Raw genomic sequence first — 144,179 nt, 5'->3', positions numbered from 1 at the left:
ATGAACCCAAATTCCTTTCTCTTGTTTTTTTTCCCCTTTGTCTTTGTCTCCACCAACTTTATTGTTGCTTCTGTGTACTGTGTAGACAAAGCTGACAGAGAGACGACACTTAGCACACAGATACACACATAGCAACTCCTGCTTCTCTGTGTGCTCTGCTAATATTTACACTGCCAGGCCGAACACTGCCACTATTGAGTTTGGCCATTCAAAATAATGTTTGACTAGCATTAGAACAACAGTGAGGGAACACTGTCTGGGCAATAAGGCCAGTGCCCCTCAGGTTGTGCCCCAGATAGAAATAGGGGAAGACTGAGGGTGTGGACAGATGACATCTTTTCACACTAGTTAAACAATTAGTGAGTCAGTGCTTTTTGTTCTGTTAGTTTCTCTTTGTTCAAGCCTTTTGTGTGCGTGGAGGTGTGTGGATTGAGTAATGCTATGTGTGGATATAGCATCTGACATTTGCTTTGTTTCTTTTTCACCATCAGCGCAACAAAGGCTTAAAAAACAAAGACAGAATAAGAAGAAATCACCATCAGATAAATGTGTTACCTCAGGTGTTCACAGAACTAGAATGTAAAGATCACTGCAGACTGTTTGTAAAGAAAGCACATGATTTATTTAAAGGGAAATCAGTGAGAGGGAGGAGCAGGTCCTCTGACTGGAAAAGTAAAGTTCTGTGGAACAACCTGATCTAAGAGGAATTGTTTTGACTTTGTCAAACATTAGCCTGAGCTTGTGTTAGTTCAGGCTAAGTGTTTACTATCTCTGATAGCCTGCAGTTGGACTTCACTGTCCATAGGTCTGTCATCATCATCACTAGAGCAGGTCATAAAAGCTTACAAACAGGTTAATCAGTGTCTAGTGCTTCAGGGTCTGTCCCTGCTGTGTCAACGCGCTCCAACAAAGAAACCAGCTGACTTTTCAATATCCTCCACACACAATATATAACTCAAGCTGAGGCGGATGAAGACAGACTGACTGAAAAATGCAGCTGATATACGATCAAAGGAATATGGTGCTGTGTGTTTTTAATATAGATGTGAGAGCAGTAGAGGTGGGGGTGGGGCAGGACAGGTTCACAACATCAGACGCAGACGTCAGCAGCTTTCATGGCAAGTACTGCCATCTCCTGGTGATGTATATCCAGAGTTCATATGAGTATAAAAGAGTTTTCATTGTTACTTTGGTTGTTTTCAGATTTACTGAAGTGGAATACTAAAACTGACAGTAAGGGCGTTTGTGAAACAAATACTGCTTTGGCAAAGATGTGCATTGTTAAATACAAACACTATTAAGAGTCTTAATTCAAGCTGATAGTATACCTGACAAATTGAAAATTGTGCTTTTAAATATCTAAAAGTTTAAGGTGCAAACACAAATTTCTTTGAAAATATGAACTGAACATAAATATATGATTGTGTCTTTGTTTATTTACTCCACTATTGTGAACGAGAACTTCATTATACTGCTAACTGAAAATAAATACTTACACTTAAATCAAAGTCAAAATAAAAATGCAACTTCTGGAGAAAATAATGTTACCCTAACAACATAGCAGTTAAAAGGCTAACTTTAGATGTAGCTCTCAAAAGGGAGTTAAATGGCTTAAAATATAAACTCTAATAACAACACATTTCTTAAATTATAAATTGGCTCTGTAGGTTGAAAACAGTGACTAACAGTGAACTAACAATTAAAAAAGTAACAGGTAGGTGTGGATATATAAGCCTTCAAAGTATTGTTGTAATAAGTTTGCGAACCACAACTCTCAGATCTCCTCACAAGTTTTTCCCTCATAAACATTTCATCAAGTCAAACATTAAAAACAGTTGTTTTCACAGGCTGCTTTTTGAGGAGTATTCAGGGTCACCTGGACCTCGAGGGGTTTTGGAGCATCCAGGTGTGCTCTTGCAAAGTTCAGTTGTACTTTCCTCCGACTCTTCAGCGATGAAATTCTCTTTTTATCATGTTGCTCTCTTTCCCTGAGCTGGCAACAGATGGTCTGGGTTAAAACAGATTTACCTTGTGCCTGAAGGTCAGCTAGAGTCTGCTTGGCAGGTGGCATAGGGTACTATCTTTGGTATTTCAGCAACATTTGATCCTTGACCAAATTCTTTCTTCTTACAGTCTGAAAACTACAGTGCCATGGGCCATCAACTGTTTTTTTCTGGTCAAGCCTTGTCCACAATTCTTCTTTCACACATTGTACAAAATAAAGAATGAGTTGTTTTCTGTATCAAAATGGTACAACAATTGTTCTTTAAATTGTGAAAAATGTGATGACTGCATCAAACAAACAAAAAGAAAATCAAAAGACTCCTAATACTTATGATTCACTTATGATGGATTATTGTGAAGGTCATTTACAACCTGGTCAGTGACAACACCCCAGTTTCAGTATCACTACTTCATGTAAGCTCCATGTAATTATCCTCCTAGCTTGGCACACAGCATGGTAGTTAGCGTCAATTGTTGGCTGGGTCCTTCTTTTAAAGGATAATACCAATCTACCACTTCAACCCACTGCTGCCAATAAAATGTTAGACAAATATTAGCTTTGGCAGCCAGGGTATGATAGCAAGAACAGAAGAGTGAATGTCATGTGCTACATATTAAACCATTTATAGGTTGAACAACTAAAACGAAAAACTGTAGACAAGGAAAAGTGCCAAGACAGGAAGGAGGGGCCACTACAGGGAGTTGAATGCACTCTTAAATGTGCTAAGAGTTTCAACAAATACAAGTAAAGCAAGGTAGACATGCGCAGAGGCACAATAAATAAAAGTCTCAACTAGCTTATTTTGAATCGAGAACAAAGTCAAGTAACTGATGTGCTACAAAGACAATTTAAAGACCAATAATAGGGTTGAACTTGTATCTCTACTTCACATAGGATAGTGCTTTTTAAATTCATAGTGAATCACAGTTTGTTTGCAATTGTGATGTTGAATGTTGTTCCTCAAAAGGAGAAAAGGTGAAAATAGCTCCTCTTATTTCCAAGATAAAAAGACGTTCTTTAGCACTCAGTCATATCTGGCTCTTTGTTTTGATGGTTCCTCCTCAAAGAGATCTTGTATCCGTGTTAAGAGCTACAGCTCTTGTGAAATTAAAAACATTTCAATAAAGCTCTTATACTTTCAAAATACAATAGAGGCTATTTCTGCAGCTTCCACTGGAACCAGGATTATAATCACCTCACTAATATAAATATATTTTAGAATTATGTTGTAAATGTATTAGAAAAAATAGCAAGTGACATGAAAGCCTTGTAATTGTCAACAGCCAATAATAAGGGGTCATTGTGTGCTCTCTACCAATCATATTCAGTATGACGGCTCCAGCATTGTTAAAAAGAGCTTCTATAAAACTCTTCACAGAAAAAAAAAGCTCAGTATGCTATTTTCTTGTAACCAGTGTGAGCTCAGTTGAAAAGGAAAGCAATTATGTCTCTTTTGAAAAGCCACTTGGACAGCTCTTGTGGCAGCCTGTGAGTAGCCCCACTCATACATGACTCATTTCTACTCATTTTCATCCAGAGACTGAAAATGCACCACTCTGTTCTGCTACTGCCAGCTTTTGGTGCAATTATTCTCAGACTGCTTCACACACTCATCTTCACCATCTGAGGTCAACACAAGCCTTTAGCGTCTTAAAATAGTGCTGTGCATATAATAAAAAAGCTGCGTGTTTGTAGGGGGGGGTCAAGATATTATCATATAAAATCTAAGACCTCTAATCTGGTCAAAGAAAACCCCACTCTCGTAGATACATGGCCTGTCTGATCATTTGCTCCATGCAGAACAAAAAGATGCAAAACTCTTTACTGATATTAGAAAGTAAAATAATAAAAAGCTAGATCTTGATGTGAAATGCAGCAATAACAAAAGCAGAAACGTTTCAGGTCACATGGAGCAGGCATGCTCAGTGAGAAAAGTTTTACCCATAGACTGTATAAATAATGGACGTAGTATCTGTGACGTCACCCATCTGTTTCTGAATCGCTGTTTTGAAGCCAATCATCGGAGGGAGCCATATTGGAAATGCTAAACTCAACATAACTTCTGTTGAGCTAGTGTGAGGTTAAGAGGCTGGCTTTGAGCCTCCTAGCCAACAGCTACAGTGTAATCTAAATATCTTAATAATTGCCGCTTTATGAAAAGATTCACCCTCCGTGTGTGCCGATCGAGAAATGAGCTATCCAGACTACACTTGTTTTTTGTACCAGGCTGTAAACTTATTTATTTCTGCTGTAAAGATCGGCTTTTCTGAAATTTGTGTGTATGTGGTTTCCGGTACTTCCAGAGCCAGCCTCAAGCGGACACTCTAAGAACTGCAGTTTTTAACACTTCTGCATTGGCTTCAATTCTCGTGGCCAGAGGTTGCCGCTTGTTTTTACCTTTAACTATGAAGAAACGGGCGGATCAAGTGTTTACATGGCCAATGATCTGAATGTCAAACAGCATAAACCACACGTCTTGACCAGCATTAAATATCTTTTTGAACGGTAACAGTACAGATGCCCTCTCTTTGCAGCAGCTGTTTAAGGTGGGGGAGTTAAACATTAATGTCAGTTGTGGCAGTGTTATCTTTACCTAACGTGTTATGATCCTGCCACAGCCTGAAACATACTTAAAAGGGCTATTAGCAGGATGAAGGTTTTTTATAGGGGCATTAACGATGCACTGAAAAGGAAGGAAACAGTTGTACATGATATACCGAAGTGCAAGAGTCCTCTGTCTCCCCAAACAGGTCTTGTTGACTCATTTCTTCTGGATGATAATTAATGCTTTCCAAGAATTCTGACCTTGCACGCATCAGTTTAATGTTACTTAGTTGGAAGAAAATTTACTTTGTGTAATGATAAATAAGTGACCTATTCTATGACTGTGAAGATAATGTCATATTTTCTTAACATTTACAGAGACATGATCAAATAGTCTGAAATGCAAACAGAGTGCATTAGGTTGAGTTGTTTCTACTGGCTGCAGCTTTGCAACTTGAGGATGGCACATGTAAAATGCTCTGTGCTTGATTCAGGATGTTGGTGTCAGTGGTGTCTAAGACTATCACTGCAGTACAAAGAAAAGGAGTGTCAGATAATGTGCATTGAACACCTTGACCAATCTAAATTAAACGTATAACTTCTTGAAAAACCTGCCAACATACAAACTTGGCAATGATGTTTTAGAAATCAAATGTGTGGTATGGCCACAGATTATTATTATCACTTCTATTGTAACCATTTAAAATACAGAATCTTAACATTGTAAGCCAGTGGCTTTATGTTAGCCCAACATTTATCTCTAAAAGCTACTTTAAGGCCTTGAGGCACGTAGCCTTTAGCTGTTTTCTCAGTCAGGTAAATGAAGAAATAGGAATCAATCTGGTTGTAGCATTGGAACTTTTCTTGTTAATCTGTCTCATCTCCATTATAAAATGAACAGAAGATAAGATTCTAGGGGCCATTAATCTGGCCCCTAAGTAGAGCCAGATTTGTCAGTGCTGAGTGACATAAAAGTAGAAATGGTGGAGGCTAATGTTGTGTGCACTGATGCAGACGGTTAACTTGCATTAATAATGGCTAGAGATGTAAAATCAGGACATGACTTCTAAATAATTTTGTAGTGGTGTATGGAATCCACATCAGCGTACTTAAAACCTTCAAATCTAAAAGTAAAATGAGACTGGGATTTTACAGGATGATAAAAAGAGTGAGAAAGCCATAGAAAACCATGCACACTAGACCTTAATGAGTGTGGGTGGACGGAGATCAGTCTCAACATTGTCATCACAAAGACAACCACAGCCAGTAAAAAGTCAGCCTGGGATTCACAGCGCCTTAGCAAAACCACACCACTGACAGCTGCAGAAACCGAGGGCTGTGCCAGGAACACAAGGAAAACATCCAACCCACTTTGGCTGAGAGTGTTTATCCCTCAACAATGCCTTCCAATATTTTTTGTGGATGCAAAAACCCAGAGCTTTCATTGTTCTTGGCAGAGACCTTCATGTCCTGGTTGGTGTTGACGAGGAACCAGCTTAACGGTAATCACTTGCAAATGTATTTATCTTTTATAGCTCATGAATGTAGCCGTTTCCCTCCAAGGCTAAAGCCGTGGAGTGGGAGTAAAGGCCTTTCTTTGGGATTCCTAAAGGACAATTGGTTTTACTTCCTTCTTATCTGTTTGTGTTTCAACTTGGTTGTAAAAAAGGTAAGAACACACGTGACCCAGTGCATTACAATAAGCTATTTTAACCATGGGTGTGCTTTTTGGCCAGAGTCATTACACAAAGACAAATCAATGGGATGACAAATGAGGCCTCTAAGTGAAACAAAGCCAGATTAGAGCTTTTCTGTTCTCAGTATAAACAGAGAGAATCTTTTCATTTGTATAAAAGGATAAGGTCCTCTGTAATCTATTTCTAGTATTTGTTTACATTATGTCAGTGCTTTGGCAGATTGTACCCCTGCTCAGCAGTAGTATTCCTGAATGGGATTTTACGCAGTCAAATTCCAAGTAATGGATATAGCATTATGAGAGTGCCACAAGCGGATGCATTTAAGAGCAGCTTCTATTTCATAATGTCACTTATATGGCAATGTATAAACCACAGCACATTCAGTAATGCGGGGATCATGGACGCAGCAGGGGTGTGCAGAAATCCAAGGGTGGAAAATGTTGTCTCAGTTTACCTTCTTCATGCTTGCTCCGAGTTTGGCTGCTGGTTTATTTAGTGTGGAGGATATGAGAGAAGGAAAATTCAAAAACAATTCAGAAACTAATAAAAGATTAAGAGGTGTATTCTTAGAGGCTATTGTTCCGTTTTAGACCGGCTGTACAAAGGTTTAACCTGCAATGTTCCTCTATCTATAACATAGTCTAAAGCCTGTCAAGCTGCTCCATGAGGCTGTGGCACACCAACGATTAGATCTGAATGCATGTTAACATGCTCACAATGACTAATTAACAACATTTAGTAGGAGTAAGTTTACAATGGTGAAGAAAGCTGTAGTCTAAGGTGTTAGCTTGCTTATATTTGTAAATCACCACTACACATAGTACAGGATGGGGAAAGGTTCCAAACAAAGCTAATGTCTTCTGATATATCCATGTGAAAATGACATGTTAGTGTCAGACTATTCTTAAGATACATGGTGTACACATAATGCATCCCATGGGTTTACTCAGGTGACCATTTATCTATGCTCAGGTAAACTACTCCCATCTAAGGAAATAGACTCAGGACTTGCTGTTGGTCCAATATAGAGTGACAGAGTGGAAAGCCCAAATGACACAGATACAGGAATTTGCTTTTAGAGCTCCCTCTCCTTCCTGAACCGTTTCTGGTAACGCTCTAGTTGCAGGAGCTCATCTGCATCCCAATGTCTCCCGATTCCAACACATTAGCTCCCAGACAGTTGTAGCACTGACGTATTGAGATGTAGAGCAAGAACTGTGCTCTGGGCACCAGACGATGTGCAGCTAATGCACTTTGCTAATGTATTATTTAGAAAGTGGCCTTGCTAATTGAGTTTTAATGTCAGTGGTTGCTCTCCCACATGTGTTGGACCAAGCTCAGGGGAAAGTTTAGATGTTGATAGATTATATGTGGCCACTGGCGGCAGCTCCAAAGGTCATGGGCAATGCTGGGGCAACCACCATGACCTCAGTTGCTTTTAAAGGAAACATGCCTGCTTTACCCACATTGTTAATATTTCACCTGTTTTTTTTTAAATGCTGAAATTATTAAACAAGCTTTCCACTTCACATAACAAAGTGTTTGTTCTGAAAAAAACATTAACTGTGAATGTTTAAAGCTATGTTTAAATCAGCTTTAGACACCATGCAGGCATCAAGTAGATCTGAAAGACTGAAAGTGATATTCTACAACATGCAAACCTGAAGCCTGAGAGATATAAACACTTCTTTTGGGAGGAAGCTGGTGAATGTTTGCAAACTGAACTGAACCTAAGTTAGGAAATAGCAAGGTATGTAACTTGGAATTTGAATATGCTCCCTGAATAAACAAGAAGAAATTAGCATTTTAAACAGCAGCACATTATGCGCTACAGCTTTGTGGAAATCATTAGTTACACACTTCCTTGCAATTATTCTGCAAGTTCAACCCACACGTTGCCTATGATAGGAAGGCAGAGAGAAAGGCTCTAGTCTTTATGAGAATCACTCACCCAGAGCACAAGATAAAGCCGAGCAATAACTTATTTCAAAAAATCCCAACCGGCTAATTAACATTGTGAATTCAACCAGAAAGTCAGTATTCCTCTGACGAGTTTAATTGCATTGATGTGTGAGCCACAATTTAACGGCTCAAATAGAGTGCTGCTTTGGCTGCCATAAATGACGGTATTTCCTCACCTCAAAGACTGTAACAGGATTTTTTTTCTTGCTCTAGCATAATCAAGTTTAGCTTTACCTGAGCTCATTTGATGATTTAATAGACTTAAATGAGTTTTCCTCCCAAGGTTAATTATGAGGCACTGAATTAAATTTGCCACTGTGTGATTGCTTATTTATAAAAATGTCTTCAGTTCTGCTTGGAGGTAATGTGATTATTGGATCGGACTAAGTATGTGCCAAATCCTGTTGTGTGTTTCAGCTTGCTGATAAGTCTGAAGGGTCACTGAAAATGATCATGCTGCTTGGCAGTGACAAACAGTGCATGAAGATCAGACAAAACTTTTGCTCCCACAACTACAATAGACTGTAATCTTTGCATAGTTAAGTGAAACACATTTTTTAAGGTACTTTTGAAACAAAGTTCCAGAACAAAAACAGACAACAATAGAAACAGGAAGAGACGAAAGCAATGTTAAGCCCTGTTATTTAGAAGGCAGGTCTATTTAAAAGCTTTTTAAGACCAAAATGGTAACCCAAGGAGGGTTCAGGGTACAAATACAAGACCATAGTTGGATGATCTAAGAGGTGTATGGTATAAATCCTTTGATATAATAATGCAAAGGATGTAATGTAAGTAAGGCTGAAACTAACAACAATTTTGAAAATTGACCTGTCATCAATTATTGAAAGGATTATTCCACTGAACTGCTCGATTAATTGACGGTTCTTATTTAGCTTTCAGTTTTTAATGTTATGTTACTTCTGTTCTTAATGTATCTCTGGTTTTGTAAATATATGTAAATGTAATTATTTATTTCTGTACATACTTTTCTTAAGATATGCTTATTTATTTTTTTAATTGCTAATATTTCTTTTTAATAATTACTATTTTATATGCTCTTGTTTACTCTATACTGTTTTGCAGTGTCTACTTTGCTGCTGTAACACTTTAAATGTCCCCGTTGTGGGATGAAAAAAAGGAATATCTTCTTTTCTTATATCTTCTTACTTCTCTGTTTAGCTCTAAACAGATCTTGCATACAGCTCTTTTCTTTGCAGCGTTGAGGGTAAAATGCTCCCGGACTTTAGACATTTTATGACACAATGGTGTTGCATCTGCCGCTGCCATGTTGCTATGTTTTGTTTACCAGTTGGTTTTTGCATGTGCCACGCTCAGCAGAGAAGGTAAGGACGCAAGATATGTCACTCCTCGGTGATTTCTTTGACTGGGTTTTGTCTACCTGTTGCTTACTGTTCACTGTCTCACATGAGCGACTCTTCACTTAGATAGTAAGGATGTGAGATGTCTCACTCCTCAGCAATTTAACTTCAGAGAAAGACACTCTACAAATCAACGCACCCCTAAATTTAAGAAGGTGCAAAATCAGTTTGAAAATTATTTAAGTTAAGATTTTGTCAAAGATTTGGGAAGCAGGTTTTGTTAAATGCTGTGTTCAAATGCTCCACGGCTGGAAAACTGCAGGATGCAATCAAAGATGAAACAATCTCATGTTGGCAGCTCTGTCCTGCTCCTCATTTGATTAGGTGATGTTAAAACCCACTATGTTACCTGTGAAGAATTGAACTCGTATGTTCACCTATTTTCCCTCGTTCTACTGCCAACTACCCACCAAGTCTTACAGATGAATCAAATGCCAAGATCATTTATTTTATTTCACAGCTTGTCTAAAATGAGATTTCTGTCTTCCCTCCCCCTTACCCAACAATTTATCTGCAGACCAAATAGAGCCCTACACATCTCAATATGACAGGCGTCTTTATAAATCTAGGACTTTTCTAAAACCTTTCACATTGTGAAGCACTGCTCAGAAAATCCGATGTAGTGCAGAGAACAACTGATTATTTTATGGCGCAGCTCATCAAACACTACATGGTCATGAAGCGGAGCACTTGACATCTCAGACAAGTGAGTTTAATGGCTGTCAGTGCTTGACCTTCTCCACAAGACCTCCATGTTAGTCACTCTCCAACAATTTTAAATTGAACCAGAGTCATAGTGACTACTGAATATATGCAGAGAAAGAAAGCAGTGTGAGAGCGGGAAAAGATCTCATCCACAGTTCCCTCAGTGAGTCTTTCACCAGTTATTCTGTGGTACAGCTGACTGACTTGTGAGTGGGTGTCCAAATAGGGTCACAGTGTAACTATGTGAGTATTTCACAGTGCTAAAAAGTGGCTGCAGACCATCCCTCTCATGGTCTGTCTGGAGTAAGAATGAAGGGATTATAGTGTAACGGAACAAAAAAATGTAGGTTGGGTCCAATTCTTGGTTTTTAGGTCTCTAACAATGTATTTTCCTCTGTTAGGAACTTAAAGAACTGTACATTGTCTTAAAGTGCAGCATCAACAGTTCAGGCCTATAGGCTTACTCAGATTTCAAATTAATAACATTTCCTTTTTTTTTTTTCACCGTATTTAGCTGCAGCTTCTTTTTCCTGCCCCTCTGCTGTCTGCATGTCGGAGACTCACATGAACCCGCATGAGCATGATAAGCTCTGTTCAAGTTCACAGCACAAAACTTGTCACAGTTAAAAAGGTTAAGGTAAATTATATTTGGTGTAACCTGCACAAAATGAAAACAAAGTGACACCTGTGCAGGATTTTTCTTGAATATTTAAGTATGATGTTTTCCGTCTGTTTTAATTTTTCACCGCAATCACGGTATTTCACCAAGGTAGTGGCGGCACTCTATTAAACTGCCGAAGAAGAAAACATTTTTTTGTAAAATCTGTGGCGTCTTTTTTAAACTACAGGTGAGGGCGTGTCTGAAAACTAAAGCTGAATGCAAATTCAACCTATGGTCGGATGTTTTTATGCGACAGCTGTCATTTTTTGCTGATGGACCTCATAGTTATAGAAAGCAACCCCAGGCAAAGAACAAAGCAACAGGTGAAAATAATCTACCTTCCATCGTCTGACGGATGAAAGTAACTCCTCTGGTTCCAGACCAGCCACATTAGCATACTTGGAGCAGCCTGTGCAGAATAATAGACCTAACCTTCAACATTTAGCACCACGCTGCAAAGACAATAATGCATGATACAGAAAGTGTTTCATATTACAGAATGTCAAACATGTTCTCTCATTATGTGTTCATAATCACTAGAATGGAACCTCCATCCACTTCTCATAATCACACCCACACACATACCCGCACGCGCACACACACACACACACACACACACACACACACACACACACACACACACACACACACACACACACACACACACACACACACACACACACACACACACACACACACACACACACACACACACACCGTGAACGACCTGCCATTATCCTCATCCTCCTTATGGCCACCCTGACGTTCATAAGTGAATCTATTGACGATTACAATTATGGAGAGTGACTGAGCTCATCCCTCAAGTTCCAGCGCCCGCTCCTGAAACATGCAGCAGGTTCTGTAAATGGAACAATTAAGATAATTGACTGTACAGGCCCCATTAACAAAGCCTGCTTTTGGCTCAGAGCTGCGATTAGATTAATTCTCATAATGTAGAAGCCCTTGTTCTTCCATTGTTCTCTATTTGCCCTCTTCAGTCCTGGAGCCATTCATGTCCTTTGAGAAGGGTTTCATGTTGGGCTGGGATTACAGGGTTTTTATTGGACAAGGTGACAGGGAAACGCAGAAGATGCTCAATGTCAAATCTGATTTTTGAATGACATTTTAAATTGTGTTGTTGTTTTTTTTAATACTGAGTAAGCTTCCACCAGAACTATGACTTTAACTCTTAGTTGGCACAAAAAAACACTGCCAACCCTTTCATGTTGTGTTTACGTCTCATTTATAAAAAGGGAAACAGGCACTGTTATTAGTAACAACCACACTGTGAGGGCATGGAGGTAGCATGTCAAGTTCTTGTTTGACCAGGTCAGGTCCATAAGGGTTTTCGTTCTGCAAGGCGCCCTTAACTTCAGTTTTATTTAGTTTTAATATGCTGCAAAAAAAAAAAGAACATTAGATAATGACGGTAGAAGAGAGGCTACACTTTGGACGAGCCCAATCAATGCTGACTTCAAACTGCTGTGGCTCAGTGACTGGATTTAATTAGAGTCTGATTTAACAATGTTGGTATTCAAGTCAGACTGTGCAAAGTTAATTAACTAGCTATGTGGTTGATTTACCAGCTATCACAAAGTTTATATGTGTAGCTTAAGTTTTTGATGCATTTGGAGACACTATGGCGATATAAAATCATTTAGACCGAAATATCTAAAGACATATTCTTTGACTTGAATCAAGGGTTATTATCATCCGACTGAATGTCCCACTGTGATGTTTGCAGACCTGTACGGCTGGCGACTGCTTCTTTAGGTGACCTAACAATTATAAATTCTGAAAAGCAGTCAGTATGAGCACTAATTCAGAGCGCTGCCCTCACAAGCTTAAAGTAAATTATGCCAGCATTAAACAATGTGTAGTTTGTGATGAGTCTGACTTACTTCAGATCTTATATGTGCGTCCTGTTTCTGGTGATACCCTCATGTAATGTAAAAAAATGTCATGGAGGCATGCCAGGAGGGAGGTCATTATCTTTGTAACACAAACTGTGTGTGTTTTGGTTGTATTTCACTGGGAGGAGAACTAATTCAGTCATGCTAGCTCCAATCCGTTCTTTTTGTAAGTGTAAGTGTGAGACTGATGGAAAGTGTTAAGTTACAAGCACTCCGCACACTCACACACCCTCCATGGGACTTTGTGTGTTAGACCACCCACAGTAAATGCATGGTAGTCCACAATCCTATATCTTTCAGCAGCACAACCTCTCTGGGCCTGGCACACATCTCTCTCACGTGGAGGTTAGAACTGAAGCTTCTGCTGTTAAATTTCCTTTTCTTCTGATGTTATTCTACAGAACACCAGGCTCCCTTTTCTGCGGTCAGTGCCTGTCCAATTCATTCAAGAATGATACGCATTCCTCAGCCGCTTACAACTTGCCGCACTCCAACAGCTCAGGGCCAAGCGGGACAGGTTGCACTGCCAAAGAAAAGCCTGCAAGTAAAGTGGTCACATTATTGGACTCTGGTTTAGTGAAAATAATGACAAAAAGCCATAAAAGGCAAAATACCACAAGAAGCAAATTATAAAACATATTACTTGGCAGACAGACAAGTATATATTTTTTTCTTTTTTGAGGAATGAGAGTATACAGCTGCTACAGGTTTGTCCTATTTCTGACCATCTGCGGCAAGAGCCCCTTCTTGATGTCTGTAACAGAAGACAAACCAAATACCTTCTGAGTCAACACAAGCCTGATCCCTCCCCCCTGCAGTTGATAAAACAAATAAACATGGGCTCACGCTAGGCAGCCCTGGCGAATCCACTCAGGAATTTCAAATACTCTTGACTTTATTTTCCATGAGGTCTTTGGAGCAATCTTAGCAATCAAAGAGGTCAATTTTGCTTGGAAAGAGAAAAATATTAGGTAAATATTTTCAGGGAAACCAGTCATATTTGAAATGGAATGGCTTTCCTCTCCCCCCTACACTGCGTTTCCCCAAACAGTATACACACGCAAACACAACTCTTCGTTCTGAGCATAAGCACCTTCAGTTGCAGTTCAGATTTTTGGACTGATCAGTGCTGCTGCCCTGCAGCCAGAACCACTGACACGCTTGTTTGTTTTTCCCATGCCCACTATAAATTTCTCCCCCAACTGAAAAGGCCTATCCGTGTGCCCGTCCAGGAGGACAAAAAAAGGTAGGAAAATATCAACAAATCGTCATTTACATCAGCACAAAAACAATCAGAGCTGAAGAGAAAGGAGCTGGTAAGAAGGTCCAGGGCTCTTTTTGCTTTAAAAAAATCCTTCTCATGTGGCTTCAGGCAGCCTGCCAGCCAAATCTAATATGGATTTATATACAAAGAAAGTGCTTAGTTTAACATAATGAATATTTAATCATGCATGGACCCTGTAAAGCAATTTTGCAGAAATAATTGAAAGCAGACTTTGTCTCGAGGCTTGAAAAAAAAGCAACAGCTAAACTGTTGACCCAAAGGAGCCCAAAAATCTCACGCTGGATTAAATGTTTACACTGCTGGCATACACTCTGATAAATGAGGTTAGGAATCCGGAGTGGAATCAACCAGTGTTAAGTCTGCTGATTCTGTCAGGGCGAGAGAACACACAGGCGCCTGGCTGTGCACATTACACATGCACTCGTTGAGCAGCTTTATCCCAGCTGCCTAACACTGACTATCTAACACCCAAACTGTTTGTATACTCTGTCAGACAGTGTGCCTTGAGTTAGACGATGAATAAGATAGTGAGATGCATAAGTACCTATGGGAAACTACCATTAACTATGTTGTGTATTTGATAGCTTGTACACACTTCCTATCCTAACTCTGAAAAATCCAGCAGGGCTGCTGATGTAAGCAGCGACACAAGAAAACAGAATCAAAATAGATTCATATTACTTGTTCTTTAATACTCTCCATATATACTTCTTTAATAAAGCATGTATTAAAAATAAATCCCTGTGTTCCACTCAGTCAAGGTACAACAAACAAAAGAAATTATAGACTAAATAAAGCACAGGCCTATCATGTGAGCATTATATAATTTGCAATACTTTGCATGACTTGTGCCATTCAATAAGAGACTGTGATGAAAATGCAGCACAGCCTCAGGTCACAAGAAATACCCCCAAAGAAAATAGCTGAACTTGTATTTAAAAAAAGGCAAGGGAGAGGAACGACATAAGCGGATTTGAGGGAGAGTGTTCACTTATGCAAAATAAAACAGGTTATCAGGTCTATTTGGTGATTCCCTCGCACCCTTAATAAATCAGCTTAGGGTGCGGCCTAACGGCTTCATTCGCCCCACAAATCTCTGCTCTGCAATAACATGCGCCAGCGAGCACAGATTAATTTAATAACTCTTTAATATTCTCTATGAAAAAGAACAGGAGACCAGCGGGTCCAGAGCATATGGGGAGGGTGGTGAAGGGGGCTATCTGTGGAATAGGATATTGCTGCAGCAACAGATTGAATATTACATAATGATGTCATTTATATTCCATTCGAAGTGCTGGATTCCCAGACTGGAGACTCACACAGAGCTGGGGATTTGTCTGTGATAGAGAGTAATAGGGAGAGAAAAAGTTTGTGGGTAAAGACGGCATGACTCAGGACAGAGGTGAGCAGATAGGAGCATGGTGTGAAGGTGGTCTGTTTGACTATATCTCAATTTCCCTCTCTTTGAGTGTAGCCAACAAAAAAAGTCTGATAGACATATCTTTTAACGACAGCCCAACACTGTAAATTTATATCAAGATACAAACACCTTCAATTGTGACATTCACAAAGAAGAGTAAATGTTTACTCTGGATACTAGTTTAAAAGACTTACCACTTTAAATTCAAGAGCCTTTCTATAGAGAGTTGTATAGCTCCTCCTGGCTCCCCTGTTCTACTAGACTCAAATTGCAGTATTTCAGAGGAAAGATGCAAAAATTAGAGAAAAGTCTGAACAACTAACAGTACTAATTGCAGTAGAATTTAGTCTTCAATCTTTTATTTCCTTGAAAATCATCTTTCAACCATTAAGTTGAGGTTAGGAACCCTTATGGCATTCCTGAAGTTAAGTTCTGAAACCACAACTTAAGCTGATAACACTGAATTCTCAAAGAAACACGCTGCCATGAAGACACAACATTGTGGCTCAGGAAAAACTGGTGTTCTAAAGATAGACGGTTTCCACAAAACAACAGCTTGCGTGGCAAGGTTACAGGTCCATGTAAGCAGCAGCCCTGGAGAAAAATGATGTCTGTTCCCCATTTGTGCTAAGGATGACAAATATCCCATAATCAGTAAAATAAGGCAGATCAAACTGACACGTCTGCATCGGAAACAAGCGTTCAACACATCAGATGGCAAAGTGGTGCAAAGGGTGGAGGTGAAGCTTGGAGAGAATAAACAGAGCTTGCAGACGTTGTAATGAGAATTTGCTCCATTTGGCAGTAGCCTGCAGCAAAGGTCTCCCATCTGTTTCTTATTGGAGAGGGAGGCAACAGTTGAGAGGAGGAAGAACATGAAGAGGAATGTATGAATGAGTGGACCACACTGACATCTAATGGCAGCAGCTGATAATGCAGGAGGGAGGGAATGGATGCAAAGAAAATAATAGAAACTGGTTTGGGATAGAGAGAAGCATTAATGGATTAAGTTTTAGCTTTGTGTGTCTTACTTCAGTCAAGAGGAACCTGTATGCTAAGAGCACAATAACTTTTGTAATATGGTGTTTCCAAGAAGAGGTGGGAAATTGAAGAACATCTCAGTGAAAGCGAGATGCCATCTTTCATTGTCTCTCTGTAAAACACAAGCTGAAGAGACTCAGAGAGGCCCACAGAGTATTCAGACAAACTTAGCTTTTCTTTGTCTCACAAGCTCACAGGATCACTCGAGTACAGAATATCTCCAAGTCTTAAAGCAGAAAGTAGGAGACAGCTTTCTCACAGCAAACATCAATATCATTATCATGCTGATCTTGAAATTTGATTGACTGAAGAAGAACATGTGAGACTGCCTGAAATGTTTGATGGACCTCATGTAAATGATTGTACAATAAACCTGATTCTCATGAAAATTGAGATCTACCCCAGTTTGTTTCAATGCCATCAGAGCATAACCAACAACTTCAAGTGGCTTTAAAGTCTTATTTTATATTTATCTAAGGATACAGAAACAGTCTCATCTTCTCCCCGGTGATTCTTCCTTAGAGAACCTGGGAGTAGGCCGGCAGTGACTAAAGATTTATTTGCATATCGAGTGACGGTTGTTTGTGCAGGAAGATTAAACACTAAGGTCAATGTTGAACCTGTAAAAGCACTCCACAAAGAATGGCATTACAGCTGTTATTAATGTGTGTGTTTAAACTGGGTACACATAAACACTCTGGTTAAGTGTGGGTGTGTGGGGGGGAGAGTGTGTGTATTAAGGGGGTGTGAGAGGCTTTTAGCCAGATCAACAGGCAAAGTGGATAAACAGGCTCAACAGTGGCGATCACCTGGGGAGGAAGTTATGGCTTTAGCTTGCAGACTAGCCCTGCCTTGACCTTTGACTTTCAAAGAAAGAAAGAGAGGAATTTTCACATGCTGAAGAAATATTTATCTGAGCTAGTGGGACAACCAAACACACGCTAAATTATTATAACTAAGAACAGGAGGGTTAACTCCTTTTTCGGTTCTGTTTTTTATAGCTGTCTTTGGTAGTTTGAGACGTGCTCCATAAATAAAGGTTATTATTTAAAAGATCACAGACAGTGATATGAGGCCTAGATTTGTTATTAGTGTTGCCTGATAAATAGCCTTTTCCTTGATAAATACTATGAAAATGCATAACAAACAAAGGACTGCCAAAAGTGCAATAAATGAATAAATACAAACAGGCCAAGGGAGAAAATGATGACAGAAAACTAACGAAAGTTCTTCAGTCTTTAGAAGTCACATTTTAAACACTAACATGGTTCATTTGTTTTGTCAGCTGATCATTTTGTGATCACTGTTGCTGGCTGACAGATCACACCCTGTTTGAACAGATCGTCTGCAGTCACCATTAAGTATTAAGGAAGCTGCTGATGCAATAAAACAGAGCAGGCATGGTCTCTATATGGTGTTGACTGCCATGTTAGCAAGCAGGATAGCTGGGTCAGAAGAGGAGTGGAGAATGAGTTAGACAAAGTCAGTGCAGTTAAAAGAACTTCTGTTATTTTGAATTATCCATGGGAAACATGATACATAAACAGGTATAGATGAGAGACCTGTATCACAACACACACATCATCATCTCATTATTAAGCAATATGTAATCAACCATGACAAATAGTCCTCATTATGCACATTGTCAGATGTGACAGTACAAACGTCTGCTCAGACAGAAACATCAGTTCCCTTTTACTGTCTCACGGTCACCTTAATCCAGACTGACTGATTCGTTAGGGATGAAGCTATCCAGTCAGAAATGATTGATTTGACCTTCATTGATCAAACAAACATTTTACAAACTTATTTCCTTCTCCTCGTGAGTACATACCTGAAAAAGCTTTGATTTTTACTTTTTACAAATCTGCATCATGTTGCCTTATATTGTTTTAGAAACTTAAGAACTTTTAAATGAAAAAATAAATCAGAAGAAAATCAGTTTCTTTCAGAATCATACCTCTGAAGTAAGCCCGAGTGAAGCCTTTGTGTAATTTACTAGCTACTTTTGATCTGAGATACCAGACACAGATGAATGGCATCACTCCAGGGGATGTAATAATGTAAGATGCTGTTTATTTTGCAGACGTAAGTGCAGCACAGAACAGGAGGTCTTTTAACACTAACCAATGGCTACAGCAGAATTATCAAGAAGTTGGCATTTGGTCCTAGAGGCATCTTGCTGAAATAAAAATTCAGAGGAGTTCCAAGGTTGACATTGTAGCAATGTTAAACAGCTAAATCTGTTCACAATATTTGATTTTAATGGTTATTTAGGCAACTAAAAGTGTTGGTTTTACTTATTTATCAACTTAGTAAGTGGCACAAGACAGGAGGTTTTCTATATTTTAACAATAGCACAATCTTTCACAAACATGGCCAGGATCACAAAGTGGTCGTTGGGGGTCATATGTGCATACTGTATATCACTATCCTCCTTGCTATTGTATTTTCTTGAGTAGTAGTCTGTCAACAAAACTTTCTTTCCTTCCAAATAAATGCGTCCCACTGGTATACCTCCATCTCTGTCTATCATTCACAGCAGCTCCACATTTGTTTCACTGTCACACATGTGATAAGATTGTGTTGGTATTCACCGGACAAGGTGAGGTGTAAAGCAATAGGTATGGACCACTGAGGTGCAACCAGAAAATTAAATGAGAAACAAGGGGAACACAGCATCGCTTGAAACCACCACTGTTTACTCTGAACATTCACAAACACGCAGACACTTAAACACACACACACACACACGTACATCAACGGCTGTACAAACACTGTTTGTTTACTCAGCAGGGGCCACAGGAGGCAGGTGGAAAGAAGTGTGTTGATGGGGAAGAGGGCTGTCAAATATTTTCTAAGACAATGGTGACAAAAATGTCATCTGAGTGTAAGGGGACGAAATTTCCCTTTTATTAAAAATACAAATATGAAGCCAAAGGTAAACAAAAAAAGCTGAGGTCTGAATGTCCATTATCTGTACAAAATAATACATAACTACCTCAATGGAAAGCCTCTTACTCCTATAGTAAGCATTCAGATTAAAAACCACACTGCATTAATAACAGAATATTGCTGCACATACCAGCTGAAATATTAAAAAAACGTTTTGATTATAATAATCTAAAGAAGTGTTTGACAAAGGAAAAGTATTCTGTGTTGTTACAGTTACCCGCAGAATTATGCTGTAGACATTACAAAGAAAGCGTCCACGTACTTGCTAGGTAACACTGCATTGTGTTGCAGAAAAACTTGAGCCAGCAGCCAAAATCAAATAATGACCAAACAGTACACTGAGCACGCCCAACATGACGAACGACTTACAACAAAAAAAGTGATTCCAGATTCCAGGCTACTTGAAAAAACCAGAGACATTTGTTTTCCTCGTCAACATGCCTTCCAGCTACAGTATACAGTATATGTAAGACCCCTTGTGTAGAAAATGCTGAGAAAGTAGATTAAGGACGAGTTGAACACACTTTTACATGAAACTTAGCAGAAAAACTAAAACTCTCTATCACTGACTTTTTTTATCAGTATTGATCTCTGATTCTGTCAGCCTTCACTGTTCATTAAACACATCTGATACAGTAGTATTACCGGAGTATGATATTTAGATTTTAGTGCTTCGAGGTAACACATTTATATAATTCCAAATACAGCTATAATATCATTATAATTTAAAATCGAACTTTAATCTATCTTGATAACAAGATATTTATCCAGTTATCAAAAATGGACCGTTGAACAAATTTTATAGTTTTAAGTAAAATGTTTTTGGACGCAGGTCTTTGACTTGTTACAAAATATTTCTTCTTAACTGCAGATAAACAGGTGCATCTCAACAGTTTAGAATATTTTGAAAAGGTAAATTTTTTCATAATTCATTCCATAAAAGAAACTTTTATATTTCGATATTCATAACACGAAAAGTGAAATATTTCAAACCACTCTTTATTTAAATGTGGATGATTTTAGATTATCGCACAAAAAATTCAGTATCTCAAAAAATGTATGTAATATTTGCAAAGATGAATCGAAAAAGGATTTAAAATGCAGGAGTGTCCAACTTCTGTTAATCATACCCTCAATACTTGATTGGCTGCACAATTACCATGAATCACTTTATGGAGTATCTAATGGAAAATATAGATTTTTTTTCATTATATTCGAATTGTTGAGATGCACCTGTATGCCTGAGTACCTTGTCCATCACTGCACAGACAACATACAATATTTCGACATATTAAAGTGCATTTTCTTGATCTAAATCTTCAATAGCTTGGGTAAGGTTCAGGAGGTTGTTGCTGACAACAGACTTCCAGAGCAGGCAGTGTGTTCCGTACTCACCATAGCTGGGTCTCCTGTAGTTTCATTAGATGGAGGGTAGCAGCAGGTACGTCTGAGAACCATGGGCTTCAGTGTGTCCACTTGGCCTGAAAATAATGGACGACAAGACAGCCTTAAATCATTGAATAACAAACTGAGCTTGCCCAACTTCTACATTGACAATGAACGTTACCCGTCGGTGGAGGTTATGCATCCATACAATACAAACAGCTAGCTTGACCGAACAGTTGATAATTTCTGTAAGGGATAATGTTCACAAACAAAAACTTTGATCTAGCTGGCACACTGTTAGCTTAAAAGGTAAAAGCTGAATTAAGGTAAAGGAAGCGTTTCAACGGTTTCAACGTTAGCTGTTAAAAACTTAACCTTAGCTAACTAGAGCTTGAAGCGGCCAACTGTTAAGGCTAAAGGCAAACTTCAAAGCATAGCTTTTCTCCAACAGGAATGTATAATTTGTTGTTTTCCTGTATATTTTTCTCACACACTTCTTCTTTTGTTAAGATAACTTCAACTTAAGCAAAATATTCAATAAATTAGTGGTTGAACCGTGTTTTTAACTAGTTTAGGTGCAGACTGAACCATTTGGGTTAGATTGGGTAAACCGCTGCTTGGGACCAGCTTGGGACCGAGACTAGGGCTGTTTCCGAAATCGCCTACTATACTAGCAGTACGTACTGATATGTCCAAAATTCAGTATGTAGTAAGTAGTATGTGAACAAGAGCAAAATCTGCAGTATGCCAAAACTCCCCGGATGTCTACTGATTCGGGAAAATATCTCAGTGTGCATTGGACCAGTCTGCCTCGCGTACTGTTTCCCATAATGCACAGCGCTCGTTCTGCTTTTTCTTTTTCCTCATTTTTTGACGGGAGGAAATCCGTTTTTGGGTGCTGTGAAAGTTATCAAATTACATATAAACCACTTCCTAACTTTTTAAATCATGAATGGATGCTAAATAAGCATTTTATTTATCGGCTTCGCCGTTGTTTACTTCCGCTTTCCGAAACCGGAAATCCAGCGAAGTCTGGCTCAGTGCATGACAGATCGGACAGAACAGTCATACTACATACTAAATTCAAATGCAGTATGTAGTAGGCAATACCTACTGCCTACTACATTACTAAGTAGTATGTAGCAGGCCGTTTCGGAAACAGCCTAGGACTTGTTAATTTACAATTTTAAAAATAAGTATTGTCTAATCAACAGATCCCAAGTATTTATCTATAAAATGGTAGTTTTCATACAGTCAATGAATGAGTCTTGTACAGACTGTGGCAACAAATTTCCTTGCTAAGGACAATAAATATCTATCTATCTATCTATCAACTAGTTAATGCTGCTGCTAGATGCTGTTCAAATTCAGTTTCTAATGACATCTTGAAGTCTGCACTTTTATGAATGTGAATAAAACATGAAACCATACAGCAACAAATACATAAATGTTTAATGTCTAGAATATAAAGTACTACATAACTTTTAATTCAAAAATGTGCAACTATCACTACTTTAAGTAACAAAAAATCAGGCAAATGAGTTAATGCCATGATCACCCCATTTTACAGAAACCAATGTTCACTGTTTAATAAAACGTCCTTGTGTAAAGCTTATTGAACAAACTCCACCAACACCTACAACAAGCATGCCCACTTATTTTACCCACCGTAAAATACTAACCTACAACAAACAGTGTTTTTAATCTCTGTTTCACACTCAGCAAGATACAAAATGGTGACTAGTCTAAAACAATTTACCAGAACAAACACAAGGATAAGAGGAGCTGTGTTTAAGCAGCCATTAGCGAGTGTTTGAGCTAAAGGGAGCATTTACTAAAGCAGCACTGTCATGTGGTGTTTGCTCCAACACTGCTTAAAGGCTGGCTAGTTAAACAGGCAAGGAAGCAAGGCTCAATATTTTCACAGGCAAGCCTGCAGGCACAAGTGCAGAGATTGTCTGATAGCTGTTTCCCACATTTCCACAAGACAGTATGGACACCCTGGGAGAGCACAGATCACCACAGGTTCAAATCATGGTTCAAATCCAGCCTTTTCATCGATTTATTTTAATATTCATCTATACGTTCATTTTCAAATGCCCAGTTGTGAGCAAAGGATGTGTACCCCTATTAATTTAACACTTGGCTGAATTTAAGACTGAATGTTTGGCATTACAATTCTTTGCAAAGGATAACATTCCCTTATAAAGTTATTGTCTGAAGCCACCCAAACTATTAGCTCCCTTTCCATCCCATTATTAGCTCCCTTTCCATCCCAGCACTCTTTGCACTGTCATCCTTGCATAATTGAGTTTTTTTTCATAGTAATAAAACAGAGTATAGTGTTTTATATGCAATAGGTGTCTGTTTTAAATATTTGTGTGTACTCTACAGTTCTGGGAATCTGAGTTAAACCATTTGTGTAAACACCCATAGCTGATTCAGACTTTGAACACGTTGGGTTACTTAAACTCTAAGAAAAAAAAACCCCACAACCCTCACACTGTGTAATAAAGACGGAAATCCAAACATGAATACCTTAAAACATGTCCCAAAGAGAATTTGGCCCCTCGTAGAATCTTTTTTAAGTATGTTAAAGAAATGAAAATACATTTGACCAGGACATACAGGGCATTACCCCCCCACATTACATCATCACCTTTCATTAGACCATGTTTGAGTCGGCAGGCAGTGCATTTGACGTCATGCTCAGTGGCCCCTGAACAGAAAAAATCTAATAACAGCTCATTTTTGATCATCCAGTTGCAGCAACCTAATTGCCTTCCACAGTCAATTAGCCGAGTGCATATTGCCCATTAGCACGCATACTTTTCAGCTTCATTTGCTGTGAAGTGAAAATGTGGCAATTTCAGCCTCAGGGAGACATTAATGACAGCTCATCATCCAGGCAGAAAGCAGTTCAGCAAATCAGTGACCTCATCATCCTGGTTGTCCAGGCAGTCACTGTGAAATGATAGCAGTGAGGCAGAAGGGCATCCGTGGGAACACAAGCTGTCTAATGTTGGTGGCATTGACTGAGTGGGCGGCATTTCACCTCTATAAAGCATGGTGATGACTGTCACTCATTCAATCATTGAGTCAACCTAGGCCTTGGAATACCTTGTATAAAAGATTTTAAGGTGGATTTGCTGTTTCAAGTGATGACAAATGTTCATACATTTGAAGCACACATTCTTCAATGAAATGCTCAGAAATTGTGCTTCCTCATGGTATTTAGTTCCACCTGGTGTTCACATTGTAAACTACAAGTTTCCTTTCCTGTCTGATGGATCCATAGAAATTCCTTTTACCTAACCTGAGAGCAGACTTAGCTTTTCTGTATACTTTCAGCTTAGTAATCTTAATAAAATCTATATAATGTCTAAAACAGTACCATCAAATTAGCTGCCTCATTAGCATGGAGGTCTTTCTTTGATTCTCCATATTCTAAAATTACACTTGACTCTACGGAATATGGCCTTTAATGATACGTTTCTTTGTACAAGGAGCACTTCAGTATGCTGTCTGAAAAAGGCCTTATTGCACTTCGGCATATACAAAACTACAATACCAAAATAGAGGAGATCAAGATGACAAACTGGCTCTGCTCTAAAAAAACCCTCAATGTTAAGAATCCATGCTTTGTTTCAGACGAGGGAAGACAAACTACTTCCAGAAGCTGACAGTGCAGCTTCTGATCATGATCCAAAATATGCCTCGAGCCCCAACATCCTCAAGGCATTTGAAACATGTCGGTGGAATTTCACACGGCCAGAATGTAAGCAGAGAGATCCAGTCCACAGGATTTTAGAAGAGGTGAGAAAAAAAGATATACAGACTTCCTAGTGTATGCTTCTACCTGGTTGTGTTAGTTTGGTTTGATATTTCTCACCTGTTGACAGGCCAAAAATGTTGCACAAACACACATGAAGTGTCGACTTGTCAGCAAGGCAAACTGTGTGCTTAGCCTTAAAGTGAGCCTTTGACTCGACAGATGAGTGCTTCATTGTGGTTCTGATAAAAAGTTGAAGTGCTGAAGTTGAGGTGTTTGTTTGACCTCCAGGTTGCGTAGTTCAGGCTTTCCTTCTGCTGAGATTCATTTCGAAGATTTTCCCCATAATAACATGAAGGCAATTCATTTTTTCATGCTATCCAACATCCCCAGAATTCAAGGTTTTATGAAGTGAGTGTTTCTAATAAGCTTTTTAAAAACTTAGAATCTACTTTAAGGGATTTAGTTGTTTTCTGTGTACTATTTTCTAATCTGATTAAATATGTGGGAAAAAAACGCACTTTATCAAACATTCAAAGCAGATTTGTAGTGAATGAAAACAAACCCTTATCATTTAGTGAAGGCTCAAAGTATGGTGATGGCTGAAAGATGAAGACTTGAAGTCTTTCAAAATAAAGAAATCAAAATGACTACAGTTTGAGTTCCAATAAATTTAATGCCACCAAAAAGAGTAGTGTTCTACACATCTGAGGAGTTGTTTGAGCAAACAAGTCAAAAAAGTGTCTTTACTTATTTACAGTTAGAGATTGATTTCAGCACCTACTTTACAGCTCTATATTTACAGCTAAAGTCTGACACACTGTTATTCTTTAAAAAACTGTGACATGTACTTTACTCTTTTTGTAAATAGATATGTGAAATGTAGCATCAAAGAGCTAAATAATCCTTGAAAAAAGACAAGCAGCGGAAAAGCAAAAAGCAGTGACACTACAGAGTAATAAAAAAATATACATTTTCTATTGTTCTAGGGCTGAAATATTCTATTCTTTGGGCAGCAATAAAATGAAGTTACATTTTTCAAGGAATATTCATATTGTTCTATATGTCCACGTCTTTAAGTTAATGCCAGCATTCAAAAAAGAAAAAGCACACTAGTCCAGCAAAGTATAATTTCAGCTTTGATTAAGTTATACTGGCACTCTAAAAATTTGCAATAAGATCAGATATGATAGAAAAATGTTCTGAATTTCAAAAGAATGCATAGTCTCTCATGGCTGTCCCTTCACTGATCCAACAGTCAGACAAAGAAAAAAATAGTTCCTTCATATGTTCAACACAAGAACTCAGGGCTTCCTGCGCCTGGGGGACAGAAAGAAAGAAAAGGAATCTTAACAACCGTGACTTTAAATCCAACACAACAACTAGAACATTGTGATATTTATACCATTGTAAAAACTGTGCACAAACATTACAGAAACACATATTTGCTTACTTTTGGTACCCATGGATTGTACTTGTGCTTGTTACTGGTGCCTAATGAGAGAAAAAGGTTGGGAAATAAAAACAATTACCTACTAAAAGCCATGATTCTTGGTACCCTCAATTACATATAAGAATATTCCTCATCACTTTATGTACAATGTAATAAAAAACATGACATTTACTGCATTTTCTTAATTTTCAACACCAAATTCAAAATAGTTTGGGTGCTGTGGAAAATGTTGATAAAAGCTGATTTGAAATGTATCTTAAATTTGATGCCAGAAACACATTTCAAGAAAGGCATGTTTACAATTGAGTTGCATCACCTCTTCTAATAACAACAACTTGAAAATGTTTGGGACCTGAGGAGACTAGTTTCTGGATTTTGAAAGTTAAATTTTGTCCTGTTCTTTTTTGATAGAGGATTTCAGCTGCTCAACTGTTGAGGGTTCTCCTTTGTTGTATTTTGCGTTTCATGATGCGCTAATGTTTTCAATGGGTGTCAAGTTGGGACTGCAGACAGGCCAGTTTAGCACCCAGACTCTTCTACTACAGAGCCATACTTTTAGAATGTGTGATGTGTGGTTTGGCATCGTCTTTTGGGATTATTTTAATTAAATGAAGGGTTTAAATGATTTGCAGACTATCAAAAATTGTTTTTAATCATCATTTTTACATAGTGTCCCCACATTTTTGTGATTGGGGTTGTATTTTAGAGAGCTTACCCTGTTTTCTATGTCGTCGATGTTAGCTGGTCCCTCTCCAGACCCCGATCGCCTCTTGCGACTGAAAAAGATAAGGTTTTGTACATTCTTAAGCTGGAGTAATATCTTTCATCCAGTGCATGGTGTTTAAGAAAGGTCTGTGGTATGTTCTACTTGTGTTTACAAAAATATATACATCATCAGACTCCATCTTTATAAGTGCATTTGCTTTGTCCTTTTTTCTCTGCCCATAAAAACTATGCTAGACTTTATGAAAACTTTTCCACTGGCTTTCTGGCAGAGTGGTCAACCCATTTATTTTGCCTGCCTCCCTTTAGATCATTCCCTTACTTCCCCCTGTTAACACACTGCTCTGTATTAATGCGTAAACAGTGAAGGTTTTTGCTGCAAGGGCTTAAAATATACCACTTAAATATTTATAATTACTAATTTAAAAGCAAAACATAAATTTTCCTTTCTAACTTGCACTTTGAGGTGCAGTTGTGCTATGATCATGGAGTCATTGTCTTAAATAATATAACAGCTGTGTTATGTTAGTATCTTAAAATGTCACATTAATTTGGACACATACAGAAACATCACGACCTTTAGTCCTTTAATACTCTACCTTGAGGCTGTTGGACAATCTTGTCTAAGTGTCTCAATGTCAGTGAACTGCACAGATTGCCCTCCACCTCTGGTCTTAAAAACGTTGCCCTGTAGGAATAAAATAAAAACTCACTATCTAAAGAGAATAATACAAACATCCTAAAAGTGAAAGCAAAAACAGAAGTAACGTCCCATTATCATCCCAAACAGGATCCCAAATGTGAAATCAATTTGTGAATAAGTCAGTCATCTTCATGCAAGATACAAAAGTCAGAAGTCTCAATTAAGTAATGGCGGGATTTTACCTTGATCAATTTGGTCTCGATCTCCCCGTCTGAGGCGAGCTCTTGGTGTCTAAGCACATACTTGTGGCATTTAGAGAGAGCTCTCTCACTGGGGGTCGACACTGTGATTGCATTGGGTATGATTGGCTGCATGACAGTGTCTAGGTCCAAATTAGAAGTTGGTTTGTGGTCTACCCATTTCTCCCCACCCGCAGAGTGTGAGCGCCTGTGCACTGGACGAACTGGGGGGGCCGTCTGGTGATCCCAGTGTGAGAAAGACAAGCCAGTAATTATTTATGAGGATCATTAAAAAATTGTCTGGGTTAGTAGTGAAAGTTGATCATTAGAAGGTGTTAGCATGCATTGAAAATAAATGCACTTCTGGAAGTCCATGAGAAACAAGGATTGTTGATTTAAATGTTAATTCTTATATTTTCAAGAACTTGAAGCTCTACATAGTTTCCAATGACATCCAAAACAAGTAACGTTCTGGCCTTCCAGCAGTAATTATTCTCATTTAGTAACTACAGCCTAAGTGAGTAAGAGTAAACATGCAAAGCAGTGCAACAGCGGCGAGGAGATGGTGCTGCATTTAGACTGGATCCAAGCTGAATAAAACTTGGTAAACAATGTGTTCTCAAGCACAGGTGGCTGTAAGAATGTTGAAATATCCCGTTGTTTGATGAAAAAGCTTACACAGTAAAGTCTTTAAATAAGACTATCAGAAGAATATTCTGTTGTGGTAACAACATAATGAAGGGGTCAAAAAGCAAATCCACTATTACTTTTTGGACCTTTCTCAAAGTTCTGTATGGCCTGCTACAGATGGAAGATTTGTTTTCCACATGGTAGTTGTTAAAGTTAGCTTTGTAATCAGGTTGAGTTACTGCTTTGTCTCACTTGATTTATTTTGGATGATTTGAGTTGCTGGGAGTAAATCAGAAATTTTGGCAGTAATTCACAAGTCTGGTCCCAATCGAGATGAAATTACAATTTTATATTAGAAAACAAACACAGGCTTGGAAAGGATCCAGATCAAAAGTACAAACAGTTACACATATGCACATTGAGAAAAGCTGGAGGATATCTGTATTGAACCACACATTTAAATCTGTGGGTTTGGTCCCCATGTGTGCAGTCTAACTCCAGCCCAGTGAGTAAGAGTTACCGTCTATTTGTACATGGTTTGAAAAGGAAAATATGCAAAGTGAAGAGCCGGCACAAGAAAGCTAAATGTCTAGGTTGTCTTTAAAATATCAATTGTTAAAAGTGGGACACTCATGTATACCCTAAATAATCAGCAAACAGATATACACTCATGTATACCCTAAATCCATCAAAAGACCACGATGCTGAAACATTGCACTTGTTCGTTAAAACTGCAGTTATGTTCTTGGTTTTCTAAGCTGTATGTCTAAACCTGATGCATGCTAAATTCTGCATCAGTATTTTTTTAATGTGCAATTCTGCAATGTCTGCATTTTTATGGTTAAAAAGTTATTTTTGTGTTTATTTTGATGTTTACTGTCAGTGTTGGAAGAAATGGAAAAATGCAAGGAATAAGCTATTCTAGAGAGCGGCTGGAAACTAAACCACAAACCTGATAAATCTACTCATCAAGCTGAAGATGGAAGGGAAGAGGATTCACAAGCATGACAGGCGGGTCTACCTTACAAGCTAAGGACAAGGAGAAACACCAGCCTAAGCTGATGCAGCTTCTCTACTTGATGCATTTCTACACAAGCAGACATCTACTAAAAACACTACAGTAGCAGTTCTACAAGGTGGCAAGGCTCAGACTACAAACACACAGAGCAAGACATAACCTTAAGGACATCTAGGTTCTAATACACACTGACCCTCGTGCCTGCTTCTAGGTCTAGCCCATAGACAAGATTCGCAGCAGGGGCCTCAGAGTCAGGAGCCCAGCGCTGGCCTCTCCTGCGACCCACGCTGCTGGTGCCTTGGTAGGGTGTGGGAGTCCGGCTCCTGTACTGGGGAGTTCCAGCATGCCTAGCCCTGCTGCTTGAGTCTACAGGGAACCTCTGCTCCCAATCAGATATGCAGGAGGCTACTGAGAGGTATGATGAAGAGGAGCTGCTGGAGGTGGGGGAGGGATCCTGAACTGCCCTAACATTGGCTCGATTTTGGTTGGTAAGAGTTTGGCTGACGTCCTGAAAAGTGACGAGGGAAGGGGGACCAAGCATTGTGGATGTTAGGGGCTCCAGAATAACACACAAGGGTGATACAGAGAAGAAGCTGCTGTGTATAGCAACAGAAATCTTAGAAATCATGTTAAGATAATCAGAATAATAATTAATAACATGCAAAATTTTGAAGGTTAGATGAAGTTCTTCCAGAGATGTATGTAAATCACATGGAAGAAAAACAGTTTAATAACAAAGTAAATGACTCACAGGAAGTGGCGATGGGGAGGCAGACCTCTTACGGGCCATGCTGCGATCTCTCTCCCTCGAGGGCCTCTCAGGTTTCTCCGGCCGCTCAACAGAAAAGCCGCCACTGCTGCTGCTCTCCGTCACGATGGCTTTGAGCTGCTTCAGCTTTTCATCTTTCACCCACAGCTTGTTCTGCATCTCCAGCTGCTTGGCGTTCACTCGCCTCTCCTGGTCATGAAACACCGGGAGCATGTTTGAAAGAACAGTCTCAAGATTCTCAGAGGTAATGTGTTTATATTTCTCATCACAACAAAAACTGTAAGTGAGATGTTAACGACTTATTTGGACAAAAGAAAAGGAAACTCACACACTCCTTCTCCCACTTGAGTTTGGTGTCTGTCACCACACCCTGCATGCGCTGCTCCATGCGTCTCCTCTCTGACAGCTCTCTCTGCAGCCTCTGCTCGCGGGTCTCCAGCTCATTCTGAAGGGAGCGCTTATCATGCTCATACATGTCCGTAGTCTTCTGCAAGATATCGACCTGAAGTGGAGGCCGGGTAGTTTATAGGAAAGAAAAGTAAATTCACATATCCTGACTTCATGTGCATGTTTAAAATGTTGACTGACAAATGTAAACAGGGAAACATATTTTCCATGTGAAGGAGACGATACCTTATATTCCAATGTTTTGGATTTTTTTTCCAGTCTTTCTAACTCCGCTTTCTGGTTGAGGATGACCTTGTCTTTCTCACTCAGTTTGCTTCGTTGATCATGAAGGAAGGTATCCTTTGAATTGAGCTGGCTGTCAAACTGGTGAATCATGGACTTCAGTGTAGTAGCTGCCAGAAATAAAACATATGAATGTAATCATGTTTGCATTTGCAAGTATGAATGTGTTGTTAATCTACCTGTGACTATTTTTAACTGTGTTTGTATGTGTTTTTGTTTCAGACTTCTGTCTGTTTTACTCAGTGATGCAATAAAAATCCAGACACAACTTAGAATAAGGGGCCATCTACCACTGTTAATTACAGTCTGGTTGTGTCACCGGTGGATAACCAAAGTTTAAATATATATTCCCTCTAAAGATCTATGATGCATCGATGCTCACTTAAACCAGCAATCAGTGTGCCCTCCATCCATTCTGATCAAATATTTTGGCTGTAGAAAAAAATCTCCAAACCAGTTTTGCTGAACTGCTCCGTCAGCAACTGACGTATACGTTGCCTCCTTTCAAGGGCTTCAATCAGCCGGGGCAACATCTGATCATCAGCTGGGTCGACCAGCTCACAGGGAGGCAGGGCTGGAAGGCTTTCTATTAGCTGACTCAGCAAACCAGGATCATCTAATGTGGGAATAAATACAAATCTTGCAGAATTAGTGACTTTTACCAGAAATAGAATATCTTAAATGACAACAGTGAGCTAGTACTACAGACTTAGGGGTAATATACCGGCATTAATAGGACCACCTCTCTCTTCCAGACGACGTGACAGCTCATCTCTGAAGGCTTGGTTTCTGTGTCTTCGTCCTGCAGCAAGGCCACAGATAGGCCGGTCAACAGGCCGTGCAATCTCGACTTCCTGCGTCATCTCAGCAAAACGCATCACCAGCTACAACGCGAACAATAAAGTATCCTTAGAAAGTCCCTGAAAATAATCCCTGAAATTCCTTCAGGCAACCACAAATGCTCCAAATCTTAATTTTGTCTTGGAAGATATCAGTATATTTTGGAGGACAAGATAAAAATGTTCATATCTATATTTATCCTGATAAAATCTCATCATACAGCGAACCAGCCAGCAGTTTAATAATATCTTACAGATTTGTTTAAGATAGGTTAAAATTCTCTAGGAGTCTGATATGAACAAGTCAAATAAAACATCTTACCATAGTTTCATCATAATCATCAGCCTTTGGGTTGACACACACGATCATCCTGACCTTCCCTTCTCCATCAAAGTAGTTTTTGAACAGATGTGTAACTTTAGAGTCTCTGTATGGCACCATCTGAAAGAAATAAAAGCCTATGTGAAAGTGTGCCAACTGGAACACCACCAATGTTAAGATTAAGGAGTAAGGACATTACTTTAGATTAAACAAAATTGAGCAACAGTTTTTTAAAAAAAAAGATACAATGAGAAAGAGAGAGAAAAAAGATTACCTTACTGGTTCCACACATCTGGTTTTCACGCAGGACTTCCATACATGTGCGCAGTGTCATCAAGGACTGGTTAATGTTGCCTGTAAATGAGAGGTAAATCAGACATTAGATGACAAAGATGAACAAAAATAATAAAACACATTAAAAATGTTGCAGACTGATTTTAAAAGTTTGATTTAACTGACCTGCTTCACGGAGACGGCTTCCCTCTGCTCGGGTTCTGCTGGTGCGTTCACTGCCTGCCAGGTCAACCAGACACAGCTGGCTTACATTCACTTGGTTTTTGTCCTGCAGTTTAAAATCACGCTGTTAGCATCACCTGGAATACCTTATGACACATGATATGTTTGGCTTTTGTTACAGCATAAGCTTGTCAGGAATTGAGGGATTGAAATGATAACAAAAACAGCCACGTTTTCAAAATCTATATGCAGTTTTTTTTCAATCATGCCTCTATGGAGCAGCCCGTCACCTGCAGAATGTGGTCTCCATCAGCATCAAGTGGAGCCTGGGCCAGCTTCAGTGTGAACACACTGTGGGAGCGACTGGATTCACGGTTTAGTTGGGTATTGGCAATCCTCCTTTTCTTTTGTCCTGAAAATGAACAGTGTGAGACAATAACAGCAGTTATATTAGATGTTCAACAATGTCTTTATGTAGTCCACAGATGTAATTTTTTTGCCCTATTTTCTTTAAAATTATTATTTTTAATCTGTATATAACCAGAACATTGTATCAAAATCTATAAAAAGAAAATGTAATTATATTTACTAACCTTTCCAAAAGACTTCAAAAGCCTCCTCTGTAGATTTCACTTCGACCTCTGTGCAGCCCGCCACGTACATGTTATGATTCTGATCTTCACGGAGAATCTTCGACTGAGGTGGTCTGAAAGATGTTGATGAGAATAATCAACACACAAACAATGCAACACAAAGATGGTTTACTTTAGTAAGAGAAGCAACAAAAGAAGAATCAATGTTAGCGTAAATGTTAAAATTGATGATACGCTCCAGTGAGACACATTCAGGGGTACAAACACATGCATACTGGGTTTACACAAGCCATTCGGAGGTATTATGAGTCTCCACACTAACAGTAACAGCAGAGAGCCAATCACTGAAGACAACAGCACATACATGTAACACAGCTAGAAAGCTACACCTATGCTATCTACAGAGCTTTGGATTAATGGGGTGGGGAAGCACTGATTGCCTACACAACATAACAGCTACAGCCAGGTTACTGCTACAAATAAACAGAGTAATATACAATGATGTACTTTTACGAGCCACATACATGAACTCTGTGTTGCGCACAGGCGTGCCTCCAGCGAGCCACCTAACAAAAATAGGATTTTTAAAAGTGCATCTTGTCAACATAAAAATTAAAAAGCGAACCAGAAGGAACACCTGGTTAGCTTTTCAATCCCTTTCATGAAGAACACCAAAAGTTACCTGATGACAAATAACAACGCTTTGAACAGAGAACTGTTTAAAACAATATTGTCCTTCAAGAAGTGAAAATGGGTTCGAACTCCTGTCACTTACTTAGGCCTGATGGGGTCGAATGGAGCATCTTCGAGGAGATCATAGATATAGTTGTTGTAGACCTCAATGTAGGACACAAAGACGCTGTAACAGCAGTCTTCATCCACACTCTCAGATTTACAAGCCTCCTCTGAGCTGATCATATCTGCAAACTCAGGATCCGCCTTATGCCTGAAAAATAATAAACCACAAGAAAAAGCAACACAATTTATAGAAGTCTGAAAGTACTGCGTAGGCAGTATCTGAACAGCAGTAGTGTGGAATGGAGGTGAAATCAAATGACTCATAACTACCGGGAGGATGGGGTTTTGGGCACAGACTGCTGACTGTCCTTCTTCTGTCTCTCCAGGAGAGCGTCAACTTGACTCTGGATCTCCATCCCATTTTTTTCATCTGGTTTGAACACCTGATGTAGATTCGGAACATTTTAAGCAACAGTCTCATCTCTCTGTAATTACAGAGCAGCTACAAAAAATGTAGAGAATGAAAGTCTTACAAATCTTTTGGCCTGAAAGGGGCCAATGCTGTTGAAGATCATGTCTAGAGATCGAGGGAGGAGTCCTCCCTCTCCAGGTGAGCCAGTCATGGTGAACGTCTTCCCACTTCCAGTTACACCATATGTGAACAGCAGTCCTAATAATAAAGGAATATCACAATTATATTGACATGAATTACAAAGAGCATTTGGACTTCATGACCTGTTAAACTACATGCAATACTGGTTGATTAAAAAGTATGTGCTTATTGTAATGTTTTGTATAACCAGCAGGCCAAAAACCTTGAGGTAATATTTTTAATTAACAGTTCAGAACTAAACTTTGTTTAGAACAAAATATTACATTTTGGGGATTTTGCTTTCCATGCCTAAAATGAAAAATAAACTTTAACTAACTTACCGTTCTTACAGTGAATGAGGTCCTCTACCAGTGGCTTCGCAACATCCTCAAACAGCTCAATTTGACTTGTATTTATACCAAATACTTTCTTAAATGAGTACTGTGTCTGAAGGACAAACAAAAGAAAGATAAGTTTATGTAAAAAGAAATACAAAATATGAATTGATACATTTATTTTAAATCACAGTTTTAAAATGTGTGTTTCAATTCAAGTCTCAGCTTTTTTCTTTGCTGTATACATTGAAGAACATTCCTTTCTAAATCATTGAGTTTGCAAAACCATTAAGGCCACTTAACAACATTAACCAAGCACAAAACCAATAGTCACTGACAGTTTCTACATTTACATGCTTGTTTTGACAAAAGTGCTTCAGTTAAATTTAAGGGGACAAAAACATGCATAGTTGTTGATATACTTGCTCATCATGTCTGATGATTTACCGGAAACAGCTGCAACACACTTACCTCTTTGTACTCTCCATTGCGGTTTGCTTTAAGGCCATCAGGAGCGTGTAGCTGGATGGTGGAGTTACTGATCATCTCAACACAACATTCCTCATCTTCTGCTCCAAGTGGACGTATTCTGCAGTATACCTACAGGGAAGAATGGTTAGATGAGTGATCACTACCACAAGACCTATATTTGGGTTCCCCTGAGAGAAAGTTGTACCACAAAGACTCTTTGAGCATACAATGACAGCCACTAACTCCACAGTGAGAGATCAACTACAAAAACACCCCCCTCTGACTTGATCAGTGTAAGTGTCCATATGTTGTGTGTGTAATCTCAGATTTCTTTATCATAAAAAAGGTTAGTACTGCTGTTATGTGCTTTTGTATTGATTTGATGAAAAGTTGCATTTACTTACTCCAACAGGGTCCTTCTCTACACTGGATGGCTTTTTGAGGGCCGGCCTCCGAGGAGTCCTTCCTTTGCTGAAATTGATTGAGCAACACAGAATACCTTAGTAACTTGTAAACCTGCAAGTAAACCTGACTTGGCTCACACTCTGGGTAAGTTCATCCCCGATGTGTTGTTGGATTAATTCTACTTTTTAAAGATATAATGCTGACTTATTCATACTCTGTGGTGGACAGTAACAAAGTAAATTTACTTGAGTACAGTACTTCGGTACCTTCGGTATCTGCACTTTACTTGAGTACTACTATTGCTCTAGTTACTCAGTACTTTTGCTTTAAAGTCAGCTGATGAATTTTCTTTTCTGAAATCAGATCCCAAAGACTGTAAACTGTTCAGGTACTTGCATGTAGTTTGTCCAATTGCAAACGTTATTCAGATCAGTCCGTTCGTTTAGTCGTGGTGATAATGGCTATGACTGAGAAGGATGATGATTCTCTACCCGAGCACCATGGTCATATTTTAAACCCACGTTTGAGGTTTTGAATAAAGGATGATTGGTATGTTGTAAATCTCTGATCTGTTTACCACACAAACTTCATCGCAGCCTACAAAACATCACCATCTAACCTGAGCAAGCATGTGGAGGTATGTTGCTAACACGCTGGTTTTATTCCAGATGAACATTTTAAACTTGTCTGTGCTTGTAGTAATTTAGTTTATATTTCATGGTATACTTTTTAGATATGAAATGATGTTTTCTAGATAAACAGAACGTAACAGAATGTGCACCCATGTATTCTGGACTGCATTTATGTATTGTGAAAATACAACGTTTTGAGATTTCTTAAGAAGTACTTCTTAAGTATTTTGAAAAGGAAGTACTTCAGTACTTTAACTCAAGTAATAATGTGACAGAGCAACTTTCACTTGTATTGGAGTAATATTTGACCAGGAGGATCTATACTTTGACTTAAGTAAAGAAGCTGTGTACTTTGTCCACCACTGACCCCATCCTCCTATGAGGCTTAGCTACAGTAGTTAGCTCAGGTGTCACTTGCTAACTTCAGATCACAGGTGAATGTCAGAGCACGGATTATTTTGACGTCACTTTTTTCCACGTTAAAGTACACCGGAACAAAGTTTAAATAAGATTTTAATCGGAAGTTTCACAATGATCAATGATGATATTGGTAATTTCGTTTCAAGTACATAATGTGATCCTAAACCGTTCAGAAGCTACAGTCCACTGAACGAGCCAACAAAGCTAAACAGACACCGACATTCTACCGATAAAGTTAAGTTACGTTGGTTACCCTCACATTACTGACGGTTTGTGGCTTTAAAGATATTTATCACGCGTTGTATAGAACAAAAATAATACTCACCCCGGTCTCTGCATTGTTTGTTTTCAGAAACTACGCTTAGCCGCAGACGAGTGCGCCTCTCTCAACAGATTTGAAATGTCCCTCTCCCGAAACGTTTTTCCGGTTACCGGATATTTCAACCAATCACAGCCGAGATTTGGCTGCAGAAGCGGAAGTCCCGCCTCCGCAGCAGAGCCCTTTGTGAGCTATGTTTAGTGAGCTCTTCCTGAATTATGGGGTGAAACTCAAAGCTCTAAACTCAGTCTTTTTGATCAGATATAAGAAAAAAAAATGTGTTTCACTAAAAATGACTGATATTCCATCTTTTGAATAACATCATATTGTTTACTACATGGATGATTTGGCTACTTCAGTTGAAGATATTAAAATGATTTTATTACTGGATAAATACCATATCCAGTGTGCAAAGTGGAGAAATTATAAGCCCTCCTTTCCTGGTTTTAGAAATTATTTTATTTTATTTTTTTCGACGCTGAAAAAATTACAGACAAGAAAAATATCTATCAAGATATGTTTAGATATTGCTCATAACTTATTATTTTAATTCGTAATATGTATATATGTATACATGTGTGTATATATATGTATGTGCGTATGTATATGTGTATATTATATGTATATATATTTTCTTATCCTTTCCCACTATTATAACAGCCAAAAAGGTAAAGAAATTTGAAATGAGACGTACCTTTGTCCCAAACTGTTTTCTATATATGGACTGACCAATCAACTATATGACCCAACAATATATCACAAAAATATATCAGGGGTCAAAATGACCCAACAATATATCACATGGCCAAAATGACCTGACAATACATCACAAAACTTTGTTGGGGAATCCTAATGACCCAACAACATCTTGTCAATGTGTTAACGCGTTGATTTCGCATGAATATAAGCCCTTTGGCCACTTGTTTAGTTTGAGTGGGTGAGAGGCATAACTTCCTATTGGCTCCTGAGCAGTCGGGTTAAACCATTTATGTAAGCCTGGGGTGTTTCCAACTACTATTTAACATGATAAGGAACCTCTCTCTTGTCATGGACATTGCTGGAGCAGCCTGCTCCTCCTAGCCCCACCCCCTTGGCTCTCTCCTGCTCACACACACCTGCAACCTGTTGTTAATCACTTAATAGTATTTAAGCCAGTCAGTTCTTTTGTTGGTTGCCAGATTGTCATGTGTGCTCCTGCCTGCTTGTATCTCTGCCTGTTGTATGTTTCTGCCTCCTTGGAATTCGACCTCTGCCTGTAAACCTGTTTTTGGATTTTGCCTGCCGACTCTGTACCTCTGCCTGGTTGGACTACTTTTGGGTTTTGAACTTTGGAATGGACTGTACACTTCTCTGCCTGCTGTTTATTAAATCTCTATCTGCCCTAATTCTGCTCTTGGGTCTTTCCTGAACTGTGACAGTACAATCTGGCCACCATTATGGATTCAGCAGAACTTCAACCCCTCTGTGCAGCAGTGGATAAGCAAGGCTCTGCCCTCAACTCCCACCAGCAGGAGATGGCCATGGTAACACAGCTCCTGCAGACACTTTCTAATAATGTCAATCTTCTGTCAGCTCAACTACAGCAGACTCGGGCAGCAGCTCCACCCAGTGCAGCTACTTCCTCCTCCACAACATCACCAGGCCTTCCCACACACCCCAGCGCTGAACCACGCCTGCCTCCTCCCAGTCGTTACAGTGGTGAATCCGGCATATGCCATTCCTTTTTGCCACAATGCTCACTGATTTTTGAACTGCAACCTTCCACCTTCCACTCTGATTGCTCCTGTGTTGCATACATCGTCACTCTCCTGGAGGGCAGAGCAAGGGAGTGGGGAACATCTTTGTGGGAAGCCAATTCTCCTGTTTGTGCCTCTCTGATAAGTTTCACACGGGAATTGAGAATCTGTCAGTGGGAGAGAGCCTGTACGAGTCTCGCTACAAGCATGTCAAGGAAGGAGGTCAGTCTCTGATTATGCTATTGATTTCTGCACATTGGATGCTAATTGTTCCTGGAATGTGGATGTTTGATGCCTTTCTAGATGGACTTTCTACGACTATTAAGTATGAGCTAGCCACCCGTGAATTACCAGCTACACTAGACCCATTGATTGACCTAGCCATCCAAATGGATACCAGGCTATCTCAGAGGCATAAGGAGAAGCTAGCCAGGTGCCCTCAGTTTTCTCCTCAGGTCACCAACGGCAGAGTCGTCACCAAATCCTTCAGACCCTGAGCCCATGCAGCTGGATAGGACCCAGTTGACCCCAGCAGAGAGACAACGCTGGCTTGTCACAGGTTCCTGTCTCTACTGTGGTCAACCTAAACACTACATTGCCTCCTGCCCTTTAAAAGTCAATGCTCGCCAGTAGGACAGGAGTTACTGGTGAGTGTTTTCCCTTTTTTCTAAATCTCCTGTTAAACATTCTTTGCTAACTGCCACCCTCCAGTGGGGAGACCAGCAACTGGAGGATGCTGTGCTGGTGGATTCCGGTGCCGATGAAAGTATGATTGACACAGCACTGGTCAGATAGCTTAGCATTTCCACCAAGGAGCTACCTGAAACCTTGCAGGCTAGTGAGAGCTAGTGCTCTCAAGGGCAAGCCTCTTGCCAAGGTTAATTACATCACTGAACCCGTTTCTCTCCCGATCTCTGGTAATCACTGAGAAGATTCCCTTGCACCTTTTTTTTTTTTTTTTTTTTTTTTATATTGACTCTCCCCAGGTCCCTATAATATTGGGATATCCCTGGCTGGTTAATCATACCCCCACTATTGACTGGGCTAGCAACACCATTTTGGGCTGGATCACTCAATGTATGTCAGTGTCTTTCCTCAGCCTTGACACCAGGTGATGTCTCTCATTTGCTGGAGGATTTTCCAGACCTTTCTGGGGTGCCTGAAGAATACATGGACCTAAAACCTGTGTTCAGAAAGTCACGTGCCACTTCTTCTTTGTGGAGAAGAAGGACCTTTCACTCAGACCTTGTATTGACTACCGGGGTGTTAATGACATTACCATTAAGAACCGTTATCCGCTGCCACTAATCTCTCCTGCTTTTGAGAACTTACAGGGAGCAACTATCTTCTTGAAACTGGAGCTCCGCAATGCATACCACCTTGTGTGTATTCGAGAAGGAGATGAGTGGAAGACAGCTTTTAATACACCCAGTGGACACTATGAGTACTTGGTAAAGCTGGAGAGGGCTGCTGTGGACTGTCACCTGGCTGCATGGACTACAGACTACCTCACCAATAGACCACAGTATGTGAGGCTTCAGGGCTGTGTGTCTGACACAATTGTCTGCAGCACAGGAGCACCACAGGGGACAGTGCTCTTCCCCTTCCTCTTCACTCTGTACACCTCGGACTTCAGCTACAACTCTGGGGGCTGTCACCTCCAGAAGTTCTCAGTTGACACAGCCATCGTCGGGTGTGTGTCTGAGGGGGACGAGCTGGAGTACAGGGAGGACATCATGGACTTTGTCGACTGGTGTGAGCTAAACCACCTTCAGCTCAATACCAGCAAGACCAAGGAGATGGTGATCGACTTCCGCAGGAAAACACCCCGGACTGCACCGGTGAACATCCAGGGATTGGACATCGAGAGGGTGGAGACCTACAAATACCTGGGTGTTCACCTCAACAATAAACTGAACTGGTCACACAACCCCAACGTCCTGTACAAGAAGGGCCAAAGTCGTCTGCACCTGCTGAGCAGACTGAGGTCCTTCGGAGTGTGCAGGACTCTGTTACGGACATTTTATGACACTGTGGTAGCGTCTGCTCTCTTCTATGCAGTGGTCTGCTGGGGAGCAGGGAGCACAGACAGGGACAGGAAAAGACTTACATTCTCACTCACAGAAGTAAACGGAAACTCAAAACACTCATTACTAAAATATATGTAGCGGTGTAGTTCATTCATTTAAATAGAATTTTCCACTGGTGTGAGATAGTTCTCAAATTTGTCAAATGTGTTCTTTGTTTTCTTTTGAGTGTAATATTGTTGTGAAATAAGTAAAATGCGAAGTAGATTTGAAGTGAGCTGCGCAGTAACATGTTATTGCAGATTTTGGTCACAAGGTGGCAATATTGACTCATGCAAACAAAGGTCGGATTTCCAGGGCCCTCAAGAAGATGGAGAGCCAGTGTGTCTGCCAAAGGTGCGCTCTATAATGCTCCTCGCTCTGGTGTGATGCCTTTTGTACTGTGCTTCAACTTGGCCTGTAAGTCAAAATTCACAGAGAAATTTATGTTTACTTTTAAAGTCTTCAAACACATCTGCTGAGACCATGTTGGAGAGAAGGATAGAGGGAGATTAAGAGAGAGAGCGATGATAGTGGTGAGACGGATAGTAGTAGTTGTAGTTGCTGGAGTCTGGCACATCCACAGCAGCAGGCCGTCTACGGCAGAGATCCAGAGGAACCTACGAGAAAAGGGAGCTCAGGGGCTCCAGAAAGGTCTATGGTTAATAACTTTAATGGGACAGGAAGAGTTAAAGTAAGAGACAGGCAGAGAGAGGGAAAGGCTGGATCCAAGTGTGTCATTCCCCCGGCAGTCTAAGCCTATAGCAGCATAACTAAGAGCAGGTCCAAGCCTGATCCAGTATTTCATCGTATTACAGATAGAAAGCCAACAGTACACCCAAAACAGACAACATCCTAAGCTGTATTAACTTGTGTTAGTGTTTGCACATACAGGAGAAGATGTGTCCAACCTAAAGGTAAAAGATTGCGAAAACAAGGTCTGTCCTGTTCTCAGGTCTCTGTAGTAAAGACCGGGGTACAGACCAAGTGCTCCCTCTACTAGGGATGGGTACCTTTCACATTTGAACCAATACGGTACCGATACCCGGTACCTGGGAATCGGTACCGGTACTCAACGGTACCAATTTTCGGTACTTTTGTGTTTTTATGTAGTAATAAATATTAATTTAAAAAAAAATCTCAAATTTGTTTAATTTAATATATTTATTTAATTTAACATGAAATGAACAGAAACAGGATTATATAGGTGATTAGATATATTAGCTGACACGTGCTCGTGGCGTCTAATTGCTCTTTTGGGAGTTTATCAAGTAACACATGTGAATGCCTGAGGATGGGAAAAAGTCAGTTCTCCGTCTCTTTATAATAACAGGACACACAACTTACTTGTTGGGCATTCACGCACACAGGAACGGTTATAAACGGGGCAGGTAGTCGGAGCGAGAGGGTCCGTCTCAACCATAGACTGTATAAAATCCAGGCTTTGGCTATGGTGGATGGGGGGTAGTAGATATCGGAGATGTAGAGGAGGAAGAGGAGGGGGCTGAGAACTGAACCTTTGGGGACTCCAGCTTGGGGGGTGAAGGGGGGGGAGATGGAGGTGGAGACTTTAACTTTTATTTGTCGGTTTCAGAGAAAGTTTGAGATGATGGTTTGGGTGGGTTTTGGCAGTTTGAGGTTATTGTCCATAAGTCTGTAGATGAGTGTTTGGGGATGGTTGCTTCTCTAGCTTGGGTGAGTAGATGGCCGAGGAGTGTTGCTTGTTGGTCCAGGTTATGGGGGGTGGAGGCGGGTTGGGTGATGTTCTTGAGTTTGTTTTCCATGTGTGACCTGTAGGTGTCCCAGTTTGCTGCTCTCTAGTTGTATGTTGTCTTTGTGGTTGTCTGGAGATGGAGAGATGGTCGAGGGTGGAAAAACGGTGGAGTTTTGTAGCCAGGTCTGGGGAGCATATGATGAGGTCCAGGATGTCTGTGTTTCCGGTCTGTAGGTGGGTTAATTTGTGTTGATTATTGATAAGGTTGTGTCCTGTAAAATCATTTTGAGTATTGTTCTGTTTTTAGTTGGTTTTATTGCATTGGAAATCTTTGTGTTTTGAGTTGAAGTCTCCCATGATCAGGGAGTGGCTGGGGTCAGAGGTGGCTTTGATCAGACCAGACTGGGGATGGGCTCGAATATATAAGGTACTAACAGTCGTGGGTGTGTCTCGAGTCACAATAGGGTCCCAAGTAGGGTCGTGAGTCTAGTTCCTGACAGTCATTCAGTACCTCCTGGCAATCGTTAGCCTAGTTCCTGAGAAGGGTGTTCAAGCTTAACATAGATGGCTTCCTTGACCCCTCTTTCATACCAACACTCTTCTCTGTCCAAGATCTGAACCTTGCTGTCCTCAAGGAGTGTCCCTTGTCCTTGAGGTGCAGACGTATGGCTGAGTCCTGGCCTCAGGAGCTGTTCTCTGAGAACAGCAACAAACGACAAAGCATCATTATTCCATACCTATCTTGGGTCTCTGAGAAACTTCGGAGGATCTTCAACAAATACAACTTCCCTGTTCCTTTCAAGCCATCCAATACACTGAGACAGAAACTGGTTCATCCCAAGGACAAAACACTTCAGCACGGAGTAATGTAGTTCATGCCAAACAGTGTAACAATGATTGCAGGGAAAGGTACATTGGTGAAACTAAACAACCTCTCCCCAGACGCATGGCCCAACACAGAAGAGCCAGCTCCTCAGGCCAGGACGACTGTCAGGAACTAGACTAACAACCCTATTGGGACTCCTGGACACATCCACGACTGTTAGAGGCTTATATCTTCGAGCTCTTCCCCAGTCTGGTCAGAACTGAAGAAGCCTTTCGGAGGAGAGGTGAAACGTCTTCAAGAATTTCTACCAGTCCAGTTGCCTTACGGATCAAGCTTTGGACCCTCTACAGAATGCTTTATATGCTTTCACTCATTTCTTCTCCTGTATTTATTTTATGTAATTTCCCATTTTTCCCCCAGGATTTGGAGAACTTATTGGCAGCCATTGATGAGCATAAGATACAGGACTGGCTCTTCAGTGCTTCAGAGATCTCGCACAGCTACTGTCAAAAGCTTCTGATCATGACTGATGAGGAACAGGCAACAAAAGATAGAGTACAACAAGAATACAGCCTGGATCCTCATTACTCTGTGATAGTGAGCAAAGATTGTCTGAACAATGCCTCATGTCTGCCAGAAGCAGACGGATACACTGTGGTGAAAATATTTGGGGGAGTTTCGGATGATGGACAAAGTGTCTCTGGCCTGTCTGGCTACTCTCTTGCAGAGCTGGTGTTGAAGCCATCATTAGGAGCTGTGCCTGTGTTCTCCCTTGATGGAAACACAACCACAGACTTCCACTATAACTTCATCCGGGTTCTGATGGTCCACGGCTACCAGGCAGTCTTGGAAACAAACCAGGAGAATGATCAGGTTTACAAGGTCATGAATGAACCTGACACAGTTTCTAGCTGCCTAATTCCCCAGCGACCGATCGATCACTCAACACAGTATGACCACCAGCACATCCTCATTTTGCAAGATGATCAAAGAGTCAGAGCAGCTGCCGCTGCCCTCTATGACAAGCATCCCTCAGTTAGCTCCGTCTACACTCTTGATAACAGCAAAATTCCAAAACTGATATTTGGAGAGCCAGTTCCTTTGTCAGAGAACAGCAGATTGACGCTGGTTGGCCATGGCCAGAGAGACAGCTCTGGAGGGATGAGAGTGGCGGACTTCTCAGCATCAGAGTTAGAGAAGATTATTGCAAAAACCAACAGGGTTGGTGATAAAATCAAGACCATCAATGTGGTGGGCTGTGATGTTGGATCAGATAAAAAGTTTGTTGAAACCTTGCTGAAGGAGCTCCATGAGAATACTGGCATGGAAACAGAGCTTCACCTCAGGGACACTGTCCTCCAGGTCCTACATACAGGAGAGAAAATCACCCAAGAGATCAACGTCGATGGAATAACCTGGCGGCATAAAGATAAAAGCAAGAAAATTGTGGCAATGCTCGATAGGAATGGGGACGTAATCCTTCGACAGGAGTCTGGCAGTAAAGGGGAGGCTGTGTTTACACAGGAAAGAAACTTCTTAGGGGGGAAAAAGACTATACCAAAACGATTCAAAAAGTTCAGAGACAAATGACCATCAGATCCAAAAGGATTCATTGACGAGAGAGTTTATGAAAAGTTCACGAATGCTGATGAAACTCGCAACTATTGCATTGAACTCCAAGCTATGTCCTGGGGGTTGTTTAAGGATGACCTACCACTTCCTCCAAAAGTAAACATAGAAAACTTGAAAATAGACGGGGAATATGAAATAGGTATAAAAATCAAACTTGAAAGGACTGAGAAATCTAATAGTAACAACATAGAGGAAATAAGTTGGGTTTCTACTGAACAGGAAAGAAAGGAAATTCTTTCAAAGTGTTATGAGATTAAATCAGGAGAGGATGTACGAAGTATCGTCCGTCACTTTGCAAAGAACGGAGAGAATGGGCCCACATACCTGATGATCAAAGACTGGATAGTGGCCGTAGATCCTCAAAGCTTGTATATGTACCTAATTGGTAAGAAACTTAACAACAATCAAATAGATAATGATGTTAGAAGCAACATTAGGGACACTATTGATGAACAAAAAGGAAAAGAAAAATACCCAGACTTAAGAGAAAGCATTCTTGGAAAAAGAAGAGCAACTGAAGAAGGAAATAGAGAATATGAGGCGAAAAAAAAGGAGTATGCCAAATACGTGGAAGACGTTTTTGTTGGAGATCACACAACCAACAGTCCTATATCCACCGATGCGTGGCACACCACATATTTCGCTGCATCTGTAATTTCTGAATCTGCTCGAAACTTCAGGACATTTCCCCTGATTCTCATGGCCCTGGACATGATCCAAAGCAATAATAATAATGCACAAGAGAAGGGATTGAATTTTCTCTTTGACGATCATTCAATTACTTTTGGACAAAGTTGGATTGACCCAAGCAGTCGTGGACATAGTGGCACTGCAACCCCTGAAGGTTCTAGCAAGTTAACTAACTATGACCAAAACAAGCTTCAAAGTAAAGAACAATTAATGAGTTCACTTAAACAGGTCGTAAAAAAAGAAGTAAACCTCCACAAATTTTGGATTGAAAATCAAAGTGCAGATGTAGACATCAAGTCTAGGTTTTTTAACATTGCAGTAAATTTAAAGGTAACAGAAAACAATGTAGATGTCAGACTAGCCATTTCCAAGGATTATGAGGATTTCAAAAATGCACTTCAACAAATAACTAATACAAAAGTATCTGGGAGGCCCAGTAGCACTAAAGCATCGGGCGCATTAGGAGGCTATGATGACGGTCATGTAACGTCCAAAGATTTAGAAGCCGCCTCGCAGTTGGAAAATTCCTTCAAACTTGAATCATATCACTTCAGGGCAAAAGCATTGATATCTGAACAAATCCTGAATCATATACAGGACAAGTTTGGTGAAAATCAGATGAGGTTGAAGCTCCAGGATGGCAGTGTCTGGATCGAGAACGGACAGTTTAAATGTCAGCTTGTGTCCGAGGGTGCTGAACCTGTTGAGTTAAAGGTTCCATTATCTCCGGACAGTCAATACTACAATGAAAATATGAAGAGCATGATTGACACAGCAGTACAAGACATGGAGAAAGCTGGTTCAGTCCCCTCCCATGAAGGTAGTAACTTTGCCGAGCACGCTGGGACTGCTGTTGGAGCCCTCGGCCTTATGTTGGGTATGAAAGGAGCTGTTCGTGCCTTTGAGCAGGGTGACATCAAAGATGGCGCGATGGGAGCTTTACAAACAGCTCATGGAGTGACTGCTATGACGGCATCTGCTATTGCAGGACAAGCTCTGTCCTCAGAGACAAGAATAGCCAGAGCTGCTTCAGTGATCATGAAGAGACCTGCAATGAAGGGCACTATGGTTGCTCTACCTATAGTGGGGATTGGATTTGGGATATACAACTTTGAACAGGATTTGGAGAGGGGTGGCATACAAGGAGGTATCGATGCTGCCTTTGATGGGACTATGGTTGCTCTTTATGTTGTTGAGTTGGCTCAGCCTGAACTTGCACCATTTATAGTCCCTATGAACATGGCTCTGTCAACAGTCCGTATGGTCTTTGATGATATCTTTATGGGCATCCAGGATGAGCTAAACAGCCTCCCCCCGGATGCTGGAATTTTGCAGAAACTGTTAGGAGTTACTGTTGGCTTTGGAGAAGGGACTTTCAACTTTGCAATGCATGTGACCAGTATATTTTTCGATTTTCGTTATGATGAAATCAAGCAGGGTAGGAAACTTGTAGAAGAGATGTCTGACTATCGTCAATACTACAAGGTTACAACAGAAGACGATGGATCATAGGCCATCAATTTCAGCAGCGGTAGCTCTTCTTGGAATGGAGGAGGTATACACTTTGTTCTCGCTGAGCAGGGCGCCTCTGAGCTCTGCATGGACCTTTTTGTGTCCAGCAATGAGAGTATTGGGAAGAAATGTTGGGACATTAACACAACAGGAAGCAATGATATTATCCTTGGCATTGGGGAATCACATCAGTTAGAGTACAAAGAACTAGAGAGGAAGTTATTCATGTTTATACCTGTCGGCTCTTTAACAGTGGGCTTTACGGGGAACCAGGGGATGACATATTTTTCCTTGGCCCACTGAGAAAACAGACCTGGCCACAATAGAAGCAAATTTTCACACCTTTAGAGTCAGTGCACAAGGGCAGGATCTCCTTCTGTACACTCAGGACAATATAGCCGTCTCTGTGACTCTGGGGGGTTGGTTCAGCTCACCAGCACACAGGCACTTGTTTATTGTCACAAAAGATATGATCAATTTCACACTCTCTGATAACATGACAGATTGCTTTGATAGTTACCCGTTTACAAGGTGCATAAAAAGCAGCAGTATTGACTACAGCAAATCCCCATCTGAGCTTGTGATGGACCTTGAGGAGGACGAGGCGTTGGACAGCGTGACGGAAATCCGTGGGTCACAGTATAATGATATCATCAAGGGAAATAAAGAGCACAATGTTATTGTTCCAGGAGAAGGGAATGATTACATTCAGGGTAGAGGAGGAGAGGACTGGTACATTATTATGCCAGGCCAAGGAACAAAAACCATCAACAATCAATCACCAGATCTCGCCTTGGATTTACTCTTTCTTAAAGGAAGATATCAGAATATGCGATGTGCTTGTGAGGGACAGGATATAACCATTGCAGCTAATGGTACACAAAATGTCATTTTAAAGAACTGGTTTGTAGAATAATCAGCACCTGCAGGTCAAGACCAGCGATGGAATAGCAGCTGGACTGATCTCAAACATGAGTAACTGTGATGAGTCATTAATGCTACCTTTAACTGTTGACTTTACAAAGCAGACACCTGAACCACTTTATCGGCACTGTATGAAATACATTAAAATATTGGCTAATGTAGGACTTGACTTGAATTCTCTGGGTTATTATCGGTATTTCAACATCAAAAAACAAAAGGCATTGGAGGAATTATTAAGTAGCTATGGTAAGGTGATGATCTTTGATGACATTAATTCAGTTAAAGATATGTATGGTTCCCCGGGTTTTGACATCATGGTTGGGAACAGCAATGGAAACTTGCTCGATCCTTACACTGGAGGTGCACTAATGATTGGAGGTGAAGGAAAAGACACTTACAGAATCAAACATGGATATGGAAGGAGACTGATGATCGATATCTTCGCAGAGGATCAGATTACAGATACTGTTTTGGTTGACATGGATTTCCTCGGTGGCAGCCAAGTCACACTGGACTGGATTGAAGCAGATCTGCCATTGACAATCATGACAAAAGGGGAACAGATAGAATTGATGCTGCTCAATTACAAAAATGGTTTGCGATACCAACATATTGAATTTCAGAGTTATGATGGGGTGAATTTTAAACTGAAATCAATTAACTCAACTGAGGATGTTCCTTCCTTTGAGACAGAAGCTTTTAAAGTGACTCTGAGAACGTCTCAGGTTGACTGCCGCTTGGACCTCGGCTCTCAGACAAATCTGTCAAAGGTCCATACTGTGCAAGGCTGTCCCTCCTTGTCCAATAACATCCTGGGTAATGCTCAAGACAATGCTCTGATTGGTGGGTGGAAGGATGATGCCTTGGAAGGAGGCGAAGGAAAGGACACACTGATAGGAGGGAGTGGAAATGACATCCTCATTGGGGGCATGGGAGATGACACTCTTTATGGTGGGGATGGAAATGACACCATGATGGGAGACTCTGGCTCTGACGTCTTCATCCCTGGACCAGGGGCTGATCTAGTGGATGGAGGAGAGGGAAGAGACACCGTACTTTACCTCTGTGATCATGACACAGGTAAAGGGGTATATGTTAACTTGCTGATTGGACAAGGTCGCTTTGCCGATGCTGAGGGGGACGTGCTGAAGGATGTGGAGACTGTAATTGGAACCATCTTTTCTGACATCTTAGTGTCTGGTTATGAAAGCTGTCTTCTTAAAGGCTCTGATGGCAATGACATCTTGGTGTCAACTGGTGATGACTACCTGGTCGGGGGTGATGGAAATGACATTTACATGTTGGGCTTCCACCATGGTGCAGTCACCATCAACAACTGTGCAAAGGACAACGCAATGGACTTGTTGTACCTGAACTCAAAGTTGACACCAATATATAACGTTAAGGTTTTATCAGACAGAGTTCTTCTGACATTCTACGGACAAAACCAAACTACTGTTAAAATTACGCTGGACGGCTGGATCAATGATGATAATGAATGTGGTCATTTGATGCTGGTTTATAATGATGAGGAGGTGTCAGTGGACTGGTTGCTAAATAAGTGTAAAAGGTGCAACATTTGAAAAGGGTTTTTCTGCATTAATTGTGTTGCCTCGCAGTTTTTTTTAAGATTTGTAAACATGGAAGAAGTCAGCTGTTGTTAGATGAAAACAAAGACAATAGACTCAGAATTTATTGTCTCTATTTTGTCTATAATGTGATGTGTTTTGGGGCAGCAGCTGAAATAAATCATAACTATGGATATACAATTTAAAATGTGTTAACTAATCGTATTAAACATATTTTATTTTCTATCATTTGTTTTATGTTTCTTTGAAAGGTCATGAAGGTTGGTCTTTGTGGCATCAGCTGGGTACTTATAGGAAATGACAACATTGGACTCATCACTGTAGTTGTGGAGGTAAAGGGCACAACAGCTTTAACCTGAAAAAAACTGCACACCTGGGCCTTAATTAACCATGTATGTGCCATGTAGAAGTTATGAAATTTGTTATGAAAATTCCAGCTCCCACAGTCACATGCCGCAGTGTCCTTGGACATGACCCAAATTGCTTCTGGTGGCATAGTGTAATACCTTTATTGTCAATCCATCCATCCCTTAACCCTTATCATAACCTTAACCCTAATCATTACCTTAACTCTAATCATAACCTTAACCCTAATCATAACCCTAATCCTTATCATAGCCCTAACCCTAATCATAACCTTAACTCTAATCATAACACAAACTATAATCATAACCTTAACTATAATCATAACACTAACTATAATCATAACCCTAACCCTAATCATAACACTAACCATAATCATAACCCTAACCCTAATCATAACACTAACTATAATCATACCCCAAACCCTAATCATAACCCTAACCCTTACAGTAACACTAACCCTAATAATAACCATAACAGTAATCCTAACCCTAATCATAACCTTAAACCTAATTATAACCCTAACCCTGATCATAACCTTGAACCTAATCATAACCCTTATCATAACCTTAACCCTCATCATAACCTTAACCCTAATCATGACCTTAACCCTAATCATAACCCTAACCCTTATCATAACCTTAACCCTGATCATAACCCTAACCCTATTCACAACCCTAACAGTAACCATAACCCTAACAGTAACCCTAACCCTAATCATAACTCATAAGGCTTGGTAACCTGCTTTCTTTAGTTCAAAATAGACATGCCAGAGTAAATGTTGGCTTGAAAATGAAAGAGGTTGTTTCTGAATTTGTATACAAATGGTCTTATAAATTAGCTCTTACCTATTGTTGCAGTATATTGTTGATGACCTAAATGACTGCTGAGAAAGAAACCACAACGCACTCTATTTGCAGATTCTGGGATGGTTTACCACAAGATTTAGAGCTCGTTGACAAACTGAAATCAGGACCATGACTTCATAATCCGTGAAATGGAAACATCCAAGCAGCACGTTAATGCAGCAGCTCTAAACCAGCTGAATGGAACTCTTCATTTACTATGTCTTTAACGGTATGTTTAAAGAAAGTCATAGTTCATGAATGTTTACGATTCTTCTTGTTTATTCTCGTTTTCATTTCTTTCCTTCGCCTTCTTCAGCTTGTTTTCTTGTGTAATTGTGCCTGCATTATACTAGTGATAACAAGATGACATGACTTTGCTTGACTCAATAATCTTTACTCCCTGTTGAAATGCACTTGACCTATTGGCTAAGTTGAATAATTTTCTCCTATTATGATCAGACACACAGGCAAGTTTGCTTGATCGTTTATTTAAAAAAAAATCATAATAAATAATATTGCACATAAATATTTTCAGTTTTACATCAAAGAAACAATATGACATATCACAAGGGTCTAAGAATACAGAAACAGCAATCATTAGGGGAAACATTCACCACCATTTGTATACATCTCCCATTAACTGTAAGTAAATCTTTCATTGTTCACACTGCTTTTTTCAGGCAGCGCAAACTCAAGGGCAGGTACTTTCTTCCCTTCTCATGACTGTCTCTTATCTCTTGATATGTTTTGTGTTCGTCAGTCATCCAAAAGACTTTAAAAGCATACTTATAATATAGAATGTTTGGATTTCAAAAAGGAGATGACAGTAAAAATATTCTTTTTGAAAGTTCATTTTTTTCCCTGCAGCATACAGTCTCCTCATGCCCCATATGTGTGGAAATCAGAGTACTGAACAAAACACATATTTTTAAACAAATAAATAACTGTCTCTAAAATGTAGCTTAGCTGGAAAATTTTTATGTTTTTGCAGGAACAATTTCCTCAGAAACATTAAATTCCTTTGATTCTATGGCAACAAACAAGTTGTTGAATCTGGATCGTATGGCTCTGAAAGTTGTGCTCATTTAGTTTACCCACATATTTTACAGCAGACATCACGGTGATGTCTGAAGGCCAAATATAAGCATGGGTTCAGTGCAGACAGAAAGTTTAAATGCTCTTCATCATAACCCTTCACAGCCCAGCAGTGTTCTTAATTTTTATTTAATTACCCTTGATGCAATTTTTTCAGATGCTCAGATGTTCAAATGTCTTCATGTCTTACAGCTGGGACTCCTCAGCTTTAAGCTGGTGACCTAGCAGCAGGGGCCGACCTTGGCTGAGGGCTTTTTTGGATCAGTATCATGTTTCTTCTCTTTGCAGACTGGTCCATAGAGGAGAGGTAGACTGTAGAGGATGATGATCACCAGATTCAGCACCACACAAAAAATCCCAGCACCCACTGAGCTGGTAAAGGTGATGGGTAAAGAGTGCTCAAGGAGCCAGGGACGCCGTGTCATCATGTCCTGCTCAATGGCTTTCATCTGGAAGTGGGTGCCAAGGATGCTGCACACGTGGAAGAGCTGATGGCTGTGACCTGCAGAGGGAGCAGTAGAGTCGTGTTTGAGCTCAGGCTGCACAGTGACTTGATACAATAGAACAAGTAAAGCCTTAACCATGTGCAAATGTGTAACATTTTCCACTGATTTCAACAGAATGAAAACATTAGAGGTGGTTATGCATTAGCATCATTTCACAATATTCAGCACAAATGAAAATACATTTCACGTGTTGATGTGAATCCAATATTCCTCAAGGACTGACAGTTTTTAGTTTATCTGGTCAAAAAGTTTAGAGTTTTATTTAAACTGGCTTTTAGTTTATTTAGAATATTTACTGTGAAAGTGAAGTGAAACACTGCACATAAAGATGACTTTTTTGATCAGGAAACTACTTCTTCCAATACTGTATGCACACCTGAACACATCATTTTGGCCACAGCACTCACTCCATCTACTTTTTGAATTAGTTTCATTCCTCTCTACAGGTTTCTGAAACTCTAAATCACAAGTTATTTATGCATGCATGCTGATGTCATCTCGTCCCAGTCATTCTTAACATGTCCTGTTGAAGGTTTCTCCCTAAATTCTTCTGAGGTCAGTTAATAGCCTGTTATGTTGAATGGATTGTATTTACATGATGCTTTCTCTCGTCTTTCTGAACACTCAAAGTGCTCCTTCATTACAATCAGAACAATGGTTAACACGCTAATGAAAACAATCCTGCGGTCTGTCTCACCAATGTAGTCAAAGCTGCCAGGAGCCAGGCGCTCAGGTAAATGGGTGGCAAACAGAAAGCCTGTGAGGAGAGCCAAAGCAATATGGTAGAGGTGGAGGGTGTTGGTGTCATTGTCTGTACAGCCCTCCCCGACACACAGAAACACCTGGGAATATCACACATAGAGAGACAACAGATTACAGTTTGATCCTAAAAAAGAAAACTATTAATCACGATCTTAATGAGGCAGAAATCACTTCATGAAGTAACAGGAGGTTGAGCTGCACATGTGTCAGGGTGAATGTGAGTAACTTTTGGTTAAAACTGTGCATCTAGTGATTAAAAGTTTCTCCATACTGATCAAGTTAAAAATGAAAACAGCCAAATTATTAATCCAAACAGGGCTGCAAATACGCATTTAGTTTCTTACTGCAAATCACAAGAATCAGATGGTGTTAATTTTACTCACATGTAATACTTCATGTTATTTATTTTAAGCTGAAAGATTTGTAGGGTTTTAGCATTACAGGAAAATAAGTAAGTGTTTAATTCAGAGACACCCACAGGCTAAAATCAGTAGATGTATTACTTCATTAAATCCATTACTAGAAAAGGGTTAATCATCATTGTTTTCCATGCACGATTGCAAATTTCATTTGATACAAAACATTGCTAGCATATCTGATAGCTATTCCCGGTTGAAAAGTCTTTTGCACATCAGATGTATCAAACTTGTTGTCCGTGCATACAGCTATTTCTCTAATACAATTACATCCTAAAGAAAAAATATTAAAATATTTCACTGTTTTAGGACCAAATTCATACAGATGTATAATATCTGATATTGCTAATAATGTCATGTTTAGCAAGTTCTTACTCTTCATTGGTCATTTACTGAATATTGAGGACTGTGTAATCCAAACTCAGGACTTTATAAAACTTGTTTAAAGTATGTTGTAATGTTAACATACAAAGTAATGTGTCATCATGAGTATGTTTTGCCACTGTTAGAGATATGCCTTCAGTTTTCATTTGAAATCATTGAGAAAAGACAAATGAAGGCTGTGAAGAAATATGGGCTAAAGGTGTCAACAATCTAGATTAGACTGACACACAGATATTTCACATCGCTGGACAGTTAGCTGCTTGAATGCAAACCATCCTTGGGAGCTAGCATTGTTCAAATGATAAACATACCTAGCAAGAAGGACAACTGTTAGATAGAACAGTTATAGGGTAAGGAAGCAGCTTTGCTTTGCTTCATCTTCTGCTTTCTGCTTTCTGATGTTCTGTTGTTACTCAGTTAACTTGGGTGTTTATGTGTTGGGTTGTGTAAACTCAGATTTGTTTGTAATTTGGAAACCGTGCAAATAAATTGAAATAGATTGCGAAAGATTACCATCCATTCATGTTTTTTCAAGTCAAGTGTCTTCAGTCTCTTTTGGATATAAGCAAAATGGTCCAGGCGATCCTGTTGCAGACCTACCACAGTTAGATTCGGCTCAGGTTGATTTAATTTGAAGCGAGTAGTGTGAAGTCAGACAAAAACATAGACAAATCAACCACTACAATCACAAGCCGTTCTACAACCATTCAGACACACGTGCTTGAGGTGTGTTCCTACCCTGTAGAACAGAGGAATGTGGTCCAACAGGTAGGGGTAGGCAAAGGCCATAACACGCAGATATTTGCTGAACTTGGGTCTCTGGCACTCAGGGAATCTGTAATAGATGAAGAACAAAGATATTTTCAAAACTGACAAACAAGACTTATATTCACTGCATAATCCTCATGGATAATCTGAGGATTAACAGTTGTGGAGAAAGCTGTATGGAAACCGCTTGCACAGGGTCCCTGCTGATAATGCCTTAATTATATAACATGTTTAATTGATGCTATAATACTTTACTGACATACTAAACTAACTAAATAGGTGAATGAAGCCGTGTTTGAGAAAAGACCATGTTTGATTGTCTTACAGTTTGGCTGTCACTGAGCATGTTGAGCCACTTTTTTTTGTCACGGCTCCTAACCTGTTAGGCTGAAACTACAGTCAGAGTAAACCACTGTTGTGGGTTGGTCTCTATACTCACAGTTAGGTAACACCTATTTAACAGTCACTTGCTCAATCCTGCTGAAATCCTTGTCAATAATATCTGTGGATGAGGTCTGTCTGAAGACTTAAAGACTTCATAATGACTCATTTATAAACGATGAAGTAGTATTTATCTCTTCCTCTATTGCACAAACATCCGAGGCACAGTAAAGATAGAACACTGAAGCAAAGGGAGGGGCAGAAAGTCTTTACCTCTTCACGGTATCATGGTTATATTGTAGAAAGGGCATGCCAAGCCTTAGTAAATGGGAAAGATGAGTGAAAGAACAACAGTTAGCCACACCAAGCCATCATCAGTCCAGTACATGAAGACAAAACAGTGCTAACAATATCATGGAGTCTCAAGATGAAAGAGATGTAACAGAGCTGCCCTGACACAGAATGTGTAGTGATAATAATAGTCTTACGAAATGTAACTTTACAAAGGTTTAACATTGTATTTCACTGAGTCATAAACTCTTAACAAACATTTGAGATACATTTAAACAAAAGGTAATCATCATCATCCAAGGTTTAAGTTTTCAGGCGAATCATTACCATCATTATCTAAAGGTTACATGGGTCAGTTAAACTTGATTGATATTGGCAACAGAGGAAAACTTGGAATTAAACCACCAAGTAAGACACTTGGGTTAGTTACTTAGAGGAAAATCAAAGAATTTCAACTGTTTGCTTTTTCCAATGCACAGTAGCAGAGTGATAAGTTAGAGAAAATCAGTGTTAGTTGGAGCATGTCACCATGAATGTTAATAACTGGCTGCAAAAGCTTGGTGATCATCAGATTTGGTTAACAAAAGAAGATTAGTTTTCTTTAATTTAGTAATCAGTTCATTGTTTCAGTCATTTTCCACTTGGAATGTCAAACATGAAGTTGTTACAGCTTCTTGCTGAAGTTTAACATTTTAGATTCAGAATTTTAAAAATGATTACACAGACAATGTATCAGCGTTTTAGCATATGAGGCCAAATTGGGATTTTGGACATCTTTTTGAGACTTTATAGATTTTCAAAAGATTTAAACGATGCCACTCTGTTGAGTTAGTTTATGAAGTTTAAACATCATAAACAGGTGCAAAAATACTTCATGCCACCCCTGCAAAAGTTAGTGCCCCATTTTAGTCACCCAAGTAAAAAAATGTCTGGTTCCGCCCCTGCTATCAGGCTTTCAACCTTAAATGAATGATTGTGTCGCTCTATATCAGTACATTGGGGTTAAGTAACAATATCATGTTGTGGTGGATATGAATAATAGCATGTTAAGAAGCAGAATGTTTCTCCCTTCACAGGAAGTGTTATAAAGTATTATCTGTGTGAAATGGATTTTCTCACTGTACCTGGAGTAGCAGGACAGAACGGTGCAAACGAGGGCGTTGAGCACAGTGATGGGGATGTAGCACTGGTGGAAGAAGCTGTTCACCAATTTATCAGGAAAAACATAAGCTGAATATGTAATGGATGACCCTGCAACAGGACACAACAATGGGGAAAATGACAAAGTTTTAAGAGAGCATGTTTCACAATATAAAAAATATCTGTACAGTATAACCTCAACCACTTTGATGAAACCACAATTTAACACTTCAAATATTACAGCAGAGATTTCAGCAGCCTCCTGAGGGCATCTTCTTTTTCAGGTCTGTCTATCTGGATTGATTTTAAATTAATTCATCACCTTTCACATGTAAACATACACCATTAGAAAGGTTGTAAATATGCTTAACTTGAAAAAGTTGATACTCAAATGTTGTTTATTTTGATCCAAGTCAGTTTCATGCTATTGAAAGATTTCAGGATACCCCATCATTTTTGAAGATGCATGAATTTAATATATGATGCAACTCTTTTAGATTATATGTCTTGATGAGTTGCTAAAAATAAATAATACTATAGAGATAGGCCTAAGTGCAGTAGCATATTTGTGTGTGTGGCGGGTGAAGTGCATGAAAAATGAACTTTTCATTTCTGACTGTGGATCCGATTGAAAAGTAAAAGTGAACCTCACACACTCACCCAGACTGTAGAAACTGAGGGCTCCATAGTCAAAGAAGAAGCAGATGTGGCGAGCCCGTGCTGACATGGTGCTGAAGGTGTGTGCACAGCAGGACGCCAGCGGGTAAATGCAGCAGGAAAGCAGGAAGACCAGCAGAGGCCAGGTGAAGGAGTCCTGCCATGCTCTCTGAATCAACACCACTGTCACCAGCTTCCATAAGAAGTACCTGTCAGGAAAAATCAAAGTGCATTTAGTGGATTCTATTGGACAACGTGATCATCAGTTCGAGCTGTCCTGTGAGCTGGAAAGCTTACAATGGCCTTCATGAACAGCAAGCAATGACTGGATTGTCCAGGGACCATCCACAAAGTGCAACAATGACAACAGATGCTGCAAAATTAATTTTGGTGCCATTTCACCAAGAAACTCCACACTTGAATAACCTCCTGCTGGTTGAATTACAAGAAATACTTTGGGAAAATATGCTTTGACATAATTTAGGGCTCATATCTTATTTTTCAGCACCCCAGGCCCAGGTTAAAAGTAAGTAAGTAGCTCTACTTTTTCTTGAGTAAAGTACTTAATTACTCTTTCCACTGCTGATAAAAAATGTGTCACTCATTTTGGAAACAAACCTTTAGCGCAGGGGTTCCCAAACTTCTCAGCCCAGACTCCCAAAATACAGGCGCCAAAGACTCCCCCTGCCCCTCAGAGTGATTTAATGTGGCTTCATTTAGCAGGTCTGCAGAAAATTTGCCTACCTATATGAGCATGTGGCTGTGTTTCCTGTGCCGTTAGGAATTAACCTACTGCTACAGATGCTTTTGATCATTAAATGTTCACTAATCCTAAACTTAGGAGTCATCTGGCAAAAAGACAGGCAGAAAACTCATTACATTTTCTATTTTCAAGGTTTTATTTCAAAGATATTTTTACTATAATGGATAAAATATACTATTTTTTAGATAACTTATAAAAAACATTCTGGAGGACATTTCCCGACCCACACTTTGGGAACCCCTGCTTTAGGGAACAAACAAAGCAAGACACAGCATGCTGAAAAGACAGCGGTAGAGAAACTGGTAGCAATTTCTTATGTACTCCTGGTTCCTGTCTTTATGCTAAGCTAAAATAGCTGCCTCCCTGCTCTGACTTGATCTATCATATATAAACATCTGAAGAATATACATCTTTTCATCTAACCCACAGTAAAAAAGAAAAAAGAAAAATGAATGTCTCAAAATATAAAACAATTGATTTTAACAAACCAAAACAAAGAAGCTTATTTGGAGCGCCCTGCTGTGAGGTGGCCGAAAACACAAAATCAAGTCAGAGAGAGACTTAGTATAATGAGACAAGCTGGGGAAAAAGCCTCCTTTGTAGTATGTATCAGCGCTCACACTTTCTCAAATATTTCCCAAACTAACACAAAATGAACAGATAATTAGCCTTGTGTTGCTGGGATTGTCATCTCTGCTTGTCACTACCTGTCAATGTGTGTGAAAGCTGGATTATCATGATTAATATTTTTGTACTTGATCATGTCTTTCATTTGTCACCAACTCTTTGCTATTTAACATGAAACACAAAGAGCTCGGTCTTCTCAGCAGGCTCTAGTTTGCATTGTGTCTGTGTATCTGTGTGGAGCGGCCACAGTTTCCACGCCTCGGTGCACCTCATTAACAAATCAACATTATTTGTGCTTTTCCTCGTCACTGAGCACTTAACTAATTGTGGCAACTCACATGAAAGCCTTCAGCACGGCTCTGCTCATTAGCGACCTGCCCGTAGGTCTACACCGAGCCCCATGACACAAACACCCATGTGCCCTCAGTGTATCTTCAACACACATACACACACATATACACACACTTTCTCCCTGGACAATGCAGTCAAAGCAACTGGCATCTCAACAGGGAGGAAGTGCAGTGTGGCTGGTGGGAGCAGTAACCTCAATAGTAAAGTTAAGACTCAAGTTCACACATGCACACTAAAAAAAGAGCTCCATCAGGTACAGAGTCACTATAAGCTTTAAGTGGATTTAACCTGCATACATATTTCATATCATCTTTAAAGCCTTTTTGTCTGCTGCTACAGATACTTTAACTAAATTACAAAACACTGAAAGCTCCAATAAAAAAATGCAATTTGCAGAAGTTTAACACAACTTTAGAGACAGTTAGTTTTCTTGAATTCACAAAGTCAGACTCATTACACTTATAACGTCACCTCCTCACATAGACCAGAACTTTTTTATTTGGACAACTTGAAAGTTTTCAAGTGTGTAAAGAAAAACTGTAACTGTTGTCTTCTAAAACTTCCCTGCATGTGGCAAGCAGTCCAAAAACAGACTGAAGAATGTTTTAGTTTACAAAAGCCTCTAAGCAGACGTGCATCCATATATTTTATGTCCTCCATTTTCCCATGATAAGGAGTAATGTGATGTTCGTTATCAGATTTACATTTTTTGCTAGGTGCCCTTTAAGTCTTTCAACCCTTTGACATAGCTGTAAACAAGACTGAACCCAAGAATGTTCATTGTCCTTGCCATAGACTCACACAGTAGTACGGTTTATAATGTCCAAACAGCACAGTCACATGATCGAAGGAACTCCAAAAATCTAACGGAAGTGTTGTTTCTAGAGAGTCTTATCACTAACAACTTGTGCTTCAGAGTGTTTTGGGCTATCTATCATATATGGAGAGTGTTTCCCCACCAAGATACATATTCCATATGTGCATGGACTGACCCCCATAGCCCATGTGGGGGTTTTAAGGCCCGGGTGCTCATGGACTCACTGATTCAAATCCCGGAATTCCACTTAACAGTTTTTGGTTAGGGCGCATGCACACTTGGGTTGATCACTGATGGTGGTGGTGGTGATGTCTCATTTAAATAATACAACTTGTTCTTGAGGGCAAGTTGAGGGGCCAAGACCGCTTTGGTTCTCCAGTTCATGGAAAGTAACTGGAGAGACAATAGAGAACAGTCTGTAATGACTGTGACCATAAGAGAATATCTCTCCAAGTCAAGGCAGCTGAAAAAACCTGTATTGTTTAATGTTAACGAGAGTTCATCCACACCTGGGCCTTAAATAGCCATGCATGGGAAATGGAGTAGTGTTTGAAAGAAACATCCACATCAACCGCCCTGTGGGGGTCAGTTTCTGTACATATAGCATATGTACCCGAGATAGTCTCTTCACTCAGAGAACCAAGGTTACATCGTAACTGAACTATTTGAATCTCACAGGGACCAACAAACTATGCAGGAGGTGACATGTCAAAACTGCTGCAGGCAAAGGAGGACAATAATCCAAATAATTCCGTTGGAGGAGTGTAAAGAAAGCAGACCTGCTCTTGGTTCAACAGCAGCTATGATCTTAAAATCTGAGGCTGAAATGTGTCAAAAAGAACATGAGAGCTGGACTCTTTCACATCCGCATGTTTGAATTACTTTGATTAGATAGACATGACTCATCTGAGACATGTAGACATAACAAATCATCATCATATATTCCATCAGTTGATAAAAAATGACAAAGATCATTACTGGATGGTTTAAATAGAAGGGAAAGCAACTAAAAATTCTAATGACTTCAGAGCTATAGCTGCACATTAAAGTCTGTTGGCTGGGCATCACTGTGACTCTCCAGGAGGTCTTTGGTACCCACAGGGTTGCCTTGGATATATGTCTTCAAAACAAACCAGTCTGCATGTGCAGTCCTTCTCATATTACTTCATTGTATACAGATTAACAGCTGTAAGTGCATTGACTGTCTAATACCGCAACGGCTTTATCACATCAAGTCCACTCGACATATTGCATCTATCTATATAAGAGCATCTACACTGGGATGTAACCCCGGATTTATAATAAGAATCCCAGGCAGAGAGTTATTGTTACTCTAGATGTGTGCAGTGAAACTGATGGCAGTCTCTTAGTCAGTAATGTGTCTGAACTAATGGAATAAATCCTCTGTCTTTGTGACATAATAGCTGGAGCCTCAACTTCAGGAAATATCAAACTGTAAAACCACACGTTGAAATCATGTAAGAAAATTCTGGATTACACTCAGACCTACCAGCTAAACAAGCTGTGCAAGATTCCCTATAACATGAAGAATTCTTCTTTTACTTCCATGGAAGCAGAGGCCTTCTGCTTTTTGTAGCAAGAATTTGAAAAATCTAAACTTAAGAGAATTTACGGAGCCCCTAAAGTGACACGTGCAGAATTTTTTTTTTGGAAAGTATCTCGTGCGCACCAGATACTTTCTCATGAGCACCAGATACTTTCTCGTGCGCACCAGATACTTTCTCGTGAGCACCAGATACTTTCTCGTGCGCACCAGATACTTTCTCGTGCGCACCAGATACTTTCTCGTGAGCACCAGATACTTTCTCGTGAGCACCAGATACTTTCTCGTGAGCACCAGATACTTTCCCCCCAAAAAAATTCTGCACATGTCACTTTAGTGGCTCCGTAGTACTTAAGAATTCACTATAAATTGCGAAATCTGCAGCTTCTTCCAAACTGTGCTGAACAAAGTGACAATCCTCTTCCTCAGTTACTGAAATAAGACTTCATTTGGTTTCTGAGCTTCGTCGTCTCACACATAAACAGCTGTATGTACTGAATGTGTCCTCAGGTGTGTCACATTGTAACAAGCACATGGCAGGAATGACATGCATGTTTAGAAATAACTAAAACCAAAGAAGCGCTGCAGCCTACATGAGACTTTTCAGTCATACCAGGTGGGCAGGAAGTGTGTCCAGATGTTGAGCGTCTCATTGGTCAGCTGGAAGAGGCTGAGGATGCAGTCAGTGGCTGAGCTGCGGGGATGTCTGTACCCGGAAATGATGCTGTCCTCATGGAAAACCTACAGAAACAAAAGTAATAGTTATTTTAAAGGCAGTTTGACAGCTTCTTAAAAGCAGGATTTTCTACCCATCCAGGGCAGAGGTCTCTCAAAGCTTCAGCTAACAGTGTATGAAGTATTCTAAGAGGGGATGGAGGGAAGTGAAATGTTAAAAGTAAAAGTAAAATAGTGGCGCACAAACTGTTTCGATTCTCCGAAATGAACTTAAAGAGAAATCTAAGTGTAGCTTTAAGTTATGAGAAAGAAAGAAAAACAAGAGGGTGATCTGTTGATCCCTTAATTCAAAAAAGTTGAGAAGCAGAAATCAAGTTTCGGTCACACTAACAGGTCATTTTGGTGAACAACAAGACACTGATTTGTTTTGAATAGGAAGCAGTGATTAACATTACATTATTTTTGTCCAACTCAACTTTAACTAGAAGTATGAAATATGAGCAGATAACAACAAATACTAATTTACAAGCATATCTGTTGTATTTCTGGTCAAAACATCTCACTAGACTAAATATAAGTGACATGGTGGAGAGCAAAATTCGTAATCTTAAAGTGTAACATTTTGAGGCTCCAGTTTGGCTTTTGACTAAATCACACACCACATCTACAGATGCTGTAGTCCATAAAACAAGCGGACGGAATTCAAATCCAAATTCTGACCCTTGGTTGCATGTCATCCCCCAATCTGTCTTCCCAATCTCCTAGTCTATCTATCATCTCCTCCACACGAAGGCATCAAAAGACAAAATGACTTAAAAAGTGAGAGGCTTCTTGAAATAAAATATTATTCTCATGATGAAAAACTTCATAACATGGATGATTTTATCCATTACAAGCAATATACAGGCCTTGTCTTTTCCATTTGTCATATTAAAGAATAAGATGTTTATCTGGACTTGTCATGTCAGTGTAGCCTATATCAAGTCTAACGGTGTATCACGAATATATATCAGAAATTATGAGGCATTTTCGCAGTGTTCAGTCTCCATACACTGAGAAATAAGTCAGACAGCACAATTAGAACACTTGTTGCCATGCTTATGAGTTAAAAGTCTTCTTTAAAAAGTTGTACTATTGTGACACCTGAAACATCCGATTAGTAAAGACTCAGTGAAGTTAAACTTACTTTGGGCACTTGATTGATGGTGAAGACGCGCAGCAACTTGATGAGGCTGAGCATGATGGCTGCAGAGACCTGCTGCTGTCAGGTGTTGGAGCTGAAGTGAGGCTGCCGGCTGGGTGTGACTGACTTTATGAGGTTTGTGTTGCCATGCTGTCCTCCAGGTTTCATCTCCTCCCTCCTCAAACCCAGCGAGAATATCCAGTGTACCTGTGCCACTCCTCTTTTTGTTCCTCCTCCTCCTACTGCTACTGCTTCTGTCTCTCTGTAGATGGATGTCATGTGCACACAGGTGTATTCTCTCTCTCTCTCTCTCTCACACACACACACACACACACACACCACTACTGCTTTGACACAGAAACATGTTTTTGTAAAGAAAACCAGTTTTTCAAGAGTTGACCTAAATAATGGTCTCTGCTCAATTACAGCATCTTAGCATTCACATGAAAGAGTGTTGTTTTTGTGTTGCTCTTTTTTGTTGTTGCATAATCTTCTCACAAAGAAATGACAGTCTGGCCAGTAAGGCAGGTTTCAGAAAAAAAACAATCAACCCTAAAAGTACAACCAAAAGCAGCAGTGCTTGACATCAACAGCCCACAACTCAATCTGATACTTTCAGCAGTTCTTTGCCAGAAACTGTCAACAAGTGCAGCAGACGAGCTCAACAAGTACTCTCTGAAGATTCAGCCGCTGCAGATAGGGCTGCCACCATCAATGAAGGGTGTGAATGGCTCTGGCTGAAAAGTCAACACAGCCCCTTTCATGCCACTCTCCTGCCCGTCACTCAGTGTGAGCCGACATGTCACCATTTGCCCTGAGAGCAACAGCAGCCATCACACCCAACGAGGATGACCGAGCCCAGCATGAGCTCCCCTGGTCTGTTATCTGGTTTAAAGTGTGTTGCAATGAAAGCAAACAAGACTCACTTCCACTGCAAAGATTGGAAAACAGAAACAAGTGGAAGTCTTTGTGATTTGTTTGTCTTTTTGTTCATGTTTGAATGAAAATCACTGCTTTGGTCTGATGTGTTTTGACTATGGTGGCCCGTTTTAGAGATTATGAAAGTTCTTTTGTTAGAGGCCAGTAATGTGTTGCACAATGTACACTTGCCTAAGTTGAAACTCAAAAGATAAGTTAATGTTTTATCTTAAAGGCTTAATGGAAAACTCAAATGATTCTGGCTGTAAATGTGTAAACTTCAGTCGTGAGCTTCTGTTGACGAGTCCTCAACAATTTCTATAATTATTCTGTTGTGTCTCTTTTCTCAGCTCTCGGTTTAAGCACATTCCTTCAACTATCAGCCTTTGCTTTCCTCCCCAGTGTTGTGTTGTAAGCTAGAGTCACAACAGCTCAGTGTGATGAAGTAATACTTGACCTGCAGCAGAGCACCCTGGGATCTCATTCTGAGCTCTCAGAGGAGCCAAGCTGCAGAAACACCTCAGGTGCAATGCTCAAAAATACACAAACAGCAGATGAATATCTGAACAGGAGTCTGTTTTGGTTTGGTTGGAGTCAGTTAGTACAGTTAATGTGTGAGTCATTAAGACTTTAGTAGTAAAAGTATAAACAAATCTGAGCACACAGTTATGCCTCGAGAGAGCCATGTGAGAAAAACAAGGTCAAGAGACGAAAACAAAAGTCATCTTCAGGAATACGGTGAAGAAATCACAGCAGTGTGGAGACTACTTGTTCTGAAACTACAAGAAAATATAACTTCTGTATTTCATAAATGTTCCTGATGAAGACTTTTTGTTGCACTTTTTGGTAGTATCATGTAAGGCAGCACTTTACTATTACTTTCTGATTCTGATTTATCTCATTATGTTCACAAATAATTAAATAATCTGAGAAGTAGTGAACAATTTTTTTAAAGTGTTCAATGTTCATTTTATTTCACAGGGAAATATTTCCACCACATTTCTTTCCTGCACAAATAACTTTTGCCATTTTTTGCTGACCTGAATCTGAAACTCTATGCAGCATGGAAACAAAACACCTCACAACATCGTGAAGAATGCAGACTTATAAACACCTGGAGCTTCTGATATAAATCCGGTCACTGAGACAATGAGGCAGCTGGTTGTAGCACTTACAGTTATACTCTTCTTTAATTTCACTTCTATTTTGTCAAAAACTGTATGAGCACCTTTTCCGTTAAAGCAGAGGTGACATCAATATTTGTAATATATGTAAAAGTATATGGTATATATGCTGGATAGGTGTCACATGCAGTGAGCAGCAGGATGCACTGTTGACGCTTTCCACTGCAAATACTTTTACTGAGTGATACATACAGTATGACTGTCAAAACACAGCAAGATGAAAGTTTTCATCAGAAAACGAGTCCTGTACTTGTGCTACACCATCTCACCACTAGGTGTCAGTGCTCTGCAGCAGAAGCAGCTCAGGTCTGGGCGTGAACAGGTACTGCAGCTGACTGTGAAGATGTTCAAGGAGAAAAATCACTGAGAGGTTTCATGCAGGTTATTTTCAGCCCAAACTGAACTGAAGGTTTCTCCTTATATGAAGCTCGGTGTCCTCCAGCCTCAGGTTTGATGTTTTTTTGTTCTTGTTTTTCTCTCTTATTAATTCATTTATCACGCTGTGACCTCAGACTATAAAGCTACACTTTCTGAAACATCACAGGGAATTAAAGTGTATCACTGCAGGGACAGAAAGGTCTGCGAGCGCTGTGTGCTTCTTTTATTGACTGTTAATGAGAAAAAGTAAGAAGTTCGCTTCAGGCCAAAGACCCCCCTCACACACACACACACACACACACACACACACACACACACACACACACACACACACACACACACACACACACACACACACACACACACACACACACACACACACACATACACTTTCTCTCTCTCTCCACCATGCAGGCCAAGCTGAGCCTCCCGTGGCCCTGAGAGTTTGCTTAACCTCAGCACAACTCCTGAGCAGTTTCTCACATTAAGCATTCATGCAGTCATTGTTGCTGATGCTAACATGAATGTTTTTTAATATTAAAATAACTTTGTGTTTGTTTACTTCACACATCTGTAAGATGGTCCAAAGGCTCTCAGGAAAGATACTAAACTCTGACCACTTAATTGGTCTGCAGGAGCGGAAAGAAAAACTTTGCACAGAGTTTAGTGCATCTTTGAGGAAAGTATTACACTTTTTAATCCACAACGTTTATGTGACAGCTATTTTAATTCAACTTTTATATTCAAACAAAAACTGGATGACTTCAGTAAATCTGAAGCCCTTACTTTCATGACCCTGTCAGCTTAAAAATGCATTAACTTCAAAGAATCCTGCTTTTCACTTTGTCAAATATATTGAGAACAGGAAAATGATGGAAGCAAAATTAGCAACACTGAATTAAAATACTTAAATGAACCATGAACCATTTAGCAAAGCAAAGAGAGACAAAAGAAGTAACAATTCAAAAAGTTATTAAATAATGCATTGGAGAAAAAGATTTAAGGATGTGAAGTTTTGAAAATAAATATATATTTATGATGTTAATTTGAAGAAGAAAAAGACACTGGCTGAGGATAGAGACACCTGAAGTTGGGATTGGGGCGATGTAATGAATGATATCAAAGGTCAACTCTCAGCCAAGTTGGAGCGGGACAGATTCGAAGGAAACTTGGAGAAACAGATACTTGTCTGTATTGTTTCAGGTCCTCTTTTCTCTCTTTTTTCCTTTCTAATATTAACTAAAGGTCTGAATGGAGCCAGGAGGACTAATTATATTTATATAATAAATATTTATTTATATATTATAAATATTTACAATAGAAAAAAAGACAAAAAGAAGACAGCAGGTTGTTGGAGAGCTCCACAGCAGCTGGCCTGAACCCAAACACAGCTATAGCTATGTATGGTTGAAGCTGTTTCTGTAAAACTCAGATAAAGTCTGGAATATCTTAGTCAAACACGTGATGGTGTTCAGACAGTCACAACACATGAAGCTATACACACTGATAACAGGATGAATTTATGATAGGAAACATTCTGAATTTATTTATTGATGGTTTAGTCTGTGTATTACTTTGAATTGAAACAGTCTTAGGATCTTATGATGACTGCATTTTTGCTGCTTCTTCTCCAGTATCAGCCACGAGTACATAACATTATGTAAAATGAAAATGATCTGTAAAAAAAAACTCCTCCTGCTTGTTACCTCACTTCCAAAGTTTACCAGCAGAGCTCTACACACAGACACTTCCTGGTGAGGGCTGAACATCCACTTGGCTTTTGTTTGCGGAAAATCTGACCCGAACACCAGCACTAAAATGCAGTATAAAGAAATAACCATCTTTTCATTGATGAAATTCAATCATCAAATCAAATCAAGTCAGATTTATATGCATAGCAGAGTAATAGTGAATACTGTCAACAAACTGTTTATGGTCGATTAAGATGGGATGAGACTGGATGAATCTGATGTTATCAGGATGTTGGGTTTTAAAGACCTTGGTCAATACCTGCTCTTATTTCTCTATATTTCTTGTGAATTGGTGTTTAAATAAATAAAAAGATTGATTGATACGCTTCAGGTACCTTTTCAGAATCTGGAAGCATTCTGAACAATGCTGATGTATTCTTGTAGCTTAAACCTTGACCCCCCATTTTTCTAAACTGTGTTGTTTAACATACCTACATTATTGATAAGAACATAAATGCTGTTTAAATATACTCATCACCTACTGTGTTCATTTCCTTTAATATTCTGCTCTGAGGATGGCTGCCAGCCTCTGGATGACTTCTTAAGAAATTCTCTTCTACATTCCTGAGTTTTTAAATCCTGAATCTTTTCAAACAAATTTTCATGTTTTAATAAAATAAAATGGAATATAATTGAAATGCAGTATAAAGAAATAACCATCTTTTCATTGATCATCTCGTTTTACTATGTAGGTCATGGAGTCATCAGTATAAGAGTGAGACTATTTTAAAATCAGCCATTAAATACTGTTTTACATTTGATAAATATACAGAATGAAATTAAATATCCTCCTTTGAAATGTAGTACAAGAGAGATAAAGGGAGGAATAATATGGAATTAATCAAATTAAACATAAGCAGACAAAATTCATACTTGAGTTTCATGGCTCAGTGAGTGCACATACTTTGGTTGCATTTCTCACTTCATCCATAGATCATGACTAACAGACACTGAACAACAAAACTTCAGCTGCAAATACGACACAGTCTAGACCCTGCATCCTTTTCTTGATTTGCTTCATTTAACAACAATTTCCTTCTTTACATTTTCCATTTCTATAACACTAATAATATTAATGCTAATGAAGTGTAGTCGGTGTAGCGTAGTGTTGTAGGGACAGATGGGTGGTAGACTTGACTGAAGCAGGCTGCTGTGCTGCAGCTGCTCACTGTGTTGGGGCCTCCCTGGTGTTTTGGTTGATGAGGTGTAGTTTGTGTCTTCAAATGAGGAGCGCGTGTGGCAGACGCCCCCCTGATACATTATTTATAGTTGTTACACTCTACAGGCTCCTTTCCTCTTCTTCCTCTTCTGTTGAGTTTCAGAGTTTCACAGATCTTCCTCTTTCATTTGATCCTCTCACCACAGACTCTCTCTCCCTCATATACATCTCTTTATTATCACTATATTAACTCGACCCCCTACTGCTGCTCCGTCTCCTCCTCATCCTCTTCTTCTTTTTCAGAGCCATCGTCATCTCTGGCTCTGCTGCTGATTGCACTGTGAAGACTTTTATCCTCTCTGTAACATTAACCAAATGATCCAGCTGCTCATGAATGAGCAAAAGAAAGCAGTTACCAGGTTTGGAAACGGAGAGAGGAGATTTATTTTATTGCGGTGTAATGGCCGATTCTCCGTCTCTGGTGTTCATTTAGAGGAGAAGAGACTGAGCTGACTTTCACAGCACTGTCAGCTCAGTAGCACAAATGAAACAAGATAAGAGGTGAAGTTTGAAAACCATTTGGCAGAGCCCCAGGAGGAGAAACTGCTTTTTTTTATGATTAAGTGAAGCTTTGAGAAGCACTGCTGAGGTGGATGCTAATTATCTGGAAGATTTCAAAAGAAGTACTTTGACATTTTAGAGAATATGCTTGTTCTAGTTCCGTCAGTGTCGGATGAAAAGATCAATACCAAACGTCAATTATATTAAATATGAAACTTCAGCCAGCTTCATAAAGATAGTTAGCTTAACTCAGCTTTAAGACTGTACACAGGTGAAAGAGTTGGCCATCCTCTGTAACAAAACCCAGCTACCATCTCCTATTACACTCAGTAAGTCCTGTCTTTCATATGTGTACAGAAATCCACATTATATCTGACAGCAGGCAGGCAGCAGAGACTTGAGGAGGGTTGTCCTCAGATCATTAGCTCAGTCGAGATGATAACCCAAGGTTTTTACTCACTCAGCGAGGGGCAGATCCAGAGGGGTGATCAGGGAGGCTGGGCTTCCCTTGACATCTGATTGGCCACCTCAAAATCCAAACGTTGATGTTTTTAAGTTCGCTAATTTTGTTCAAAAAGCCAAGAAGAAGAGACAAGATAGTCTCTTTAACTAGAGTGAATTTTGTTCTGATTATCTTCTATGAACCGACATACTAAACACTCTGATCCTGATCTGTATACATTCATGCTGTTATGTCTGGCTGGTCATATAAATGTATCTGTCACAATAATGAAATATACATCAACGTTCCTAAAAGGTGATTTGCCGTGTCAGAGTTAGACTCGTTTTAAATTAACTATTGCTGCAGCAGGTTGCTCTTAGCTTTCTTTGTGTTTTCATGTTTCACATTTTATTTTATTAGGACTTTAAATTGTGACTTAGGAAAAACATCTTTTTTTTGAGTCCTCAAAGAATAATGAGTTCAGCAGATTTAAATGATCACTCTGTTGTGTTGCTTCTGAAAGTTAAATAAATATTCACAGGAATATAAAATCCCTTACATCATTAAATATCAGCAGTAAGAGAGGATATGATAAGCGGAAAGGGTGTGTGTGTTTATATATCAGGCCACCTCTGTATAAGTCAGAGCCCCAGTCAAAAAAAGTCTAGATCCGCCCCTGCTCCCTGGAGATTGCTGTTTCAGTCCTGTGTTCAATCATCAAATCAAGTCAGATTTATATGCATAGCAGAGTAATAGTGAATACTGTCAACAAACTGTTTATGGTGGATTAAGATGGGATGAGACTGGATGAATCTGATGTTATCAGGATGTTGGGTTTTAAAGACGTTGGTCAATACCTGCTCTTATTTCTCTACCTGCTATATTTCTTGTGAATTGGTGTTTTATAAATAAAGATTGATTGATACGCTTCAGGTACCTTTTCAGAATCTGGAAGCATTCTGAACAATGCTGATGTATTCTTGTAGCTTAAACCTTGACCCCCCATTTTTCTAAACTGTGTTGTTTAACATACCTACATTATTGATAAGAACATAAATGCTGTTTAAATATACATATCACCTACTGTGTTCATTTCCTTTAATATTCTGCTCTGAGGATGGCTGCCAGCCCCTGGATGACTTCTTAAGAAATTCTCTTCTACATTCCTGAGTTTTTAAATCCTGAATCTTTTCAAACAAATTTTCATGTTTTAATAAAATAAAATGGAATATAATTGTTTAACCTGACTGACACACTTTGACATCATGAATAAGAAACCTGACAAACTGTGAGAAAAAGAAAAGACAAAAAATTATCTACCAACATTGACTTTGGGTTCATGAGGGATGAAAACAGTCATTTCCTGGGTGGGAGTCATGTGTGTGACCTTTACAATCACCCCTTACTCTCACTCTCTACAGAGACTTTGTTCAATTTGATATTAAGATTGATAAAAATGCTACAATATCCAAAAAATACACAATAAATCATCCATAAAGTCATGAGAGCTTTATCAAATTAATATTTTGTGGCAAATTAATGAGGTCTTTGATAAGTAAGTGTGTAGTAAGCAGGATTCTGTGCAGATGGCGGATTGTTGGAGCAAAATAAATGCCTGCAGAGTGAGGTAGGACCCTGGTGCAGACCCTGTACATTATCTCTAACTTATATAAGTTGATTAGTGCATTTTAGAGGTGCTTATGAGTGCATTTCACTTACGATGGAGCCAGACTACTTATTCGCTCTGCTTCAAGTTTTCTGCTAAGCTAAGCTGCTGAAGCCTTGGAAGTATATCTAATAGAGAGATATGAGAGAGGTATTGATTTTCTCATCTCTAACTTACTGCCAGAGGGCAAAAAAGTGAATTCCTCCAAATATCTGGCTGATTTTGCTTTTAGATTAAAACTCTGGAAGAAAGTTGCTCGTCGAGGTGAACCTCAGACACTTTCTTGGACGTACATTTTCAAACTTGTGGAGCAGATTTAATGTTTCTGTTTCAACTGGATGCTTCCACATGCAGTTTCTCCTCCCCCACCTCCTCTGAGACCCCCAACTACACACAAACAAATCCAATAACGCAGAGTTCAACGAAGTGTTAATTTCATCAAGTGAGTAAATTTATGGACACCATGAAGCCCTCGGCCTCCAGATGCCAGGTAACCAAGGATCCACTGTAATGTTATCACAGTCATCTCATGTGAATGGCAGCAGTGGCCATGAGGAGATTCAGTTTATGGGGTTTATGTTGGGCTAATTACCGGACTGGGATACAGACTCTCTGTCAGGAGGGACAGTAATATCATTAGCTGGGAGAAAGAGGAGGAATGGAAAGCGTGGGGTGAAGTGTGCGGCTGTGTGGGAGAAATTATGGCTGGATTGTGGAAATGCCAGAAGGTAATGAAAAATGCAAGCGTGTGGCAGCAGACACCGTCCTTCTCAGGTGTCTGCTCTCCTCACTGGATCAGAATAGCCTAATTAGGATAAATTATTTATCAGGATTGTTTTTCTTTGCAGCAGCTTCATGGAGACGACATTCAGTATGAACTAACTGTTTCTCTATAGCAGAGCGGCTAAACAAAGGACACAAGAAAATGTCTTCAATCTGAGGAATCACAACCAAAATAACCAGAAGCAGAACAGTTTATTTAATGCAATCATCAGAAATGCAGCAAAATTAGAAACGGATTCTAACTCAGTCCTTTCCTTTCTGTCAGATAATAAATACATTCTGGTGATCTTATTTTAAGATAATGAAGAAGAAATGTTAGAGCACAGGTTCAGCCTCCAGAGGAAGTAGATGTAGAGATGTGAATGTTGAGCTGATGAGCTAAATGATTACTCAGACGACCTATGATATTACCAGATAAGTCAGAGGGCTCCAAGACAAAGATGTCTTTCTTTTAGTCCCTCTATAATAATTTAAATCATGCATTTAGGTTTATCAAAGTCTGGACAGCTTTCTTTTTAATCTTTCTTCTTTACGGTCAAAATCATAGACTGTATAAATCATGGGCGTAGTCTCAGTGATGTCACTCATTTGTTCCTAAAAAGGCATAATGAAGCTTTAAGATGTCGGTCTCCACGTTGGAAAAACAGACTTCCAGGCTGTCTTCGAAACCACCTGCTACACATTACCTATGGATATAGTGTGTAGTACATACTGCATACTACATCTGAAGGTAGTATGTAGTATGTATGACTGTTCTGTTGGATCTGTTCTGCAGAATGCTGGGTTAGGCATCGCTGGAATTCTGGTTTCAGAAAGTGGAAGTAAACAATGACCAAGCTGATAGCAACACTGCTTCTTTAGGCATCTACTTGTGATTTAAAAAGTTAGGAAGTGGTTTATATGTTATTTAATACTTTTCAAAGCACCCAAAAACTGAGTGCCCCCTGTCATTCACGGAACAAAGAAGAAGCAGAATGCAAACGCTGTGCATTGTGGGAAACAGTACATGAAGGAAACTGGTCCGATGCATACTGAGACATTTTCCTGAATCAGTACGACATCCAGATAGTTTTGGCATACTGCAGATTTTGCTCGTTGACATACTACATACTGAATTTTGGCCAAATCAGTACATACTGCTAGTGTAATAGGCGGTTTTTAAAACATCCCAGCTAACTGTGAGTCAACATAAGTTGGTCTCCTGACAAACAGCTTGTGCCCACCTGTCAGTCAAATCAGCCTAAACGCCCCTAAACGCAAATCTATGCATAACTCTTCGTCTTAATATCGTCAAAACAGATGAGTTATGGGGAGTTACTAACAGTATCTACCAGTAAAGATATAAGCTACTTAGACTGCTACAGACCAACATTGCTTTTTGAAGCAAGCTGTAAAGATGTTTATATTTGCTGTAAAAACCTGGTGTTAGTGGGGTTTCCCAAGCTTTTACAGCAAGCCTCAAGTGTACACTTGAGGAACTGCAGTTTTTAGCTCTTCCACATTGGCTTCATTGTTCAACACTGGCAGTTGCCTCTTGACAAAAAAATATTAAAGATAATTTGATTTTAATTTGACAACACATCTCTGCATTGTTACATCTAGTTAAAGTGTATAGGACTTTTAGCTTCGACTAATTTGCCGTCCTTGTCCTTTGTTCGGCTTTTGAAGACTACATTTTGTTTTAATGAGAACATTTATTTGAAAGTAATGATGACAGAAACAATTACATAACATGAGGTTAGTTGTTTTTTAGACATTTATATTAAAATATTTCTCAATATCTTTTGGAGTGTTGTATCCCTCATTCTGACCACCTGTCTCAGTTTAAAATGGACATTTGGAGCCTCTATGGTGATCTGAGGCTTTCAGCTGGATGTCAGCTCTGCCAAAGGGCATACCTCTGATCTGTTTTTAGAAACGCACACACTCTCCTGTTAATCTCTTGAAAGCGTTAACTCTGAGGAGCATCTGAACAGACAAGTGCTGCTGTCCTCTGCCCTGAATGAATACTGTCATTCAAAGACCACACCCTGAATGTAAGACTATCCCTCTTTTTTCAGAAGTACTCCTAGGAAAAAACTCTGTCTTATATTTGAGACAGCGCTGTAATAAAAACTTTTGAAGTAAAGAAGAAGAAAAAAGGACCAAAGTTTAAGAAAAATGCTTTTATTTTTTACACCTTTAAAAAGCACATTTTTAAAGCACAAAGATTTACTCTGTATATAAACACCTCTCTTCCTTAGACTAAAAAATGGTAGCATTTGCACATTGTGCTTGGATTGAAAAGTCTGTACAACCGCTCTGGGTCTCCTGTGGTGTCACAACCCCAGTAAACATTTTATTGCATAAATCACATTTGACCTCAGTGGCCAAATGTTGAAGTCTTTAAGAGAAGAGGAAAAAACACAGTTTAACCAAGGAAACTGAAGATCTCATACCTGTGCCACAGTGAACAATAATAGCAGCTTCCTGAATGAAGGCGTTGCACATTGTCCTGAACAAAAACAAACAAGCAACCCAAAGAAATGCAAACCAAATCATGTGATTGGAAAACGGCAGTTGTGCTTTTGCGCCTATCTAGCAAAATATCTCACTCCTCTGCAAAATACTTCAACAAAAGACGAATGAAAAACAAAGTCCAAGAAGAAGGAGCGAAACTGTGAAGGAGAATCTGCAGCTACCGCCTCTTGAAAACAGCAGCTGACTAAATGCTTATCTCTAGTTGCACACATCCCCTTTAACAAAAGCAAGTTTTACATCTCTTAGTTTTACTATCATCTACTCAATCTACGTCTGAAAAACTAACATTTCTCAAAAGGCAGTGTCTCTGTGACTTCTCCACCACACCAAACATCATTAAATGCTCAATGGAAAACAGTTTGCACAAAAATATACAAATTCAAATGTGGTTGAATTGATGACTTTGGTTTAAACAAAATGGAGAATCACAATCAAAACTTCAATTCCTGAATGTTCCCTTTGAACTACATATTTCTACGTGTCCGGTGAAAATGACAAAATATGAGTTTTGCAAGTATTCAGGGGAGAAAATGCTACCAGGAAATGAGCAAAGCATAATTGAGCAAGCGTAAAAATAAACCTTGGATTAACACAACGGAAGAAGAACGCTCATAGCTTTCTCTGGGGTAACATTTGTCTCTTTAAAAACAGAGCTGCAGTATAAATCTGTCCATCTGAAGTATAAACCTTTATGATGAAGGAAGAGAATCATGAGTGAGGGAAAGGTTGTCAAGGAGAAAATGAATGATGAGAAAAATACCACGTGATTGGATTAAATGTGCATTTCTTGGGAATATTTGTATCTGTAAACATCACGCAGAAGTTAAATTGGATCCTTAATTGAGTCATTGAGAGGGTTCGGTCACACTGTCATTAATTATCTGGTGCTTCTTGTTTTAAAGTATTTTACTGTTTTATCTTCTGTTGCTCTATGTGAAGTTAGTTTGTGAGTTTTGTGCTCTTTGTACGTGTTTAGCTGATTTTGTTTTAGTCTCTTGTGTATTTGTTGTTAAGGTTTATGCATCTTAAGGCCCAGCTACAGGGCAGGCATTGCAAACAAACTTAGTCTTTAAATGCTGTGATGTGCTGCACGGATAAATATACATTTTATTTTTAAACTTGATTGAACAGTTAGTATTTACTTTGCCAAAAAAGCTAAATTTTCCTCTCGATATCCTGACTTTTTCTTAAATTATGAAAACCTCTCTTCTCAATAATCAGTGTTTTTTTTTTCTTAACAGTGGCCCTAATACTCTGCTCTAAATCCTCACTCACTTCTGAAGGATGCAGCTGAGCTACAGAGGAAGCTGAACAGCCAGGACGAATCATCTAGAGGATTTAACACTAAGTTTGCACAAAAGCAACGTAGCTGTCTGAGTAGCAAGCTTTTTTTTCTACCCCCTGAAAAGTATCACAGGCTTCTTTGAATCTGTCTTAAAATAAGCTGACACTATAACAACTTAAAAGCAGGCCAGCAGGGGGGAAAGTTTTCAAACTTTTATGAAAATAGCCAAAGAAAATCCAGCATCAACGCCTTCAGAAGAGTGGACCAGCCTGGGTCTCCTGCTTCCCATTAATAATCTTTAAGGTAGATCGATGAGAGCCTCATTAATGCTGAGGCCTCCACTTTGTTTTCTTTGCGGGTGCGATGCCAGTGGATGCTGACTCATCCTCAGACCGGGGGACTGTGCTGCGTGCAGCCTCTCAGGCCTATTAGCCGGGTGAATTGTTAGTGTCTCTGCGAGGCCATTTCTCCTCACGCAGCGGTCAACAGGGCAGCACTCAGATTAAAAACGCTGAGTTCATGCACCCGCAGCAGCCGAAAGGAGCAATGAGAGTCTGCTGGGACTGACAGCCTCTTTGTGTTTGCAGAGACTTCACCCTTGACCTTCAGTACTCCTCGCATTGTCTATTTAAATGTTATAAATTGGCATGTTAGTGAGATGCTCTACCCGAATGAATGACATCTACACAACCTGCACTTGATCCTGCAATTATTAACTAGAAGTACAGGGTTAGAGACGAAGACCTGTGCAGCGGAGTTTCAAGTAAACAGTTCCAACAAATCTCAAATAGGGCATGGAAGCCTATTAAATGAAGCTACAACTAATGATGCTATTATTCAAACCAGGGGGCATGAATACTTTAACAATGACAGCCAAGTCAGGGAGTCACCTGAAGCTAAAGTTTGGTATTTAAATAAAGTTAAACTGAAATTAACTCTATAGTTTAAAGTCATGACTTCAGTATGTTCTGTGTGTGTTTCCTGAATGCAGGGAACTTAAAGCTGCTGTGAGCAACTTTCCATTTACACCTCATCTCTGCTGATGTAATCCTTTACATGCAGAGGTTGTTTTTTTCTGACAAAAAATATCATCCCGTTTCCTTTAAACAGTGTATGTGTCAATCATTGTGAACTTATGCTGTAGAAAATGCAAAGAAAGGTTGTTTCTCCAGCATGCTGTCAATCCTCTGATCTGTAACCTACCCCCCTGCAGCAGTTTCAGGTATTTAAAATCACAGCATAGAAATTGTCAGTAAAGCTACTGATGGTCTTGTTTGATTTTGTAGGTCATAGAGGGGCTTCAGAGTTAATTTCAATCTGTTTCACAGCCAGTAAAAACTCCTTAAAGAGCCTTTAAACATAGTTAGATCTGGACTGATCTGACTCTTTTGTGTTACGGCAGCTCACAAAAATCTTCATATTCACATTGTCATGTGTCAGAGAAGGCCCAGACTGAATCATTCACACCTTCAGTCCTGAGACAGAGTGGTTAAAATAAATTACTATCATTTTGATATTCTCAGATTAACATTGAGAATTAGCCCCTTCATGAGAACGCAGTCTTAAGAGGTTAAAATGTTTGGTAGGCTGACTCAATCTTCATGCAAACAGTTTCTTGTGTGGTCAAGAACAGAGCAACAGTGACATGTTCAGGGAAGCACGTGGCTCATTTTTGTGATTTGTGATCAGCTGTGGAAACGCTGGATCTGAACAGACTCTGGGAGCATCACGATTCAGAATCTGACAACAGAAAGCATCCCTGACTGAGCTCAACTCAGAGAGATGCAGAAACAACTCTGTCACTGTTTTCTGCAAAGACGCAGAAATGATTGTTTAATTTTGTGACCGACTAATAGACTTTAAAGGGGTCTGTTGCAGCTGAGAGTGGTAGCACAGTTTGTCATCTTTAAGCTCACATAGGAGGTATGAGCATCGTAGGGGTGTCTGCACTGGTGGTGAATCAGGATACATTATGAAACAGGGCAGAGGAATTGTGGATAGGAAGCAAAGAGGACTGCGGGAAGTGGAGCCGGTCAAACCATCGGAAGTTACATTTGATGGTTTGGATCAAGCAGCGTGACAGCAACACCTCATCCCTGACTGAATGAACATAACAAAGAGAAATGAGAATCAATGAGGAAATGAGCTTACGGAAGAAACAACATGATCCCCTTCAAAGTAACATGTTAGTGTTAATGTGTGTTTTAGGAGAGAATGAAAAAAGAAGAACAGGAAGCTGCCAGTCAGGAAGCATAGAGTACATGAGTGAGAGCTAAATGAAGTGACCTCACTGCTTTCTAAAAAAATCCATTGACATTTTAAAATTTCAAGCTCTGAGGTTGTAGGATAGGAGAGGGTTCAGAAGAAAAAAATAAAACCTTAGTTTTTCCATATTGAATAATGAGATTTTTTTTTGGCAACATTCTATTCAAAATTATTTATTTTGATATAATCTGTGTTTTTATATCAATAAACTTTGCGAATGTGTCTGAAATGGTTAAAAATACGCCTGGAGAAGAGGCCTGTGGTGGATGCATCAACAAATGTTGGAAATGTGTGTCAGTTTCAACAACTCAAGGAGTTTCATCTTCCTCTAGCATCATATATTGTTACTCTAAACACTCGCTCACACACAATGTGCTCTTCCTCAACACACACACGCACACGCACACACACACACACACACGCACACGCGCACACACACACACACACAAACTAGGTCTGTGCATAATTACAAACACTAGCTCAAGGAAATAAAATCTGAGAGGAGAGCTACAGTCGATGTTGCAGAAAAGATAAAACCTGCAACAGAGCACACGAGAGAAACGTTTAGTGTTGAGCTGCAGCTGGATAAACTCATCTTTCAGTTTATGAACCCCATCCAAAACTGGGACGCGCGCGCACACACACACACACGCACACGCACGCACACACACACACGCACACACACACACGCACACACACGCACGCACCCACGCACGCACGCACAATCACATGCACACGCACACACACATAGTGAGCACCGCCACACATTCATTTATCTTCTATGTTCTCATACATTAATATATTCAACTGTCAGTCGCCATCTCTGCTGTTCACCATACACTGGTAACAGTTTTTTAGTTGTGCTTGGCACGCATCCCTTTTAAGTAGTTTTTCCAGCGCTTAACCACATCTTTAAAGATGGCAGCGTTGTCTATAGATGCGATGAGCTGCAGCTGGTTAATGTGCGTGGTGTGATAGTCCCAGCGTGCCAGGTTGGGCGCAGTGCCCAGCATGAAGTGGCGCAGGTCGTAGATGCTCCCCGACCCCGTGTCAAAGAGCGGCAGCATGGCCTTCAAAGACTCAACGCCACGGCTGAACAGCTGCCCCGCCTCCCTGCCCAGCTTCTCTCCTGCCGTCTCAGTCAAATCATAGAGTCCCAGCAGGGAGTAGATGAAGCCGTTGAGGACAAAGGAGCTAGGCGTGGTGGGATACTCTTCATACCAGTCGTATTTGTTCATGAACACGGCTTTGACCCCGTGCTGCGCTGAAGGCACCTTGTAGGGTCCCACTGCCTTGAGGGCAGCGTTGAGGTAAGCCTGGTCCTTGGTGAGGAGGTATGCTCTCACCAGTGTGGACATGGCCTGGCCCTGAGCCATGGCTGAGTACCAGCCGGGCTCCAGAGGTCTAAAGCCTTCACCCAGTTTACGGGTGACCATAATGGGCCAGCCACCCCGCTCATCCTGGTTTCGCAGAAGCCACTCGCTGGCGGCAAAGAAGGCGGCCATGTGTGCTGTGGTGGAGATCGTGACGTTGTCAACAAAGCCACGCCCATGGAGGACTAAACGCACGACCCTTCTGGGCATGATCTGAGGGAGACAAGAGGATTGATGGCAAAAATTAGAGTTTGGAAATCTTCAATAATTATTATTATTTATAAGTTAAAGATCTGAAGAAGAAACACAAACTGAAACCTACAATTTGTCCTTATTTACAGATTATGTAAAACAACGCAGAGATAGTCATCATGTTATTATTTTTGCTTTGAACACCAAGTGATGAGCAGCTGTAAGACGGGAAATCAATCATGATGAATAATGTATGACCAAGCCTAGGGCTGCAACTAACCATTACTTTCCTGATCGATAAACTGGCAAATTTCTGCTTTGGAAAATAAATGTTTTAGTCTAAAAAATGTCAGAAAACACTTCAAAATATTCATTCTAGTTTCTTAAATCCTTAAAGAGATGTCTTTGAAGTTAAAATTTTTCTAAACCAGGTCATAAGATGCAAAAAAAGCCAGAAATTCGTAAAGTTAAAAAGCTGACAAATGGAAATCTTCAGGAATTTGTTATCAAAAAATGATTTATAAATTGATGGATCAACCATCAACTTCTGACACAAACCAACCTTCGTAGCCTTCACGGCCTTAGTGTTGGAGAGTCCGACGCCCTTCCTGAGGTCGGTGAGCAGGTCCCGGGTCAGAGTGCTCCAGGCGCTTCTTGGCCCGATCCCGTAAGTGATGTCACGGTCTTTAAAGGCGATGAGCTGCGTGTTGGTGACGTAGTGGATGGTGAAGGGAGGTCCCTTCTCTGTGGTCTCCAGGATCACAGACACGCTGCCGTTCGAGATGAACTTGATGTCCAAGCTGAGGATGAAGTCTTTGGAGTTGCCCAGCTGGAGGGATACACCTTCAGATGCCTCTGTGGAGGTGGCGGGGGAGGAGGGAGGGTGGAGTAGATAAATTGAGGTGAATTGAATGTATAAAAAAAGAATTTGACTTGCAGGAGTATATATTTATGTAGCATTTGTTTGAGTGCATACAGTGAGAAAACAACGAGTAACCGCCTCTGAGTGATTTAAAACACTTCTGACGATTACTGGATGACAGTGGACTATTTTCAGCAGAGTGTCTGTCTCCTTTAACACACTCTTTGATGGTCTGCTTCCTTTGAAGCGTGTCTTTTTGTTCCAAAGATTCAATCTGAAGTCACATCCTCTAATGATCAATAAGAGTCAAATGAGTTTAGCAAAAAAAAAAGCAGTCAAATCTTATTCTTCTCCACCGAGAACTTTGTAATATTAGTGTGTGTGTGTGTGTGTGTGTGTGTGTGTGTGTGTGTGTGTGTGTGTGTGTGTGTGTGTGTGTGTGTGTGTGTGTGTGTGTGTGTGTGTGTCTGTGTGTGTGTCTGTGTGTCTGTGTGTCTGTGTGTTTCTGTGTGTGTCTGTGTGTGTGACAGAGTCTCACGCAGGGACTCACTTCTCATGGGATTTTCAGAACAGATGTGTCACTGCACACTGGGCTTAATTAGGAGGAGAACCGGACAGACGGGAGGAAAAGAACAAAGCAAGAAAAGTTGGAACAAGTGAGCCAGAGATGGAGTTGATGCACTGCAGCAACTTTTCTATTTGCATCGCCTTCCCCTCCAAATTTCAAAGATATGAACCCAAGATGATATTCAGTTCCCAAACTGCCACCACTCCTCTTACATTATTTCAACTTTTTGCCAGTCAGCCACTTTACTCACTCTTCTGAATTCATTTCAACCCCCCTGCAGAACCAATAGCTTCTGGAACAATCCCTCTCCTTTGGCCTTGTTACCGTTTCTGCACAGCACATACATAAAATAAAACACACACAAAAACCTCCTCTTCTCATCGGGGTGCCTCAAAGGATGAAGACAGGAAAAAGTAGGCTTCAACAAAATGGAGGATAATAGAATGATGGGTCACACAAGTGCCCTTAAAGATGGCCTGAGACTGGAGGGAGTGAGAATGAGCCAGTGGTGAGAAGACAATTGAGAATCAGTGAGAGGGAGAGATCTCACATGACATGAGCTGAGAAAGCAGACGCAGATGAGACACAAAGACAGTCGATCAGCAGGAGAATGAGGGAGAGAGCCAGTCTGGCAGGGGCCTCTGGATGACTACGGCTCTTTAATGCACTCATAAATCCATTACTTAAGGCAATGCAGAGAGTAAGTGGATTTGTACTCTGGCCCCGTGATTACTCTGGCATCAATAAAGGATGGGAAGGGAATATAGAGGAGAAACCACCTCCTCTGCTTGGCTCTCAGGCTGTTTAGCAATAAGGCAGGAGTCAGAGATGACATGCAGCTAGGAGGATGTCGGCGTGATAGCATGCTTGTGTATATGAGTAAGTGTGTTGATGGAACACTTGGACACATGTACAGAATGCGTCTTGCATAAGATGTAAGCAACATAACTGTCAACGCTTGTATAATTATTCATGTAGATCTTCCTGTGATCACATCAGTGCGTCCACACAGGATTCACAGTGCTTAAATCAAGTATCAAACACGCTCAGGCATTTTGATGTTTTCAGGGCTGAAAAATAAAGTATTTTTCTTGATTTATTGGCCAATTATTATTATTAAGATGAAAATTAAACTTGCTTATTTTATGCAGCTAACACATTATACCTGAAATAATTAGTTTTACTATCACATAGGACAAGAAATGAAATCAATCTCCTGTATTCAAGCTGAATCAAACGCTGAGTATTGATTTCTCAGGGTTTTTTTCATTAATGAGACGAAATATTACTGTTCTGTTAATCTAATAATCAGCATAAGGTTTCAAATTTCTCACCCTAAAACTGGGAATAAGATTTTTTATTGAGTACTTTAGATGTGTTTCAGTTTTTATCTTTAATATTTTGACGTAATCAAGCTTCAGTTTTGATATTAATCATTGTCAAAATTTTCTAGATAATGCCATTCATGATGAAAACGTAAAAAAGCAGACTGTCAAGTCTGTCCTTGAAAGGAGAAGAAAATACTTTTACTTTTTTTTTTTTTTTTAACAGAGGTCTAATTAATGCTTTCCAGGAAGTCGTTAAATGTAACTGCTGATTGGCTATCACAAAACAATGTCCGGCAGCTCTGTCCCTGTTTCAAATTTTCATCTAGAACATCCAAGATTGTTAGCTTCACTTGCATGAAGATATTTCTTTATTGAGATGAAGAAGCTGTTGTCAGATTACCTATGATGGGAGCTGGGATGTCATTATGGTGTATTGTGGACTGCCTGCTTTTGCTCTCCACATGGACTCTTCTTCCTTTACAAATCAACTCCTGCTGATACCCGACTGGTCAATACTACTCTGACTACAAATGTACTAAAAATGAAATCCAGACCCTGAGTGCAGATTTCAGGTAGAATCTTGAAACAGAGATTACATTACCTCTAATGCAAATATACCATTTTCTACTGCAGCATCACTTTAACACCACTTAGCTTAAATACATGAGGCTCTTAATTTGATGCAGCCTCTGGAGGTCATATGTGCTAGTCAGTGTGGTTAGCAACATCGATAACTCTTCAGCAAAAATGCATCTACAAAAACAGATAATTTTGACAGCTTAATTCAATTTTGCAGAGATTAGAAAGAAAAATAATAACTGTTAGATAATGCAGCACAGCTCCAAATCCTTAGAAAGTTGACCAACATTAATGTCCTTGGATGAAATCAGATCACGTTTGCAATTAAAACTGAGTGACATCCTTATTAAAACAAAGTGTTTGTTTGGTCAGGCAGGGAAAAATTAAGACAAGACACACCAGCAGCTGGTCCTTTGTTTCTGACAAAGAAGCAGCTGAACTAGCAGTGAAATATCAAACCACACCTACAGTAACTTAAGGTGTCGCCACATCTAGCAGGGCTGAAACCTGAATATTTATAACTTTTAAGTGTCTTCTTGTGTTCAGTGTCAAAAAGCCCACTTTCACACCACTTTGAGTCCGTGTTCAGACACTAAAGCATGAAATCTTCCAAAGTTTGTGAACACTCTTTCAAAGAGCTGAGGACGCTGACAGCTGTAAGTCCATACTCAGATCACTTTTCCGTTTCTGGCATGGTTTGGTTTGGACAAACTGCATTTCTGAGCTATCAAGGAACACAGAGAAATTCAGACAATGAAGGCACTCAGTGGTGGACAGTTTTCGTGCAGGATTGTGCAGATGGTAGATGGTAGATGGTAGGTTATTATCACGGGACACACGATTGATCCACTTGTCAGAGGATTTGAGAGGCTGTTCAACACCGCTGCCCTAGATACAGTAAGGAGGAAAAGAGACCAAAACAGAAAGACAAGGGAAGCAGAGACAGAAAGAGAAACTGACAGCAGAGACAAGAAAAGTTTGGATGAGCGAGCAGAAACTGCGGTAAAACAGATAGAGGCAATATGATTGCAACGTTTAGGAAGCACAAAAAGGCCGAGGGGTGATAAAAGGGTGGAAATGAGTAAATAGAGGTGGAAAACTGACTGAAACTTGGGATGGAAAGAGGAAGATTAATGGAGGGAGAGGAGTGCCGAGGGAGGGCTGAGGACTGATGATGAAAACATGATGATGTGGAGGAAAGAGAGAGCTATGAAAGTGAGCTGAAGCTGTAAGCCGAGGTGTGCGAGGAGCAGAGAGAGGAAAAGTGGAGGGTGGTGGAATGAAAAGAAATTGTTGATGATGAGAGGTTGAAAGTGGAGGAATTAGAAGGAGGTGAAAATTACAGTCGAGGCAGCAGCTCACAGAGGACACAGACACTCAGAGGGAGAGCGTCCTGGAAATATCAGCAGGAGATCAAAAGAGAAGAAAAGACAGCTCGCAGTCAGCGCTGGGTAAAAGATTTTGACTTCTCCAATTCCAAAAATAACTCCAGCACCAACCAGCTCTCAGCTGTGGTCATCTTACAGCTGTGAAAACTAGGGCAGAATTCAGATTTCTATTCTAATGAAGTCAGGTTTTATTTATAGTTTACATATTTAGACCTCTCAGAGAGAAGTACAGTCGCTGCTATACTTGTGTTTCACAATCAAACAACACTACAGAACACAATCTGTGCATCACTACGGTGGAACAAGATGAGGAAAGTATGTGATTGCATTTTTTCTCACCAACACCATTCATTAATTTCCAGCAGCTTTAGCCACAGTCCTGGGTTTGTGCAATACACAGTACCAAATACGTTATCACTGACATTATCACAAACATACTGTTCCTACATCAAACAATTCATAAAATGTTGGTATGTTTTTGTTGTGGTCTGCTGATGTTAAGTTGATTTACTTTTTTTATAAGAAAACTTAAAACGTAGCACATCATAAATGTATCTCAATGCAGATCATCGGCTTCCCTGAATCTGGTGATCCATTGCCAATGAACATGGTGACCTGGAGAAGTATGGGGGGTACATAAGGGGCTTCTTTAAAACAACTAATGAACAGCTAACAATGGGACTTGTACCTAGCCTAAATTCAGCATCAAGGTGTCTTCTCAATAAAAAAACTGTGGCTATGAAACTTGACGTATCTTTCACTTGTTTGAAGCATGGCACACATACATTTTGAATCTTGCCATAGCTGCTAGTAACAGCAATTACAATACGCTGGCTTCAGAGTAAACATCCAACATTTAACCCCTCATGAACACCATGTAATCGATTTGTTGAGAAATGCCATTAGCTCTTCAATTTCAAATGGAGAAAGATGAAAAACTGGGATCACTATAAACTCAGACTCTTCAAAACTTATTTCTGAATGACTTCATGAACATCATATGCTGTCTGCGTCTATTTCATTGATCTGTTTATTTTTATGTTAAAGTCCTAACTTGACCTTCGTTTAAATAACAAATATTGAAAAGTGAAAGTACAAAGTCCTTTTCATGCCTTTTCATGCAGCAAAGACCACAGGTGGGATTTAAACCCAGGCTACCTGCTTTGAGGCGATTTAACCATAAAAGTGTTGCCTCAAGGGGTGCCGGTTTGGCCTGGTGGTTAAATCGCACACGCCATGTACAAAGGATGTAGCCCTCTATGCTGGCAGCCAACCTGCAGCCTTTACCACGTTATTCCCCATTCTCTGTTCATGTTTCCTGCTCTATCTGCTGTCCTAAACTCTCTGAATAAAAGGCAAGAAAAGCGTAAAAAAATAAACGAAAAAAGAGAAGAAGAAAAATGGCGCCTCAGGTAACATCAAGGATTGGACAATTGAATGGTCAGAGGAAAATGACACCAACATCAGGGTCTAGACTGGTTCCTTGGAGGCCTTTAACATTGCAATGTGGAAATCAAGCTAGATTTAATGGAGGAAACTGAAGGAACTGAGAGGCTACTGGACTGACGCCGAGTTGAATATACTACTACCTTATTGGTCATTGTAACTGTCGTCTTATCACCGATCGCAGATGTTTGACCCTGTTGTAGTCGAAGCTGAGATCAAGGTTTTAAGTTCATATTGGTTCATATTGGTTGATGGATTGGTGGTTTCCAGGCTCTGAAGAAAATGTAGTGTTTTGGTTGTTTTCGAGACAAGGGGGCTAATAATAATAATTACACCAGGAAATGCCAAGGGGTGGGCGTGACATGTTTCTGCTTTCAATATAATGTTTTCATGTCACTTCTGTAGTCTAAAGTTAAATTAGGATTTCTATAAGCAGTGTACATAAGCTTTCATTAGGATTTCAGCTGATGAGCTTCATGAGCTAGTTTTAAATTAATGTAAAGATCATCAAGATAATGAAGCTTAAAAAAAGTTTGAGAATCTGTGGCTCTTTTACGATCATCAAAACGACAGACAACAGAGACACAGACTTGTTTCAGTTACTTTTAAAGGAGTGGTTTTTCATCCTCCACAAAGCCCTCTTTGCTTCAGTCTAAGTCCACAAACACCAGCATGCAGAGAGGGAGCATATTAACCAGGCAACAGCCATTACATCTTTGTTGTTTTGCCATCTCCCAGAATGAACATTAATAGACAAAAGCTGGGTACATTTGTGAGACAGTCATCATTAAAGCGAGGGAAACCAGCGAGCACCACATGAAACTTTAATTGCATTCTCTCAAATTGTATCACCCTAACCAAATACTGCGGCCCTGAAAACAGTTCTGTTTGGTGCATGATGAAAAGAATGAAAGGAGCGCAGAAGAAGAGAGTTTTGTTTTTTTCCAAATGTCTGTCTTGATAGATCATTTTTCAAATACATGAGTGAGAGCTGTACACAGAGTCTGAGGGAAGCTGGAGAAGATTTCCCTCAGAACATATTAGCCGTGAATACAAAGAAAAACAATTCCTTTAAGTTTGAAAGCCTTCAGTCTTTTTATCAGGAGAGGCTAAAATCTCCATTTTCTGAAGGCCTCCAATGCCCTGATTCAAATCTTAAATCTCTCCAGAACAACAAAACAAAGTTTTCAGAGACATTTTTGGACGCTAACTCAGAGTGTGACTCATCACAGAGCTTAATGTTGATGAGTGAACTCTGCTACGGCAGTGCTCAGATTTTTCCCTCTTTATGGTTGGAACTGAAAATGGGGAGATTAACAGAGTTCGATGGTTCATGTAATGAAAAACATCTGGCTGAAGTGTTAAAATTACAGACACATCACTTCTGATGATGTCACAGCTAATAATATCTGACTGATGACCACAACACCACACTGCTGAACGCACTGGACTGTAACAGAATGAGCAAACATTCACCTAACAGGGAAGCTGCTACACCGTTTTAAATCCTGGAGATTCTCAGCCAAAGACGTTGGGTTGATTAGTCCAAATATTTTTTTTATTAATATTAATAACTTGAAGAAATAATGTGATGATATTCAGTTTTTTGTCTACAAATAACTTCAAAAGACCTCTCTTAGTCACTATAACATTTACTGGTGCTCTACATATTCACTATACATTAAGAAGTGCGTGTATCAGCAGCTAAAAAAGTCCCTTATAATTGCAGTGTGTACTAAGTGTTAAAAAAAGGGGGGTAAATTATGAGTTCATACTGCACCCAGGCCCATCTATCTACAGCCATCCATCTATTATTCATACTGTTTATCCCATTTGGGGTCGCAGGGCGCTGGAATCTATCCCAGCTGTAATTGGGTGAGCTGGGACATACACCCTGGACAGGTTGCCAGTCAATCACTGGGCTAACTAACATACTGAAACAAACAAACAATCACGCACACCCCTACCTACAGGTAATCAAGAGTCCCCAATTAACCTAACACAGTTTTTTTTTGTTACTGGGAAAGGAAGCCAGAGTACCAGGATGGGGCCCATGCATGCACAGGGTTAACATGCAGTGGATCCTGGCGGGCAGGGGATTGAACCAGGAACCAGGCGACAGTGCTAACCACTACATCCCCGTGAAAGTATAAAATAAAAAGGCCAACGAGTTTAAGATGTTTCAGACAATTTGAGATTAAATTCACATGGTTGAAAGTGATTCAAATAAATCACTTCCGATGACGGGGGGGGGGGGGGGGTTTAGGATCTTTATTTTTATTTATATGGAAATCATTATCCAAACTCCTTAATGAACCAAGTCTTTATAGAATCCACTAAGATGTATTTTAAGCTCTGTATAGCTCAGGAAGTGAAACAGGTCATAATTCCATATGGAATATCTATTTTATCTATTCTGTGCACATTTTTAACTGCATCACTGGTTTTGTAAATATACTTATTTAACTGTGTATATGTTCGTAAAATCTGCTTATTTTACTTCTTTAATTTTAATTGCTAATAGCTTTTTAATAATTATTATCTATAGGCTCTTGTTTACTTTATACTGTTTTGCATCTACTTTGCTGCTGTAACGCTGTAAATTTCCCCGTTGTGGGAAGACTAAAGGATGGGTTTAGCTACCTAACTCACCCTTATCCTAACGATTTTAACACAGAGGACAACATTGGGTTACTTTTCTTGAATTTTTGGGACTTGCTACAAAGTTCGGATATGATTACCACAGCTCTGAGTGGAGGATGAGGGTGACTGTCCTGCAGCAGCAGCCACTGAAACTAGGAATTACATTTTATTCAAAAACTCTGTCAACCAATTGACTTGTGTTTGTGCATCAGAGATTTGATTTAGCATATATGAAACAACTCAAGATATAATGTAACATCATGGGACCCACAAGACTGGATAATACCATTGATAAACTTGAAACGTTATTGACCGTCAGGCTTTGAAAAATGTGGAACTGGGTCCTCAATAGCACCAGGTTTTGATCATCCTGCCTAGATGACAGTGTCAGCTACATTGATGTGATGTAAAAAATACTTTATCTCACCTTGGTAGTTAATGTTTTTTACCTTTTTAAAAATGTATATCTTAAAAACTTGACTTTGTTAGAGAAAATAAACTAATAAGTGAAAGGACCTTCACTCATGTTGAACTTCTCTCTGGATAACTCAAAGGTAATGGTTATAACCTTTCATTAAAGCCTAAATGGTGTGTACAGTAGCTTGCAAAGAATAATTTAACCAGACAACAGCCTAAAGCTTTGTTTTGTCCTTCAGCAGACAAACAATACGGTGGTTAATTGTCTGCAGCTGATAACATTTGGAGATGAAAATGATCATTTCAGCCACTGATATTCATGCTCTGCATAAACAGAAAAGGTCTGTGGTGGAAATATTGTTGACTGGAAGTATTCCTGTCGGCAGCATTTCAAACAATGCACCATGTATGTGACAGTGTCTGACTCAGTGAAGAGGATGAAATGTGTGATATTGTGTCTGCTTGTTCTTAAATAATCATGATTTTTAGGAATCTGTTATTATTTTTCGGGTTCACTGCCAACCAGCTCGGTCTGCCAGTGTTCTCTCTCTCTCTGGCTGTGACTCACTGCAGACTATCATCCTGTCCTGAGGGTGAAGTTTCATATTGAGCCTCCTACAGCCACAGTTAACAGGAGATAAGCTCCTTGCCCTGAGGCCTTCTGCGCTCATGGAAGGCGAACATACCTGGGGCACTGAACTGATGCACAGAGGTAGCTCGGCTCTTCTCGTGGAGGCGGCTCAGACCACAGCCTTTCGGCACACTCCAGGGTGCTGAGCTGGCCCGGCTGTCTCTCTCCTCGGCTGTGTCGTAGACCTCCACATGGGGAGGTCGCTCGGTCAGGTTCTTGCTGTAATGGCTCAGGCCGTACTGAGCGATCTGGATGGCGTAGAAGTAGCCTTGAGGGCCCCACTGAGTGGACAGAGGTACGCCTGGGTGGAAAAAGGGGGAGGGAAAGAAGAGAGATAAGGACAATGGTGTTAATTAAAAATAGAAAATGATCTCCTCATGTGTCAGAGACAGTAGGAAGTGCATTGTTATGCTTCTGTTTTGGGCTTTTACTTCTATGGTGTTTTGAAGTGCTAATACATCTGAGGCTTAGATGATCATCTTGTTTAACTGCAGGTTTTTAACCTCTTTGCAGTTTGCATTACAGATGAGACATGTCATAGCAGATTTTGTTTTGGCTCACAAAAATACTGACTTTGTTTCAAGCAGTGTCACTTTAAGTTCATAACCCTGACCATATAAATAAAACTGGTACAAATTAATTATTGATATCAAACATTCAAGTATTAAAGACTTCCAGTGACTTAACAAGGCCAACTCTGACAATAACAAAGATTTAAATTAGGACATTTTTGAAACAGACACATCAGACAGCAGTCATTGAAAAGAGAAGATCAAGGTTAGAAAACAAACACTTCCACTAGTAGCTCTGATAAGTGATTGGTCGGGGGGTTGAAATTCAACCTAAGACACTGCATTTCACCAGAGGCGAGCTGGAGCCAGAAATAGCTCAGGCAGAAGAATCACTCTGATTAGATAGTTCACATAAAGACCTTGTGACAGAGAGAGCACATGTGCTGCCCAAACCCATCACTCTAGGAAGAAGAAGAAGATAACATACTCTGATTCTGGCTGGGTGATAAAGCTCCTCCTCTTTTTTATACTAATCACCTCTGTACACACGGCTGATCATTTCTACTCTACTTTCCTCATCGCGAGTTGTGCCGTTTTCTATATCGGAGGTCATCTTGCACAAAAGAGACTTGTTTTTTATTATTGTCCAATGTTCAACCCATACAGACATTAATACAACTAGTATTAATGTGTGTAATATTGAAGGCAGTAATTATCATCTTTATCTTTATTTATATAACACCTTTCACACATGTGGCTCGAGGTGCAGCTCAAAGCGCTTTACGAAAAAAGAAGATACAACTTTTAATAGTTGAACAACTATTAAAATGGTAATGCTTGATAATTAATGCCAACATACATTAACATAATGTCTGTGACACACACACACACACACACACACACACACACACACACACACACACACACACACACACACACACACACACACACACACACACACACACACACACACACACACACACACACACACACACACACACACACACACACACACACACACACACACACACACACACACACACACACATTTCATTTCATTTCATTTCAGTTTTAATGAAAAGCTCATGCAACTTTAAGTTATCTTACTAATAAATGCTTGAAGCAGGACGTTGCTCCATGCCTGTCTTTGTCTACCATGTTGAAACATCGTATTGCATCTATTTTTGGGCCTTCTCTTTATTAGAACATGATAATAAGTAAACACTGCTCCTTTGAGCCACATTGCACACACAGATTCAATCTGATCCAAAGGACATTATTTTTTTTCTTAAATTAGTTTCTGATCTGATAGTCTTGAAAAAAAAACATTAAAAAGAAAGGTGATATAATGGAAAATGTAAAGGTGATATAATGGAAAATGTAAAGCTGCTCTAAAAGAATCTATGACGTGATGTTTTTCCACATTGCTCACTCCAACATCTACCAACACTAGAAGTTTGCATTCAGTAGATTTCCAAACTATTTACAGAAGAACTATCAGAGGATTGAACCCAGTAGTCTGAATTCATACTGTATTATTTTAACCCAAATATTTAAATGGACAGGGTAACACAGCTGTTGAGGTTATTCTCCAAAGACACCCAATGTATTGCAGTAATAGATGCAGTGGGTAGTAAAAAAAAAAACATCCCGATTGAGAACCAATGTATTTGATTTATGGGTTCATAAAAGCGCATGCATAAATACATAAATACTCAAATAAATAAATGCACACATACACTCAAATATACCCGCACACTGATACACACTTTCCAGTCCCTAGCCAGACTTTGCTTCATGCCTGTCTTGTTACTGGCATCTCCCTTGACAACTTAAGTCAAATAACTGTCAAAAATCCTAACACTGTAGCGCTGTGCTACTCACTGAATAACACTAAGTAATCCATGTGGAATTGACTGTTAAGCCTCCGTGTATTTTCATGACTCCAGAGAGCGGACTTTTCTAGAAATCTGAAGAACAAAGTCCTCCACCAATTACAGTCTTACTTTAAGCTTCCTGAAGTTAATATAAGCACAGGAGACCTCCACCGTCTTTATGTTGTCCAATGTCGCCAGCTTTGTTTTTGTCCTCTAGCAGGTCAGACAAACTGGGACATCGGGATGAATGGGAGCAGACATTAAAGCTCCAAAACAAGCCATGTTTGATATTAACACTGAGCTGAATGACTGTAGTGTTGAGTGAAAGAGTTGATTGTTGTGCTAAACCCACAGAGAATAAAGACCCAGTTCAGTAGTTTTTTACAGCTTTAAGCTTCAGTTAGATGCGTCTTCTGTGTAAACACGCTCTGACAATCTCCCTGTGAAGAACCGAAGCAAACTGGGAGACAAAATTAATCATGCTGCAGCAAACACCAAGTATTTTTCATCAGGAGTTTGTGACCAAAGAATGGCAAAAGGCCTGATAATCCTCATGTGTCTCACACAAGAACTGTCCAGAGAACTTTCTGTTTTTATGCATCAAAACTGTAGAACTCTCAATTTTTAGCCATGGACTGCATTATTATAATCATTGTTTTAACAACATTTATTTATTTATTGTATTTATCTGATCTTTTTAACTTGAACTGATTTTTAATTTTGCTTTCTACTCTTAACTATTTTATTAATTTTACTGCATTGATTTTATTTTATTTTAAGTATTTTTTCAACGATTATGTCTTTTATTATTTTACCCATCTTTGTTGTTTTCTGTCTCTCTGCTCTCTTGTGAAGCACTTTGGGCTGCATGCTTGTATCTATGAAAGTTGCTATATAAATAAAGTTGAGCGGGTCAGAAACATTGTTTTCATATAACTCTGTGACTGCGAGACGTACAAGTATGAACGGAAGATGTTTTGGAACATATTATATATGAAGAGATTGAAAACCAATTATCCTAATGACCATAACAGCCTTAACATTAGCATAACCTCTAAAATATAAAATCCTTTGGGAGTACTATACCTCATTTGCTTAGCTAGCTATACCACATCTGCTACTAAAACCCCATTTACACTGAATGCTCAAGATTGGACTGTTATGCAACGATTGCACCCCACCAGCACTGTAAGATGCACAGTGGTGTAATGGTGGGGCAAAATAGTTCCGCCACTGAGGTGACATTGGAGGTAGTGACAGAGGTGTTATGTGGTGGAATGGTGTCGGAGTAAACAGTGTCATGGGCAGGGTGCACTGTTTTGGTGCAAATCTGAGTGAACATGTGAAATGTGTAAAAGCACACCATTGGACGCCACTATTATGGGTTTGTAGGGGGAACAAGTAGAACCTCCCGTGGTCTCCGCTCCTCCAATGAAAACCTCTTCTCCCCAACCTGTAGAACCAAGCACCGAACCCGGGGTGACTGAGCTGACTCCATTGCTGCCCCCACTCTCTGGAACTCCCTCCACAAACAGATGCGCAACTCCACTGACCTACAAACATTCAAATCCCAGCTCAAAACTCACCTCTTCAGAACTGCTTTTTACTGTTAATGTTTTTATAGTCACTGTGTTTCTATTTTTTTTCTTTTATTCTGTCTTTTAATGTATGTTATTTGTGAAGTGTTATTTTATTAAAAGAAAGGCTGAATGATGGTGAAGCTTTATTACGGCACTGCAGCAGAATCTATACGTAAAAAAAATGTCCATGTTTAACAGAGCAAAAAGAAGCACTGATGGAAAGTGTTTGTATGTGAGAAAAGGTGTCGTGGTCTTCGGCAAATTGGGAGTCAGGAAACAATGGTTTGAAAAAGAGGGAGACATTAAAAAAAAGGAGCCAATGAGACAAGTCCTGATTTAAGAGGGTGTTGTTAGAGAGAATTAACTGCCTCCATTAATGATAGCGGCCTGGCTGCTGGAGCTTCGTTATTTTTAACTTTTCTCTTTGTCTCACAGAGGCTCTGGTGAAACAAACAGTTAGGCCTACATGTCCAAACACAAGAAAACACAGTCCGGCACATAAAAGTGCTCGTGTAATTTTATCAAATAATAAAATGTGGAGAACATGAGTTTGTGGGGTATGACTCGTTTTAAATGTAAGTCTACATCATCATTAATGCTCTCAAACTAAATCAGAGTAACATAGTTTGAAGTTTTAGATTGAGCTTGAGACATTAATAAAAAACTGCGGGCTTGTCAAATGCCAGGTAGACTTCAGTTACAGGTTGCATCCCAAATGAATACAACAGAAGCCAGAGTGGTGTAGAAGGCCCATCACGACATTTAATGAATATTGCTGAGGGTCTTATTAAAAACTTCTTCACGGTAGCAGGGTAAGTTGGGAGAGAAATGCTCCCATGACCTTGTTTAAGCCCTGTGGTTTCAAGACTGTGACAGGCTAATTAATGAACTGCTATTTTCACCTATAAAAATATGCTAAGTTGAAGAGAGGTGTGTGCTTGCGCATGTGGAGTGCTAAGTAGCGAGGAGCCTTGGGCTTAATTAATGGACCTTGGTAAACTGTGTGCGTGCACAGGTCTGTGGGTATGGTACGTTCGATGTGTTTCCTCCATTTTGTACTACAAGAAACGGTGTGCAGGAAACGGGAGAGTGAGAATAACTCGGCTCCCTGCTGCTCAGCCCAGAGGTACTAACAGACTTGGCTGCATTCCTATCTGACCCATTTTTCCTTAAACATATTTCTTTCCACATATGAGGGGAAGTGGGGCAATAATTTTGCTCAGAAAGCACAGTTTATCATCCAAAAAAGAGACTGCAAAAAGTTATGAGAACCAAAAACGTGAAATAATAAAATGTACTGGAAGCAACGTGTATACAATAATTCAGTTTTTTTCTGCGTTGATATAAATAACATCTTCCTTTCAGAGTTCACAATAAAAAAGGAAACAATAACTGTGCAGTGTTGTGTTTGTGAGATGATCAGAAAAACAGATTTGTATCACTGCGCAGAAGAACAAATGCCTATATGTGAAACTGCACTATCAATCTCAGCAAAAATACCTATTTACTGTTGGCAAATTGCTCTTTCAGACAACGGCTATCATTACTCATCAAGCTAAGCTCAGCAACTGACACTATGTCAGTGAATATATCATCTGATATTACATCTCCCCACCAAAACAAAAGCTCACTCCTCATAGGGCAAAGCACCCAGATCTATGGCAGTAACGTAGACACAAATCTCTTCTCCTCTGTCGTTTTCATACATAACAGAGATATATTTGGATTTGTAAGCGCATATATTTAACCTAATATTTCCTGTTTCTGCTGCATTAGTGTCTCTTTTGTTTCATTCTTAGCTCCTGCATTTTGACAATACGGGAAGAGACAATGAATATCTATTTTTTGAATTTGAGGCAAACATACAAAGCCACTTCTCCAAGTGAGCAGGGTGCTGACGTTTATTGATGACAATGTGGTTTAAACTAATAGCTTTTTAAAATGAGCTATTGATCCTTCATGGTAATTACTTTAAAGGAACCTTAAAAAGAAAACAACTTTGAGGATGGGGACAAAGAGTGAGGGAGCAGGGAGGGGTAAAATCACTTTACAGACATGCAGGAATCTATAGAAAGAAATGCTGACAGTGTCTGAATGAAGACGAGATCGAGTTTTAATTGACTCGACACAAATGAAGTTTGATAGTGTTGATGTTAAAGAAAGACTAACAGAGTCTGGGAAGAGGTGGCAGAGAGGATGGGGCTTTTGAAATGGGATCCATCCTGTTAATCAAGTCTTGATTTACTTTCGCTACAGATCAAACACATAATTCATCATCATGGCTTAGCTGAATTACACCTCATTAAGAAAAGCATATCAAGTAGCATAGAGGATATGTAATAAAGCCTAATAACTGACATTAAAAGCATACACACTTACCATTAACTGGCTGATTATGAGCGTGTGTATTAGCAGCATATTTGCTCTCTATAAGTCATTATGCAGCACTAATCATAACTTTTCCTGCAGGGCTTTATTTACAGCTACTTGGCCAACAGCTTCAGAGTTTTGTTCTCAATAATGTCCTCCATAAAGTTGCTTCTATTTACTGTTGATTAATATGGACAGCACGCCTCCATCTCCTTCCATTGTGAGAAGAGAAGCCAACATACTGCCTCGATAGGCGCTGACATATTCCGCTGGTAGAGCCGAGGCCTGGGCAGGAGCAGTCTGGCTGGTGGAGCAACAGGAAAGATGTCGACCCCCCCTCTGTCTTCACATAGATGACTATACTTTTAGAAAGCCTACACACTAAACCACTTACACCAAAGTCTTCAGTAAACAGGACAGTAGTCTTAAAAATACTGATATTCATACCTTGAGTTTGTGTTCCTCAAACTGTGTGTGTGAAATGTACAATTTAAAAAAATGCCTCTGAACATCAATTCAAAAGTCTTACCTTCAACTCCACTTATACACTTGACGCGGTCTCGGACCTCCACGTTGTATCCCTCAAACGACATGAAGACTCCATCAGGGTGGTAGGGCTCTCGCTGGGTGTACACCTTGGAGTAGCTGTGTTGGAACTCAAACCGATCGTAGCCGTCGTACTGCACCACCTTCCCGTAAACTTCAAAGTATTTCTCCATCCAGCTGAATGGCAGGTAGACGTCTCCGCCCTCTCTCCGGCCTTTGATAGTGGATTCATCATTGATCAGGCAGTCAATTTCTTCATACTTGATCCCGCCGACACCCCCGACAACGGGCGGGGGCTCTGGAGGTTGTGGAGGGTGCTGCTGGCTGCTGATGCTGGCATCGCCCACCTTAGGACTCGGAGCCACAAAGGCGGCACGGGGCAGGAAGCGCAGGGTGGTGTCGCTGGAGCAGCGGTTCCATAACAGAACAGTGATGAGTGTGAAGAGGGCGCAGATGACGATAAGGGTCTTGTAGTTCACCCGAGCGGCCAGGCAGCGCATGGTCACAACTTGCCTGCATGACACAAACACAAGGGAGACAATTGGAGCTTGGATCATTGACAGTTTGTGGATAAACATTCAGACAAAGAAGAAACCATCCAGATTTGGCTTCTTAAGAAATGTACACCATACAACTCCCACTGATGTTGACTAATGGCCTGCTCTGAAATATGAAACAGAAGCCTCATTAAAAGACCTGAAAAAGTACTGACTCAACATTTACGACTAAATCAAAAATGGAGGAAATTAAAAAATTAAACGACAGGAGAGATAGGGCTCTGGGGAGAAATCATGTTATGATGGTTTTACACCCCACTGTTTTTATTTCTGAGCATGTGAACTGATTTAGTGCTGTGGAGAACACACTGAATGTGCACGGCTTATCTATTCAGAAAGAATGTGTCTGAATCGTATTAATTACTAGCTCGTATCAGGGAGTGAGAAAACTACTTTACCTTTTAAAAACCCAGCCATGTACTGATGAATAATATGTTTACACATTTGATGCCCTATCCCAGGGGCTTTGGGTTCACCTTTCATTCTATTGAGTTTATTGAATGTGGATTTATTTACTGTAATGTCACAAAAGTGTTCAGTTTATATTTAAAATTGTTTGTAAGTCTTTTCATGTAATGTTCCTCAAACTGGCTAGTGACAGTTGGGGTTGGTAGTCTCGGAAAACTAGCATGAATTTGAATGTAGCATTTCCTCAGGACTGCGTCTAACCCCTCCCCTCCTCCCTCGGAGCTCCTCCAAAACGACGCCCCCGACGATTGTTGCTTTGTTGGTTGGCGTGATCACGGCCGACAGTGACCGGTCATTAAGGATTAACGTGTTCACGAACCAGCTTGTCATCCCTACAGCGCCCGGACGGACGCTACAATACAGATACATTTTCTGTAGGACTTACTAAATGTCATTCATTGTTTTGCTTGTCAGAGCCCCCGTGGTGAGAGCTTTTTAGACTCTGATCCGGACTATAGTCCTGAGCAAAGCACCTCATCTGGTCAGAGGGGACAGGCAGTAGAGTCAGGGGAAGCAGAGGCAGGGGACGGGGACACGGAGCACATGCTGGGGAAATGTACGCGCAGGAGGCGGGCAGAACGGCAGGACAGGATTTGAATGGTTTAAAATTTGGGGACCCAAAAAGCGGTGATTGGTTGGCGTTTTCCCAGGTTTACTCCGGCTGTAGATAGCAGTTTCTTCGCTCTTTTTTAGGAACACATTAAGTATTGATTGCCATCAGGACATAAAGATCATTTTAACCAGTATAACAAAAAGTGTATCTAAATCTGACAACCAACCCCAGCTTTAAGACTACGGATTAAATTCAACTATTGTGCTAATTCTGGCATATTTACACTACCAGTCAAAGGTTCAGACACACCTTCTCATCCAATTATTTTTATTTATTCTAATTATTTTCAACATTGTAGATTAATACTGAAGACATCAAAACTATGAAATAATCTGGTTTTGCCATTATATGGATTACAACAGGAGTCAAATTGAGCTATCCATTGTGTACTAACCCTACCTCTGAACAACACAACTGATGGTCTCAAACACATTAAGAAGGCAAGTCATTCTACAAATGAACTCTTAACAAGGCTCATTTTGATTAGAAATCATTCCAGGAGACCACTTCATGAAGCAGACTGAGGGAATACCAAGAGTGTGCAAAACTGTAATGAAGGAAAAAGGGGGCTACTTTACAGAATCTAAAATATAAAACATATTCGGGTTTGTTTAACACTTTTTTGTTCATTAAATAATTATGTTGAATGACAAGGTGTTTTCAAACTTTTGACTGGTAGTGTACATTGAGGTATACTGCTGAAATGTTGATTAATGTGCATCGTCCTAATGAAATAAACCTAAAAAAAAGAAAGAAGAATGAATGAATAAAATAAGTGTCAGGTTGATTTTGAGTTGGACTTTAGGAAAGGTTATTTTCAAAAAGGGACTGTGGTGTCAAAGATTTTGCTTCCATACTGCAGCAGTTCTGTTGCAGCTCTCATCGTTTTAAGCCTTTATCAAGCACACATACATTTAAAGATATGACCAGATGTCAGCTTTCTACAGTACAACTCAAACACTGATTGCTGGAAGAGAGTCTCTGGTTTCAATTATTTTAGAAGAGGTTTCATTTTCAAGCTTAAAGTCAGTTGATTTGCAAATAGAATAGTTTTAAAAAACAAAACAACAACAATGCAAATCAGCTACATGCCAAATTACACTGTTTAGCGACAGAGGAGTCTTCAGTACAAGTGCTGCGTGCGTTTTCTCATTCATTCATGATACACTCAATAAACCCAAGAGAGTTCTGTGCAGAACATGTTTCCCTAAATAGACGACGAGTTGTAATTTGTGTCAAACCCACTTTTTGCTGTCTAGAGGAGATGAGTCAGATGAGGACAGAGACGGTAGGAAAGAGTCTGTCAGTTATCACATATGAGATGCAGGTTATGAACAATAATGCTTTTGACTGTCGGCGTGTATGTTTGTGACTTGTTTATTATGTATAGCATCCAATAAATGTTTGCACTTGATTTCTATTGTTGCTTCTTTGTCCACTTGTTCACTTATGATTGATTTCAGTTCTTCAATTTGAGATGTCAACAATTAAAGGAATAATCCAACCGTATGTTTACCGTACCCTGACCCGTACCCGTACGGGGGTACGGTAAATATCCTTTCAACAACGCACAACACAAATCAGACATCTCACTGGATCAGTCAGTCTGGATCCATGTTTTCATGTCCTCTATGTTCCTCTGGCATTTTCACCAAGCCAGCAAGAAATCAATACCCATACCAAGGTCTCCTCCTCCACACTAATTAGAGCTTACTGCTCAAAGAATTTACAATTACAGTGACGACAGAGTTCAGCCCTCTGATGACCGAGGAGGGAGAGGAGGAGAATCATTACCCCACAAGTTTATTTCAATATCTCAGCTCCAACAAGAAACTACTAAAGGTCAGCTCACTTAAAGTGCAGTAATTGGACAACAGCACTGAGCTACAGCTTTGTAGGTTGATAGCAGCTTTTTGAACAAAGTTAATGTGAAAGTTGTAGAGGATGAAGAAAAGCTCTCTCGAAACGAAGGCCCAGAGGTTAAACTGTAGGAACCACACACTGCATTAAAGCTTTGCTCTGTGTAATAAAAGGGTTGAGATGTGACCACAGTGAACATCTTTTTCTCTGATACACAGCTGAATCATTTATGCTCCACGGGAAAAACAAGAAAAACATTTCTACTATTCTTTTTTTAAGTTCCAAAACTTTTTGCTGTTGTCTTCCAGTTAGCGATGAGGAAAAAAATACTTTGGTGCATCTCTGTGCCTGATAAATTATTGCCACACATAAAAACTATCATTGATATTTGGAGAAATGTCAGCCTGGTGCAGTGATGAAAGATCGGGCTGTCTGGGGAGCTCTGACAATGCTGAAAATGCGAGGCGGAAGGCCTGGGGACTGCACCCTGAAAGATAAGTGGGACCGGCCTGTCAGGGAGCCGACTATAAATAATTGGCTCTTTTTATAGTGATTCGTTGCTGGTTGTTGAGCTCCGGCTCAAGGTGGATAGACAAGGGCTTAAGCACTGCAGCAGGGAGAGCATTGCATCCTGCCTTAACAGAAGAGGAGTTAATGTCACAGGTGAACAAATTATAAAAGTAGTTTGCTTGTGGCTCAGAAACTATGAGTGATCTCATCCCGATAACATCACACTACATCACAATTAAGCATTTGCTCATTTTCTGTGTTGCTGTAAGAGAGTATAAACCAACCAGAACCTTCCCGCAGAGACAGGAAGACCCAGAATGTGAGGGAACATTCCACATCAGGAAAAATAAATGAACAAGAAACTGCTTTGTTCTATTTTTCATTACAATAAATTAAAAATAGTAGCAAGATTAAAAAAAGAATGAGGAGATGGTACGCCTGGATTTTCACAGAGAGTGAAAATGAAGCATGCTTCGTTATGTTAGGAGTCACACAGGAAAGAGTTAAAGGAGTTTATCTTCTCACATCAGAGGTGTTGAAAGGACTGGGTCAAAAAGAGCTATTCTCAGATGCGACCTGATCCAGTCCTGTCCATGAATGAGTGTTCGCTCCTCATCAACGAGCTGCATGAAGGTTCTTGTGTTCTCACCGTTCATATGAGCTCACGCCTCATACTGTTTGTCATTGAAAATTGGTGTAGTGCTTTTATTTAAAGTGAAGTCCTACAGATAAAGTATCCTATAAAAATGGACTGTAACAATGTTCTGCAGATTATGTTTCCATAAACAAACTATAGGACTTAAAATCCTTCTTCTGACCTATAAAGCTCTTAATGATCAGACACCTTCATATTTTAAAGAGCTCATAGTGCCCTATTACCCCTCTAGAACCCTACACTCCCAACACGCAGGCCTGCTCATCGTACCTAAAGTCTCTAAAAGTAGTATGGGAAGTAGAACCTTCAGTTATCAGGCCCCTCTCCTTTGGAATCATCTACCAGTCTGGGTCCAGGAGGCAGACACCCTCTCTAATTTTAAGAGTAGGCTTCAAACTTTCCTTTTTGATAAAGCTTATAGTTAGAGCTAACTCAGGTTTGGACCAGCTCTTAGTTATGCTGCTATAGGCTAGACTGCTGGGGGGAACTGGCACACTAACACACTGGGATCCTATCTCCAGCTGCAACAGCTACTACTACTCGTCTCATCACTACCACCACTCCCTCTCTCTCTCTTTTTCTCCTCTTTCCCTCCTTCAAGAACCAACTCAGTTGAGGTAGATGTTTGTCTAACATGAATCTGGTTCTGCCTGAGGTTTCTGCCTGTTAAAAGGAAGTTTTTCCTCACTGCTGTAACTAGCTAAATACTGCGAGGTGCAATGCTCATGGTGGATTAAGGAGGGGTAAGACTGAGTCTTATCCTGCCTTGGTGTTGGGTCTCTGTTAATATTTTAACATAGATTACGGTCTAGACGTCCTATGATTGTAAAAGCATCCTGAGATATCGTTTGTTGTGATTTGGCACTGTGCAAGTAAAGATTGATTGATTAACAAATGAAGATCTTCAAAGTGTCTATTTCTGTGCGTAACAAGTTTTCACCAGTTGTTCAGAAGGAACCTGTTGTATTTTGACACCTTTTCACTTATCGCCATAAGGAGTCTCCTCAAAACAGAAAACCAACAACATCCCATGCATGTTTAGAGGCTGGGTTCACTCAGGTTTAGATGGTCAGAACAAGTGACACCTTAAGTTGTCGAATAATCATCGTCCTAGCTCAGGAGCGAGGCCACAGATTGTGTATACTATCAATACTTCAGAATATAACACATAGGTTTACATGAAAATGAACCAATAAGCAAATTAGTTCCATGAAAATGAACCAATAAGCAAATTAGTTCCAAACAACAACTTTTGATGGTTGCAGCTTGTGGATAACAGGAAAACTATACATTGCTTTCTTTTATCTGATTTGAGCTTAAAATCAATGAGCTATTAGTCATATATTCATTTGATCAATAACAGGCAAAATAATCAATAATGACTGCAGCCCCAATGCTACAAATAAAATGACTACCAGGTATTTCTGAGTCAAATCTCAGAGAGTGAAAACTGCCCCTTTTATGTAACAAGAACTAAAACCTAATTGATCACGTAAATAAAGAAACTGCTAGCAGGTCTCATCTGACTCTGTTCATGGTATCCATCTTTGTCCGACAGGTTGCACACGAAATTGCTGACATCTCCAAGTGAGCAAACATCAGCTTCACGCACTGACGGAAGAGCTCCACTCCCTGCTGTCCTGAGGTCCCATGGGTGCTCACATGTCTGATGATACACAGCTGTTCTGCTGCTTCTGCAGATCATGAGAGGCTTTTTACTTTATAAGCACTCGCCTTCCAGCTGAGATGGACTGAAACATATGAGGGACATCTGAGTGCCCGGATGGTGCAATAACTGCAGCAAGTGAACTTTTGGCTTCAAAACGAGAAATCTGCCTGACGTTGACATCCAGATTCATGTTTTTTTTTCCCCCTCAAAAAATGCTAATATTTCGATATCTTCATCCCCTAAATCCCCAGTAACAAGGCTGGGGGAGGTCTCATAAGAGTCTCATGAATATAAACTCTTCTAGAGCAAAAAGGAGCTTAAAAAAAAATCAAATAACTTGACCTTGTTAAACTTACATCGAATCCAACTAGCTGCTAATCTGTGTCCTGGTCCCCAGCGAAAATGTAAAACATTTACAGCATGTCAAAACTGCTGCTGCACTGAGCATAGGGATGGCTGAATGAAGTTGTTTTTCTTCTCCTGCTGTCCTCCGGCGTAAAAATCACAAGCAGTCATCTCAGCAATAAAAGCAGAGTGCTCATGAGCCATCCTTTGGGAGCTATTGGAGCAGAAGCCCCGGTGTATGCGTGAGGAGCAGGTGTTGTAGCCTTAACTAAACTCCTGACATTTTCACTGCTCTCCTCCACGGCTGGAGAGAGGCAGGCTGTTTGAGACTGCCTGTAAATTATCAGCTTATGCTGAAGCTGGGAGGCATGTTAGCTCCTGTGGAGATGGAATACTGGATGTGTGTTGTAGTCGTGTTTGTGTGGAAGTCTGTTGTGGTTCAGAGCCTGATTATGATACTGTGCAGGCATCAGGGTGTATTCAAGGCAACAACTGACAGGAGAAAAATAACTTTAAATCTTCATGCCAAAACTGTGAGATTATGCAAGTAGAGTAGGTATAAATCTCTTTCTTGACCTGTTGCAACTTTCACATTTTACTACATTACACATAATTGTCAAAAACGAGGGGCCTGTTACAAAAATATTGCAACACTTGCTCTGTGCAGGATTCACCACATTGTTTAAGTGATCATAGAGACACAAAATCTGAACATTTGTCATTTTATAGAAGCTTTCATTTTCCAATCTGGACTGAGCTGAGGTAGGGATGGGAATTTACAGTAATCCTTGTACTCATTACTCAAATTACCTAATGAACGAAAAATCGAGCACTCGCAATTATAATTTTTGTATTAACCGTAAACAACCGTCGCTGACGGTTCTGTATTTGTTGTGCTTTTTTGCTTTCGGTGGAATAATGTTCTTAGAGTGTTGCCGTAGCTGCCGTTGTTTTTGATGAAATCTGTCTCGGTGTGTACTAAAGCTGAAGCCGTGGCCAGAGAAGTCATACGTTTATATCCCGTTAATTATTTTCCTACCTAGTATATTCAGTTAGGAGAAAACAAAAGGCACATGGTCACACATGTAACGCTGTATAAGTTCAAGTTATGTGGCCAGGTGCATGGGTAACAAAATGCTACTTGAATAATGGCGAGTACCCGAGTACTCAAGTATTTGTGCTCATCCCTAATCTGAGGTCAGTTACTAAGTCATCAAACTTAAAAAGTAGTTTCAACCTTTAAATGAGCTAAGTCAAGGTCATAAAAAACAGTAAGGTAATGTTAACTTGACCTTTCACTTGATAAAGCATACTCAGTCACTCATACTAGGTAACTACAGCAGTTCTTCCCAAGTGTGTCAGCACACTTTCTCTTTCTGTCTCTTTTCTGTGACTGCAGCTGAGAGCACAGAGCGGCAGCCACAGTGAGCAGAGGGGTCTGCATATTCATGATGAAGCACTGGGGACTCACTTGAAGGAAAACTGCTGGTGGTACTGTCGCTAACGTCTGCCTGACAGCCACAACTCTTGTTGCTGAGGGTAAGTTCTAAAAGTAAGTAGCCAAAAGGGTCCTCAAGATGCAAAAATGAGGGGCGCTGGTTTGGCTGAGTGGTTAAGTCGCAAGCCCTATACAGAGGCCAGAGTCACGAGTCATGAGTCATCAAGTAGGGTGGCCTGGGTTCAATTCCAACCTGTGGCCCCTTTTCCTGCATGCCACTCCCCACTCTCCCTCCCAGTCTCTGCTCTATCCACGGTGCTGTCCTCTCAGAATAAAAGGCATAAAAGCCCAAAAGTAGTACTTAAAGAAAAATAAAACAAAGCAAGAAATTTTTTTCTCATTCTCAATTAACTGTTAAATGAGCTTCCTGATTGGCTAATGGTTTGTTTAGTTTATAAAATGCCAGAAAATAAAAGATACAGTTTACAACATCACAACAAAAAAGTCTTTCCTGGATCAAAATAATAAAATGTGGAAAAATCACTGAAAAGAAAACTGGTTCATATTTATCTTTTATTAACACACCATTTGTTGCAGCGCTGAGTGACACACTTTCAGATCTGGTAACACCATGAAACTGAAATACTTGCACTTCAGACAAAAAGCGTGGTGTTACTCCAAGTCTACAAATGACATATGCTCACTCTTCCTTATGCGTCACTGATAATAAGAGCAGATGCTCAGCTGACAAACCTACACCAACAACAGAACAGCAACCAAACTTGCAGCAGTGCTCAGTAATAAAGCTTTGTTTAAAGGCAGCTTAGAGGAGAGTAAACTGCTTTGAAGTTAATGCGACTGTGTGCTTTATCTCCTGTAGGAGGATTAAGCAGGTCATAACCAAAAAGCTTATAACTGAGCCCTACTGAGGGATTAAGCAAACTCCTAATCAAATGGAGGAGAGACAAGAGAGAAATACATAAACAACTTTATGCAGGTCATGCCAGCTGCTTGTCCCAACACATCACAGGAAAGCAGATCTAAAAACAGGGAGTGGCAAAGGATACTTAATACTGAGAAACAAATCATGCTTGATTTATTTAGAGCACAATGCTGCAACAAGAATCTAGAAAGTGTAATCAGAAGCAGTTAGTGGCAATGGATTTAAGTCTAGTCCTTAAGTGCAAACTTTTGTCCACGGCTGAATAAATAAACTGCATTGCAATTACTTGTATCTGCACACAAGGTTGTGGCAATATTTCCAAAAGTAAGAATCAGAACACTCAATATTCATGAAAATTTATTTTTGCAAGAAAATAGGAATTTGAGTGTTAAAAGGCCACACACCCACTCACAAACACTGAACTAGACTTGTTACAAATGCATTCTTGTATTCCCTGCGTAACTAATGACTTTTCTCACTGAAACTTCTGGTGCATGTATTTGATTCGTCAAATCATTGGTGAATGTTGATTTTCAGGAACCCAGAGATGTTGGTGAAACATTTAACATTTAAAACATTTGTTGAAAACCATAGACTGTATAAAAAGTGTTTCTGAAACCAATGGGTGACGTCACTCAGGGTTTTGAAGCCTAAGGCTGGCCACAGACTTGACAATTTTAGACCAGATTTAGTGCCTGATTTGCCACCCCCAATGATCAGGAGGGCGTGACCTCATTCGGGGCTTGTCGTAAGCAATTATTTGTCCAAATAATCCTCAAGTGTGTGGTGACACTACTGCCATTTTACTGCTTCTGCCTGCATCAAAACCTCCCCAACTTGGTATCGTAAAAATCAATCAGATTCCAGGTCGGACTGCCTCAAACAAAATACTCTGAATAGCCAATAAGAGGAGCAGACCATGAAACTAACCAGGAAGCATACTTTTACAGCTCACAAACATGGCATGAACGTAAACCAAATTGTGCCCTGCACCAAGAGGACCATTGAAAAAGAGGACTAGCTTATGGAGTTATCCACCCATATTCTTTTCCCATCTTTTTTTTTTGCTGCAAACACACCGGGACATTCAGAAAAGGATGTCGGTCGTCCTCCATGTTTGTTTATCTTCTGAAGTCACGTTTGATAATGCAAGTTTCTGTGAGATCTCGAGTCTGTGGAATCGTCAAGTGTCTGATCCAGGGGTCTTATAGAATCATCCAGTGTGTCTTATTAAAATTAGTCTCTCACGGTCTTAGTGGTCTCCCACAGCTTTGAATCAGGTAAGATCTAAAAGTTTTCCAGTGTGTGGCCAGCATAACTTTCAGTTGATATAGGAAGAGACAAAGTGGAGGAGTCATGGTGGGCCATTAGCCTCCTGGCAAACAGCTACAATGTGCCCACCTATCAGTCGAGCACACCACCAGTTTAATATGCAAAACTACCTTCCTTCAATTCTTCAAAACAAATGAACTATGAAAAAAATTAGAATCACACCCTGCACGGTGTGTACAAATCATAGACTGCATGAATAATGGACGTAGTATCCGTGACGTCACCCATTTGTTCCTGTCCTGAGCACTGTTTGAAGCCAATCATCGGCGGGGGCCATATTGGAAATGTTGAACTCATCCAAACTTAGTGTGAGGTAAAGAGGCAGGGTTTGAGCCTCCTAACCAACAGCTATGTGTTCCCAACCGTCAATCCAAGTCCTGTCATGTCCTTATTTGGGCAAAAACTCGTGATCTTAATATCTTCTGAACCGTCATGTTAGAAAAAAATTCACCCCATGTACAGTGTGTGCCGATAGAGAAATTAGCTATGTATGGCCAAGCCATTTTTGAACCAGGTTGTAAACATGTTTATTAATGCTACAAAGATTGCCTTTTTGGAATGGGCGTCTATGTGGTTTCCGGTGTTTCTGCAGCCAGCCTCAAGCGGATTCTCGATTAATTTCAGTTTATAACACGCATGGGCTTCATATTTTGAGACAAGAGGTTGCCGCTTGGTTCAAATTGAGAAATGGGCAGTTGATACAACACTGTTTTTATACCAGGCCGTATACATTTAATCGTGCTGTAGAAAATGAAAGAAGAAGCCATATCTAGATGGGTGTTGATGTGTTCTCCTTGGCTTGTGGAACCAGCCTCAAGTGGACTCACATTTCTTACACTTCCTCATTCTTCAACACTGGAGTTTGCTGCTTGGTGTAAATGCTTTATACGCATAATTTCTATGATCTCACCAAAACATTTCATTTTGATTAAAAAAAGAAACTGACAGAAGGAGAGTCCTTCAGGCACCTTGTCACTCTTGTTTCAAACGTGCTAATTAATCGCTTGTTCTAGAGAGTGTGTGTTGCCGAGGATATGTTTCAGAAAATGCATGATTTTGGTTAAAACTCTGGAGTCCTTACAAAATGTGGCTGCAGACACATTTGTAACAAACCCTGTGCCTGCAAGAGCACAAGCTGCAGCTGTTATCAACATTCATACATCCATTATTGACATTTCAAAGAGTGGATAGAATTAATGACATCTGTGTTATTTCTATTTGTGTTATTAGTGCTCTTGCTTACAGTAACTATTGCAGTAAACAATAAATAGAGCCAATTAGCTGCTAAGTGTTTCACATTTTTTTTAAAACTCATGGCAAATAACTTGTTTTCTGTTCTTCCTCTCCCCTCCACATTAAATACACCACTACTTTTTCCAAAATTCTAATGAGACTGCAACTCATTTTTTACCATTTAATGAAGCTGAAAGAAGCCTGCAGCCTAATCCTTCTGAGAACTGTTGAATATTCTATTTAACAAAAACAAAGGATAATAAATAAAATGACTTAAGGTTCTTACAAATTGGAAGCAATTTTCTATTATTTCTCACATTGTCACAGGTATAAGAATGCCAAGCTTCATTGAACATAAGCCGTCTATTCAGAACTTTTTACTGCCTTTGCACCTGTAAATGTCAATTTAGCATTCACCTGTAAATGTCGGCTTTTGTGCTCCTTTAGAGCAGAACGTTTTTACGGCTTTTCGGCTTCAAACAGCTCACCTAATTTAAGTCCGTATATGCCAATCAACCTAAATATCTATGAAGTTGTACAATCAGCCACAGGGGAAAAAAAAAATCCCCATCCAGTGCCAGAGCTTTTACAGTGAGATTATCAAACAAATATGTACAACCATGCACTTAATATGATCACTTTGAGCTCCTTACAAATAAAAAACACTTCTTAAAAACTTGCTAAATGACAAGTTGATTGCGTAAGTGTGCAAATATGGCTGCAACACACTGACGATGTAACTTGACTGTCTGAAACATTAGCAGTGATAGAGTGTGTTTTGTCCTTCATCCAGAGATTATAATGATGCTTAAGGGGAGTGTGTGTCAGTTTCTTAAGTCCGGCAGTTTCTCCTCACGCAGACACACAATTACCCATGTTATGCAAGCTAATGAAGCCGCAGTTACTTCAAAGAGCTCCATCTCTCCTTATGCTATCAGAGATGATTCACTGATGACAAGAGGACGGATGCAGGGCTTAGGGGGATCTGTAACAGCTCTGCTTAATCATTTCATCATACAAGCAAGACCGGGCTATCTCTCAGCACGGATAGTGGAGCATGCCTAAGTTTAGGATTTAATTTGTCCATGTAATGAAGCAGAGGACAAATTGGCATGCAAAAGAGGTCGTAGCGCATATAGAGTGAGTTATTTAGTTTCACACGCAGCGAGTGAGTTCATTTCATAAAACAAATTTACACAGAGCTAGGTCATTATAAAGGGATGTGCATGAGCAAAATGTCAGCACTTAATGATGTCTAAATAACAATTTGATTCTGCGAGTGCTCGTTGGGAGCTTGATTGTAGATGTTTGTTTGTCTGAATTAGTGATATCAGTGATATATATACTGACCTCTAATCCATTCACAAAGAAAAGGTCAGCTCATTGAACATCCTGTCGACATTCAGCACCGAGTCTTTCCACAGCTGGCACTTCTGGAACTTCCTCTCAGCACCTGAACATGGGAGAGGAAGAGGATGAATACCAATGTAGTGGCTTCATTTAAAAGACACATGCATACAAATATGTTATCAGACACAAACTTATTTATAGCTATTGTCCTTAAGGTTCATGCTGTTTTGATTTTAAGAGGCATCCTTTTTCCTCTGTGAACAATGTGCATCATTAAACATGCATCTATTAAACTTTGATTTAAATTGATGACGTTAATTAAGTCTTCTCATTGTCAGGCAAAAAGTCTTAAAGCTCCAGTTAGGAGCTCCAGAGACTGAGCCTCTTTTGTTGCTTGAGATCCTCAGTTTGAAGCTAAATCAACTCCTGCCTCTTTGTCACAGAGATGATAACATTGATAATAATATTGATTCATTTGAAAAATTCTTAGGCATCTGGAGAATAAAATATTCCAAAGATATATTCAGAAGAAAAACAAGATTAATGTCAAAATTAATGAAAGCATAGCAGAATTGTGTGTTTTATTATTTTGCACTCCATATTCTGACAACATAGATTTATTCTGTGATTCCTCATGCACATTAAAGCCCCCAGCTTTAATGAGGTGTGCTGCTTATTATGTCCAACCCACTCAAAGTGACTGTTGCCACAGAAATGAACCTGTGTCACTCAATCAAATCAATCTCCCTTAATGTGTAATACCTGCACATCGCAATTCATAACTGCAGTCATGTGTTGAAAAGAGTAAGATGAATTGGGAAGGTAAGTGGTCAACTACATGTCAAATATCCACATACCTGACATGATTGTATTAGTTTCGGTAATAGATCAGTTGATAACAGCAGAAGAATGAATTCCTGAGTAGATCGAGCATCTCGGTCTGAACACGCTCTACATTCTAACACACAATCTTCCAACAGGCTGAACGTTTCCGGAGGTAAATTATGATTGATCACACCTTCCTGCTAAGCAGCTTTTCAATACAAACTTCTCAGAAGGAAAAAAAGATTATTAACTGATGTAATTCTGTTTCACAGTGGCTAATTATAACCTTAAATCAATGCTTCACTAACTCTGACAGGTACGCTCAATAAATTAAGATGAGGGAACAAATACATATTTGGAATTGAAGCCATGATGAATTTATAGGTCTGCCGACAGCAGGGTCATTAACGTACAACCACTCTGTCAGTGCAAATATGCACAGAGTGACATGGATACTTTCCTCTGCAATTAATCTCACCAATGTATTTCTAGCCCCAGCTGAAACAGGCCATTAAACTTAAGAAGGAGCTAAATTGCCACGTCAAGGAGAGCATATTGATCTTTTCATGGAATGTGCTTATTGACAAAGCACTTAAATTAGATATTGTGGAAATAAAACCAGCTGGGCTCCTTCTGTCATAGCACGGCCCCCTGCAGTGTTAAAGTACTGAAGGAGAAATGGAGAATGGAAGGAGGAGGGCTGAAATGGAGAAAATGAAATGGACAACACAGAAAGAACTCCTCAGTGTGATGCAGGAATGAGATTATGTAAAAGTCTTACATGTTGTCACTGTAATACATATAAAATGAATATCTAAAGAGACAGTCTTCAGTATGTTAAAGACAGACATCACATGCTCACTGTTTGTGATGTGAAACAAATCTCTAAAATCCATCAGCTTGTCTGTTAAAAATAAGACGTTACTGAACAAGCAGAGGAAATGTCAGTTTTATTCTCGGTTTTCACATAAACTTCAACCAAAAAACATATTTAGATCGGAAACCTGTAGCATGACTCTTTATATAAGATGTACTCTGTCAAAAAAGAAAAAAAAGGAATATTTTAGGAAGAATTTCTGGCCTCATTATTCTCTGATGACACAAAGGGCAACGTGTGTGTGTGTGTGTGTGTGTGTGTGTGTGTGTGTGTGTGTGTGTGTGTGTGTGTGTGTGTGTGTGCGTGCGTGCGTGCGTGCGTGCGTGCGTGCGTGCGTGCGTGCGTGCGTGCGTGCGTGCGTGCGTGCGTGCGTGCGTGCGTGCAGCCTTCATCTGAGAGATAGCACACCTTGTACCCAGCCAGTGAAAAGGAAGTAGAAATGTCAGCAGTCTTAATCAATAGTCCGGGCTACTGTATGAGAGTACTGATGCTTTTTTGAGGCAGGTGTGCTGCAGGCAGATGGTGAGAAGTAGAAAATGAGAGTGAACGTCAGCCTAGAGCAGCTCATTCTTCCTGGGGCTTATCCTGCACCACTCCCTGCCATCTCTGCATTTCTCAGCCACATTCATTCATATCAGCTGTCTCCAACATCTGGATGAAATCTTCCTCTGCTTAAAAGGAGCATCTCAGCAGAAGACTGACTGCACACGTCCACATCTATAGGAACTCAAATGAGATGTTCTAGAGTAACATACCAATTTATACAGACCGTTTAATGTAGTGATGAAGCAAAAAGACCTCAAAGGCAGCAATATCTGCTTATCTGCTTCAAGGTTGTGGAAATTCAGATGTGCTATAGAGGCTCTTAGTAAAGAATTTCTCCTCACTGAGCCATGTTTGCAAAACTACACATGCAGTAAATGGTTCTACCACGAAAAAATGCCTACGCTGTCTATTTCTGCTCGTGAGCAGATCATTTAATTAAGCCAATTAAATATTTTTTGGGCTCACAGACTATACTTGAGTTTCAATGGGGACAAAACAAAGTAGCTACACACAAGCTAAGTTGCTATTTAAAAAGGTAAACATATATCAAACTAATTCCAGTTATTTATGTAGCTACAATGATTTCTTAAAAAAGGTACAGTGTTTAGTTATTAGCGGCATTAAGCAAAAAAGACTTGGTAGAAATATAATATAACATTCATAAGTATATTTTCATTCATTCATTCATTCATTCATTCATAAGAATTTTATTTGCTCACTTCAATGTTTGACAACAGAAAATATTTGATACACATCTTCACAAAATAGAGTATACATTGTCCGTGAACAAACAGGAGCAGGAAGAAGAAAAACTTATAGAACCTGCCCCTCCCCTTAATCACAACATTATCTACCAGTAAACCAGTAATCACCTTCTCTTTCCACCAAACATCAAATTTAACAATGAACACTGAAACAATCAAATACAGATTTACTGGATGAGTTTGTACTTTACCTCTTAACATTCTTTTAAAATGTAAAATATTAGAGCAGCATTTTATATCATCATCCAGAGAATTCCAAAGTTTAACTCCACAAACTGAAACACACATTTGCTTTAATGTAGTGGGTGCGTATGGACTTTTGAAACTAAATTTCTGTCTATGAGCCTCCTCATGAGATGTAAACACAAACAACTTATGTAAGTTTTCAGGTAATAATCTGTTTCTGGCTTTAAACATAAATAATAATGTTTTAAAGTGAAGTAGATCTTTACATTTCAACAAATATGAGCTGATAAACAAACTGTTAGTATGTTCTCTAACATTCACCTTATTTATAAGTCCGATTGCTCTTTTCTGTAACACATACAAAGGGTTAATATTAGTCATACGAGTGTATAAGTGTTGCCCCATACCTTAGAGCAATAACTAAAATATGGAAGAACAAGTGAACAGTGCAAAATACGAAGAGAAGCAGAATCCAAACTGTCCTTGGCCAAACTAGTAGCATACATTTTTTGTATTAAGTGAGTGGCAAACGCACCATTTGGAGGATAAAGAAGAAGAAAAGAGTAGTTACTGTGTGCAAAATAATCTGTATTTAAGACATTATTGTAGGTGAAATCTTAAAAAATGGAGGATCATACTCATTAGCATCACAGCAGCTTCTTGTCCTCAAAGGCTACTGTCCCTTCATCAACAGGAGGGGTGAGCAAGGGAGCGTTCTAATCTAGAATCCAAGTTAAATATTTCCACACTGTACCTTTAATTTATGAACGACTGATCTAATGAAATGATGATGCTTTTGTAATGCATGAAGAGTGAATAAGGAGTCTTCAGGTGTTCGACTATCTGTCAAATCAAAGCAGCAATTTATAAACCTTGTTTCCAGCTCTGGGATTTTGTGATTTATAGTACAAATAATTTGTAGATTAACTGAAAGTATCTCAATGTTTACTTATGAATGAAGACTGCAAAGAAATGTCTCTGTAGAGTTCAGGAGCTCACAAACAACATCCTACTTTCAACAAAACTAACAATTACATCCTTACTGACTCACTTTTATAGTGCATTAGGTATACCTATTGAAATTACAGCTGTGCATAATAATCATAAGTGTACTAAGCCGTTTGGGAAATAAACACAGTACACTAAGGCCAGGAGTTTAATAAATGTTTAGGCCTGAGCCTTGTAGCCATGTGGATCATACATTACAGGGCATCTGGCTCTGACTGACTGATCTCAGCAAGTGATGGATAACCATTATGATTGACCTCTGAGGAAACTCTATTTTGACTGATTTAGAAGTTTAATGACTGAAATTAATTATTTGTCAGTAAACTGATTGTGAAAATAAAACTTGAGTTGTTCAGGTCTATTTTTTTGTTCCATTCAAAAAATGACCTTGTGCTACCAAAACAAGTAGTTGAAGGTCATTGTTTATGTTCTGCTGATAGGTTTCAGACACTTGTGACCTTGGCATCAACTATAACAGACGATTACAGCACAACAAAAACAAAACATGACATAACTAAGGAGCTGTAATTGCATCGGCGTGATAATGAAGAGCTTCTCTGAGATCTGAATCTGTAAAGCATTTTATTTTTAAAGTTCATCAATTAAATAATGAGTTCTAGCTCTGATCCCTCAAGAACGGGCAGTTAAAGGGTATGAAAGCAGAAAACTCCAGCTCATCTTTGAGGCAGCTTAGCATGTGGCTCTCAGAGCTTAGCACCACACTTACACCATTTTCATAGCCTTTACATATTGTCCCATTCAATCGACCTTTCTTAAGCAAGTGGTTGACACCTCGCATATGAATCATGAACATCAACTTTATGGCCCTCTCCTGTGAATACATTTTGAACATTAGGCAGAGGATATGTCTTTTACTGCTGCTGGACTCAGGGTGATATTAGCCCATTAATTATTTCAGTCCCTCTTCATTTGGAGCCATCCTGACACAAGCAACCATCTATCAGGACTTGTAGTCAGTGCAAAAAAAAAAAAAAAAAAGGGGACCCATCTGTTGGGCATTCATAATACATCCATTTTCTCTGGGGAGTCAATGGCTGGCCAAACTTTGAGTGATCGCACCACTGATGCCACCACGGTGCCAGCCATCGTTGACCATCTGATACCCGGAGCAATATCCAACAGCTCTGAGTCTGCAAAGTGAGGAGCTTGTTAAAATGGGATTTCAGCTTGCAGAGCTGGAGCCAACTGATTTCATGTGATCACTTTTATCAGAGATCCCATCAACTATGTTGATAATTGATCACAAGCATACATGAACAGAGGCCTTGTGATAGAAACTATTTAAGAGTCACTTCTTACAGAAAAACTGTTCCTGTAAAAGTTATTTGTATTATGTACTCTTTGCCTTAATCAGAATCATAATCAGAAATACTTTATTTATCCCGGGGAGGAAATTCAGGCATTACAGAGCTCTTATATACAGTATGTAAGAGAGTAAGATATTAATAGTAGAAGTAATAAAATAAGCTATAAGTAAAATAAAATAAAATAAAATAATAATTAAGTATACAGAAGCGCAGAATAGTTAGAGTTGCTATGTACAGAGGCGCTGGGAATGAAGGAGATATATATAAGGATGTTAAAGGGATATTGCATATTGCACTTAACGCTGAGATGAAACCAACAGGAGACCCAACACTCAACTGTAACTTCAAATAAAGAAGATTTAGATTGTCTTCTGATGACTGATTTAGATAGACTCACTCGTAGTTATGCTCTTTTCTGGTAGCACCTCCACAACAGTGATGAGAATTCACTGCAAATTTTGAATTACTTCTACCTGATGTGAAGAGATCTCGAACTGACCATTAGAAGGCGACACTTTTACTGATAGTGACAGTATATATACTATAACTTCATACAGAAAAATATACTGTCATTAAGAAGATATGTTCTGATACCATTCTTTCCTCCTGGTACCAGCTGTATATAGATCTAATTATCAGCCAGTAGAAAGTACCAATCCTAAACTGGTGTGATTAAAGAAACATGATAGTGGTGAGGGTGGGGGGGACGAACATAGTATCACAAAATCTTTAGTCGAGAAATAAAAACAGCCGCTATTTTTGGCCCACCAGCGCTTATGAGTTTTTTTCTGCAGATGCCAGTACAGAGGACAGTCACAAAGAAGTTGAAGAAATTGAGGCAAAGTAGTGGAAAGTAGTGTAACATGTTTAAACTGAATGAGTGGTCTTTTTATTTTTTTCATGCATGAAAAGTGTATCAAGGTTACATCGTATGGAAAGCTATGCAAGGGAACAACACAAATTCCAGGCTTCTGATATTATGGACTACTGGGAATCACCAATTTACATAAAACAATCAATCAAGACACTGCCCAAAAAGATCTTCCTTCACCTCAAGCCCCAATCACCGCTCTAAAAAGCTCTCACTGCATCAGATGTGATTCAGAGAACAATTAATGAACCCACTTTAAAACAAACCTCAGGGCCTGAGCTAGTCACCAATGCTACTCGAACTCTCCCAAAGCACGGGGCCCATGCCAACCTCTCCCAACTCTCAAAACATTAGGGTAATTTTCACACTGGATTAACCAGACAAAGAGGGTTTCAGTGGGCCTGTATCACATGCTGGGAGATGCGTTGTGGCTGTCACAAGTGTTCAGGGATGTAGACAGTAAATTCTGATGTTATTTAGTGGTGCTTTGCATATATTTAGAGGCTCTGTCGCTCCCTTTATGTGCCTGCGAAAAAATGCGGGTATTCTGCAGCGATTTACACCCTGACTGTGTGCAGCTGTTCACCCACTCTCTGCTCTGTTCTGTTCTTCATGCAAAAGCAGTTTCACATTTTCAAAAAATAAATAGACTTCCAAACTTCACCTGCACAATCACAAGCTAGTTGCACTTTAAACAAACGCACACTCAAAGCTACTTCCAGATTCAGTCATCAGATCATCGTAATAACAGCATAAGAGTGTCACAGTTGGAGGCTGATGCAACAGGCTCAAACAGGCTCTGGGGAGGCGGGTGGAGTCAGTGCGCAAACATAGTTCAAAACAGAGAAACTCAGAAACTGAAGTGTCTCTGAGAGCCACTCCTGCTTGGCACTCAAGCTCTAAACGGAAGAAACAGGATGAGAGGATAAGGCTTGGAGTGGGAGGCAGCAAAGACAAGCTTGCGAGAGGAAGCCAAGATGAAAGTAAATAAGAGTTTGGAAGTTTTTGGAAGCTGAGTAAATACCCGTGGTGCCTGTCAGGCCTCTGTGGTGCTCTCAGCAGTGAACTCTGTTTTTCATCCTTGTAGGAAAAAGCCGGCGATAAAAGACTTTACCATCAGACTGAAATGATAAGTCACAGAAGCAGCAAGTAAATATACACACGCACACACAACCTTTCGCGAAAGCAATAAACCAGTTAAAGCGCAGGAATTATTCATTACCTCATTAAGTATGCGAAAGCTGGTATTTCAAACTTGCACCCACCAAAGTAGTGTTCGTTTACCACGGATATGTTGTTCTGCTGCAGGCCTGAAGTGTGAGCTCATCCTGCATGTTTGGTTTTATATCTAAACAGAGTGGGGATGCAACTTACAGTTCTTTAGATTACCAATTCATCTGTGTATCGTATTTTTGCAGAATTGATAAATAATTTATTCCGAGGATGTAGAAAAACAGAAAAATGCCCTATTTCTCAAAGATTGCAAAAAGAGACCGTGATCAAAGCCCAGCTGATACATCAGCAGCTTATATGGGCTTATCACAAACACATACGTTTACATGCATTCGTATATGTTCTCCAATTAGCACTGATATATAAACTAAAGACACAGACAACAAAATGTAGAAAACAGAGCTTTGGGGGGACATGAAATCTAACAACTCTTAGCATTGTCTGTAGCAGACTATAACAGCTGAGCAAACAGAGGTCTGTACTGTAATAGTTTGAGAATGTAGAGTATGCAATTTTTAACATTGCTTTTGAGTTATTGTTAAAGAAAATAACCTCTGCGTGGTGGCAGCAAAAATACAGGAACATCCCAAAAATGTGTATCATCATTCCAGCAATGAGACCTGTCTGCCATACCTGAGACTTTTTATTTCCTTTATCTGTATCTGAAGATTATAAGAGCTGCCAATTAATTATCTGTTGATCATTTCATTGATTATCTATTTAAGGTTTCAAACCTAAAATAAAGCAGATCCATAAAATCAAATATCACATATTTAAATGCCCCACAGCAAAGAAAGTATTATTTCCTGTCTCCCCTGACCCAGCAAAAAAACAAAGCCTCACCTAGAGTGAAGAGGAACGTATCATGTCTTTGAACATACAGAGGATGGGCACTCTTACAGACAAAGTACAAGGAGACATCTGACACAAGAACATGTCCTACCGGCCTCTGTGTTTCTGACGAACAGCTTTGAACTTGTTAGTCGCGCAGACAGCTCGGTGTGAGCTCTGAAAAAGCAGAGGGCTGCGCCCCAGCTGCCTCTCACATGAAGACAAGACTTGCATCTTCAGAACCTTGTTAGTTCTCTGAAAAGGCCACCGACTAGTTTGGAATATTAAGCAGCTCATGCTGTCGGAAATCAAAAGGATTTTGGAGGAGAGTGGGAAGCTTCAAAAAGGCTTTGATGGTATATATCGCTCAATCTCCAGCAGATATGACGGAATGAAGAAGTAAAGACGGGGGAACAAAGAGCTTCAGAGAGAGGAGGGTGGGAGAGGTTATTCTTCTACTCTCTGAATTCTGCATATGCATGTATCATTATTCATCAATCGGACAGACCTGCTCTTAAAATGTCAAGACTTTGGGCTGAAAGAGCCGGTTGGCACGAGAGACACAAATAGAGAAAGAAGAGGAAAGTGGCACACGTTCAGGTCGTTTATCACAGAAAACACACTCAGATGTGGCAAACTCTCACTTTCAGTAATGTCCAAATGAAGACCACTTTGATGGCATTAATACGCAAGTCATATTCCCAAACTATTCTGTGATGCCTCACATAACTTCCTTTTTATGAAAAATGAAAAAGGAATAAATTGTATTTAGGGGGACCCCAAAGTATTGAAATTTTGGAAAGAGACGAAGGGTATCATGGGGAGAGAAAGATAAAGTTTCCTGATGAGGAAGAGGAGGGGATCGGGGCAGAAAGCAGAAGACAATGCTATTTCAGAGTGGGAGAGGAAGCGTTTTTTCACTTCCCTGAAGAGGAATCTAAGGTCAGGTTCCCTAATGAAATGATTAGATCACCAGCGGTCTTTGCAGGAATAATTACAGAAACAGAAACCGCTGAAGGATTGAAAGAAGTGAAGGCACACTGTGTTTTTCTCGGTGTGAGTCTTCGACAAACACGTTGATTTAATAATGGCAGCCTGGCTGTGGTGAGAAAATTAACCATCACTTTGGAAAGAGATTAGATTTAGCCTGATAGCATGTCTCTTGCAATAAGTCAGACCTCCTCTCAGTCACAGAAAAAAAGGTTGTTGACACAGAGAGAGGCTTTGAATCAGTCATCTCAGCCTTCTGTGTTCAACATAACAAATACAAGACCTTAAGAGTCTTTTCACAGATCATCAAGAGTCTGTTGTGAGTTAAAATGTAAATCACTTTGGCTCTCTGAGTTTAAGAATTTAGTAGAATGTCAAGAGTCTGTAGGCTATCCAGCGACAGGGCTGAACATGCCTGTCGAAGGGAAAGGTAAAAGCCTTCAGGTGATGGGAAAAGGGGCTTTTTTCTGCGGATCTTGGCTTTGCTGTACTCTCCAGGGTTGGCTATAAGTGGCCTTTCCAAGCAAATTATTACTCCAGTGAGGGCGGCAGTGTCCTGTCAATCTCTTGTTTTTCTCTCTACCCTGTAATTGCTCTCAGATAAATCCCGCAATCTCTCCCTGCAGCTCTGAGGCCATTTCCTTCCTTTCCCGTCTATCCTTACACCATCTGTGTTGATACGGCCACACAGGAACATGGTAAGGTCACATTAAGGCTATTACACTACCGTTAGCTTGTAGTTTGAAGATTTAGGAATGTAATCTTCTAGTTTTTGCAGAGTGTACAACAAGGCCATGCCAAATCTCTGCCACTGCTCACAAGTCTGTGAGCTGGAAGCTCTGTTTGTAACCCAGAATGTCCATGTGGCTTGGCTGTGACACTTTCCAAATGGAAAGTCCAAATGTCCACTGGAAGTGTTCCAGAGGAACAGAGTCTGAAGAAGCCTCTTTCTCTATCCGAGTAATTAAAATCTATAATTAGTTACCAGCAATGCAATCATACAAAGAAAGGTGGAAGATAAAAGGCTGTTTTGTTCATTTCAGGATAACACTGAGATGTTAGTCAAACAGGTGAAAACAGATGAAACTGTAGCTCGCCGCCTCAAAATTACATTTCCTTCTTTCCTCTTTTATCCTCGATATCTTCAAATCAGAACCTTTGTGAAGCACTCTCACCCTCAATCAGAATCTGTGTCCAAATAACACATATTCTAAAGCCCTATGATCAGCTCTTATATCCCAAAACACCTCTTGCTCACCCCTTCTATGGCAACCCCATCTCTCCATATCAAAAGATACATGGTTAAAGGCCACGGGTGTAGAGATCTCAGATGAGTTATGGGAGACAGGATCACATATGATCAGATAGTGTTCTATACCCGCTCAGTGTAAGGTCATTCATCAACTGCACTATTCCAAGACCAAGTTAAACAGAATCATCCCCTCTGTCTGTGCTACCTGTGATACGTGTAAGTTAAATGATTTCTGGTCATGATCTGAACCTCCATGTTTCTAGGATAACATTATTCAGCTGTACAGCGACATACAGTAATAGAGAGCTTGTTCCTCATGTCCCTTCTTGTAATACTGTGTTACTCCAACAGCTTTTCTACCCCTCCCACTGCTTTAAAACAAGCCCTGCGGTTCAGTATGGTCATAGCCAAAAGAGTTATCTTGAGAGAGTGGGAATCAGCCTCCCCTTCCTGCTGTGAAGTGACATGGTTTCCTGCCTACACCATGAAGACATTTGGTACACACTGTCCAACTCTCATCTTAAGTGTCTAAAGATCTGGGGACTTTTTTTATTGAGTACACTAAGAAGGAAAGACACCGAGCTGGAGACTGACTACTCTGGATTTTCTTGCACTGCACTGGATGGAACTGTACTGTGCTGGACCGCATTGTGTTTTGATAGAGGCAAATCCTGGCTCCTCTGCCTTTGCCTCGACCCCTCTCTTAACCTCGCTCAGTCCTGGTTTCATGGACTCTGTCTCCGACTTTTAATTGAAGTTTGGACTCTGTAATCATCATTGGGACTGACATGGACTCTTGTTTTATTGTATTTGCAGGCTGGCGGTTTGGTTTGTCTCTCTTTTGTCTGTTTTTTTTTTATTGTTTCTATGTTTGTTTGTATGTGTTTTTTATGTACTACTGCGCAGATAAACATCAACATTTCTATATATAGAGCTTTAAAATGATGAAACTGTGGGTTGACTACAATGCTTTGCTTTTTGCAGCTTCCTGTTTCATCCGTTTCATTCATTTTGACACAGTTCAGACATGTTGGATCTAGATTTCCATGACATGAATTACATGTTCGTAAATAAACATGTCTGCCTGATTCACTCATCTTTAATTTGATTGGTGGAGCAGGTAGAGTGCACGTTCTCTAATTGTTCTGCATTGGCGAGGTTCTGTAATAAAAGCAGTGCAGCTGTCAACATGCCATTAATATGGCTTTTTAGAACACTTGTATTATTGCACATTATCTTTAAATGACTACATGCACCCATGAACAGTTATTTTGAGAGACATCTTCAACTATTAAGACAAACAGTTATTCAGTTTGCATAGCGAATCTCAACGCACTCGAGATAGTGCTTCAAAAATAAGCCAAGATTATTTCCACTTCATCAATCACACCTGCGTGAGGTGTGTTTTTAAATCAACTTGTTCTTGTGGGGAAGGGGATATAGATGTTTTTTTGCACTAATGCATCATTTATACATCCGGCTCCAGTGTTTGTCTCTCGCCGTTCAGGCGTAACTCTTTTCTCCGTGCTCTTGGCTGATGAACGTTGACATATAGGATCAGGTTGTTTACAGCTTAATTTCAAGTTGGGCCCTTAAGTGCTTGTCCAAGAAAACATCGTTGTTTGCTGTTTTTTTCTTGGGGAAGAGGGTCTTCAGAGGACAGACAGAAACAAATCCTAAGTTATGACAAAATAAGTCTGTAAAAACTTCTCTATACGGTACTATTTTCATTAACGTGATCGGAGAGGTGTTGATTATTTGAATGTTATGAAATTACATTTACATTATGCATTGTGTTGAGACAGACTGTGCTACAGGTGAGACACATTCTATTAAAATACCCCCTCTGACCTCTGACAGTGTCATCAGCAGTGTCAACACACATGTCCATTATGAACTTTTTAAAATATAAAAAGGCCTTAAGGTTGACATTTGACTCTCTGCCTCTTCTATTTTCAAACAGGAATGCCAGTTTTTGGACCAGAGGACGGGTGCCCAGAGGGTCAAATTCAGTGACTTGAACTAAGTGATGCCTGAGTACTGCTGGAGGCACCAACCTGTCGCTTGAAATAGCCATGTCCTTGATGATTAACGCTTTAGGCATACAAATAATTAAAACTGTTTGATAAAAATGAAGCCTTTGCAGTACATGAGGATACAACCTAAAACTATGTGTACGAGGTTGTAAACAGGTTTAATTCAGCTTAAAGTTGGACATGCTGATATGGACGTCTACAGACACTGACTTACTTTATTGGTCGTCCTTTAGTGGTCATTTGGGGAACTGCATCGTTGCACTAAACTGCATTAGCTTCCCTTCTCAGCCCCAGAGAGTGCTGCTTGGTCAATGCTCGATACTGTGCCCTCAAAAATTCCAACAACTGAATTAAAAACTGTTCTGTCCACAGCCAGTACAACCCCACAATGCATTGCATTGTATTTTAGACATGCAAAATTTACAATCATCCAACTCAATACTTGTCTGTAATTATGCAAAATGGGGCTGTTTTATAAGTCTACCACTGTTTGTATATCATGAAGGAGTAGTTAGGCATTCAGTACAACTCTGAAGGTCTCTGTCTTTACTGCAGATGGAAAAGTTTAATTGACCTCATTCTCTACCATGAGACAGGAACCTCCATCTGTTTCACGCATTGATGCTGAACCAAACAATGAGACAGAGATCCATTAAACTGACAACAAAACACAGCTCAAAACATACCAACTGTGCTTGATTACTTATTTATAGGTTCCTATATCTATGATAACCTGTCTACGCACACGTACAATATCATCCTCCAAAACAAGGCCCTTCCCTCAGTAACAGAGTTCCTCGCTATAGATGGATGGAGTTGGTTGGAGATATGACATTGAGAAAGCTATCGTCCATCAAATTCGTCATTGCAAACAGGGCTGCTGTCAGAGCTGAGCTGAATAGCAAATTTTCATCTCAGGCATGGGGATCCGGTATACAGTATGGCATAGAGAAGCAGAGGAGAGAGACATGTCTTCATTTTGATGGTACAGAAAAGCCTATTTACTCAGCTGCACTTCTTCATATGTTGAGCTCTACAGAGACAGCATATTCACTCCCCTCTCTGCAGTCAGCATCCCCAGGACTTATAGACTTGAGCAGCATTCAAAATGACGAGATGGATGCAGGAGAAATGTGAAAGAAAATATGATCATTACACTTCAAGGCAAGAAATAAAAAGTAAGAAATCTCAACACATATATCTGACATTGGAGAAGATACGGAATCAATAATAATAGGGATAACAGTGAATTAAGACATCCCATCAAACTGAAATAGTCGTAAATATACTTACGTAACTCAACAAGCAATTGAAATTAGACTCTTTGTATTAAGAACAAATGAAGCAAAGGAGAGCAGGGTTCGACCATTAGGTCCAGAAATGTTAAAAATCTCTCTCAGCCATCCCAAACCTTTTCATCTCCTTTGAAGCCAATCTTTGTTTACCATGTTCAACTAAAACCTGCTCAAAACTTCAAAACAAAGACATTTATTCATCTCAACTCTAGCGCCGGCCTTGTTTCTAACACACACTGGGCAGCAGTGATTTACAGCATTCATCTGGGACTCTGCTGAGACTTACAAGGACAATAACACTTTAATAAGTCATTGAATGTTTGGCTCTTGTGAGGAGCATCCAAGGGCAATAGAGTTTCCAGTTCATCTAACCTGCATGTCTTTGGATTGTGGGAGGAAGCCAGAGCACTTAGAGGAGACAGACTCCTTGGGACAAGAAGAATACTGCACACAGAAAGGCCGGCAGATTTTAGCCTGCTTGCTGTGATGCAACAGTGCAGCAGTGTTTCCCCGCGGTGTTGTAAATGGCATTTTAATTTGGTGGTAATTTTTGAACACAGTTGTCTGAATTCGACTAGTTAGCTCCAACTTAAATCCACTTCAACCTGCTGGTTTGAGCAGGAGCTCATTCACAGAGGGGGAGTGGAAATGGCAAAATATGTCCTACATATTTGTAGAGAGAAAAGAGCAATGGAGAGAACAGTCGGAAGTGTACAGCCAATGTGAAAAAACAGACACCAGATAATACGGCAAAAAAGGCTCCCTTTGGTGTTACTAGACAATGTGACAAACAGCTATTAGCTATGCTGGCAATTAAAAGTCTTCAAATAAAGGAAACTAATCTAGGCAGCATCAAACAATCAATTAAAGAATAAGCCTTTTTTTTAATTCAGTCCTTAAAAAGATACCAAATACTCTGAGAAGCACTTCAGCTTTTTGAAAACAGTAACCCAGGTATCTTTTTGATTTAACCTCATTACCATAATCAACCAGACATGATGCAGATGGTAAGAGGCCACACAGCTCTTCTATTTTTCATCTATCTTATTATGAACAGTGCCTGCTCATGCATATAAAAAAGTTAGCACATTAATCTAGCTACTTGTCCTTTGGATGACACAACAACAATGTTAAATATTCAAAACTGTGCATCAAATAGTGAAAAACAGCTGCTTTAGTCTCAGAGACATGATACTGCACTGTCTGTCACACTGTTATGTCTTTTTGTGATCACTTGAATTCATAAGAGTCATAATTAATAGCATTACATCTGCTGTGCAAACAGAACTACTGGAGCTCCATTCTTGCTCACACTGAAAACACTAGAGTTTGAATGATACAAGTAGACTCTAACTTATTTAGTCTTCACAAACAAATGAGTCTAAAGGGCAATGTACAAAGTTAAATCTTTGACAAACCGTTGCACAGAGCCATTATCAGAGGTTTTTGTAGTACGGTAAAGCCTTTTGTTGTAATAAGTTACAGCAATGAAAGCACAGGTGTGCAGGATGCAGGATACTGGATTATTGTGGATATGCTTATATTTTCAAACTTATCAGAATCAGAATCAGAACTAGAAATACTTGATTTCACATTCCACTCCAAACGTCTTGAAGCCTGCCTCCCTCTCTCCCTGTGACATGATTGGCTGTTCAATGCCGACTTCTTCTGTCTAATGTTGGGTCGCAATTAGCATTTAAGGCTCATGAGCGCCCTTCCCTTTCCAGTGGTTTTGGGGGTGTAATTACAGGTTCAAATATATCAAACTTTTATTGACCTTTTGTTATATATTGAGAAAAATTAAATCATAAAAATTATCGTTATGAAATTATCGCCCAGCCCTACCTGACATTAATGCTTTCTTCTTTTGTTATTAATTGGCAGTTAGCATTAGTACTCTATTACAACCAGGCTTGGAAAAAATGATGAAAACAATATATTTCTAAGCTGAGATAAAAGTTGCATGAACTGTTCACGATGATTTGAATATTTGAAAATGAAAACTCTAAATAAAAACCTTTAATTTTCATTGTTAAGAACATCAATCCTCTCCAGTACAAGAATTGAACCTGTTACTCTTATTGTGAAGTACGAAAAACAACATTTGATTTCACCAGAAATAACGATTTTATCAGTATTCTTTTTCAAATATAGACTGTTAGGAATACAGTTCTCTGGGTTAAATGTGAATCCACTGCCCGGTGAGGCTCAACATGCTCACAAGACTTACACAAGAGGGGCTTCTCTATGTGACTGCAGACGAAGTCTTACGGATCAGGTAAGGCTACATCAGAGAACCAACGCAGAGGAGACACAGCATAGTGAGGCTCCAAGTCATTGGCCTGCAGAGACCTAGACCTTCCACCGCGCTGTAAGGCTGGTTACTGAGAGCAATGAATTCAGTGCTGTTTTTGTTTAGCTCCTTTACCTTTAGGTGGTTGCTATTATACGTCTTAGCTTTGTTGATGACTGAGGCAGAGGCTGTTGATAGGTTTTCCCTTGTCATGACGTTCTTCCAGACAGATGAGGGGAAGAAAAATCACTCTAAAGTCCCTCAACCCACAGGAAAATCTGGCACGGTAGTCTTTAAAACTCTAAAAAAAAATTGTTTTAAAAATCAGGAATTTGCTAGCCTTTGATGAAGAGAGGAATCTGGCCCAGTATGATCCTCATTATCTTGTGGTGTGTGACTGCAAAAGTTGCACCAGACAAACCCAGTCATGTAGGAGGCTGGAACTAAACAATCAATTAGAGATCAAATGCATTTTGCTTAGCAACTCTGAGTCACTTCCTTCAATCTGGATGTCACAATGTCCTTGGTTTCAAGCGATGCATCTGTGGCAATCTACTGAATTCAAATTTCAAACCACCTCCATATCTGGCTTGGATCCAATTTGAAAATCAATCACATTTTGCGTGTTTTTTTTTTTTGGATGTTCAGACTCCCCAAAATCAATCTGAATACAAAGTGCACACACCAAAACCAGATACAGGGGAAGGCATTCTGAGCAGGCCGCAGTTAGTCAAGTGAGACATATGAATATACGCGGGTGAATGACTGGGTAGCGTTACTGAAAATCATCAGACAAATGGAAGCTCTTTACCCCGCTTTCTTTATCTCAATCTCAAGTATTGCGACCGAGGCCTGACAAAAAAGAAAGCCCTGAAGAAGAGCGGGTGCGAGTGCCAATGAAGCACGTACATGGTCTGCATCCTCCTCGTTTAATATGTCCAGCCAATCTAATAAAGACTTAACAGGTCTCTGGGGCCAAGGTCGCGCCTCCCACCTCAAAAGAAGGAAAACTTCATTTGCAAGCCTAATCAAGTGTGAATGTCACAGAGGCTCAGCAAAGGAGACTACTCTTGTTCAGGGAACTGAGAGCGCTTCATAGCCCCCCAGTTTTGCCATATTAAAGGGTGTTGAGTTGTAAAGATGGCTATTAAAACAATTAACTAAGACATCCTTTACCCACATTGGGTAGTAAGAGTGGATAGCTCTTGAGAGAGTGATGGAAAATGGCAGCCCTGAGACATTTCACTACATTAACTGAGCTCTTCAAAAAGCTAACTGGATGGAAAAGAACTCCTTCATAAGAAGAATAGAATTTAGAGGCTTAGACTATTCTTCTGTCAAACCAATTTTCTGCTGAGAATTTCACTACAGTGCAACAAACACTTTAATGGTCAGTCTTGGGAGATAATGCCAAAGCATGACTGGGACCCTCTAGAATGAGCTGTGATGACATTATTGTCAACTGCTAAAGTGTGAAAGTGTTTAATTGTTTTGAAGCTTGGCGTCTACAGACTTTAACACTTCTGATCTGATTTCTGATTCCATAGTGAGAATGCACAGGGTGTAGCTTCATTGGCAGCCAAACTTCATTATTCAATGTGAGTAAATTAAGAACATTACGTACTTTCAATAAACTTTTATTCAATTAAAACGCCAAAAAAAGGCCACATGTGTATCTTACTGGTACAAAATAGACTCATGCTAATAGCAGTACTAGTATAGGCCTTTGATACTGCCTCAAATCAGAGTCAGATATCAGAATGGTACCAGTCCAAACCAAAACCAAAACCAACAACCTCCCAAAATATCAACTCTCTTTCAGGTAAAGTACTGTTTCATGATAATAAATATGCACGGCATGGTGCTGGCACCAAGCGGCAACCTTTGGTCTCAAAATATGAAGCCCAAGTGGAAGTGTTATAAACTGTAACTCATCGAGAATCCGCTTGAGGCTGGCTGCAGAAACACCGGAAACCACAGACACAGACAAAAAAGACGATCTTTGCAGCAGAAATAAAAATGTTAACAGCCTGGTTCAAAAAACGGCTTTGGTCTGAAGAGCTCATTTCTCAATCGGCACACACTGTACGGGGCGAATTTTTTTTTAACCCGACGTTTCAGAAGATATTAAGATTTAAAGTTTTTTTCCCAAATAAGGACATGACTGACAGGCAGGAACACATAGCTGTTGGCTAGGAGACTCAAACCCCGCCTCTTTACGTCACACTCTTTTTCCAGCATTTTCAATAATGCTCCCGCTGACGATTGGCTTCCAAACAGCGCTCATGAACAGATGGGTGACGTCACATAGACCACGTCCATTATTCATACAGTCTATGGCTGGTACAGACTGTAATGTAAATAATGCGGAAAGATGTCAGCCATCAGTGGGAGATCATAGGAAAACTGATTATATGAAAATCTCTCGGCTTAAGTTTCACACAAAGACAAATTTCATAATTGCTTATCACATAACTGTCGTCTCCTCAGAGCCCCTCATTCCAGGACTCCACAGTCTCTGTTTAGTATAATCTACAGAGGATTAACTCTCTCTTTACATTATTTGGATTCGTCTTCACAGCAGTTTAAAAAAGCTCTCAAAGCAATTCCTCTAACCAACCAATATTTTCCATACAGGCTGGCTCTACTTCTGTTGTGATTTATATCACGTTAATTACATCATATCTGTCTGCTTTGTCTTGGTTTTATTGTTTTGTTGTTTATTATCTTTCTGCTCTTATAATAAGCTCTAAACTGAATCATGTTGGTACATTCGGAGACTGTTTATAGTGATTGTTTCCTTTACATCAAATGAGTGAGGTTTTTGTTGTCTCTGGATGCGACTTGGGGACGTAATATCTTGTCTGATAGATTTACATTCCAGGATGCCTTGCTGCCAAATACAGTTCTGATCTGTCTTGTTTAATATGTTGAAATAATTAGCCTGAACAAGAAATAGTGTATTCACTGCTTTAACTATTTAACGTTTTGCTTGGAGAAAGCCACTACACAAAACCCCTACAGTAGTTGGACGCTCATGTACTTAAAATGTAATTCTTCTAACATAATTCTTTATGTGAAGAAATATAACATAAAAATAAATATAGTGCCTTTTTTCCATCAAAGAAACAATTCTAATATTCTTATATAGAAGCTTTGAGTTTGACCATTCAAAGTAAAATTCCAGCATGACTGCACTGGCTGGCTGGCAACTTGCCTTAGAAGTAGAGCTCTATGTGTTCTTCTTAATAGGACAATGCAGAGGCTACTTTGTGCATCTTCTTCTTGTTGGATAAAGAGATGAGTGTTTGATGTCAAATACAGATAAAATTGCCAGCTCGGATAAATGCTGTTTTGGTAGAGTCCATAGCTCTCAAAGCAACTCAGCAGCAGCGTGTGCATGTCCCAAACTCACAATGTACAAAACTTTGAGATAAATGACCTATAAAAAAAACTAGGAACTTCCCTTGAAATGTATAATGAATACAAAGTGCTTGAATACAAACAATGAAAGTCGATGTACATGCTCCACTGGCACAGACAACAACAACCAAGGACACAGGAGACAAATATGCTGTTTGTTTAGCTTGTGCCAAGTTTTTTCTTACCCCCCAATTCGTCTAAGAACCACAACTGTTTGAACAAGTGACTGACAGGGGAAGTCTGTAGTGTGTAAAAATGAAGTGAGAAGCTCTCAGCCTGTCAGCATAACACAAGGGGCGTTATTAACTTTGGTTACACTGAACGCAAGCAGAGAAAAGAGACAGAAGCATCTCTATTCACAGACATCGACAAGACATTTGGAAGTCCAAGTGTCGCAAGAGAGGAAAAAAAACATGTTAAATGAATGGCCTGAACGAGTGGTTAACCCATGTGCATGAAGGAGCAGGGGGCGAAATTTTGGGTACTGACTCTATGACAGAATGGACAGAAGGCACGAGCACTCCACACATGATCATAAGCCAGCCAACTGGAGCCTCTCCCTCCCTGTAGAGTGGTACACGTCCTTGGAAAGCCTTAATCCTGGCTACATGCACTATAAAAAAAATGCAGATTCAGACATCTTCTTCTGTAGACTAATTCACAGACAGCCAAAAACCTCGGTGAATAATGAGACCGGAGCATAGGTCCACATCGGCTGCATGCTCGCCCGAGGGCAACAGGGGCCACTTTCTTTAGTTGAGCGGGGTGGGTTGGTATTTAGCATAGAGGAGGGGTACGGAGGAAGGTGCCTGGGGTAGGGTTATGGCTCCAAAGTATGCAGACACAAGCTGTCTGTGTGTTGCCTTTGAAGTAGGCTGTGGTTGGCTGTACTTTGAGGGTCACAGGGCAAGGCTTTAGAACAGCCGTGTCCCACAGAGAGCCTTGACTCATCTCACCCCCACTCAATCCACTGCCAAAAATTAGCAGAGAATGTGGGCTAAGAAGAGGAGAGTAAATGTTAACAACAGCAGCCATTGCGATGTGCTTGTTGAGCTGGGAAGATCTGAGTCGTAAGAGGGAGATCCAACTCTCAAAAAGCTTGTCTACTGATTACAAGCACTTGATTATGCTAACCATTAGCATCTTAGTACCTACAAGACTGAGCAGTGTTCGTGTATTTTTGGACTGGTTCTTATACTGTGGCATTAAAAGAACTGGACAGGAGCTGATATTTTGTACAAATGCAAAGGTTGGCTGCATAAACAAGTCTTTCTGATTGTTTCTGTTTGATGTTGAAATAAAAATGATATGACTTGTATTGTAGAAGGAGTTAATTTAATAATTAAGAAAATCATACACTTTTTTTTTTAACAAAGTCATGTTTCAGCCGAGGGTTTTTATAAGGGATTGGCAATAATTTTTCGAATATTCCTTCACTTATTAAAAATCGAAAAGTTGCTTTGAATATTTTATCATTTTTAAGTAAAATTTGTCATTGCTTTTACCAGTGCCTGGTTGTAATACAGTATTCCCACCAGACGGTGGCTACATCTTAAAGCTGTTTGCTAACCACAATTTAGCAAACAGAAGAAGAAGAATGCTAACTGCATTAAATAGCAAAAGAAGAAGAAAACACAAGCGACAGTCGCAGAGATTTTCTCCGTTACTGAATCTCACACTACTACACACATATTTCCAGAGACTGAGCATGGCTGTAGGATGTAAACATACACGCCAAGCTGCGTCACAGACACACCGACATAAAGACCAAGACAGACACTGCCCGCTACTAGCTGCTGCGTCCTGCTGCTGGTTAATGCCACTGCCACACAAACGGGCTGTTAATGGGACAGGTGTGTGTGTGTGTGTGTGTGTGTGTGTGTGTGTGTGTGTGTGTGTGTGTGTGTGTGTGTGTGTGTGTGTGTGTGTGTGTGTGTGTGGATGGGGGGGGGGGTCTGCTCTTTGATTTGATTACACTACACTCCAACTCTAAACTGGGATTAAACAAGAATTCAGAGCCTGTATTAAAATAAACTTTCCCCATAGCCGTCAAATGCATGTCTAAATCCATAGGAGGCCCACTCCGTTGATAAACAAACAGACCCGTTATTGGCAGTTCTCTGCCCTCGGCCAGCTTTGGAAAGCAAAATATAATCTCTTTATGACATAAAACAAAAAGCCTCATAGCAGCCAAATCAAGACAGCCTGCTCCGTCTAGTGTTTTTCCAGATGTCAGAACCTCGTGTCCAGTTTATTCATCTGGGATTTCATTTCCCCTAATCTGAATCTAAGGAAAGAGTGACCACTGTCATCTCATTTTATCCCCATCAGGTTATCAAGTGGGGGTGCAACGGATCAAAAAACTCACGGTTCGGATCGGATCACGGTTTTGAGTTTCACTCCATTCGTCTTTCAATCGCTGATTTTCCCCGCCCACTTTTCTTTGAGCTGCAAACTTGGAACACACCGTTTTCGTGGATTCTAGGGTCCTACAGCTGGCAAAGTGCCAATATGCGAACTGCTCCATAAATTAAAGTGAAAGTTAAAAATTGGACCCTAAGTGACCCAGTAACAGCCTGTCTGCGTATTGTTGACATGGAGACAAGTCCCGGTAAACACGCGGTGACCCAACCAAAACACAGAGTGAAGGAATAACAGTTCAGGGGCCACAAAGAGGCGGTGAAATGTGGCCCACGGGCCGCATATTGACGGACTCTGGTCTAGTGGGTGATTTTTCATCAACCGATCCGCGGACCACATCTGTGCCGATCCGTGGAGAGGCATCCGTACGGATTACGGATCAACGATGATCCGTTGCACCACCATTATCAAGCACATAATGCTTCGGGCCTCAATTTCATAGATATTTCCCTTCTTGATCTCTTGTGATCAACAATGAGCTTGATACAAAAGACAAACAACCCTCCATCTGCCTTCTCATTACACCAATGTACAGTAAGATAGTCTGTAACAATTCCAGTACCCGGAGATTTTGTGCTTCAAGCTTTCAGAAAATGTTTGAATGTAGCAAATCAGAGCAGCTCTTTGTTTGTCAGGCCATTATCAAGCTTGGTGACAAACTGGCTTTCAACGCCATTAAAGAAGGAGAATCTCAGCATGAGATCCTGGCACGTTGTAGGAGAGACATCAATGACATTTAAGCTTGCTGAAGGAAGATGGTGTAACAGCTTGAGGTCAGCAACTTCCACAACATCCTTAACAGCTCGTAACTATTCTCTGAGATGGATGGCGTTCTGTTGGAAAGCCACTCAACTAACAGCATTCTGCTTTTTCTCCCACTTCAGTTTTGTTTGTGTTCCCTTTCTTCCTGGTTATATCAAGGGTTTGCTTTGCAGGACTGTTGAGGCTCTAGGTGGGGGATTACAGTCAATATAGCTCTTTATTGTCAATGGAAGCAATAATGTCAAGAGGAGAGGGGATGTTTACACCCAGCAGGCCCAAGATGGGAGTGGTTAAGAGGCCAGTGAAAAAGAAAACAGAAGGAACCACTTATTAAAACAGTGGTTGGTGATGACTGATTCTTAAAACATGTTAGTTGTCTGTGTATGCTTTAAACTCCGAAACTATGCAAAATCCAAGCAATGTTGAGCTACACAGGCAGATAGTGATTTTTTTATTTTCTATGAAGAAGGACCAAAGTCTTAATTTGATTTTCCATATCTGACCCTGCATCAAATAATGACGGAAATTCCCTGCACTTCCCCCCTGTCCCACGAGGACTGAGGAGTCAGAGGAGGGTCAGCTTCCTGCTGGGGAAAAAGAAAACATCTAAACACAGGTCTTTTGTGTAAAGTGGATATAAAACTGGCCTGTTTTATGATATCCAACATCCACTCAGCAGGCTGTTCAAGAGCACAAGTGAATCATGGCAATAAAGGGTCTCAGAGGACCCACATATGCAAGACAGCGGCTTTGAGGATGGTGGGATGTGAGGAGCAGGAATAAACGGCTAATTTAAAGAGGATTTTCTGGTCAACTTCTGCAAGAAAAAGGAGCATCAACAGTGGAAGTGCCATCTGCCAGCTTAGTCACTAACAACCCACATCTGATAATCTCTCATGTGCAAGGAGGTATGGGCAATACATCACAAGTCCTATAATGATATTTTAAATTGATAACACAACAAGAACAAACTGCACATTGGAACAGACAGTCTGTAGCAGGCATGATGGAAAATGTATTAAAAAAGGATAATATCACAGGATACAACGTATTATTCTAGTATCACTTAAAGTGCCAAACGAATCAAACTGATTATAGAGACAACTCAAACAGGACTTGCATTAGAGAAGTCCTGCTTTCAGATTTGCAACAATACCCACAATGACTTTAAGGAGACACTAAAAGGGATGACTAGTGACAAAATCTGTCTTGTCCTGACTCTTTCTGCCACCTCATGATTTTATGAACTTCCCCAACAAATCTTTATGAAACTGGAAGAAATGAAAGCAAGTATGAGTGATCATTAGCAGCATTTAGACGCACAGATCACAAAAAAATCATAGATTAATCACATTAGTGACTTCATAATGAATGCTAAGGACACCACATGAAAATAAATATGAAAAAGAATATCTAAATCTGCTAATAATTAGTCAGCATTATCGTTTTTTTTGGGGCTGTTGGTAGAAAACAGATGGGAAAGCCTCTAGAGTGTGAGAAAAGACTGAAGCCACGCACAGACCTTTCCTTCAAAGCTTAATTAAGATGATAAACACACTCCAAAAAGAGGTCCTGTAAACACAGATGAAAATAAATGTTTCATTAGCTTTCTCTGTTCAATGTGTTTCAGCATTCAAAATTAATTATTAGCTAATAACAATGGATGTTAATGTCGTTTTAAAGGCCCATGGAGTGTTCCAGATACACAGAGTCTAATTAAAGAGGAGAAGTTAGACTCAACATCAGTTGCTGTCTTTTCACAGAAGTGGCTGCTGGAGCCGAATACTGACAGTTAGAGGAACGTCACGCTGAAATCTGGACTTTTACTCTGAAATCAAGTGTTACTCAGTAGACACAAGTTTTAATCAAAGTTCCACATAGGTACCAAATCTTTTGATCTCTAGCTCCAGGCAGACGACTGTCTACATTAAAATGTGCAATTAGGCTGAGACATGCATGTTTAGGCTTGGCATTACAGTGTAATAACAGGGAGGGGTACTGTATTACAGCCGCCTGGATGAGTCCGAGTGCAGGTGGATCAAAGACAGCTAGCAGCAGCCTCCGATTTAAGGCTAGTTATTACTACAGCAAAGGGCTGAACATGCTGCAAGTGGCAGATCTGGTTTCCACTTTGCTCCCACTCTGCAGCACAAGAGCCACAGAATAAGTGTAAAAATAAGTCAAGATAAATATAAGACACTCAAAGCATCCAACAGCTTTTTGTCCTTTCCTCCTTTATGTTGTCAAAGAGCCGCATTTCTGAAACAAGAAGAGAGAGCCACAAGGACACTTGACGTTTTTTTCTACAGAGTGGTGAAATGTGCTGATTAAGGGCACTCATCAGAGAAGACACTGAAATGGCTCTAGAAGGACATACATCAACAATAAATCAAAGCACGGCGACACAAAACTGCACTCTGCCAAATTCAGCAGATAGTGCTAGATAAGGTCCGGTGATTAATTTTCACTGGAGAAAAACAAAATCGAGTGGGGGAAGAGGACCATAACATACTGAATGCCACATAATCACACACATTTGGAGCTTTTAAAGACTCAATAACTATAGGCAGGAGCATACTCACAGTTCAATGACTATATGTTCATGCAGCTTTTGTTACATGCTCCAAGAATTAAGAAAATGAACATGAAAGGTGTTGAAACTATAAGAAGCACACGTACAAAGCAGACTAGGTGTGGGAGAAACAGGGTAACTCATGATATGATACCTGATACATTTCCCATGATAACGATGATATCATGATGTAGGTGATTGGTAAACTGCAAGACAATAGTTAGATAAAACATCAAGATATCTGATTAACTGAGGAACTTATAAAAAGTACAAGACGAAAATGATTGCCAAAGCTAGGAGTCATGAAGACGTGATTCTGTGTGAAATTGGAAGAAAACCCTGTTCGGAAAGCTGAATTATCTTTATGTTTAAAGCTAGGGTTAGTGGTCACGGAAAAAAACTAGCATGAATTTGAATCTAGCATTTCATCAGGACTCCGTCTAACCCCTCCCCCCCTCCCCTCGGAGCTCCTCCAAAACGACACCCTCGCTCACATGCACGAGTGCCGCTGATTCGTGACCATATGATTGTGACTGATTCAAAACCGGTCCTCAGCACATCATTTGTGTTTTGCACTACGTCAACTCATGTCTCACTCAGCGGTAAGAAAACACCAAAACATTATCATAGTGAAAGTTACAAACACAAAACAACGTGAAATGTACGCGCAGGAGGCGGGCAGAACGTCAGGACGGGATTTGATTGGTTTCATAATTTAGCTCCTGATGGCAGGGATTGGTTGGTGTTTCCCAGGTTTACTCCGTCTGTAGATAACAGCTTTTTTAAAGATCATTTTAACCAGTATAACAAAAAGTTTATCTAAATCTGACTACCAACCCCAGTTTTAAGTATCGACAGTTGACACCTGGGAAACAATAACTGTGCAGGACAAGTCAGGGCCACGATATATTGCTGCATTAATATTTTCTCCCACCTCACATGGAGACTCTGCAAAACCGTGAATAAAGACAACATCTTCCTCCATGCTGTATCCTGCTGTGGGAGTATCTCCTGAAAAGGTATATTTTGTACCTCAAAATTAAATGGCCTTAATGCATCTAAGAGGGGCAGATAGAATTGTTGATCAATACGCGCGTGTAAAGGATTACTTTGCCAGGTGCAGACATTTATAGATCTCACTGCTCTTAATGCCTACATTGATTGTTGTTAAGTTTAATTCAAAATCTCCTTCCTTCCTAAATGCAGCATCAGAGTTCACCAACATATTACAGAGAAAAAAATCTGCATTTCTCCTCTGGGCATTTCTGTAAATTCTGAGTTCTGGTTATTCGCCTGTCTAATTAGCAAGCTGCCAACTTCTGTCAGCATTACTACAATCTGCCACCATACAAAAATAGTACAAACATACTCTCTGTGGAACATGGTCTTAAATCAGAGTCTCTTTTTGGGGCATTTACCCTGGCCATAAATTTATGCACCTCACCATGAATTATACACAAACTTCTTCCTCTACTTCCAATCATTGTCACTAATCTGGTTTCTGGATTACACACACACACATATATATGTATTTTTTTTTTCACTTGTTATCACCAGCCAGCTGGTACAAACCAGGGGATCAGCTTGTTTTAAGCAGCTTTAGTCAGTAAGTAGTTTAAAGCAGTAATTCTCAAAAACCAACACGCAAACCAGGAAACAAGCATCAGTATACGACAATGGTTACGTTACTTCAAAGAAAACCTTCCTCTCCATGTTTACTGCTTCAACAATACCTTTTAGCAACACACAATGTTCATATCATATAAAGAGTGAAGAAAGAATGACCATGAGGAAACACTTGAAAAGGATTTCCAGTTAAAGACGGAGTCATGTGATAGCAAACGGATATTTATCCACAGGTATACACTAAGACACGGAATAATGAGTCTATTTTACCGAAAACACAGTGTTTGATTCAAGAGTGTGAATGTTTGAAGTGAGTGTTTTTCATTTGTGTGGCTCAAAGTGTGAAGATCAAAAGTGTGAAGATGCTGTGTGTAGGAGACAAAGACAACACACAAAAACCTACCTATGTAGGTGAGATGATTTATGGGAAACCTTCACTTTTATACTGTCTACATGTAAATAACAGGAAAACATATAGCACCATAAGGGCTTACTATACATCAGCACATAAACATTCATTTCTTATTCATACAATGTAAAATGCCGTTCCTTCCCTCTGGCTCTACAATGTGTGTGTCTTCCACCTCACTCTCCACTTGGGGGAAAAAAAAAAAAGCGCTTTGTGTCTGTTTCACTCGACTGCCTTTCTGGTTCACGTGTAAATTCAGAGCACCAAATGAAACCAGACAGCACCCAACGGCAACTTTTAGAAACTGTAGCCAGGCTGGCTGCCAGTGATCAATGTTGGTTGCCAAAGTTGAAAGACAGTCTGACTTGATATCATTGTTTACAAATGGAGCATGAAAGCTTCTGGGTGATAATTTCTACCCCATATTTTAAACATCAGAATCAATCAAAGTTGCATTTTACAGAGTTTCAACTGAATCGTTGAATCTCCTGATGTATTCTGGGAGGTGTTTGAACATTTGTTCCTGAATCCTTAAACTTCACTGGTAAATTTCAGAACTATTTCCTTCTGCAAAAGCATTGCTGAAGCTTTAATGTGATGGTGTAGCATACAAGAAATTGAAAGTCTCCTTTTCCAAAGTCAGTAAATGCATTGTGGAGGTTTTGCAAAGTTCCTTTTCTATGCAATGTTCATACTCAGTGAAGCTGATAGGTTTTTAATGCAGCGAGTCACCAGAACCTAAGGGTGGTGATTTGAGCAGGTCCCTGGGAAATTGAACGGGTCGCCAATACAAGTTTTGTATCTGAGAAATTGCCGAGTTAAAATTGTGCCTGATGTTGCTATGATATTACATGGTTATAATTTGCAGGCATATTCACATACAATGTATCTGTGATAAAAAAAAAATCTGGTAAGTCTGTTTGAAAACAGCTGTCACATTTGCTTTGACAAAAAAAAAAATCAAATACAAAGTCGTTTGCAACATAATAAGCCCTAAAATCAATTATACAATGTAACAGAGTTGATATAACACTCACCTATTAGTCTGAAAATAACAGTGTTTTAGTGCAGATGTCTTAAGAGTACGTCTTAAGTACATGCCGCTTGCCAGTTGTACAGTATTTTCTTACGCCCGTCTCTGCTCTGGTTCGATGCATAAGAGGGATTGAAGTAGCAGTGTTTCCTGGCATGTTTTGCTGATTACTGTGATTCTAACATGAGTTTGTTGTGCACAAAGTATCACTCTGCACGTGAAAGAGAGGGTGGGGTGGAAGGATGGTGAGTGTAATGCATTCTTTTAGATTTTAATGTGTCAGGACATGTACTTTGCAAAATCACTGCATGATAGCGTGTGGTGTCCACAATTGGCTCACATGTTGGGATATCTACTTTTGATTTTACTTGGAATCAATCTGCTTTCTTAAGCTTTTCTTCTCTTTCATTTGGGTGGAGTTTCCACAGTACTTTACTCTGATGATCCCACACCTACTTTATGATTCACTGTGTTAAGGGACTGTGTATACAATGTTTTATCCAACAGAGTAAATCAGTAAATAATTATAATATTTTACTTGTCTGGAAAGAAGACACACTATAAGGTTTGTAACAACATCAAACACACTAAACTAACAATTCATGTTGTCTGATCTTAGTAGCTGTTGGTCTTGGCCTCTGACATGTAAACCTGGTCAATGAGCACAAATCCAAGCAGGTTAGTTGTACGTGAAGACATAGTATTTGATAAGGAAGGTGGAATTCAAGAAGTATCTGAACATGTTACAGCTGGCTCTTTAGCAAAATGAGAAACATTTAAAGGTATTTGATAGTCAGCCCCTGTAATAAAAAAACAACTACCCTGTGGTGAAGTTTGACATATTCAATCCAAATTAGTTTGATCTAATACAAAAATATGAATAAAAAAAAACAGATCATTACAATGACAAACTTAACCTGAAAATGAAGCTGCTCTATTCGCTCCTTACATTGCACTGTTTGCAAGCATAGGCGTATGTTGCGTTGGGAACACAAGAGGAGCCAAGGACACTCCTTAACACAATCGCTTGTGAGGAATTCAGATGCAGAGAACACACAGACACACACACACACACACACGCACACGCACACGCACACGCACACGCACACACACACACACACACACACACACACACACACACACACACACACACACACACACACACACACACAGCGAGGTCCAGCCCAGCACACAGAATCACTACAAGTCCTTCAGAAACACGCAGCTTTACTCTCATGTAGAGCTTATTTACATCAGATATGTTGAGTTACGTGTGCTGCTGCGTGTATTGCTCTACAGAAATAGCAGAGCAGGTTTGAGCGAATGGAGGAAACAGTGGACGGATGGTTTTATAGCTGGAAAATTACAAACAAACAACTACAGGATCTGCATTAAATCTGTCTGCGTGGGGTATATGTTTATCTTTTCAAAAACAACTCAAAACCATTCAAATCTTTTAAAGTCACAAGTAAGAATATCTAAAACACAGTCTTGGTCAGGCCATAAATAGGTTTTTAAATATGCAGTGTGTAGTATTTACAAGCATTTAGCAGAACAGAATTGGTAGAAATGTAATAACATTCAGAAGTATGTTTCAAATAGTGTATAATCACCTGAATATAAAACCATTTGTTTTCGTTAACTCAGAATTATCCTTTCAAATCTACATATGAGCGAGTAACCCTTCAAAGAAGCCTGCCTTCTTGCACCAGCATGTTTCAACTACAGTACAGAACAGACAAACTAGTAATATATGTGTTTTTGTATTTGGTGAGTGGCAGAAGGAGGGTGAAGAAGGAGAGGGTGGTTGTAGTTTTGCACAAAGGCATTTGTATCGGTAGACGTTTTTGATGGTATAAACTTGATGAATGGAAGATCTCTTTTATCATGCATCACAGGTGCTTCCTGCCCCTGAAGGCCACCGTCGCTTCACTGACAGGAGGATGGAGCAAAGGGTGCATTTGGGTCTATAATCTGACCGCTAGATAAAGCTGCATATTCCAATTTCTACACACTGTACCTTTAAAAAGTAGCAATACACATAGCTCCAAAGCCATGTCATTAGATTTCTCCTCTCTCTTTTCACAGGCATTTCTGCCTGAACACATGGAGACACACCAGTCATAGTCCTAACACGAACATGGGGTACCTCCTAAAATTGAAAGAGATCTTCTGCCTCTTGCACAATGCCTCTCTCTGCTTTCTTAGAGTCACACCATACACTGTATTACTTCTCTGAACAGGTTTTTCGTTGCTTGTGATTTCAAATATCATAACCACAGCTGAATGTTTACATTTCACATGAATTCCTTAAATTTTCTACTGCATATTTAATCTCTTATTATTCACTTTGGCAGTAAGCACAGGTACACCTGTAGGCATAGTTGATATGGATATAGTATGAGCTCATTTAATCACGTATGTTAATCATCATGGGCACAACTTAATCGGTACTAACATTATCTTTTTACTACAGGTAGTAAAAATAAGTTTCATGCAGCTCGGCACCATCTCCAAACTAAAATCAATCTTAAACACTTCAGACCTGGGAAAAGTTATCCACGCCTTCATATCATCACACATCGATTACTATGAGTCCTTGTACTTTGGCATCACTCAATCCTCATTATTCCGCCTTCAAATAGTTCAAAATGCAGCAGCCAGGATCCTGACAAGGTCAAAAAAGAGAGACCACATAACACCAATTCTTGCCTCCCTACACTTGCTCAGATACTTACTGCACTGTTAATTGTATTTCTTGTCATTACTGTTGTTATTATTACTGTCAATTTCATTTTTAATTATATTGCTCTCTTACCACTCTTCTTTCCCTCTCTCTTCCTCTGTTTGTGGTGTTGTTTTTATTTATTTTTCTCTTTGTTTTACTTATTTTTCTGTTGTAAAACACTTTGGATCAACTGTGTTGTTTGTAAAGTGCTATATAAATAAAGTTGATTTGATTTTTAACATTTAGGAGAATATAGGCATATAAGTAAATGTCAGCATCCAAAAAAAACCTTAATAATGGTCCTTGTTAACAGCTGTGTAGCCTCCAAAAGAAGACGGGATTTGACTGGAAAGGATTGAATAGACAGTTCAAGTTAAGTGCACATAAGTGGTCTTTTACCTCGAGTCTATAATAACAGGACAGCTACAGAAATGCGTGGCGCTGGTAGATGGAAATATCACGGATGGGGGGTAATATCTTTTAAGTTACAGGATGGAGAAAGAGGCACTATCCGTCCACTAAACACAAGGGGATAACAATAAAATAATACAGACAAATAGCTGCTATTTTTCCGGAAACAACGTGAAAACAACCTCTGATTGAAGCCGCACATGACTGAGTGGCTGAAGCTAACCAGTGGCAGAAGTTAAGTTTGTTTCTGGTCCATTCACAAAAAGCATGTCATTGCTCCCTCGTGTAGCCCCCACATCACAACCTCTTCAACAGGACAGGGATATGAATCGGTTTTATGTTTCTGTTTGGCTGGAAGGAGACTGAACCAGCTAAGCTAGTGAGCCAGCCAACAGCTTCTTTATACTAAGCAGATGTATCGTTAGCATACAAGCTAACAGGGGTTTACATTCCTCAGACAGAGTCAACAGTGAGCTTTGAAGTTCCCACAGTCCTCCTCTGGGTCCCTGAACACCAGCCCACACGCTGAAGGCGTCTTCAGGACTTAGTTATGAAGTGTTACGAGTGTAAAACGCTGCAGAAGAGGAAACGAAGCCTTTTGAAATTTAAATGTTGCTTTCCTGATGTGAAACTGAACTGTGAGAATATCAGCTAGCTCTGCAAATGAGTGTCTGGACAGAGAGAGGCAACAAGACTTCACGTTAGCAGCCTTACCTGCAGGATTAAAGATGTCGGACCTGGAGTGTGTCCAGAGACACTCGTGGGAGTTTCTTTCAGTCGGTCGATCGGTTTAAAAGAGTCCTGCTCCACCTCAGGCTGATAGCGGTTCCACCAAAGACTGACTGACTGACTGACTGTGCTGCCTCCCAGCCACAACAGCGACTGAAGACAGTTTAGGGTCTGCCTCTCACTGGAAGGATCATCATCACCGCGAGATTTGACGAGATCTCGGGGAAATCCACGAACCAATCAGATGAGCCGGCTTGAGGCAAACGTTTGTTATGTTATTGCTTTGTGGAAAGTAGCTGAGAGTGTATGTGCATTACAGATGGAAATACAAAAAGTAAGGTACGTTTTTTAATACCATATACAATTAACATAAATCAAATATAAACACAACTAGTAGCACACCGCAATAAAGACACCAAAGCAAATCTAATTTCAGGTGTTCCATTTCCAAATTGAGCCTTCTTTTGCAAGTTGCAGAAACAGAAGTTAAGGCTGCAGTTGGTAGGATTGGGGTAAAAAAAAAAAAAAAACTTATTTTGTGCTGTGTTTGGCCAAAAAAGTCATAACAGTCATCAACAGCCATCAATAAATAAGGTATTTTGTGATTATATCTCTGTGTTTTCCTATCTCTCTATCCAGCAATCTTTAAATTCTGATCACTCCCATCAGTTCTCACTAATCCGAGCCGCCCTCCTGATTGGTCCTCCTACATCGTCCTAATTGAGCGTGCACTACTATCTGTTTGTTGGCAGGGCTTACAGGAGCAGAGAGGGGGGGAAAGGGATGTAGTGGGAGGGAAATCTGGTGGTAGTGTTGACATTCAAAATCTCTCCCTGAACTGATGTTTATTCCAGGACTATTAACAGCAGCTTAAATATCATAAAAAAGACACATAACCTTAGAGAGTGTGTGTTTTCTAGTTGTAAAAGAAAGTGGGAGAACATTAAATAAAGAAAATATTATCAATATATTTATATATAAAAAGATTAATTACAATTTAAAATAAACAATGAAGGCTGGAAAATATAATCACGTATGCCTGCAGAAATTATAATCATTAAACTTTAGGATCTGTTGTGAAATATTTAATTTAAATAGAGTAACATACAGTATCTAAGTTAATACTTTCTAATCAAGGTAATTACTATGAGAATCTGTTTCTGAATCTAATCTGCACATTATGCTCAAGAAATTCCATATCTTCTGCTAAAAACAATGTAAAAGTAATGCAATATACATCGTTCTTTTGATAACAAATTTTTTGATACAAATCTTTATATACGTATATTCTGTATTTGTTGTCATTAAAGCAGAAAGTAAATCTGATTATCTGCAGGTGTTTTTGATGTTTGCGCTGTGCAGTGATGAATCTATGGATCAGGTTATATGGACTCAATCAGGTGACTGAATGAACTGATAATAAGGAAAAAACACAGTCTATGGTCTCTGATGACATGTTCTGATTAACCTGTATGCAAAATAACACTTTTACTTTAAGACATATGTGAAGGACCAAAAATGTAGCATATAGCACTTGATCCTAATAAGCTTTGAGTCCTTCACTTTCTCATGGCACTTTGGAAGGCATTATATAGCTTGCACAACATTCTGGTATTTTACATCACACTCCTGTCTCTCACAATAATGCACTATAAAACATGTTTAGGCCAGCTGGACAGACTCACCTTGTTAAGTTTGATTTCAGCATGGCCAGGGAGTGTCCACGGAAACCAAGATAATTCATGACAGTACACTATTATCATAAATCATGCAATAGGAGGAAATATCAATGTCAGAAATAATTTATGATACTCAAAAAAGCAAGCTACAGCACTGCTTCTTTTGGCATTTGCTTCTAAATATTACCATTGTCGTGTCATTTTCTGATTGGTTTGTTTCCTCTCATCCCTTCCTGGTCATCTCTTTTGTTCTGTATCTTTAATTGTATGATGAGTTATCCTCAGGGTGAAGGGTTCCAAAGTTGCTAACATGTTTACATGTGTTTTTACACCATGTTTTTGTTTCTAAACTCTCCACCAAAAATGTATTTGCTCTTGCCTGTCTTTCCTATCTTTGTTGACTGAATGTCTATGTACCTTCCTCTACATTGGTCCCTGGCAGTGTGAACCCTGCAAGCCTATAGAAACTGGAGTTAAATGTAATCTTCCAATGAAGCTTCTTTTTACTTTGATTAAAAAGTGACCAGAAGTGTAATCTATTCTTATGATTTTAAAATATAGA

At 39.8% G+C, this 144,179-nt stretch overlaps 3 protein-coding genes and 1 long non-coding RNA gene across 9 annotated transcripts; 1 reads left to right on the top strand and 3 right to left on the bottom strand.

Moving 5' to 3' along the window:
• Positions 1 to 25,381: 25,381 nt before the first annotated feature.
• LOC117810255 (kinesin-like protein KIF23) lies at positions 25,382 to 37,149 on the bottom strand. 6 transcript variants are annotated; one of them, XM_034679979.1, is made up of 23 exons: positions 37,019 to 37,149; positions 35,641 to 35,707; positions 35,237 to 35,365; positions 34,772 to 34,877; positions 34,372 to 34,508; positions 34,169 to 34,281; positions 33,876 to 34,046; positions 33,101 to 33,213; positions 32,798 to 32,919; positions 32,511 to 32,613; positions 32,326 to 32,405; positions 32,052 to 32,171; positions 31,615 to 31,774; positions 31,345 to 31,506; positions 30,834 to 31,000; positions 30,529 to 30,702; positions 30,183 to 30,389; positions 29,625 to 29,939; positions 27,787 to 28,020; positions 27,501 to 27,589; positions 26,894 to 26,954; positions 26,179 to 26,219; positions 25,382 to 26,045 (listed from the first exon to the last, which is right to left on the bottom strand). In XM_034679979.1, exons 1-23 carry the CDS (start codon positions 37,030 to 37,032, stop codon positions 26,030 to 26,032), a joined length of 2,901 nt encoding a protein of 966 aa, XP_034535870.1. In that variant the 5' UTR covers positions 37,033 to 37,149; the 3' UTR covers positions 25,382 to 26,029. The 6 variants fall into 6 exon arrangements, with proteins under 6 accessions (XP_034535870.1, XP_034535871.1, XP_034535872.1 ...); XM_034679980.1 differs by having other exon boundaries at positions 31,633 to 31,774; XM_034679981.1 differs by lacking the exon at positions 27,787 to 28,020 and having other exon boundaries at positions 37,019 to 37,148.
• A 3,651-nt stretch (positions 37,150 to 40,800) lies between these two features.
• Positions 40,801 to 52,598, top strand: LOC117810272. Its single transcript, XR_004630749.1, has 2 exons — positions 40,801 to 41,234; positions 52,296 to 52,598. It is a non-coding gene; the product is annotated as an uncharacterized LOC117810272 (long non-coding RNA).
• Positions 51,396 to 63,402, bottom strand: paqr5b (progestin and adipoQ receptor family member Vb). Its single transcript, XM_034680020.1, has 8 exons — positions 63,296 to 63,402; positions 62,048 to 62,175; positions 57,316 to 57,521; positions 56,640 to 56,766; positions 55,498 to 55,542; positions 54,814 to 54,910; positions 53,211 to 53,355; positions 51,396 to 52,509 (listed from the first exon to the last, which is right to left on the bottom strand). Exons 1-8 carry the CDS (start codon positions 63,347 to 63,349, stop codon positions 52,229 to 52,231), a joined length of 1,083 nt encoding a protein of 360 aa, XP_034535911.1. The 5' UTR covers positions 63,350 to 63,402; the 3' UTR covers positions 51,396 to 52,228.
• Positions 63,403 to 74,284: 10,882 nt separating this feature from the next.
• glceb (glucuronic acid epimerase b) lies at positions 74,285 to 142,138 on the bottom strand. The gene is made up of 6 exons (XM_034680001.1): positions 141,924 to 142,138; positions 109,490 to 109,592; positions 96,500 to 97,029; positions 89,687 to 89,932; positions 80,332 to 80,624; positions 74,285 to 79,790 (listed from the first exon to the last, which is right to left on the bottom strand). The coding sequence occupies exons 3-6, from the start codon at positions 97,014 to 97,016 to the stop codon at positions 79,059 to 79,061; spliced, it is 1,788 nt and encodes a 595-aa protein (XP_034535892.1). The 5' UTR covers positions 97,017 to 97,029; positions 109,490 to 109,592; positions 141,924 to 142,138; the 3' UTR covers positions 74,285 to 79,058.
• Between the last annotated feature and the right edge of the window lie 2,041 nt (positions 142,139 to 144,179).

This window comes from Notolabrus celidotus, chromosome 3 (assembly GCF_009762535.1).
Source record: "Notolabrus celidotus isolate fNotCel1 chromosome 3, fNotCel1.pri, whole genome shotgun sequence".
NCBI classification, from domain to species: domain Eukaryota; kingdom Metazoa; phylum Chordata; class Actinopteri; order Labriformes; family Labridae; genus Notolabrus; species Notolabrus celidotus.
Note: the sequence above shows the minus strand (reverse complement) of the source record. Positions and strands in the feature narration are given on the sequence as shown.

What these genes read in the sequence shown, in the direction of transcription:
- LOC117810255 (XM_034679979.1), bottom strand. An exon ending in TAGAGAAGGACCCTGTTGGA is followed by an intron (nt 35,366 to 35,640) that starts GTAAGTAAATGC and finishes TCTTCCCTGTAG; the next exon opens with GTATACTGCAGAATACGTCC. An exon ending in TCAAGTGGGAGAAGGAGTGT is followed by an intron (nt 30,390 to 30,528) that starts GTGAGTTTCCTT and finishes TTTCATGACCAG; the next exon opens with GAGAGGCGAGTGAACGCCAA.
- paqr5b (XM_034680020.1), bottom strand. Translation starts at nt 63,349, where the DNA reads ATGCTCAGCCTCATCAAGTTGCTGCGCGTCTTCACCATCAATCAAGTG. An exon ending in GTTCTGTCCTGCTACTCCAG is followed by an intron (nt 55,543 to 56,639) that starts GTACAGTGAGAA and finishes CCATTTACTAAG; the next exon opens with GCTTGGCATGCCCTTTCTAC. An exon ending in AACCATGATACCGTGAAGAG is followed by an intron (nt 54,911 to 55,497) that starts GTAAAGACTTTC and finishes CATCTATTACAG; the next exon opens with ATTCCCTGAGTGCCAGAGAC.
- glceb (XM_034680001.1), bottom strand. Translation starts at nt 97,016, where the DNA reads ATGCGCTGCCTGGCCGCTCGGGTGAACTACAAGACCCTTATCGTCATC. An exon ending in GTGTATAAGTGGAGTTGAAG is followed by an intron (nt 89,933 to 96,499) that starts GTAAGACTTTTG and finishes TTTTCCACCCAG; the next exon opens with GCGTACCTCTGTCCACTCAG. An exon ending in AGGCCGTGAAGGCTACGAAG is followed by an intron (nt 79,791 to 80,331) that starts GTTGGTTTGTGT and finishes TGTCTCCCTCAG; the next exon opens with ATCATGCCCAGAAGGGTCGT.